General features: G+C 37.0%; 3 protein-coding genes, 1 long non-coding RNA gene and 1 pseudogene across 5 annotated transcripts; 3 read left to right on the forward strand and 2 right to left on the reverse strand.

Annotated features, from left to right (window-relative positions):
* The first annotated feature begins 21,392 nt into the window (after positions 1-21,392).
* LOC148878870 (LOB domain-containing protein 29-like) lies at positions 21,393-22,590 on the forward strand. Its single transcript, XM_088966511.1, has 2 exons — positions 21,393-21,737; positions 21,892-22,590. Exons 1-2 carry the CDS (start codon positions 21,459-21,461, stop codon positions 22,333-22,335), a joined length of 723 nt encoding a protein of 240 aa, XP_088822637.1. The 5' UTR covers positions 21,393-21,458; the 3' UTR covers positions 22,336-22,590.
* A 6,670-nt stretch (positions 22,591-29,260) lies between these two features.
* On the reverse strand, positions 29,261-30,487 carry LOC148878871 (LOB domain-containing protein 16-like). The gene is made up of 2 exons (XM_088965714.1): positions 30,096-30,487; positions 29,261-29,769 (listed from the first exon to the last, which is right to left on the reverse strand). The coding sequence occupies exons 1-2, from the start codon at positions 30,375-30,377 to the stop codon at positions 29,455-29,457; spliced, it is 597 nt and encodes a 198-aa protein (XP_088821840.1). The 5' UTR covers positions 30,378-30,487; the 3' UTR covers positions 29,261-29,454.
* A 2,713-nt stretch (positions 30,488-33,200) lies between these two features.
* PARP1 (poly(ADP-ribose) polymerase 2) lies at positions 33,201-71,271 on the reverse strand. Its single transcript, XM_088960239.1, has 20 exons — positions 70,771-71,271; positions 63,059-63,108; positions 62,765-62,948; positions 61,647-61,833; positions 61,221-61,527; positions 51,462-51,657; positions 51,221-51,379; positions 50,988-51,048; positions 50,820-50,883; positions 50,484-50,732; positions 48,082-48,319; positions 47,851-47,966; positions 47,687-47,763; positions 47,355-47,515; positions 36,402-36,593; positions 36,173-36,281; positions 35,876-35,958; positions 34,447-34,584; positions 33,828-34,010; positions 33,201-33,551 (listed from the first exon to the last, which is right to left on the reverse strand). Exons 1-20 carry the CDS (start codon positions 70,912-70,914, stop codon positions 33,486-33,488), a joined length of 2,964 nt encoding a protein of 987 aa, XP_088816365.1. The 5' UTR covers positions 70,915-71,271; the 3' UTR covers positions 33,201-33,485.
* A 470-nt stretch (positions 71,272-71,741) lies between these two features.
* Positions 71,742-74,437, forward strand: LOC148878873 (pentatricopeptide repeat-containing protein At1g08070, chloroplastic pseudogene; annotated as a pseudogene). Its single transcript, XR_016104038.1, has 2 exons — positions 71,742-74,297; positions 74,405-74,437. The product of XR_016104038.1 is annotated as a pentatricopeptide repeat-containing protein At1g08070, chloroplastic pseudogene (transcript).
* Positions 74,438-122,778: 48,341 nt separating this feature from the next.
* LOC148878874 (uncharacterized) lies at positions 122,779-127,599 on the forward strand. Its single transcript, XR_016104039.1, has 2 exons — positions 122,779-123,212; positions 127,374-127,599. It is a non-coding gene; the product is annotated as an uncharacterized LOC148878874 (long non-coding RNA).
* Positions 127,600-144,179: the final 16,580 nt, after the last annotated feature.

Genomic DNA, 144,179 nt, shown 5'->3' on the forward strand with positions numbered 1-144,179 from the left:
TAAATGAGTTGAAAAGATGAAATTTTAAGATATTCAATGCATTCAGTTCACTCTCATTAAATCCAGCAGGTATTAACTTGCATTCACCACCTTCATTGAATCATATATTTAAGGCATTTTTGTTTCTTCTCATCATTAAATTTTATTAATTAAATCCTTACATAATAAATAAGTGTTTTTATTTTAAATGGTGGCAAGAAATTAAACCATTTTGGGTCAAATGGGTCAATCCATGTTGCCACAATTAAATAATAAAATCCAAAAATAGATAAAATGCAAAAAATATAGAAATTATAAAAAATTGAGAACATTTTTAGCATCATATATTCAACATATTAAACAATAATAAGTACGATAAATAAGAAATGTTTTATTAATGATGAAAAGGGAATGTAAAATATAAAACCAATTGGAAATAAAACTATTTTCATATTCTCTCTCATTAAATCTCACATCTAACGTATATTCTCTCATTAGATCCTATATTTAAGACATATTTTTCAAATTACTAAATTCTATAGTTTAAATCCACAATATTAATTTTAATAGTATAAAAATAAAAATTTTGAAAAGTAATTTGAAAACAAAACATTTCCTTCCCTCCAAATGGTGGGTAAGCAATTCAACCATTTGGAGTCAAATGGGCTAATAAACAATGTCATAATTAAATAACAATAAATTAAAATAAATAAAATATATAATAAAAAAAGAATTGGACATATCTATATTACTGTATATGCATTTTACTAAACAAAAATAAGTAGGAAATGTAAGAAATATTTTTTTAATGATGAAAATGGAATGCCAAATTTAAAATCAACCTAGAAATGAAATGACATCATAATCAAATAATAAAATTTTGAAAATAGAAAATAAAGAATTGCAAAAATAAAAAAATAGAGCAAATTTTGAGCACATATCTAATGTTATATATTAATAAAAATAAAATATTGGGTACATTTCTAATATTATACATTCATTATATTGAACAAAAATAAGTATTGTACATAAGAAATAACTTAACCTGTGATGGAAATTTAATACCAAATTTAATGTCAACCTAGAAATCAAACTATTTTCCTTTTTGGGTGGTAGGTTAGTGGTTTAATAAAAAGAATACATAAAATTATATATTAATTATGACAAACAAAAATTGTGTGATATGTATAAACTATTTATATAACGTAGATGAAATATATAGTTTAAAACTGGTATGAAAACAAAAATATTTTCTTATCTACATGGTGAGTCAATAATCCAACTTTTCAAAGAAACTTATGATAATTGTTAAAATAAAAATTATTTTTATTTATGATAGAAATAGAATACAAAATTTAATAATAATAATAATAATAATAATAATAATAATAATAATAATAATAATAATAATAATAATTGTTATTGTAATTTAAAAATTTTATGTGCAATGCATATGCAAATTTATTACAAACGTTTAAGTTTATTTTAATCATATTATTACTTTTGTTCATTTTGAATTTCTATCTTAACAATGATATAATCAAGAAATTTTTCTCACATGCAACGCATGTGCTTAATTACTAGTAAGGGTAAAATGGGTGATAGTAGCATTGTAGGCTTATATGTATCAAGTGGAGCTAGAGAATGACCACCACGTTGTTCTCTATGTACAAATCTAGTGTTTCACCAAATTTGTTTTCTTTTTTCACATTCAAATCAATTTTGTTGGGCACCCTTTATTTATATTATAACTTTAGGTTGTTTTTTAATTTGATAGTTTTTTATATATAAATTTGTTATTCAATTTAAGAGATTAAATTAAAATTTATTTGTAAACAATAAACCCATTTTATGGATCCTACATCATTTGAAATGAGTTTTTTTAGTGGATGTAATTACCACTAAATCCTTGCTGGTTGGTAAGATTTTCTATTGGTTCTACATTTTTGTAATTCTCTATTTATTTCTATTTTAAAAATTTTATTACCAACTATGATTTCATAGGTTGATCAATTCTGATGGTTGAATTGCTTAACCACCACTTGGATAAAGAATGGTTTTGTCTTTGAGTTAGTTTTAAAATATATGTATTTATATTGCTAAAAATATTGACATAGATCTAACTAGTAGCATTTATTAGTGAAAAATATGAGCACTTTAGTAGCCATTAAAGTTGGCATTAAAGCTATAATAAAATGACTTTTATACTCTTTATCAAACAAAGAAACAGATAGTAATTTTAGTCCAAAAAAAACTTTCACTTTACATCCACACTTTTATATGTAGTATGGTTTTATTTCAAAATATGATGCCACTTGTTTATAGATAAGATTCTATCAATTTTGAGAATTAAATTCAGGTCTACCCAAGGATTAAGGTATCAATATGATACTTCCGATACAGGGGGTATCATATCCGTATCCATGATCATGGATACAAGATACACTATAACTGGATACATATCCCATGAGTCGTGCGTATCGGTATGATATGCCTCTGTATCGGAACATATCACACTGTATTAGAACATATCATACAAGATACACACTAATACGGAGGTGTATCTATGTCTAGTTTGACAAAATTGTACATTGAGTACTTTTGGATTGTTTTTCATCATTAATACAAGTTAAAAATAGTATTATGAAAAATGAAATAAATAGTTTAAGATTTAATTTTTTCAAACATTTTAATAAAAACTAAAAATTATAAAAATGATATATTTCATCTACCTTAGATGATTTATATATTTTATTTTACACATAATTATATGTTAAAATGAAAAACATAGTTATTATAAAAACTGAAATGAATAATTTAAGATTTAATTTTCCTAAAAGATTTAATAAAAACTGAAAATTAAATATAATTTATTTTATCTACCTTAAATGATTTATTTGTTTTTTTACAATTATGTGTAAAATAAAAATATTAAATGTCAAAAATGAAAACATATTACTATTTAAAAAATAGTTGTTATTTAAATAAAATACTAAATTAATAAATATTCTCAAAAATTAATAAAAACTGAAAACTATAGTTATAAAATTGAAAGAATGATAATTATTGTACAATTTTTGAATATTCTAGAGTCGTGGTATTGCTTATTGTTATATTTCTCTTCATATAACCTATTAAAGTATGCATTTCTCATGTCTTTATATCTTATTCATAGATAATTCAACTTTTGGTTTAGTATTATTAATGTATCTATGTGATTTATATGCATTTTACTAGTTTATTCAAGAGTTTCTGTATCTTTCATTCGTATTTATACGTTTCCAAAATGTATGCGTATCCGTATCCGACTTATCCGATATGATACCTGATACCGATACTTTGATCCTTGAGTCTACCTATCATTCATTTGAAGCCCTGTCCTAAATGATATATTCTTCTTTATGATTTCATCAATACCCCATGCACATAAAAAGAATGCAAAATGTGGTGTGGGCATATCGAATTAAATCATTCGTGGTGTGCCTATATCAAATTAAATTGCCCCAATTATAGTGTGCCCAAATAATTTTTGTTTCAAAAGTCAAACCATTGTTTTTACATCTTGCATGGAGTCATAATTAACATCATAATGTGGAGTAAAATCAATGGGAAAAATAAAATAGAAATTATTAAATCAATAATTACTATTTTTAAGAAAAAAAATATTATACTATCTTGTATATTGTACAATAAATTAATCATTCAATTTACATGGACCGATCTACCTTATCAAACATTAAAAGCCTTTTTATTGGAATTTTTGCCAAAAGAGTATATTAGTGAGGGGTGGGATTGTAAATGCCTTGGTTATTATGGTCAATATGCAAAACTGCCTATGCTCTTTGATAGGAATGGCAACAGGGCAGGTTTGGGGTGAGGCATCCATTCTCCATCAGGGACAGGGAATCCCCGAATTTTCCCCGCTTTAAGGCAATTACTTAAAAATTATCTATTTTATGGACAATTTATATATAGGATATATGAACTTGGGGGTATTTTAGAATTGAATTATAATACTTTAGGGGTAATTCAAAAATAAAATTACGAGATCCTAGAACTTTAAAAAATTTAGGGAAATATATACAAAACCCATCCCTGCCCCGTACTCGATTCGGGGAAAAATTATTTTCCTCGTCCCCACCCCGTCCTTGTTTAGGGGCAAGGAAAACCCACCCCGGTTTTACAGGGGAAATTGCTATCCCTACTCTCTGACTTTGGCGTTGGAACTTATAAGATAGTTTTTCATTTCAACCTCAACCAACCTTTCCTACTTAACCTGTATTTGTTAGGACTATTACTATAATACTTTCTATAGGAAGAATTCAATAAGAAATTGTTAATAATATAATAACTTGGGTAAAGCTTTTCTAGGTTACAAGTTTGTTAGAAAAAACACAAAGGCTAATAAAGCTTATGCTCATTGCGTCAGCTCCTAAGATTGCCACATATTAGTAAATTTAGTTTCTTGAGCACCTAAGATCATTGCCGTCATTGTAATGGCCGGAGATTATAGCATTTAGGGGAAAAAAGAAAGTTTCAAAAACAACCCAAAAAAATAACTATGATTGGAGAGAGAGATCTTATTGGTGAGAGTAATAATGAGTTTTATGAGAAACAATTAAGGCCTAAGAGGTTTTTTATTTTGATTTCTTGCATTTTATGGTTTTATTTAAAAATGAATAACCACATGTGTGAAAAATGAGAGGAGGAGGAGGTCGGTATGAGCTTTGGAGTCCACATCAGCACCCCATAGTGGGGGTCCCACAATGCCCCACAACACATCCCAACCATGTATTGGGAACATCCCCTGATGACAATTAAGTATGAGAGGTGTTCCCAATGCACACTGAGATGTGCATGAGAGGCGCTTGTGGGGTGCTAGTGTGATCTTTGAGCTTTGCGGTGAGAGGAGCCCTCATCTCTCCTCTCCCCTCTTTCCTTTTTTTTATTATATAGTAGGAGCTAAACCCATGCAACACATGGGCTTAATAGAAGTTAGGCTTTGGTTGACAAATTTAGGTTATTGGTGTGAATTTGGGTATAATCTAAGGTCAATATTTAAAGTTGGGCAGAAATTAGTTTTTGCCTAGCAAATTTCGATTTTGGGTGTTAATTTGGGTTTAGGCCAAAAGTCCATATTTAGATATAGGCAAAAGTTGAGTTTTGCTTGGAAAATTTAGGTTTTTGGCATCAAATGTTGGATGGCAATTTGGGTTTAGGATAAGGTCCATCTAATTTATTGAGAGCAAAAAGTGTTGAGAATTGTGTGTGCATGTGTTTGTGTGTGTGTGTGTGTGAGAGAGAGAGAGAGAGAGTATTAAGAATAGTCTTATTGAAGAGAATAATGGTAGTAATGGTTGACCTTATTAGGGATAATTAAGGCCCAAGATGGTTTTTATTTTGACTTTTTATATATTTAACCATTTAATTTAAAAATAAATAACCACATGTGTGAGAAATGAGAGGAGGAGGTTTGCGTGAGCTGTTATTTAATATATTTTTAAGGAAAAAAATGAAAAAACAATGGTTCACCAAAGTTTTTATATGTTTCTAGTTCTTTACATATGAAATAGTAGAAAATTAATTTTCATTTCTTTTTTAGCTATTGAGCTTCAAATTTGTTCCTTTTTATATAACTTATATATTTCTTCAGATACACCATTAAAATATACAATTCATATGTATTTATATATTATTTATAGTTATTTTGACATTAAACTTAAGTTATTGATATAATTATTGAATTTGTATGCATTTCCTTGGCGTATCTAAGCATTTCCATATTTTTCGTCCGTATCCATGCATTCCCCAAGTGCATCCGTATCAAAGTTGTTCGATACGATACTCGATATCGATACTTCAATCCTTGTGCACCAACCGTCGGAGGAAGCTTCATTTTAACGCTTCCCCCAACAATTGAGCTTTAAGTCACTATTCCGCTGATGTGGCGCCTAATGGAATGTAGTGGTGCCTAGTTGTCCATAAATGGTTTGTCAAGTACTTTTCTTGGTTTTGAAGACAAACCAAGTACAAATGTTTATTTAATAAGTACCCACTCAAGAGTTAGACCAGCTAAAAAAGCTTCAGATAGGGTGCAAATGGGGATTGGTGGTTCTAGTACAAGTAGCAATTGATGAAGAGACATTGAATTTCAAATAATGAAACCATTAACCAACATCGACAATGGAAAATACCCAACAGGGCTTTTTTTTTTTGTTTGAAGGATGGGTTTAGGGGTGAAGACGAGTTTTGGGATTCTACAACTCGTATAGGTACGGGGAGGGTACATTATTAGGTTAAACCTGACCCACATATTGTTGGAAAGAACATAAATGTGTATTAGGTGTTGAATTTAATATACAAATAATTAAAATTTGTGTATTAGGTGTTGGAAAGAATATTTTGAATTTTATGTGTTTTATCCATGTCTTAATCAAATAATTAATTGGAAATTTTGTTGTTTATTTGTGTTATTTTACTTATTTATTGCTTATATATGACAAGAAATAATAGTAAGTTAGATGCGGGTTGTAAACCCAACCCGCCCCTACCCTTGAATGCAGGGAGGATAAGACTGAGGAGGGTTTTGCATTTTCAAGTGCGGGGAGGCTTATATTGGTACACCACTAATCCAACAATATAATACATCCTATAGTGATAGCTTCTGGAATAAACCATAATTATAGCTGAACTTATATCGGCCAAACATTCTTTGTATCGACATAACTTATGTCCATTTGGTTCGAAGAAGTAGGGGTCTCGAGTTGAATTAAAATGGTCCATTTCGGTTCTAACCATTTGATTGAATAGGATTGGAATCCAATTCATGTTATTCGCCCATTTGAGGGAATGGTCATTCCCTCCCCCTCCCTTGGGAATGAAAAATCCCATTCTGATTGATTCTGATTCCAGTTTTAATTTCCATCTGAATCTAACAGTTGGGGGAATAAACCATTCCAATGCCAATTCCGATGGATTTTAATTCTGATTGTGATTTCAACTACGAATCAAGCAGATCCTTATATTTTTAGCAATAGAATCCTTTTTACTGTTGGTAAAATCTTTTTATAGTGACGGATTTCCTTCCCATTGGTAAAAGCATATGTCGCTATGTATCATTTTTTTTTTGTAGTGAAGCAAGCAACAATGTTTGCTGTTACAATAGTCCTATTTACGAATACCATTTTATAAGCAAATCAATGATTTTATTTTTATTAGATCATCTTACAATAATTCTTTTCTGGTTGGGAGTACTGGTGGTAGTAGAGAAGGTATGGTCAAAGCGGCCTTCCATGTAAAGTATGGAAGAATAGTTAAATGCACATTTTGAAAATTTAGGCTGTGTTTGGAAATGATGCAAATAGAGTGTAAATCCCAGAAACACTACATTTTTGCATTAACAAATGATAGATCAATGCATATTTACATTGATAACAGGATGTAAAAGTACATCAATTAAAAAGAAGTAAATTTGCATTTCAGTGGGCTTTTGATAAAAAAAAAGCATATGCTTTATTGGAATTTGTGTTTGCATCTATTACAACTAAATGTATGTTTAGTAAGAAGGTAAATTTGTCAATGCAAAACTAACCCAACTTTGCAATTTATATAGACCATTTTACACTCTACATATTTGCATTCACACTTATTTGCATCATTTCCAAACACAGCCTTAAGAACAACTAAAGGCATTTCTGTATTTTAATTTTTATTTCGTTGACCTTTATGCTGTTTTTGGTTGCAATGGAAATAATTTGCACTGATGCAAAACCATGGCAGTGCAAATGATTTGAGTGTAAATTATGTCCTATTTTTGTTTCAAATTTTAGCTTATTTTGTTTGATTGCAGTGCAAATGAAGTAAAATAAGACATGAAACAAAATAAAATAAAACCCAAAATAAAATTAAACAAGAATTTACATTTTTTTCATTTGCACCCCAATGCATTTGTATTAGTACAAATAAAATAGCACTACAATCAAGTGCAGCCTAACAATTAAATGGTTTAACAAGCTATATTTAATTAGTTTTGAAGACCATAGAATATATTTGAGTAATTCCCTTTTGAACTTTAATTCATTTAAGATGGATTTGTAACAAGATGATAATGTTTTCCTTACACTTCAATGTCTATAAAAAATTTAGGCCCCATTTGGTTCAGGGTATAGGGGTTTAGAGTCGGAATCGGTATGGACTATTTTGATTCCAAATATTTAGTTGGGCAGAATTGGAATTTCATTCCCATCTCTGCTGGAATGATATTAATTCTCCCATTTGAGGGAATGGCCATTCCCTGCCCCTCCCTTGAGAATAAAATCTCATTCCTGTCTGAACCAAACAAACTATAGGAATAGATCATTCCGATTCCGATTCCAAAGAATTCCAATTCCAATTCTGACTATCAACCAAATGGACCCCTAATTTATATCAAGATCAAGTGTGAAACCAAATTCTATTGTACTATTCACTAGAAAAGCAATAATGAATTATTAAAATTAAATTAAAATTTTATTTGTTTTACTTAGAACTATTAATTACTTGGCAACAATTACAAAACAACTTAATTTGTGAGATTTACTTGTTTATTTTGTAAATGAATATTCAATGTATAATATTATCTTGGTATCATTGCGTTAAAATGCATGAAATATATTTGACTTTATACGTTTTAAATGAAATTAAATCTTAACAAAAGTGATTGTTAAATTGAATCAATTACAATTATATAACTTTTTATATGCTATTATAAATGTGCACTTTAACATATCCAATAAAAAACTAGTTCAATGTTAAATAAATTATGCTCTATAAAAACTAACCATATAATGTATTGACATGATGAACTTTGTTGAAACTAATAAATAAGATGTTCGGTCCACAAACCTTGTTATTTCTTTTGTGTTCATTTCTGTTTTTGAGGAAGAACCAGAGACTATATGAGATATATGGAAGGAAAATAATAAAAAAGCATAACATAACAAGTTACATGTTTAGAACATCAAGCACACTATCGAACTTATTTTTACACAGCAAGCTCTAGTCCTAGCTAAACAATAATATAAAAGCTTTAAGGTATAAGAGAATTTGGCAATAGACAACCAGTCCCGTGATATAAATTAGAGAAAACATAAAATATCAATATTCAATTATTAGAAGACTATTTTTGTAATTTTGATTTCTATAGGCTTAGTTTGGAAAGAGTACAATGTAAATATATACAAAATAATACAAAATACAACTAAGAGAGACTAAAAGAAAGAACAAACTAATAATACATGTATAATATAGATAGAATATCAAAAACACTATTTAAATCACATTTTGAGCTTTAATTTTGCATAATAAAATAAACTGTAATAATAATAGTAAACCATGCATGAAAGTGAATTAGTGCAATTACTTCTAAATTTATAAAATAATACATCTTGGCTCACAAATATACATCACTTCACCGATTCTCATTGTGCAGTGTGCAATGGTTTCTTTAGAGCCTTTACTTGATTTCTTTGGTTAATCATGGTGTGTAATGGGCAAAGAATCAAACTTCAACAAAGGCTGCATTTGACATTCCTTTTATTGTAAGAATTTATCTTCTTTTTGCAGTTGAAATGCCCCTATTAACACTAAGGCTCAGTTTGGTAGGAGTATAAATACAAATATGTACTGTGCAAGCACATACAAAATAGGCTAAGTTTGGTAAGAGTACAAATATAAATACACTACAAATTTGTATTTGTACTCATTCCAAACCGAGCTTAAATTTTTAAATACAAAAAAGTAGATAAGTCCTTAAAATAAGCAATGCCAAATGCAGCGTAAGACTCCTGAAATGCACTGTTACTCCCCACATCCCCATCTCCTCTAACTTCTACATGCCAACGAAGGGGTAGCCATGGGCTGGGCTGAGATTGGGCTGGTTTTGATGGGGATTTTAGGACCATAGGCCAGTTCAGGATAGGCTTGGCCTGCTCCCGAGATTATATATTTGGGCCTAGTCCCAAGGATCTTCAGAGGCAATGAAAGATATTGGAAATTAGGAATAGGGTAAGGTTCAGATTTTGAAAAGAATACTTGTCATTAATGTAAAGTTATGTTTGTGCGTGGTTGTGCGTAAAACTATTAATAAATGTTACCAACTCTCCTAGCATACTCTATCACTCTATTGTCATATTTTAATTTTTTTTTCTTAGACTATACTTTTGTCTAGATCAAATCAGCCCCCCACAGCACATCTCCACCCTGTCCATGATAATATCAAAAATGATGATGTCATCATTGGAAAATATTCCCAATACATGGCGGGGATGTGCTGTGGAATGTTGTGGGGGGCTGATTTGAACTCACTTTTCTCTTGATTTAAAAGTAAGGCTTTCTTTCCATAAACTGTGAAAAGTAAAATTGAACCAAAAAGTGTTTTGAGCATTGATAAGAGTTGCTTTAAAAACCATTATTTTCTGCAGTCAAAACACTTTTATGCCTCAAAGTACGAAGCCTAAGGGCCTAACAAGGGTGAAGCTTTGGTTGAGTTGCTTTTATTTAGCTACTTTGGAGAAGCCACTAAAGAAAGCTTCATGGAAACCCTTCTTATTTTTTTGGCTGAAATGTAACCAACTATTGAGATAAAGCCTACCTCACAAAGCTAAAAGCCATCACGGTGTGAAAGCCCTCCAAAATGGCACAAAGATGGGGCTATGTGCTTTTGGGCTTTAAAAGCACAAACTCAGGCGCTTATCCAAAGGTAACCTATGTTTTGTATAGACAAATACACATTAGCATATAGAAAACTACACTTCATCATTTGCCACTTCCAATTTTTCAAGTTTCCACTGCCTGTTGTGCTTCCTTGACAAGAATTTATATTAGCACATAATTCCTCTCCAGTTCCACTTTTGCTTAGACAAAGCATAGATATGGGGAACTGTGAACCATGTGCATATCTATCATACCAAAAAATAAAAACACTATAGTTGGTTCAAACTATTAAATCTATAAAAAAGAATTAGATAGAGCTGATTCCTGCAAATCTTTAGTGTAATCTGGACAAATCTAATATGTGTATGATGATTATGTCGATATACAGGGCTAGAACCAAGGTTTTAAAAACCGGATCCAATACGGAATCATATTGACGATTGGTTCTTGGGTCAAATATTCTGATTGTTCGGTTCAAATGGATGGTTTATTCTGATTTAAAAAATAAAGTAATTAAAATAAAAATGGTAAAAAATCATTATCAACAGTTCAAACGCCCAAATCCATGTATCACTGACTAAATCGGTTTTAGGGTGAAGAACTGATTCCCAAGTCAACCGGATCGACCGGCCGGTTTTCAAGACTATGGCTATAGAACTACAGCTACTGACTTCACCCTCCAAATCAGCTGCTACATTCAATACAAGGGCATCGGTGATAGAGTGTACACGAGGCCCACTAATACACAATATGGAGAGCCTGTTGAGCCAATTTGCCACCCTTTCTTACGAGTAATGTATTGCAGAAGCTTTCCCATAGATAAGTCTTACTTATTTATTCATGAAGCAGAGAGGAAGATTTTTCAAATAAGGCTGTGTTTGGTTTGAAGAAAAAGTAGGGAAAGGAAAGGAAAGGTAGGAAAGTCCATACAAGGTTTGTAAAGGTTTCCCTACCTTCCCCTACTCTTTCCTTTAAACCAAACATAGATGTTTCTCAAGTTTAAGTTGCTTGACCCTTATATAATTCTTCTAAAGTCTTTGGCTCAGACGGATGCTTACAAAATTCTTGCTTATAAATAAGTTTGGTTGGTTTTCCCAATACTAAACAACGATCTTGTTTAATTAGAAGTTTAGAACAAAAACAATTATATATATAAAAAAAATACTAGTATGTGGACCTTTATGATATGGGAGTGATATATGGCCACAAACCCTCCTGTTATTCGTATGCATTTTCCATTATAACACTGGGTCTCACGAAGTTAGAGGCTTAGGTTGCGTTTGGAAACAATGCAAATGGATTGTAAATTCCGATTCAGGGTAAATTTGCATTCTGGTTCACTTTTGCCTGTGTTTGATAACATTACATTTATGCATTGAACAAATGACAGACCAATGCATATTTACATTGATAATAAGATGTAAAAGTATATCAATAAAAAAGAAGTAAAATTGCATTCAAGTGGGTTTTTGATAAAAAAAAAAAGCATATGCTTTGTTGGAATTCATGTTTGCTTTCATTATGACTAAAAGTCTGTTTGGTAAGAAGGTAAATTTGTCAGTGCAAAATTAACCAAATTTTACAATTTATATGAACCGTTTTACACTCTACATATTTTCATTCACACTTATTTGCATTATTTTCAAACACAGCCTTAGATTTCTCACTTATCCCGTGAAAAATTATGATTTCCACATATTAGTAGGAGTCTATATATAAAATATAATCAACTGCAGTGTGGAGGAAAAGCAATTAAACAATTAGCTTTATATCGTTATTTTTCTTTTTTTTTTTCTTTTCACATGGAAGAAGTGATATATTATATCATTTAAGTTGGTTGGTAATAGCATAGACCCGAGCTAGGTTAACTAGCTTTCACAGAATTGCAAATGGGTCCCTTGGTCCTCTCTTTTACAGGTCCATGTCTTTTCCATATAAATAGTGGGCTGTGATAGAAAGCCCATAAGTTCAAAATCACAACAATTGCATTTTTGTACTATTTCTAATTAGAAAAAAGAAATGGTGGTAAAGCAAGCCAGCTGCACATGCAACTCACAACTCACACAATGGGGCCATGAAAATATTGTGTTTTAAATGTCTTTTCTGTTGGAAATTGTGCAGTCGGTCTTGATATTCCAAGATTTGTAATGTCTTTACTGCTACTCGTTCACATCCTATTCCCTTTTATTTCTATTCCGACTGTTACCTGTTATTTTATAACTATAAAAAAATGATATTCCCAATACATGGTGGTGGTGGTATCACATACTGAGTCCTTTGATAGCAATTTACAAATTTGGGTAAATTGACAGTCACCCTGTACATAGGGGTTGTGGTATTTATCTCCCTAAATTTTATTTTAAGATAAAAATGCCCTTAAATTTTTGGATTCCAACACTTTGCCCCCATCGTTAGGGATGACAATTTTCCCCATCCCTACTTGGTACCTGATTTCTCCAACCGGTTGGGGTCGGGGATGAGGATTGTTTTAACAGAGTAGGAATGGGGATGGGGTATTAATATGGATCCCTGATAGGGATTGGGGTCGGGGATGGGTCCCCGTCCCGCCCTGACCCTGATTGTATATATATTATACATTCCCTACTTGGTACTTGACTTCCCCAACCTGATTGGGTTGGGGATGGGGATTAATAGGGATCCCCGATAGGGGTTGAGGTCGGGGTGGGTTTCCGCCCCGCCTCAACCCTGATTGTCTATATATATACTATTTTATTTATTATATAATTATCAAGATATATTTAAAATATTATTTATATTTTAATCTTTTCTTTTATTTTAAGTAAATTTGTTTTTTAAAAAATACTATTAATTAAAAATTTTTGGGGATTTAGGTTCCTATAAGGAACTCGACTCTATCGGGGATTGGGAATGAAGGGCAACTTTTGACTCCAATGGTAATTGGGGTCAAGGACAAGGATTTATTTCATAGTCAGGGTTGGGGATGGGGAATATGATCCCATCCCATTGCCATTCCTACTCACCATTAATACTCCGTTAGTTAATTTGATAAGAATATTCCGTTAAATATTTTTAAAACCCCAAATTATCATTTTGAATCGATTTTTCTAAAATCTTAATTTTTACATGTTTTTTCTCAACTTTTTCACAATAATGTTCATCTTGAGTACGCGGGAATAATTTGGGCTTTAGAATGATTATTTTCATCGTCATTTAATTTTTTCGGCACCACAGAATCTTGAATGGACAATTCAGTAATTTTATTTTTATCATCAACCTGATTAGTGAGTCAGGGGGCAATATGTTGAATCTAGAAGTTCAGACGACCTATGTTGTGAAACAAAGTTCAGGGAGAGTATTGCCACCTATCTGTAATTTATTCTAAAAATTTTTAGAAAACCTAGATTGGTTTCTAGTTTCAATTAAACTTTGTCTTGTTAGAGTTAGCAAAGGAGTATTACGGTATTACCTACCTAATTGTCCATAATTTTCAAACTAACCATTATATTGGAGAAATTACCATGGTGTCTGGAAGCGTAGGCGTTTTTTGGGACTGATTTTCAAGAAAAAATGCCTATACTTTCAAGACCCATTTTTCACAAAAAACATCAGTATTTTGTTTGGTTGTGTTTCTCCATGTAGGCAATGAGTAGCACTATGCTGTTTGGTAAGGTGATTTTCATCACCGTTTTTCATGTATGTGCTGACAGGTAAGCACCACATAGGATATACGTAATCGCCAATCAATCAACCATAAGGAAAATGGGGTCCCGATTTATGAGGCATGCCCATTTTTTCAAAAACCACTTGAACCAAACAATCATATATGTGGGTATTAGTTAAAACGCCTATATAGATCCGATGTGGCACTGTTTTTCAGAAAAACGGCCATGCTTCCAAACATCCCAGTAATAAAGGTTATATTTTGTACTTCCTCTATTGATAATTCCCTCATTAATAAATATCGCGGTTAGTATGCACTTAAATTGGTGGTGTGAAGACTAAAATACGGATAAAACCTGATTACAGGCATAACTTAGCAATTATTCTAATCACTTGTATTGAGTTGATTTTATCATCAAATAATGCAATCCATGTGATTTGTTTTTGGTCAATGATAATTTTAATATTCTTGATAAATTTAATACAAATTTATACAAATAAGATAAAATATTAATGCATAAAAAATAAATGATAAAAGATGTACAATTTTAAAATTTTCATTAGCTGTATAATGTTAAAGAGGTACAACTCCGGCAGTTAGTCAATCCAGGCCCAATCCTAAGATTAAACCTTGGCTTCGGGCTTAGTCCAAGTTAAAGTCAAGCCCACGTTTATCAATTCAGGCCCAAACTAAGTTTCATCCAATGCAATTCAGGTCGGACTTGGTCTGGACTGAGTGGATTGGTTGGGCCAGGATTTATGGGATGAATTTGGGTTAGTGGTGTAGCTACTATACTAGGTAGGTAGGTAGCATATATGTTAGAAAAGACGGAACCTCCTGTACTTTGGCTATACAACTTGCCGACCTTATCACGTGATGTGTGTCCACATCTAACTAACACCCACTCGTTTCTTGTAGTCTTGTTGGACCATCCAATCTCCAATCCAATGCTAGTCAATCCCGAAAATTTGCCACTTCACCCATGGTCATGGATAACAGAAACTTTGAGAAGCACGGCACGGCTGAATTCTTCAGCTTCATGCATGCAGCTGGATGGAGTTGCGCGTATATGGTATATTTGTGTGTGTGAAAGAGAGAGAAGGGGAGCAACTCGTTAACGTGTTAACCTCAAAAAGGAAGAAGAAGCAGAATCAGAAGCCCCAAGCCCCAAGGAATGAAAATGGTTTTGTGAAGAGAGAGAGAAAGGAATTCAAATTGTTTTGTTTTTGGGTATGTAGGTGTTTCTTCAGTCAAAATCCTCCAAATGAAGCTAAATGCTGTCGCATAGCTACTCCCAGTTGTCCATATGTGAAAAAAATTCTTTGTCTTCAACCAGACCAATTAGTCATGGGGGCCGGGGCCCCTTTTGAATGTCTTGTTCATCAATTTCAATCAAAAGCATCTCTATGACCATCTTCTATACTGACCCTCTTGAAGTGACTACTTGATTGTCTTTGGTGCTTATTTTAACACTAGATCACCCTGGAATATGGTATAGACTTGGAAATTTTGTACCCCGTTCAAACAACATGATAACTTCATCCAAATAATATAAGTAACCTCTCTCTATATTCAATCACACTATAGATCTAAACATCTCCATTTAAGCTTGAAAATGAAGCATACAACTCATGTCCCTCAATCATCAGGCCATGCCTTATAAGCTATCATTTACACTGTTTTCAAAATCGGATCAGACCGGACAGTTAGACTAGAAAAATCGGCCTGACCGGTTCTGTTTTCCTCCAAAATCACTTTTTTTTTTCTCTAAAACCATTGATTTTGGCTAGTAAACCGCTGAACCGTCGGTTAAGCGTTCAAACCGTTCGAATGGTTTTGATCGTTTTTTAATTTTTAATTTTCTATTTTTTTTTATATTTTTTTGTCAAAACGGGATGACTATTCAGGTTGAACAGTCGAACCGTTCGAACCGATAACCAAACCCCTGACCAATTCGTTTTTAAAAACCATGATCATTAATGTTGCCGATCGGAGCCGCTCATCAAACCCCTTTGACGATACCCACCAGCAATTTGCACCCAACACAACCTATCTGGTACTGGTAAGCCTTCTTCATCACAGGTCATGATCCGAAAATGACTTAAAATCATAAATTAGGGTTGTGGGTTGTGATTTAATGAGGGCTTAGATCACACCCATTATATTAATTTCTTTGTTTATTGAATACTTTATACAACTGAATTATATATCTTAGGGCACTATTATGGTCAAGAACTAGAGCCATATGGAGCCCATTCCTGCACAAAAACAAATTAATATTGATCAAATTATAACACCAATCTTGGAGAAATGTCACACTGACAAAGTTATTTAGATCTATTTATTTTTTTCCAATTTGCAACACTAATGAGTAAACAAATAGGAGTATACTATTGTGTAGTTACTCAAGAACAAAAATAAGTAACTTAAGAAACCCTAGGTATCTGGCAATCATCCATACACGTGCAGCTCAGCCCCATTGGAGACCTCCTTGTCGGCTTGACTAGTTGTGGAGGGCCACATGTCAAAGTCATTCTCCGCACCATCCTTGTCCAATGTCTTCTGATGCAGCCAAAATTGACCTTCCTCTCATCCAAACCTCACTAACAAACACCACAGAATTCCATATAGGTTAAGGAAACATTGTTCTCTCTCTCATCAGTTTGAACCTCAAACTGCATTACAAAACAGAACTAATCCAGTTTTAAAAGCAATTCTGAACTGTTTGCTTCATCTTCTTCTACTCAAATTAATGCAATAATAATACCAAAGGTAACTTATTTTATTATATTTCATGCCGTTAGCTTCCGATCCATTTTTGTATTCGCTGCATTGCATTAGCATATAATAGGGAAGCAAAGCAGAGCCACTGGGGCTGTAGGTGACGTGGATTGGCATCCTCTGGGACCCACTTCAACGCACAAAATAGTATTACTCGTGTGGCGTGTCATGTCACGATAGGGAGATGGAGATAGGATGACTTCGTTGGCGTGGGTATCTATTTGCACGTGCGCAGCGATCCCGATGAAAAGATAACGGCGTGACAGCTTTTTGCCCCTCTCTCTCTCTCTCTCTTTCTCTCTCTCACACTCATTTAAACAAACATTTCTCCCCTTAATCTCGTGGGTGACAAACTGATCAGTGAGATGATTACACCGTAAAATATATAAAATTCTTCGAATGAAGGAATTATGGTTTAGTTAATTTCATTGTTGATTTTTTAATCTGTTTAGACTTTAAATGCGGTAGGCTTGTAATTAAGAAAACCCATTAACTGTTAGTTATCTCGATAGTTCCATTTCAACAAGAGTTCAGAATTGCAGCTATCTCCCCAGTCTTAACCTCTGCTCCTTTTCCTTTTCTTTCTTTCTTTCTTTTTTTTTTATATATATATACTCATTAAAAAATTATGTTATAATTAATTAAACCCATTAAATAACTCTGCTTTGTTTCATAATCCATTGGATTCACTTCTTTTTCTGAAATCCAACGGCTCCAAACAGGGCTACAGACGCAAACAATTTCATTGGATCAAGAGACATTGAAGAATGGATCTTTTCCCTTTTGTTTTTTATCTTTGAAACTTCAATTATTTAGTGGAGGAAGTACGGCCTTCAGTGACATGCCTCACACATGAACAGGTATAATGGGAACCAGGTGGTGGGGCTTCCGATTGACAACCACAGACGTTTGTTAAACTTTCCTCTGTCAAATTCTTGGTTCAAGTGTTGGGCCTCCATTATTGCCCATAAAATTAACTTCTTGGACTGATATGCTTGGAACCTGAATCACCAATTACACAATATTAATTTTAATCTTACTCTACATAGTTCATGATTATTAAGACTATATAACCATGCTTTATATATAACTACTCTTTTAATTAAGGCACAGACCTTAATGACACATCAGCCGAAGTGCCACTTGTCGCTTAGTCATCTTGCTGAGGTGGCAAACTTGGGGGGCAGGTGGATGATCGTATATGCCATCCTCTTCTAAGGTCAGAGAACAAAACGGTAAATAAATGATTAAGATAAAAGTCATGGTTAAGAATCTTGTATTATCCATATGGAAGCAATATGGTTAGTAGTCTTTTTTGTACTACCATGGTTTCAGGAGTACGGGCTTGCAATGGTGCATGCTCATTAACCCAAGCTGTCTAGCTTCTTCTCATATCGTACCTATGTTGAGCGGCCCACTGATCCATGCTGTGGCGTCTGAGCCCGGCCTAGTGGGTCCACTGTATCCTAGCTGTCTCCTTAACTGGCAAGCCTTGTCGAGCCTGACTCCATTGTGGGGGCACCCTAGAAGCAGAGAGAAACTTTCTATTTCTTAATTTGACACCCATTTGATCAGAAGACTATACCCACAGAATTAATATTTATTAATTAGTGCAATTATATATGGGTTCAGGCTTTCAGCTGGTATATATATTAACATGTAAATTAACCATTTTTGTTCTACCATATATATAAATAGCTACTAGGAGTACTCCGAGTGATTATAAAAGGTAATTGAGTGCTGATAAGCGTGATATCATTTCATGGAGGACATATTATGGGCAACTGGACCCATGATTCAATGAATCCAAACAGACCATCGTAGAAAAATATGAGCCAAATTGATTTAATATATTTTTTAATTTACTTGTTTAAGATGGTCAAAGAAATAAAATCTAATGATCGGTGCAAGAATTAAAAGAAAAGTAAAAGAAACTCTGACATTCTAACCAACTTCATTTCAGGCGTTTCTAGTCATCAATATATATCTCCACCTCTGCCGGCCGGCAACCTGTGAAAGAGAGATGCACGCCAATGCATCTGTGAATAGGTTATTAACAAATATGCAAAGGGGAATCTCCATCCCACACCCACCCATTGCTTGTCTTCCATCCCCAGGTGTCAAGCAACAAACTGCGCCAATGGGAGCCTTCATTGCTGTCTAGAAAGAACATCCACTATATTCTATTGGCTTCTGCTATCTCAATTTTCAGGAGCTAGCACTCACTGATTGCAATTATCTTTACTTTCAACCTAGGAGATTTCCATTGGATTGCACTGATTAGTAGCCTGTGATCTTCAACTACTAGGATATTTCAAGCTGGGTTTGTTGAATGGTGGTCCTAATCAATGACCACCCATATATATGATCTTACTATATATGCCCTAATAATGTGCTCCAGACTGCCATTGTTCATTGATAATACTCACCATCCAAAAGAGAAAAATATTATAGCTTTACAAACCTTATTTAAAAAGCTACGTAGGTTGATAGCCTATTCTGAGTTCTGACTACAAAGAAGCTATAGAGAGGGAAGGATGAGGAAGTTGTATATATGTTTAGGTAAGTTAAAAAGATCATATAAAAGTGACTTTGAAATGCTAAAAAAGGTTTGTCAGGTGGGTTTCTCGGGATGTTAATAGTTTACAAAGAAGCAATAAAGATGAGCTTCAGTGTGCTTTTTCAAGATTAGTTATTGAATCCCCAACCCATCAAAAAAAAAAAAAAAAGATTAGTTATTGAACCCCACATTATTGTTTAAGGGACATATTTTAATAAGCCCATTAATTTAAAACTTTCCTTCCTGTCTCCAAGGTCACTCTCCTTTCCTTCATGGTTTAAGTGGCCAACAAGTACACATGACTGAAAACCATTCCGAAGATCTGATAATGGTGGCCAGGGTGGCTGGTGCCATGCAAGAAGCCCTATTGATACGTCGGACTACATCTTCTACTGTGAATCATAGGTTAGTCCAGTCATCAAGCTAATAGCTAGAGCTAGAAGAATAGAAGATGCTGCTTTTCATTTCTCCTAATTAATCTCTAGTGCCCATTTAGAGTTTGCTTTGGTTAATTGAGAAACTTAAGGGATTAATCTCTCTGTTGGGTTGTTATTATTAGGGATATATCATATATATATATATATATATATATATATATATGGAGGTGGGGCCCAATTTAGCCCAATGTGCATTTGAGCAAGGTCTAGACGTTGGTGCCAATGTGTGACATTAGAAATTGATTGAAAATGATTAATGATTGTATGTGAGATTAGTTAATGATAATAATATAGTATTGCTCGACAAGCTGTGACCTGAAACACTAAAACAAATGGAAGACTAAACTCTTTCTCTCTCTCATCGTGCGTTTGTGTGTCTGTGTTTACCCCCTTCATGAAATGTTCTATTCCAGTGTCACTATCTTTTGTTTCATTCTTTTTGGAATATGCTTCTTCTTAGAACTATTTCTTTTTTTTTTTTAGTTTTTTACATTCACAGTTGGGAGCAACAATTAGTTTTGGCATTGTAGGCCAAAGAGTTAACCCATCACCATTAATTCCATGGGTAACTACTATATATATCTCTCAACTGCTAATTTGGACAATCTGAGCTGTTTCAACGAACCCACATCTTTATAAATTACACCCATTAATGAAAATCAACCCAATTGGTTTATCCTAGCTAGTGATTACTGTAATAATCCTTTATTTTTTGGGCTGTACACATAAATTTTCAGACTGTACATCAAGATGAATTTGATAATTGGATGGTTATTATATCTACCATATATGGATCAGCTTCTAGAGGAGGTTCCTCCAATAAGCTCTAGGTGGGACCTATGGAACTTGTCTCAGTCTGAGCTTCATGGGTATACGCGGATGACTATAGTGGCTGTAACTAGTGGCTAAGGTCTACAGCTATAGGCTTTGAGATTTGCCCTTTGCATTTATGTCAAATCCAAAGTATGTAATTCCCAAATGAATGCACTTGAGTTTATCACAGTAAAGAGCAATACATCAAAAGAGACGGAAAGAAATAACTCCAATGATGAAGCAAACAGAGACGGGTTGTATTTATGTTAGCTCTTTTGTCGTTTAAGGATGTTTGAATGGAATCTCATGAGAGTATTAAAATTTAAGATGGGGGGTGAAAGAGGGTTGTGAATAGAAAAATAATGAAATCTGTAGCCCATTATGGAGACCAAGTCTAATTAAGTATTCATTATAATAAGATCCCACCTCCCTCTCCTTGGAGCGTTTATAAAACATTGTGAAAGTGCTTGCACTGGACTACGAGCTAGCAAGAGCAAAAATCAACAGAGCCCAAGAGAGAAAAGAATCAATCACCACCAAACTAAGAGCCAAGATGACAGGGTTTGGATCTCCTTGTGGAGCCTGCAAGTTCTTGAGGAGGAAGTGTGTCAAGGGTTGTGTTTTTGCTCCTTATTTCTGCCATGAGCAAGGGGCCACCCATTTCGCTGCTATCCACAAGGTCTTCGGTGCAAGCAATGTTTCAAAGCTCCTCGCTCACCTCCCAGTAACCGACCGTTGTGAAGCTGCGGTTACAATCTCATACGAAGCTCAAGCAAGGCTTCAGGATCCCATTTATGGATGCGTCTCTCATATTTTCGCTCTCCAGCAGCAGGTACTCTCCCTCTAATTTGCATTCATTCTCAACACAGGATTACATTCAAAAGCAATTAATTGTTTACTAGCTGAAATTGCTATATATATTCTGATCATAATTTTACCTTCAGTACTGAGTTTCTTTCTTTCTTTTGGTTGAAATTGTGCTGCAGGTTGTGAATCTACAAGCACAGCTCGCATCTCTCAAGGCACAAGCAGCACAGAACCTTGTCAATGGCTCCACCACTGCAACCCCTCAAGAGGACACTAAGTTCTATGGGAAGTTTCCTTCGTACCCACAAGATGTCCAAGCTGCTGGTGCAGGTTTGTTCAATTTGGAGGATTCATCAAGGGTGGTGCAACAATTCCATCCCAACCCAGCAAACAACAATGCCGACTCCATCATGTATTATAACAATGGTCTCATGGATATGAATCCCAATCCCATGGATTATCAGAATTCTGTCATACCTGAAGAAACCATCTCGTATAATAGTTTTGAAGACCCAACTCAGGCCATGGCTTCGCTAGACATGCAAACCAACAGCAGGAAATGGGCGTTCCAAGATATGGAGGACCTTCAATCAGTGGCCTTCTCTTATCTTCAACGTACATGAGATGGTGGACACTCAGCCAAATTATCAGCCCAGATGTGTTCTCATCAATTTTGAAATGCTACTACATACTTCTAAACATGCACTTTTGCTGCTACTACAAATAAGCTAGGATCCCTACAAATGCTTATACAATTAGGAACCCTATAGTCCAGTCTATGGTAGTTTTCTTAGATCTTGTGTATCCTTAATTAGTAATTGATAGAATAATAGTGTAATCTTTTTGTCAGAGAAAACAAAATTGGGAACTAGTTTTGTTCTACCTAATTAGCTTCAATTCATTAATGGACCTAATTAATGAAGACCTGAAAAATCAAACCTAATGATACCTAGGTTTCGTGCTTGATTTACCTAATTCCTCGCCATTGAACTTGTTTATTGCATTAATTAGACATCTGAAGAAGGCAAACGCCTTAAAAAAATGTCCATTCAGTTTAAGGTCGTCATCATAATATTGCAAATCTATTAGGTAAGCTAGCTAGTAATGACGTTGTTTTAAAACATCCCTTCGATACTCAGAGTACTACAGCAAGAAGTCATCTCTGTGAAGAATGAGATTTCTTTGCTCAAATTTCAAGTACTCCAATTACTGCTTAGAGTACCTGAGGATATGAGTAAGCTCTTTCAGAATGAACGTTTTAAACAAAATCTCTTTGATACTCAGAGTACGTACAACAAGAGGTCATCTTTATGAAGATGGAGATTTCTTTTCTCAAATTTCATCAACTCCAATTATTGTTCTTTAGAATACCTGAACATCTAATTAAGCTCTTTGGGGATGAAAGTTAATTTTAAACAAAATCTCTTTGATACTCAAAGTACAGTATAAGAGGTCATGTCTGTGAAGATTGAGATCTCGTCGCTCAAAGAATCGGTGCAATTAGCTGTTTATTCTGATATCTGGAGGAGCTGCTAGAACATGTTAAAAATAATTTGAAGTTAGTTCTGATGTTTCCTTTACAACTTTCAGTGAAGTGGATGGTTGTCTTATGCAAGAACATTTAAGATTACATAGAAACTCCATTCAATCTCAACATTAATAAGAACAACAGCGCATGCAATAATGAAACTCCGTCTTTGAATCAGAAACTGAGAAACCTGAGAAGGTGTACAAACTCGTAAGTTCTATGGTTCGAAACCTAACTCTAATCATCATCCTTCTCATTCTCAGTTTCTCACAACCCAATATTTATTTTCTGACTTTCAAGAGAGAGTCATTCTTGAGAGAGTCCTTTGACTGTATTCAATAATATCCAACCTTCTTGTTGGAATGGTTCTTGCCGATTGTCGAGAACTTCATTCTTGAGGAGCAGACATGAGCTCATGAATATCTGAGAAATACGAAGAATTGCTATTGTCAGTTCTTAACAAGATGCATGCGTCTCGACTTCGGCAGGTTAGATAATGCCTGGAGACTAGAATAAGATGGAGAGAAAAGCGAAAAACAGCTTTATTATTCATGGGCTTGCTTGCCTCAGGAAAGGCTTCAGCTACATAAGGCTGCCTCCCCACTACAGACATGTTTCTCCTTATAAGGATACTAAAATAAAGTCTGCACCCTCCATTTTCTGAGTTCTGACTATCATCAAATTATTAATGATGCCTTTTCATGGTACTTCAGTCATCAGTCCAACAAACAAGCCCCTCATTGTGATCCTTTAGTCGGAAGATGGTTTAAATTGTTTAAGGACCTACAGAGAAAGGGTTTCTCTTAATTGATCTAAGTCTGAAAAATTAATTTGATGCTAGCTAGAGCTGAACTATGAATTGCAGAGAAGAGTCTCTCTCTCTCTCTCTCTCTCTCTCTCTCTCTCTCCTATTGTCATTTGCATTATAAAACTGCCAACAGTAATTTTCCTTTAAATTTCTTGTGCGTTGGAGGTACAGATGCAAAAAATATGGTAATGTAAGGGAAGCAAATAATTAAATAAGAAACATGAGACTGTACAGGAATAGACATGCAAACACATACATATATAAAAACACAAGGCAAAAGTGCCAAAAGTTATTTCAAGACAAATGGTGTTCAGTAATTCACAAGTCACACCTCACCAGACAATGGTGTAAGGTGGGGAAGGGTTAAAGCAAAATTTCCGGGGCTAAATATTATAGAATTAGAAAGTGATACTACATATATATGACAAAATTAAAGTGAAATTAGGATGCTTATAGCTTGAATGAGTAAGGTTAATGACTTGGGGATTAGGGTTTGTACTTGAAGAAAACCAGATTAAGAAGCTGGTACAAATGATGGGGTTAATTTAGAAATTATCGTGTTCTGAAGTAAAAACATAATTTGCAGTTTGGACACTTTAGACTTCTAAGGTTGAAGACAGACTCACAGACTTGCGGTTCAATTTGTACCTTCGTCTTACATCAAATCACATGGAATCATTGTACTAACTCATTGATCAGAAAATTTTGTTTTTTTTAAACCCCATAATTGAATAAAAAGCAAGGTTCCGATTCTAGGGTTTATTCACTTTACTAAAAGTCTAAGACTTAGAAAAGGAGCTCACCACTCCAAGGGAACAACAAAGTCATACCACCAAAAAGGAAGCACTCCTCAACTTTGGAATTTACTACCCTGAACGCAACAACAATCACAACCACAAGATGGAAATGAAAAGAAACAAATTCTCCCTGTATGGATGCATATTTGTGAAAATTCCTATTTTTCTTTTAACTGTAGAACTTCAAAATAATGGCTATAGGGAAGAAAAATTTGCTACTTTACTAGGTTTCTACAAATGCAATACTCAACTGTATGTGCTTGGGCATATGAAATGTAATGCCCTAGAGATGTTGCCTCAGCTTATCACAGTTTCTTAGGAGCATTTGCTTTGCCACAAGTAACTTTCTACTGATAACAACTACCTATAAAGCTTTGATATAAATCAGTTCAAGTAAAAAAAAAAAAAGAAAAAATGATGACAGATAACAGATGATAAGCAATTAATTGTGTAGCATAGATCTATTGAGAAACCAAAAACTCCACCTTTGTATCATGTTATCCTACTGAAATTTCAGTATATATATATATATATATATATGGGGGTTAGACGCCATGTAGCCATTTGATCTCATTAAAGTGATGTTTGGTTCGCAAGTAGAATAATGGTAAGTCACTAATAAAATAAAAGTAATTTGCAACTTAAGCTTATTTATCAAAGCTGTTTTAAAGATAAAATTTACTTTTCTACCGATGGTCAGCTGAGATCAATAGAAAAGTTACTAACTGTACCCGATCATTCAATCAAGCCCCCTAAAAGTTTTTTTTTTTTCCTTTTTGGAGGGGGGAGTGGGGATGGGGTATATGAATGGGTAGAGATAAGATCTGGGGAAACCGCCTGAGTTGCCTTGTATCCCATGTTTGCTAAGGTTTCAACGTTGAAAATAAAGCAAAGCAAACATATCGATCATATTTCTTGAGCTCCCAAAAAAAAAAAAAATACCAACTCCAATTCAAGTACTGGTCTATCTATTTATTCAAAGTTTGGTTTCGAATATACTTGAGCCAATTAATTATAAAGCCACATAAAGGAAAGGATGAAGACCCATACCCATCATCCATGGTTGTAAGTTGTTTCAAACTTTCACTGTCTTAAAAGTACTACCAGACAACCTTCTCTTTTGATGGGCAGAATCAGTAGACAACCGAATTAAGAACACAAAAGCAATGTTCTAAAGTACTAAATAACTAAACCAAAAGGTCATCAACTGTACGGTACGGTTCCTTTGAAAATGTTGTTAAGGTGTCTGTGAAGCCCATAGTGATATTTTAAGTCAACGGCCCAATAGAGATCCAATGTGCTTCATTCAGAAAAGGTGGTCATATTGCGACATTCTAGATCCAATTTGGTCCACTGTTTGTTGGGCCTTGAAATTAAATTAAGAAGACGATGAAGCTCAAACTGTTGGGTCCACAAACGGAGTCCAACCATGTAATCCGGCCCTAGAAGCAGCCCATTCACATTTCACACCCCTAACTGTAACTGTAAGGCTCTTATTCCATATACTACATCAAAATCCTTGCAATGATCAGAGACCTTTATAAGGCTATGTTTGGTATGGAAGGATATAAGAGAGAAACAGAAAATTGAAGGAAAGTTTTCCCTAAATTTTCTTTTTCTCTCACATTTCTATCAAACCAAACACAGCCTCCTCATAGATTATAGTCACTATACTATGCAGAAGCTGCCAAATGTAAACCCACCTCTTGCTTCCTGTATGTCGCTTTCTTCAGATGTAGCTAACATCCAATGGTTGTCCTTGTGTTTCCACCTTAAATCTAAGCAACGTACTGGACCCACAGTAAAATAAGTCCGAACTACTGAATCATGATCCAGAATAGAAAAAGGAAAAAAATCAAAGAACCCGTCAGTATGTGATTCTCGGACTGTCTACTTGCATTCATTCATTCAAAAGAACTTCTATTGGGAGTTTGGTTTGGAAGCTTTTAAAGGCTTCTTGGGTAACGTAAGTGGTGGGGGCCCGTCAAGCAAACAAATAACCACATCTCATCTCGTGGGCCTAGAAAAAGAAAGAGCCAGCCCCAGTGTGGCCGATTTCTTTACAATAAGCTAGGGGTCGGCCGTTACTCAAAAGGGACAATCAAGCCGTCAGATCCATCACCGACGCGCCACAACTCAACGGCTTAGATTGCCTGCGTCTGTAGAGCCAACGGTCAACTTGTTGGTTTTTCAAACCCCGGGAAATTAAGAGACCTCAACTCCCCTCAATTTCCAATATTTTTTAATAATCCCCAAGTGAGTGAAAACACACCGACTGCTTCATAATTATAAAAATCTCATCACAAAGATGTCTATCAGGATTCATTCAAATCAAACACACGTTACATGCATTTCCCCAAAAAGAGAGTCCCACAAGCCTTCTCAACTCTTTCACATCTTCATCTCTTTTTTTTTTGGGTAAAGTTTTCTTCTTTGATGTTGTATATATATATATATATATATATATTTTTTTTTTTTTTCTTTTCTGGATTCTTAGTTTAGCTTTTACTGAGGACTTTCTGGATTCTGACTTGAACTCACATTCAAGTAAAGATCATTCAGAACACTTTTGTTTAGTGGCTCTAAGCATAATTTACTTTACAATCTTGAACACTGGGGACCATTGACTGAATGTTGATTATGGGTTCCAGAACTAAGATATCTTTCTTCTTTTCTTACCTTTTCTTTCCATTTTCTAATGGGAATCTAACATGAGGTGGTATCCAATTGGAATGACAAATGGTTACTTGTAAGTCGGATTAGATTTTGTAGGGTATGTACTTCTGTGTATCTCTAGACTAGGCTGAAGTTCTGGGACCTTTGAACCAAGGATTTGATTAATACAATACTCATGTGTGATGACAGGCTAATTCCTCACAATCAATGGACTTTGATATCTGCTTCCTCAGAACTAACTGAAAGGTCAGAATTTGAGGTCAATAGAATAATTAGTGCATACATGAGTACAGACTGTATAAACCCTAATCCATTTAATTACTTGCCATAAATGGCCATTCTGTTGACTGGGCCTAGCATATTGACTATGCATTTTTCTCTATTATTTACTAGTCCATCTACTTAGTTCCTTGCAGGGGTGTTGTTGACCCTCTAGGTTCTCACTTATCCAATACCACAAATGAGTGGAAGATTTTTCTCTATTATTATCTGTTCCTCTCTTATCTTCTAAGTTCTATCAAACCAAACATATATAGATTGTTTGGTATCATCTCTACTGTTTCTATCCAAAACATTTTGGATTGATCAATACAAATTATTGTTTCTACAGTTCTACCTGAAACAATAAATTTGATGCTTCGACTCTAAACCTCAATGATCAGTCCCACACGTGCATTTTTTTAATTGAAGTGACTTTCATATTTGATGTAACAACATATATTTCTTACCAATTTGTATTAATCAATCAAAAATGTTTTAGATAGAAACAACAAGGTTACCATAACAATAACAACAACAATAATAATAATAATAATAATAATAATAATAATAATAATAATAATAATAATAATAATAATAATAATAATAAAAGATGATGTCTAATGTCTCCCCTTTCTTCTGGTCACTGTCTCAGAGACTGAAACCTACTCTTTAATTAGTCTTTACAGCCAACTAAGTTCTAAGGTACATACTGTTATGAGGCTTTTCTTCTATAAGCAAACATTTTTTCATTAATAAACTAATAGAATTATAACATAAAGAGGCTTGCTTAGACGGAAGTTGATCCTTGATGACTTAAGTCCCATATGAGAAATGGAGTCATGGAGCGTTTAACAAGTAATTTGATTGCGAAAAAAGTACAAAAATTAAGTTGATGTTGCCCTGTGCATTCAATCAAGGAGACATTTTGTCTATATATATGGATACAAGGCTATGAGCAGTGACATTAAATTTAGCATAAGCATTTATGTTAGGTTAACCAACTTTTTAGTGCAGAAAAATAAATTGGGCAAGTGGGTCCATGAAGACTCAAATTAAGATGGCGAATGATGGTATTATTTCCAAACCCATTAAGTGAAGATGAGAGGAAGCCTTGGAAATTGTAATTAACTATTACTTTAATTAATGTTTTAGTACTAAACCCATCATGTTAAAAGCATGAAAACAATAGGCACAAAGGGTTGTTACTTAAAATAAATTTATGACCCCACCATCTGATAAGAACAAATAAAATTACACTAACCTCAGAATTGCCATAGAAACTTCAACCAGAGGTGTCATCTAGAAGAGCCACTATAGTTTTACTTTATTCTTTTAAATTATTTTCTATGGGAAAAGGATATAATAGAGTTAGTTTGTTTTTTTTTCTCCAAGTTAATTCTCATTCTAAGCAAGGTAGATGGGTATCAGTGAAATTGGTAAATAAATTGAATATTTTGAGAGAGAGAGAGAGAGAGAGAGAGAAGCAATTTTGAGTAATTGGTATTGACATAATCTCATGTCTCTTCATGAAAAAAAAAAGATCCTTGAATTGAGCTTCATCACATTAGATGCCAAGTTTCCCTTTTCGTTTCAGATTCTTTTGTATTTACATCACAGTGCATGGATTACTATCACCACCCCCATCGTCATCCTCATCTCAGAGGAGGAAGAATCAGTTCCTCATCATCCTAAGAGCGAGAGCTTGAAGCTCACCCAATTCACTGTAGTACAATCTTTTCTTCTCACAAGGTTGGAATGGGGGACCTTCTGTGTTTTGCATATCTTGCATCACAGCATCGTCATCGAGGTCCACCAAGTCAAGAGAACCCTGAGATGTGATGGAGTGCATGTACATCGGAAAAGTCGGGTCAGGATCGCCGGAGGCACAGTTCCCCGGCCAATGGTTCTCCGGCAGTCGTGTACTAGCAAGGTGGTTGTGAGCTAGTTGAGCCTTCACTTGCATCAACTGGGCTTGCAGCAACGCCACCTGCAACAATAAATACAAACAGAAACAGTTGTTATAATCAACACCCCCACTTAATTATTATCTACCCAGAGCAGATAAATCACTTAACACAGAAGATCCACTAAAAACCGAACCTTAATCATGCTTACTTAATAGGGTTTTCTTTCCCTTTTTGTTGCAGAAAACAAAGCCTGCTATCAAGTTAACGCCATGCAAATTAAAGGACAATATATAGCCAAAACTTTTGAAGGATGGTTTAGATTTTGAGGCTTGTATATTCAACTTCTATTTGTGTTTGATTGCGAAGAAGAAGAAGAAGAAGAAGAAGAAGAAGAAAGAAGAAGCACCTGTTGCTGCAGGGCGAATATATGAGCGACACAGCCGTAGACGGGATCCCGGATCCTGGCCTGAGCTTCATAAGCAATTGTGACGACTGCCTCGCAGCGATCAGGGAGCGGAATGTGTAACAACAATTTGGAAACATTACTAGCACCGAACACCTTATGGATGGCAGCAAACCGAGCGGCACCTTGCTCGGAGCAAAAGTAAGGCGCAAAAATGCAGTCGGTGGCACATTTTCGCCGGAGGAACTTGCAGGCACCACAAGGAGAGCCAGTTCCGGCAGCCATGGGCGGAGAGACAGAGATTGATTAGGCTTTAGCTTTAGAGTTTACACGCACGGACAAACTAGGGAGTGGTGCTGAATGAATTCTCTCTAGTAACTAGAAAGAAAAGTCACGAGTGAGGGTCAAGGATATAAGCAGTATTATAAGGGCTAGAATGGGCAAGGGGAAGGAGGGACACGCAAGGTTTCTGTGTAGGGTTCAAAGGGGACATGTTTTAATGGTGTATACCATATGACATTTGTTTTTCTAATTATAGATTATTCTATTATTATTGTTTTTGTTGATTCTCTTCTTCTTTTCTTTTTGGGGTAAATTACATATATCCACTCTGTACTTAAAGGGTGTTAACACTTAACCCCCAAATTTTGTCTTACGAGCCCAAAATTCTAGATTTCAGCACTCTACCCCCTTATTACCGGCTGACGGGGTTGATGATAAAAGTGTAAAATTATTAAATTTTTCATTCATGATTTTATATCTGATAACAAAAACGATAAAAATATGATATATTTCATTTAAGTTAACTAATAAAATGCGAATGGCAGGGGGCAAAACGCTGAAATCTAGAAATTCAAGGAGCTAAGCATCACTGCCCCTCCAAGAACAGGTGGTTGTTTACAATTTGCTCTTTTTATTTACTTTTGTATTGGTTTGGTTTTTGTTAGGGGTTATGGGTTGTGGAGCATGGTTAATAAGAAGTTTAATATAGAGAGATTAAAAAAGCTCAAATTGTTGGCCGAACGCCGCACAGGTACTGGTACTGCAGCAGCAGCAGCAGCAGCTATATATAGTGCTATTTGTTTTCTGCTTCTGTTGATATTTTTACAATTTTACCCACAGCTCTGCTGTGCATGGTTTGATTTATTAACACAATTAATAACAGTTCGTAAGGCAACTAATGAATCTCTGAAGGGCGAAGGCCACTGATATGTCTGGCTCCAATTTTTAATGCGAGTAAGGAAAGATGGCCACTGCCCCACTTTTCTTTTGGGTAATTCATTCAATCAGTTGGTCTTCAATCCGGGTTTCTGTTTGTACCAAACTTACTCTTTTCTCTTCATTCATTATTAATTATTTCTTTCTTTCTTTTTTCCAGAAATTATTACTTTTTTTGGATATTTTAATGGTGATGCCAGAAAGTATTAAAAATCCTGGAACTTGGCCCTCTGCATCATCCATACATACAGCTCAATTGCATCGTCGATGCAGATCTAAAGATGATCACAACCTTACCCCATGTACGAACTCTTTCCCCTTTTCTTTTGATCAGTACGAAGTACGAAGCTTTTCCTTACTACTAGTTACTACATCCATTTGGACCAGCCAATGGACAGAAAAGGAGCCGACGGACGGTCATTTTTTACTCCTTGTACACCAAAGTAGAAATACTCGCTCCGTTTTTACTGCACTGTGATATGTAGAAAAGCGAATAGCATCCATACATTGTTGCTTTGCTTCACAATGCTTGGTTCCACGTAAAAATGGCTGTGAAAAAAGAACCACCAATTTGAAATAAGTGAGACTCGAGAAACAGTTACAGGAAATGACCGCCTTAATTTTTCTTAAATCATTTTCTGAACAGAGAGGTTCATCATCTGTATTAATATCTCGCAACGCTAGTATATATCTCAACTCTTCATTTATACCAAATACCAGAAAAAAAAAGTACGAATATGATTCATTTTCCTATATTCTCCCCTTTTTTTTTTAACCTCGAACATTACTTTTCAGGAAAATCAATCGTTTTCCTTTATTTACATGCAACCAAAAGCAGCCCTGGTAATTTTCAGCTAATTAGTAAGCTGTACCAGGTTGCAGTGAAGAAGTCAGGTCCACAGGGCCCATCTATGAATGAAAAATCTGATGAAGGTGAGACCACATAAGATGGGAACATAGGAGGCGCAAGATCTACCACATCCCAATTCCCAACTCCAAACACAAGTGTGCAAACCCGGTTATGTTACCGGATTCAGATTAGCTGAGAGTTTCGCCATTCAGCAGGCTGTGGAACCAATGATAAAGTTCTATGCCAGTAATAAATTCATGAATCCCACTATAAAAGATGTGGGTCTCATGTATTTAATATTGATGTAAAACCTTATCATTGGTTCCATAGCCCACTGAACAGCTAAAACGTTCAGCCAAACCATGCTCTATGTTACCACTCCTGAGTTGACACACCAGTGTTCCATGCACGAGACCCATATCAGTGTAGGCCTCACGTGTATGGAACACTTGCATGTTAACTGATTGGTCACGATACAATACACCCTGTATTGGGCGTATCATATCATATCTTTTACGTCCCAAAACACCTATTTACAGATATTTTCAAGAACCCCTTTTTTAATAATACGCACACACACATATATATATATATATATATATAAACTAAAACAAATGCACCTCTACCAATAGTAGAGATAACATATATCAATGCTTTGAACCTTAGGTCACATGGGCAGGTTTGCACCAGAGCCTGAGCTTGCATGTCTGTCTACACACGACGTTGGATTGAGCTTGGGCAACGCAAGCAAGAGTCCACACAAGTCTCACCTGACAGATCTACTTTGTTGCGTTGACAGTCCAATACTTTGCAAAGTTGGGTGGTCAGGATTACGAGACGAGTCAGCGTGAGACATGAGCCGTGATCCTAACGGAGGCCCACGTTCAGGTGGTAGTTGGATAAAGTGGCCAAGTTTAAATATTGGATTTGGATATGCTTATCATCCTATTGAATATTTGATTTTTCGGAAACTAATGGGGCCCGCTGAAGTGTGTTCCTGTTCCCTTGCACGAGTGCAATCGTGTTGCCACAATCAGTTGTGAAGAAAAGTGGATCATCTTAACTTGTTTTCTGTTCCTTAATGTTGATTGCTTCACAAGTTTCACGAAACAGAACTTTGATGGACCTCGTGAAGATCCAAAATGAGATCTCACTCTCACCAAAACCAGGAAAAGACTTGATGGAAGAAAACTAGAAAAGAGGCTACATTTTCTTTACAACCCCAGCCACAAAAAAGAAGACTCAATCTGTTTCTTTATTTACATGACTGCAAGAAAGCCAAATATCATTCCCCTGAAAAGACAACCTTTCCGAAGTGAGGAGCATCACTCACCTTTGTTTCCTTGTCTTTTGTGCTGAAACCTCACCTTCAACAAGAACTGCATCTTGACCTGTCCATAATACCAAACCACTTAACTTAGTGGCAACCCAGACACAAATCTAAGGAAACAGCATAAATCATGCGGGGAATAATTGCAATTATGAATTATCATCCAATGTATAGCCTGGATGAAGTGTTGACCGATCAATTGCCTTCCACCAAGGTATTGATCAACTATCAAGTGTTTCTCCCCTTGTAAACAAGTTGGTTAAGCTTAAAACAACAAATTTTCAGTGCAGGATTAATCAACTAAATTGTTAGTCAGAACCATAAAAAACGGTCTAACCTGAGCTGTATTATACACAATATACTCGTTGTACATTAGCTCAGAGGATTTGACATTTGATGACACCGGTTTCCCACATGGCACAATCACATCATCTCTCCACTTGGCATACTCTGATTCCTGAGGTTTCTTCATGCCAAGGCCCTTGGTTGAGTGCTTCCCTTTTGGAGGTTTCTCCATGTACTTAAGTGTTAGTAGATGAAACAAAAAAGCAAAGTTAGTTAAACTGAAATCGGGAGAAAGCTAACAATTCTGAAGCCAAAAAATAATTGTGGAATAAATCTTATGTCCATAATAACAATGAATTTCAGCCTTATATATGCATGATTAGGAGATAATGCACTTAAAACATGTAAACATACTCAGGTGGACCAGGAAAGTTTCCTTGGGGGCCACTGTACAGAAATTTCTAACCTCTGATGGAGCCTACCTTACATATCATAAGCCTTTCTTTTTTTTTTTCTCTCTTTTGTGTGTGTGGGTGGGGGGGCATGCCCGTCTATGATTTTAAACATCAGGGCAGCATGCATAAGAATGCATACATCTGTTATAGTTATCAAGTGCTAATGTAATAACAATCATATGGATGATGCCAAAGATGATAGGTTGTGAAACTCACCAACGCTTTCTTTAGTTCATAGACCTCACCCAAGGCCACTTCACTAAGAATCATCAGACCCACTGGATTCTTTTTATCCGTGTAGCAATACTGAGCACTCTTACTGACCAGGTCAGCAAAGTAGATTCCTTTGCCAAACTATATTACAAAGATGAACAGATAGTTAGAAATGGTGCACAAATACACATGCATACATACATACCCACATGGTTGCATGTGCATACATTGCACATTTGTTATACCATACACACACATGCTGTAAGGTTTTAAATTGGTCAAGTACACAGCTTTTGCTTGGCAGATCCAAAGTTCAAAACCATCTATTGGATAGGCAACCCTCTAGTTTGGCCTCATTTCACTTTCCCCTGTCCGTATCAGACTTGTTACCATTTTGTAATTCAAGTTTTCTTCAAACAACATGATCTATTTTCAACTTATTTTGAACATGTGGCATGTTTTCTTAAATCTTGAGTAAAAACTATCCTGTGAATAGACAGAGAGAGGAACAAGTGAGGTTAAAAATATTGCTACTTAGAAGATTACGGTGTCCTTTATAATCTTCTAAACAATTCAATTAGCAAAACTATATATATAGTGGATCTGCAAGTTGGGTCATTTAGTGAGCTTCCCCAAATAACCAAGGAATCTATCCCATACATCATAATGTGCAAAATAAGTTTAACTTTTTACAAGTAAACTTTATATTTAAAAACCAAACTCTGAATAACTAAGGGTCCATTTGGTTCGCAGACAGGATCAGAATCGGAAATCGGAATCATTCCCACGCCTGTTTGGTTCAGTCGGGAATCAGAATCAACTGAAAATTTCCAATTTTGTATTAGTCAGTTTATTATTTTATTATTACTTTATTAATATTTATGAATATATAATTATTATTTTATTAATATATTTTTATTTTATTAATACTTCACAATATTTTATTATTTAATTATTAATGTTTTACTATTATTTCATGAATTGTTTATTAATATTGTATTTATACTTATTATTATTATTATTATATTTAATAATTAACATCTTTGACAGACTTCTTGAATGGAAATCCCATTCCAACCAAACAGTTGGAATATTATTATTATTATTATTATTATTATTATTATTATTAATTAATGTCTTTGACAGACTTCTTGAATGGAAATCCCATTCCGACCAAACAAACAGTTGGAATTGGAATGGGCTATTCTGATTCCAGGCACCTATTCCAGCGAACCAAACAGACCCTAATGTTAGTTGTGAAAACCACCAATACTTGGCCTGGTGTAGCAGATCCTAACCATTCATTGAGCACATGATCCTTTGGATTGATCATGTGCTCATCACTGTATAGCTCTTTTGGGGTTTCCATTTTTTCTGACCCCTTTAGTGAATAGAGAGATATAGAGAGAGAGAGAGAGAGAGAGAAGAAAACCATATAGCCAGTAGAAGGAGCTTCTGGAGGTGCTATTCTCAAACCTTGACTGAGGATACCTATGAAGTTTGTCAAGCGCGAACCTGTAGAACACAAACTTTTTACTTTGCTATCCGTCTTGTTCTCTTGCAGATTATCAAAACACTTTCTGGTATTCATATCCATATTCAAGTGGTAGTAAAAGCCAAAGTCCAACCAACTCATGTTTCTATTTTCTAAGCAGAACAATACATGATTTTTTTACTTGCATACCATAAAAGAATTACTCAATCATCTAAAGTAATTATCATAGCTTACCATGCCACAAAAGCATCCTATTTTTAAGTTTTTCTCTGTAAGGTGCAAACTTGTCAAATTCTCCATCTCTTTCAAGTGTAAAAACCTCTTCCAGTTCAAGACTCCAATCCTACAGGTAACAAAATTCAAACTTCAAACAAAAGGAAAAAAGTATAAAGCATAAACTAAAACTATCCAGCAATCAGCAGTAAGAACATGCCACTGTCAAAGAAGCAATAAATAAACCCACCTTGTGCGTGGGTGCATGAGTGGTAAGGAGGTACTTTTCAACCAAACGATAATCTTCACTATCATGAGGCAGTGGAGTAATGTTGCAACGAAGCTTTTTGTACTTCTCATCAAGGGAATCACCATCATCAACATCAAAACCGACTAATCTTGAAGCAATTTCGATATCTTGTAGGGCTTCTAACATTTTCACCTGCAATGGACATACAAGATAGTTATCTTAATTGTTCCTAGTACCAAAATCTCAATAAGAGATAAACCAAATGGTTCGGACAGTTCAAGCTCATCTGCCACATCACCTCTGTTAGAAGCCAACTTATTAAGGGCATTTCTGTCACTACGGTATTTTTTATTAGATGTAGTTGTTCTATCATGCCCTACCATTATATGCCCCATACTCCCATACTTAATCAGGGGCACAATGGTAATTGTCTACATCTTTAGTGATCTATAATAAATATCAGCCAGCTGGGACAGGAGAATACTCTCTTCTCCTTCCTCTCTCTCTTTCTCTTATTTTCCCCTACTATTTCCTGTTGGTTTTTGGGTGTAATCACATGGTATCAGAGCACCTAGAAGGCTGTGATCTCGATTAAAGAAGACTGCAATCTCCTTTATCTCTCTCTTCTAATATCTTTTTTTTTTTTTTCTGAAGACAAGGTAAAGGGGCTGCCGCTTCAATCTTCTTCTTCCTTTTTTTGGTTGAGTTGTGAGCTGTCACCAAGGGGGAATCAAAGCAAGACTGATCCAGGTATATATAATCCAACAAAGAGAGCAGCTCAACCAAGGAAGAAGACTTCCCCTCCCAATGCCTCTCCTAAAACCCAGTGTTTTAAAAGTGCAAGGGCCAATTTGTGCCTGAGGCACAAGGTGCAAGGCGAGGCGCACGCCTTTTTAAGCAAGGCGCAAAAGTACAAAAAAAGTCAGAAAATTCAAAAAAATGCCAATTTTTTTTTTAATTTGCAAAAAAATAAAAAAATATTAAACATAATGTTAATAAAAAATATAAACTTAAGTTTTAAAATAAATGTTTTAAAAAACCTATTATCTAAAATTAAAATACATAAGCATAACATGTAAAGCGTATTCAAAAGAAAATTTAAAAATAAAAGCAAACATATAAAGCATTTTCAAGCATGTAAAACCCACAATCTCTTTTTTTCCTTAATTGCATTGCTTCAAGTAGCTAATGTGATGTAAAACATATTACATTCTTGATTCTATGAGTCGCCTTTGTACTACGCCCCTCGAGGCAAGCCCCGAACAAGTCTATAAGAATTTCAGACCCTAACATAGACTTGTTCAGGCTTGCCTCAAGGGGCACGGTCGGGGTTCGGCAACAGAGCCTCCGGCCCAGCCGTTAGACTAAAAAAAAAGCAAAAAGCGCAAAATTTTAAAAAGGCCCATGCCTAGGCTGAGGCTAAGGCGCATCAGGCGTGTGCCTTTTGAAAGGGGTGTGCCTAGGACTTGGGCGAGGTGCACACCCCAAAATGTGCCTCGCTTGTGTGCCTAGGAATGCCTAAGGCACACCTTCTAAATCACTACTAAAACCAAGGTCCCAAGCCACCCCAATAGGAGAAGAAACCCGAAATTTGGAAATAGGTTCCATTTGGTAGGAGAAAAGAGTCAAAGAGCGTACAAGGAAGGAAATCCATTCTTCACCAAGCCATCCTTGAGACACAAATCTTCCCAAAACAATATTTTATTATTGTTTCCAGCATTATAACTGATATGTGTTAGGAAGATAAGAACTAGGTGTTAGACAATTTTGTATGCCCTTAGCTTCAATCAAAATTGATGTACTTTATGAGTTTATTGTAAATGAATAAAAGTACATATTTGATTCATGTTCCCTTGGTATGTTTCTGTGTAATACCCTTAAACTGGACACTTATTGAGACTCGTGTTAGTTTAGAATGTTCACAGCCAGTGGGTCGGTCTAGGGAGACCTATCCTGACAAGGCTGACATTGTGGTGCCACCAAGTCGGTTGGGGTGGCTTGTCTCAGCTACCGGGGTGAGACCCTATGCACATACAGTGTGGGATTAATTGAATCTTTGAACTGGACCAGATTTCCAATATTGCCCTGGACCTTGGAGATTAATGGGCAAAACTGGAAAGTTACACCCGACCCCTAGACTCGATTATGATACTGCACTAGGTGTCGGATCGGGCTGTCTTTGATGTACCAATCAGTGAGATCCTTAGCGGGGGTCAAAACCTGGGTATGTTGGGACAATCCGAGAATTCATCTGAGTGGGTGATCATAGTGACAGGATCAGCCCCTTTGTCGGACAAAGGTAATGATCAGGGATGCACTCTCACTGATGGAAACCAAGACTGCCGGCAGCCGATTTCAACCGTTGAGATTTGTTTTGCAAAGTATATTTTATATGAGATATAAAAGTATATATATTATGGTTTCTAAAATGTTTGCAAAAGGGTTTTAATTCCCGGGATCCACATAAGTGGAGAGTGCAACACTGTTCCTTGCAGCCGAGGGAGAGGTCCTCTCTTGTCAGGCAGTGTATGATCATTATGGGCTGAGAGATTAAGTGTAAGACCATCGAGGATAATACCTGATGGGCTAATCTTGCATCTGCCCACAGTCCCTAGGTGTTACAAGGTGGCTTGGCCCAGGGACCACTTAGGGTAAGTGTTGGGCCCATAGAGCCCATTCGATGGGTTTCAGGGGGTGCACTGTCTTAACAGTGTATTCGACCTGGCCTTGTAACAAAGGTTGGGCCGAACCCATGTGGCTGATGTGTAGATCAATGCTTGGGTCCCACGCCATACAAGGAAGCCCAACTGGGCAGCAGTTAGGAAGGTTAAGTGAGCACATAATCTTGATGGGCCTAAAGCCCATTTCGAACTGGGCTATTAATTTAGTTAATTAAAGGGGCGAATTCTGAGATGGATTAGCAGTTAGGATAGGGTCTTCATCCTATCCACTCAGAGAGTCCAGATCTGAATGTGATTCAGATCTAGAAACCTCCTAATAAGATTAGGATAAAGCTAATCTAATCTACAGATAAGATAAGGGTTTATCCTTATCACTGGAAGAGAAGGCTGATCCAAATATGATTTGGATAAGCACCTCCTAATGGGATTAGGAGCTGATCTTTTCAAGTTAACAAAAGGAAGGAGGGAGCGGCAGCCTCGAGAGAGAACAAGAAATACATCAGATCCTCTTTAGTGCTGAAATCAAGAAGAGATAATTCTGCACCCTGCGAATACTCTCTTGCCGCCTCCCTACTCTTGCCGCCCTGTTTCCCAGTTCGATCTCCAGTTGTGGGAGAAATCAAGATTGGATCTTGACATCAATTCTTTGAGAAAGGATTGAAAAGGAAGCTGCACTCACGTTCCATCCTGCTGTTTCTTGAGAAGGACAGAGTTCTTGGGGAAGAACACTGCTGATTCTGCTCCATCCTGCACTGCGCCATCTTCAGTGGGAGCAGTCTTTGGATCCTTCCTTGGGCATGAACACCTCGTTGGGAGATATTGCTTCTCCGTATCAGGTATCATTCTCTCCCATTCCTTTTGGTTCAGATCTGGTTCAGTTTAAGGTTCAAGATTTATCCTTGAAAATGTGATTTTCTAAATAGGGAATGTGATTCCCAGTTGAAGGGAGAGAAAAATTTTTGAAATTCGCCCCTTATTCCGCAATCTTTGGGCGTCCATGTGATGGATCTCTCAACCCTTCACTAGGAAGAATGAAATGGATAGATTTCCAAGAAGCAGCAGCAGAAGCTCTTAAGGAGTTCTTAGTATCCCAACCATTGCTCATCAGTCCATAAATGCTTACAATAACCTTGTGCCAAAGCCTGTACTATTCTAGACACAATCTCAACAACTATTTACCCAAAAGAGAAATGTTTCCATGCACTAAGTTCCCAATTCCAAACCCCCTTAGATCTTTGCTCCTACACACATTCTCCCATTTTATTAAGTGATCCTTCTTAGAATCCCCTGAATCCCATAGAAAATTCATCATTATTTTATGAATTCTTCTAGCAATCATAATCAAAATTTGAAAGGTGGCTAGGAGTGGATCTTATCAAGGTAATCCTTCCTCCGAAAGAAATATAGTTTCTCTTCCACATAGCAAGCTTCTTGGAGAATCTCTCAAGCACTAGCTCCAAAAAATCCTCCGGCCTAGGATTTCCATCCAAAGGTAAACCTAGGTAAGTCATCGAGACATCAACTATTTTCTAGGCTCACATTCTAAGGATCCCCCCAATGGTGTTTGATTCTTCTTCAGATATGTTGATCTCAACTACACAGCTCTTCCTCAAGTTAACCTTCAAATTTGAAGTTCTTTCAAAGCTTCTAATGATATCTAGAATGTTTCTAATCTTCTCCTCATATCCCCCTTCACAAATCAACATTATATCATCTACAAATAGTAAATGAGTGACCACATCTTGATATCCAACCGTCAAACCTCTAATCAAATTAAGCCTATCCGCTATGCTTGTCATTTTACTAATAACATACCACCAGGATGAACAAAAGAGGGGAGAAAGAGTCTCTGTCTCAATGTGCTACTTGCTAGGAAAACATTCTTGACTATTCCATTCACCACCACTGAATAGTGACAAGTCCTCGAAAATCCTGCTATCCACCTCTCACCAAACCCGAACCTCCCCATGACTTCTAACGAGAAAGGACCAGTCCACCATATCATAGGGCTTTTTTTGGTCGAGCTTGCATACTATCCATTTCTTTTTTTTTTTTTTTTTGATGAATAGACCATCCATTTCTTTCTACCTCTCCTCTTGTCCTCCATGCATTCATCTGCAATAAGAATTTGATCCACCATTTGTCTTCCTTGCATAACAGCATCTTGAAACTGGGTAATTAATAGAATAACATTTTCCTAATCCTTATGGACAGCACCTTGGCTATGATTTTGTTCAAGCTCCCCACCAGACTAATAGGCCTAAAACCTTTCAGGTGACAAACCCCTTTCTTCTTAGGAATTAAACCAGCAAGAGTCGCATCAGCCCCCACATTTATTCTTCCTCTATCAAAGATTTTTTTTTAGAGAAGATAACTGAATTCATTCAGTATTCAAAAAAAAGGAGGGGGATGTACATGAGAGGACATACAAGCCTTTTAAGCACAACAAAAGCAAAGAGACAGCCCTCTAGGAAGGCAGCACATTGGAGCCATACAAAAAATCCATCTAAAACTGCAGTGTAAATAATAGGCAAGCTCCCTGATTTCTAACAACAGATGGGATAGCTTCCACGGGTCTAGAATCTGTCCTGAAGCCCAGTTAATAACATTTCTTGAATCACCTTCCGCTACAATGCAGCTGAGCTGCTGTGATTTGGCAATTCTGAGGCCTTCCAAGAGGGACCTTGCCTCTGCATCAGAAGCATCTTCTGCCTTGGCTGAAAACAGGCCAGTTACTATGTATGTCCTTCCGACTGATACCCTCGAAGATTTTGCTATTCACCACCCAGCTGCTAATGTTGGCTAGAATGCGATCTCGAAGAGCCTCCAAGGAGGAGTAGCTCTCCTTAAATAATCTCCTATTTCTTTCTTCCCAGATATTCCACATAACAGCATGAACAATTGCATTCCAGAAACAGCTTCCTCTCTAGCCCAATTCATCTTTAGCCCTTTCCAAGAGTTGATAAACTCTACAACAGAATTAGGGTGAGTCCGGCTGAACTTGCCTCCAGCTGAGGAATCGAGAAAGAACTGCCAAAGATTTCTGGTCACCGCACAATTAAAAAATAGATGACTGATAGATTCACCATCCTTGTAGCACATGAGACAGATAGTAGAAACGATGGCCTTGAAACTTCTTTTGGAGGTTGTCACAAGTATTCAGCTTTGAGCAAGAGGCCTCCCAAATCATGAAAAAAAACTCTAGGGGGGGCTGTGGAGAGCCAAATCTTTTTGCCCGGAAAAGGAGAAGGGAGTGGGTTGGTGGTTAGGTGTCGAAAGAAAGAAGAGGTAGTGAAGGAGCCTTGAGGGGTTAAAGACCAAATAAGCTTGTCTTCAGTGGAGTAAGAGATCAACACTTCCGAGAGTAAGGAGAGTAAGGAGGTGATTTCAGAAAATTCTGAGTCTCTTAGCTCTCTGCGAAAATTCAGGTCAAAGGAAAGGCCCTCTGAATCTCTTATCAAGGTTACAGAAATGAGAGCATGCTTATCACACACTAGCCTAAAGAGAGAGGGGAAGGCTTCGCAGAAGGGTGTGCTTCCCCACCAAAGGTCTGTCCAGAATTTAATAGTATTTCTGGTAAACCATGCCTCAATATATCCCAATAGTCCTAGTAAAAAGCTACAGTGAAACCATTCAGGAATAGAGATTTTGATATAGAGAACATGGCCTCTCTAATTTCCTCCAACTCAAACCTTATCTTCAGCTGCTCTGGCCGATCTCTACTCAAAGCATTTTTTTTTTTATAATTGAAAATGATTTCATTAACTAAGAGGAATAAGATTTTACAAGAATCACTTGGAGAGGCACAAGATGCAGCCTCTCCTAACCATTACAAGAGATCAGAAATAAAATTACAATGCTGCCCAGGTATGGATCAAAACATCCCACACTAAGTCAGGGATCTCTACTTGACCCTCCACTTCCCAGGTATGGATTTACTTGAAGTGATCCACAAAGTTCCACCAGAGAGAGAGAGAGAGAGAGAGTGAGTGATCCAAAAAGGCCCTGACAATCTCCCCATCCCTCATCAGTACTTCCCCATTCAAGTCCAACCTAGAAATTGTGTTTTCTCTTCTCCTGCTTAAAGCTAAAGAGTGAAAAAAAACTTGGTGTTCCCATCTCCTAGCATCCATCTACACCTTGATTTTTGTCTCCAACAAGTTTCCTCATTCCATAAGGCTCCGTTTGGTTTGTGGGATGGGGATGAGAAAAAGGGAATATTCCAAAAATATCCCCTTTTCTCATATTTGTTTTGAGGGAAAGAGGGGGATGGGATGAGAAAAAAGTGGGATGCGATATCCCAAAATCATGGATTCGGGATCGCACCAAAACAGGGCAACCCCGGTGGGAAAACTCAAGCTATGATCTTTGTCCTCCCTCCCTCCCATAAGGTGGCAGCGACGTCAGAGCACGACCATGCTGTGGGATCGTTGTCGTCGTCAGAGTTAGAAGAGCACGAACCGAAGGCAGCAGCGACGACAAATGAACAAGTTACAACAAAGTTAGAAGAGCACGACCATACAAGTTACAGTGGCAATCAGGAATAAACAGAGAGGTTGAAACAAGAAGACGAAGAGGACACGCCCAAGAAATGCAAGGAGCTGCTGCTGCTAATTCAGGGATGTCTAACAGTCCTGAAAACATGAATGCCGGTAATCCTTCGGATTTTTCGGCCATTCGAATGCATGATGGCCGCTTCATCCAATACAACATCTTCGGTAATCTGTAGATCACGTCCAAGTATCGTCCCCCGATAATGCCCATCGGACGAGGCGCTTACGGAATTGTCTGGTGATCACTTTCTCCTCTTCTTTTATTTTTAGCTAACAAGAAAGATGAATTCAATCTTTTGAATTTTTTGATATGGAAAGTAGAAAAGAAAATCCCCCCCAAATCTGTTATTTGTGTAGCTTGTGGGTCTTGACTTTTTTGTCCGAACTAGAGAGAACTTTTAGTCATCTTCTCATTGGCTCTTCCTCTGTTGTGTGATTCTAGCTCGGTAATGAATTCGGAGACCAACGAAATGGTGGCCATCAAGAAGATAGCTAATGCGTTTGATAATCACATGGATGCCAAACATACACTTCGTGAGATTAAGCTTCTTCGACATTTGGATCACGAGAATGAAGGGGGTAGCCGTCGCCTAACTCGCCTCTGTTCGTCTCGAACAAAGGAGGAAGGTGAACAGTGCCCTCCCCTTTTACATTTTCCCATCTCATCCCATCCCAATAAAACCAAACATTGGAAAGTTAGATTTTTATACTTTCCCTTCCCATCCCATCTCATCTTTTCCCATCCCACCCAAATCTTCCCACAAACCAAATGGAGCCTGAAATCATTTCCAATTACTTATTTTAACTACGATCTCTCCTCTCATCCAGTATTACTTAAGTGTCTCTAATTTTCTCTACGACCCAACTCCTCAACCTGTCAACATATTCTCACCTTTTTCTCCTCAATTCTACCAAACACTTCTTTATTCCAAGACTTCACTCTCTCCTTCACCTTTTGCATTTTCTTGAAAAATTTGATACCTTTCCATCTATATTCTTGTACACCCTCTTCCCTCCAATATTTAACCAAGCCATCAAACCCTGGAAACCTTAACCACATGTTTCAAACTTGAAGGATGGCAGACCCACCCCTAATTTCTTCTCCACCAGTCTAATTGGGCAAAAGAACAAAAATAGGCCTAGATAATGCTCTTGCCATCAACCCTTCCTATTTTTCTTCCCAATTCACAGAAAAAGAAATTGGTCTAATTTAGAGCAAATAGGATTGGCTTGGAAATGTATAAAACATGTGTAAGGCCAGCTATGTTGTATGAAGCAGAATGTCAAGCAGTCAAGAAACAACATATCCGAAAAAAATGACAATGGCAGAATATATATGCTAAGATGGATGAGTAGAAAAACTAGAAAGGATAGGGTTAAAAATGAAGTCATTCGAAAGAACCTAGGAGCAGCTTCAATAGGTTAAAAAATGAGAGAAAGTAGACTAAGGCCATGTTTGGGTCTTTGGGAGTGCTTAAAAATAAGTGCTTATTTGGGTCATTAAGCACTATTTGGTATTTGGGAAATAAACCTGAAATAAGTGCTTATTCTAAAAATAGGGGCTTATTTTTTAAGCCCAAATTTCCAGGTTTTTTAAGTGCTTATACAATAAGCACTTATTCAACTTTTTTCTTCCAAAATTATCCCTAGTTGAATTTTAAAATACCACTTATAAAATATCCCTAGTTGAATTTTATAAATCTACTTTTATGAAAGCACTTTTATAGAACTACTTTTATGAAAGCACTTTTATAAAAGTACTTTTATAAAAATAGTAAAATACTTTTACAAAAGCACCTTTAATAAAGTACTTTTATGAAATCCCTTTTACAAAAGTGCTTTTATGAAAGTACTTTTACGAAAGCACTTTTATAGAACTTTCATAAAAATGCTCTTATAAAAGTGCTTTCATAAAGGTGCTTTCGTAAAAGTACTTTCATAAAAGTGCTTTCACAAAAGTGCTTTTACAAAAGTGCTTTTGTAAAAGTACTTTCATACAAGTGTTTTTATAGAAGTAGTTTAATAAAAGTGCTTTTTCAAGGGCCCCCCTCTTGAAAAAGTTGGATGCCAAATGCAAATAAGTGCTTATTCGAATAAGCACTCCCAAACATGGCCTAAGATGGTTTGGTCACATGCATAGAAGACCACCGACAGAACCTGTAAGAAGAATTGATCTGTTGCAAGTTGAAAGGACTAGAAGAGCTAGGGGTAAACTAAAAAGAACATGCATTGAAATAGTTAGAAATGATTAAGTGCCCATAATTTAACAATAGATATGACATTAAATAGAACAGAATGGCGAAACAGGATTTATGTTATCGACCCATATAGTTGGGATAAGGTTTGGATGATGATGATGATGATGATGATGATTAGCTTGGAAATTTAACCAAGCAAAACTAGCTTGCAATAAAGGTAATTCTTAAGTCCATTTAAGTCCACCGCCTTATTGAATCTTCTCATGCTAGTTGGAATCCTCCAATTGAGATTGTTTGTTTCAATGGAAAACCTAATCACATGGATGATGGAAGATCCCCCCCAATACACCAAGACCCCTCCTATAAGCCTCTCTTTTTTTTTTTTCTTTTTTGAGAAAGGTAGTCGATTTATTAAGGCAAAAAAAATAGAGATAATACATGAGAGGATGTACAAAAAAGGGGTTATAAATCCAAAAGACATAAGGCCACTCAAATCTCAGGAAAACTATTTGCACTACTAAAAAAATCCTCTCCATTCCAGCTTTAGCTAAAGTGTTAGCATTTTGGTTCAACCCGCTAGGAATCCAGCTGTACACTCAAGAAGAGTAGAAGAAAGTCCGCTGATTTCAAAAAGGAAGTTAGCTAGTCTCCAGGGACCAGTCCCCAGCTTGCTGACCTAGTTAATCACTATCCTAGGACTAAGGATTAAAATATCAATACACTTGACGCCCAAAGTTGGGTATCAGTGTGTATTGATATGACCGATACTCTTTTTTTTTTTATTTACAAGTATTAAAGGGATGGGATAGACTATCCCAAAATTTTAAATGACGTAAAATGTTTTGCTGTACCCATGCATACCTGGGTGCACTGATACGAATATAATATGCCCAATATGGAGCATATCATATTGATATTTTAATCCTTGCCTGGAATCCCCCCAACCAACTAACAAATGGGCAGCCTGCAAGGCCTTGGCAGATCTTAGACCAGTAAGGAGGACCTTGACTTCACCTTCAGCAGCACCCATAGCAGCAGCAGGCCCACTGAAGGCCTAAATCAGGTTGACATATGAATTCAAGATGACTCCCCCCCCCCCCCAAACTGACTGATTAGAGGCTTATAGATTTAAAATGCTATTTTCCTTTAGATATGATGATCATCCATGTTTTGATATCAAATCCAAAGTCATTTAGTAAAGAGCATAGCTTTTCTTTTTAATTCATATGCATACTGTTGGGCATATAAAACGAGGAAGCTGACCTAGAATTTAGTTTTTTTTTTTTCTTTGTCAAATTAGTGCTCCACTGTCACCCAAAGTACCCATCCACAGCTTGATACCTACAGTAGAGAGGCGGTATAGATAATAAAATATGCAATTTGGCATGATTAGGTTACCATTTGGAATTAGTGGGGCACATAACCATAAGTAGAATATACTATCATCTTCTAAGCCTTGTCTCATCCATAAGCAGCATACATGAGAACATGAAAAAGGCCAACTAAGATGAAATGCTATACCTTTGACTTAAAATCTTCCTCATCTCTAATGACGTGTGGATGAATAGAAGGGATTAAAGTAAAAAAGCGATTGCTAGCATCAACAATTAAGCTCTCTCTGACAGAAGGCTCATGGTTACTACCATTTAATAGATTCTGTATCTCTGTCAATGCCTCAAAACCTGCAAAAAAGAAAAAAATATTAAATCAGTGAAATAAACAATACAAGTTCTATTGTGCAGATGCAGTATAATCCAGTTGGATCGAAAACAATGAAGTCAATAAAGTATATTGGGCACGAGCTGCCTGCCGCTACATGTAAGAATGTATAAGATCCATGAAAAGAGACCGACCCTTCTGGATGTTGCTTTTGCTTAGCTTTCCAAGGGGCATTTCAGACATATTTATCTCAAATTCCATCATCGCAGCCCTGCAAAAAGTAATACTAGTCTTTCAAATTTTCTGTGTTACAACAAACCACAGGATACCATCAAATGGAAAAGGATCAGTTTATAACCTGTATGTTTCAACATTGAACAGAATCTTCATTAGTTCTACCAATGGAGGGGCAAGTTGGCTGTTGGCACCATTCCAATTTTTCTTTTGTGATACTTGCTTGTTGACACCATAATCCTACAAAATCCCATATTCAAACATAAGTTGTAGACACTAGACAGGCCTCACATAAGGAGATTTCACTTATGTTTAACATGAAAAAAAAATGAAAATGAAAGGAAGCCACTAGTACAATGTCTAATGGGTAGAATCTGCCTGGTTGCTTCTGAAAATTATGTTTCTGTTCCCAGGCTTCCCAGGGATTCCCAGTCTTCTCCAGAAATAAACGTTTGAATTCTTGGGTTGCATCTGACTTTGACATCTCTTCTAGTTTGCTTCCACCAATTTTATCATTACCAACTCTCCCCCACTTACGGAACACATAACACCCTGACCCTTTGTCCTCTTGGATAATTTGAAGGATGTAGTAACTTCATGAAGCACAAATAAAGTGATCAGAACACAATAATAAAATAAACCAGCTAACCAGTAAGTTCAAACACTATAAATCACTTATTGCAAGAATAAAATCAACTCATCAAATTGGTTTCCTTCCAAAGTATTCGTACTAATGAAATTGTTCTACATTTCTTTCACTATCAAAAGAAAAGTTGTTCTATTCTCCTACTATGGAGTGTTTTTCTAAGGAATTCTACTATGGAGTTTATGGGGAAAAAGAACTTTCAGATATCATTTGTTGCTGCTCTTCAGATAAAGTAAAATAGCTAGTAAAGTTAGTCCTTATTTTTCATATTGAAACCTCATAGCACCATTATAATAGTTTCATAGGCTGTGCTTGTTTGCGGTGTAAAACGTCACTGTCGGTTCGGTTTTGTTGGTATTTGGATGGAAATGAGGTTTACATCGCAAATCGATGTAAAACGTCACTTATAGTGAGGTTTTACATTGATTATTGATGTAGTTTTTACATCGATAATCACCTTTTTCGATCCTCACTTTTTCAACAGTTTAGAAAATTTCAAACGGTTCGGTGTGAAACTCTATCGATGGAGTTTTACTTTTACATCAATGAGGTTTACACCACAAACAAACACAGCATAGTACATCTACTGGAACATAATTTTGTTCCTTTGACAGAAGAAGTTCAGAATGTTAGACTTAGCTTTCCAACCATGACATTGGCACATTCAACCCAACTCAGCCTTGCCCCAACTATATGGAGGGCTGCATGAATCCTTTCCACCATTATACTAGTGCCATATCCATTGTTAAATTATGGGCCTTTAAATCATTCCTTACTACTTCAAAACATGTCCTTTTTGGTCAGCCCCAACTCTTCTAGACCCTTCAACTTGTAACAGATCACTTCTTCTCACAGGTGATGTGGATGGTCTTCTCTGCATGTGACTAAACCACCTTGGTCTACTTTCCTTGATTTCCTCTTACTCCAAGACTTTTTGATGCATCTAACATGATTTAAATCTCTAATTTTTCTTTTTCTCATCTTTACATGTTTATAAATTTCATTTTCTCCCTCTTTAGTGCCCAGTTTATTATGAAGTTCATTATATGCCTAAAATTAGCTTTTTTTTGTTAGAAAAAAATGCTCATTTTAGGTCTAAAATTAACTTCAATCACTTTCTTTTTGGCTTACTTTCTCCTTTTTTTATATTTTTCCAAATTTTCTACATTTTCTCTTTTGTCAATCTTTGTAATGTATCTGTTTTCTTTGGTTATATTTTTTTATGAATTTTCTTTTATTATATTTTACACCTCCTTATTCCACCACCAATTTTCTTTAGTGCCTTGCCCTTTCTCTTTGAATTCTCCTCAACTTTTTTATCAATAACCAGCAATTTTATTAATTATAATAATGGTACAAATATACGAGCACCCTTTAGAGACATTAGGATTCTTATCCCTAGCTTGGTTAAAGCATCAACCCATACTATTCACTTCCCTTTTTATCCATTGAAGCCCCACATCCATTCCTCTAGTCAGCCATTTAAATTTCTTTAGTTCATTTCAGTAAGACTACAGAGCAGCCTCAAAATCCTGCAACCACCCAATCACCAATCTTGAATCCCCTTCAAATATTAACTTGGTAAAATCCATCATCCTTGCCCTTTGTACTTCTTTTACAACTGTTATAATCTCCACCCTTAAGGAGTCCCCTATGCCAATTGGACCCGAGAACAGTGCTACTATATGGCCTTCCTCATTTCAGAAAAGTGAAAACACCTATTCCTAGAACTTCTTCTGCTATCTATTTCATACAGTTAGTCATTTCAAGCCACATATCATTAATCTTTTCATCTAAATGCCATCGCCCTTTTACTATTAGCTTGTTGATATATTATACTAGTTTTTTTTCCTTTTAGACTCACCAACCTAGTTCTCAAGCACTAATTTTCTTCTTTCCTTCTATTACATTTTTAATGTGCACATTTACCACCATTAATGTATACTCTATTATTAAGCAACTTAATCAATTAGATGTGCAACTTAAAAAAAAAAAAAAAAAAAAAAAAAAAAAAAAAAGTTGTAGTAGAAACAGTCAAAACAATTTCAATGCATTAGGTAAAAACAATAGCTATATTCCTCCATACATATGTATCAACATATCAACTCTACCTGTTAATGCCAGTTGACAGGTCAGACATATTCAAGGTTGTATTATAAATGCTTATCCCATCCTCAAGAATGTGACCTGAATCTTGCAGACCAGAGGCTTCATGAACTGCACTCCGCCCTTTGACCTTCACAGTAACCATGCTTGAAGAACCAACTGTTTCAATTTTATATTGTTCAAATGGAAGTTTTTTCTGCCTTTTAATACATTCAACCAGATAATCCTCCCTAACAATGGGTAATTTCATCCTCCTGAAAAGAAGATAACCACTTTCTCATGATAAATCCATTTAGCAAAATAGACACAGAGAGAGGAAGAATCATACATCACAACTTTACCTTGCTTTTCTAATCTCAGGATCCTGATCATCCATCTCCCCACTCAAAACCAAGCAGTTACTGTCTACAATATAGAACACAAAATGTGTATATCCATCCATATCAATTCAGTATTGTTAGAAAACAAATGAGTATTTGAAGTCTTATTCCAGTAAACAGGACCAACACCTTTCTTGATCTTAGCATGAAAGACTGCACCTGATCCCTCTATTTTCCTCTTCCACTCTTCCTGCTCATTTCCTTATATTAGATGAAATAAAGCCCAAAACTCCAGAGAAATAAGATATTATCATATAGACCTAATGCATGTTTTCTAACAGAGTTTTAAACTCACAAAATTTGAAAAGGAAGGAGTGGACAAATATTAGCACAAATTACAAATCATATTCATAGTTTCATACCATGGATTCCATAGATAGCCCTACTATTGCAACTTTCAAATCTTCCAATCTTTCTCCCTTGGACTGCTGAGACAGGCCATTAGCAGCTTGACTAGATTTGTTAGAAGATGGTGGGGGCAAAACACGAACAGGTTTCTTTGCTTTTTGTGATTTGAACCACTGCATTCAGTCATCATTCAACTTCATTTACAATATTATAGCCAGAAAACTATGTAATTTAGAGCTTCTAAACATTTCATACCTTGCAAAGATACTCATTACTGGTTTCCTCAGGGATTTTCCACTTTCCCTTGTGACGGTCAGGTTCAGTAGTTGAGTAAGAACATTTGCTCCATGCTGACAGATACCCATGGCAACGATATTCACCTCCAGAGTAATGTAAAGAACCAGAGCAGATGGGGCAGCTAGCTAGTGCTCCAAATAGCATTCCATCAGCACTAAACAATAAATACAGGAGGGAATACATGTAAGATCCAAAGACAAAATAAGAAAGTGATCCACAATTAAAAGTCAGAGTAAAACCAAACAGACAATTGACAACAGTCAACAGCCCATGCAATAGTTTGCACAAACATCATCTAAAATTGACCATCATGAATACCAATGAACTGTACTAATGGTTAAAAATAAGAATAATTTAAAGTACATATCAGATAAAACATAAAATGGCACTTAATATACAACAAATAAAAATTATTTATTACACATAAAACAATGATAGAAATGCTATGCTTGGCTAAAATTACACAGCACAAATGGTCTCTGACTCTCTGGGTATAAATGGCTCTACTCGCGGTGAAATAGATGAAAAACAGGGGACCTTGAAGAACAGCGGTGCTTGCTAGAAAACATCCAGCATATATTCCAGAGTTTTGAAAGTGACCAAATCAGTATTTAGCAAGAGAAACAAAGGAGGATCATTAAGGAAGATGAGCTGGAATCATGTGACTCTGCATCCTTCAGACAATAGAATTGGACAGAGTAAAAAAATAGGGAAGGCAAGAAGGTGGATGAGGGGGATGGGTGGGGGAGGCAGGGTAAAAGCAAATAATCGCTATCAGGGGAAGAGGAAAAACAAGTGAAGCAAATTTGTTGCCTCTAATTCTGATGTTATTGTTTATTAATTTAGTATAGGCAACCAGGTTGGGTTGAAGCCCATCTTTTAGTTGTAGTCACTGTGTAATGCTCAAGATAGAAGGCAAGGTTGATGGGTAGACTTGCTTTGAAATCCCACAAAGTAGGCTCTGAATTTAGAGGGAAATCTAGAGTTCCAGATCTAGGCCTACTTTCTCAATAGACTAAATATAAGCTGGGTGTTTCCGAGATCAGTGATGGAACTATGGAAGCCCTTCAATGCTGGCAGGTACAGAATCAGACTTCTCAAGGCATCTTGGTACTTAATCCCTGCAACCACCCTCTGGTGCATTTGGATGGAGAGAAACAACAGGATCTTCAACAGCAAACTTCTCAATTGGATGAAGTCTGCTAAAGTCATTTCTTGGGCAAATTCTGCTACTTCTCATGCTGTTTAACTTACTGCACTTGGTATACTTTTGCTGTCTGAAATTGCCTATGCTTTGTACAGCAGCTCAAGTCATGTTTGGTTCAACTCTCATTCTTTCTCATTCTTACCCAAGATGAAATTCTAAAATGGACAAGAATGAGTAAAAATGGGCAGAATGATAAAAATATGGCTATGAACCAAATGCTTTTTCCTAAAATATGTTTTTTTTTTCAAATTGACAAGTGCCCTATGTTGTTCATTTTCATTCCTCAAAAAACTCTTCCCATGGGCATAAACCGCCGCCTAATTTTCCAAAACCATCAACATAGATATTTACTATAGCCGGTAGTCAATGTCGGTTGGTGTAAGTTTCCATAGCAATATACCAATAAACATCTGTGGCAATGGTTTTGTAGATCTAAACCATTGTTGGCAGAGAATTTCTTTAAAGAACGAAAATTAGCAAAATGGGGCATGATTATTTTTCATGCTACAGGTTGTCTCAATTTTTATACTAGGGGTTGAATTTTCATTCAGAAAAGAATTAGGCCCCTGGCAAGAATTTTGTAACCAAATGCTCTAATGTTATTCATTCTTGCCCAAATTGAGCAAGAATTAAAAGAGCGAGGCCTAGAGCAATGAACCAAACATGGCCTCGTATAAGGGTTGTTCTCTCTTTTTTGATCAATTAATACAAATTTACCTTACATTTTCTTGAAAAAAAAAACAAAAAAAAGAAATTGTGTGTTTCTCAAACAGTGATTTCAAAAGAGAAAAAGGGCAGCTATAGAGAAGAACAAAATCAACCCATTCAGTTCTGCTGTTCTGGACAGATTTACATGTATAAATAGAAATCCTCAAAGCTTTAACTGAAATAGAAATTTGGCGATTTCTAAAGCTGCAAGTGACTCCTGATTAGAGATCCCAAGAATAGAAGCTCAGAAAATAATAACTCAGAAAAATAGTAGTTGACTACAAATTTGGAAACTCTGTTAAGTTGACTGTTTTTATGTATTGTTGGTTCGGCTGATAAGTGTACATGTTAGTTAGTATTGGGTTTTAAGCTGTTAGGTACTGGGCCTTTGTTATTGGGCCTAAGTCTGTTTAGTGTTTTAAGAATTCTGGGTTTCCCATCACTAATCAGGGGCATTCCAGACATTTCATGTAACACTGTATTGTAATCTACTATAAATAATAGTACTGTCGACTGGGTTACTCAGTTCGACATTCTCAGCACTTGTTTGCCTTCACCTCTCTTCTACTACTTCAGCTGCAACCTTTCAGCAAACATGGTATCAGAGCATTGAACGATCTTCTGGTTACAGCCGACGCCAACTCTTCTCTCTTGCTTTCTTTCTCTCTTTTTTTTTATCCTGGTTGCTGCGGAGAAACCCTAGGGTTGCTGTAGAATAGAACAAGGTTCGAACCTAGGGTTTCCCTTGGTTGTAGGGCACAAGGGAAGTAAGACCCAGAAGTTGATGTCCTACTAGACTGCTTCTAGTAGTTAGTAGCCATTCAGCTACTAAGAGAGGTCTGTCTAGGACAGACCTAGGTTGAGGACTGATTTCAGCAGTCCTAGTATTGGTCGTAGGGCTAAGCACTCTCTACAGTAGCAGAAGTCGAAGCCCAAGAGAAGTCTGCATAGTGCAGTGGTGGAGGGCTCTCAGTTTCAGGTCGGTTACTAGCTCACAGAATTCTTCTTGCTGCTGTAACTGGTCCACTTCAGAACTGTGACCACTTCGGCTAGTCTGAAATAGTGTGTTATTTACACTAAGTCTGCAACCAAGATGTCTTCAATATCTGGAGAGGTCTCTTCTAGGGATAACAAACCTGGTGGGAGAACTTCAAATCTAGAGAACCCGAATCTGCATAGCTTGCAGATTACAAATGTGTTGCTGGATGAATACAACTTCAGGGAGTGGTCTGTTTCAGCAATGCTTTTTATTACTTCCCATGAGCTCACAGGTTATTTAGATGAGAAGAAGAAGGAACCAAAGTTGGCAGTGTGGAGTATGTAGTGTGGCGCAAGGAGAATGCCGCAATTATGTCCTGGTTGCTTGCTTCTATGACTCCACGAGTTGCCAGGACTGTTCAACACTTTTCCACAGCAGCTAAGATTTGGGAAAAAGTGTCAAAAACCTATACACAGAAGAAAAACAATGCTAGAATTTACAGGTTGAACCAAGACATTGCCGCTTTAAGGCAAGGAGATATGACAGTTGCAACATATTTTGCAACTCCAAAAGGACTGTGGGAAGAACTTGATCATCACTTGATTCTGGATTGGGAGAATGCCAGGGACAATGAGAGACATGATAAGCAGATTGAAGAGAGCAGAGCCTTTAAGTTCTTGGCTGTCCTGGACCCCAGTGTATGAGGGCACAAATTCTTGGAAGAGATGAAATGCCCGAGTTACATCATGTTTATTATCTGGTAAGGAATGAAGAGGTTAAGAGAAAGGAGATGCAAGTTGACACTCAGATGCAACCAGCTGAACAATCTGTAGAACATTCAGCCTTGATTTCTACAAATCAAAAGGGGAACAGATATCTAGACAAAAGGCATCTTAAGTGCAGTAATTGTGGAGGTGAAAGACATGTAAAAGAAAAGTGTTGGGTCCTGTATCCTCACCTGAAGCCAGCTGCATTGAGAAAAGACAAGAAGCAACAGAAGGGTCAAGCGACAAGTGGGAACCTTGTCACTAGTAACAATGGTGATAGCTCATAGAGTATACCGACAGTGGCCTCTTCTTCCATGGGGCAGGTTGCTAATTCCTCCGGAGTCGGTACCTTGGGCTTCACTGCTGGTGAGGTAGAGGTCCTTAGCCGGGCTTTAGCCCGTCTAAGGAGTAACTCTTTTGCTTCCACCTCTCTTGCCAGATCAGGTATAGTCTCTGCCTTTAGTGCAATTAGTCCTATTGACTCTACTTCTTAGGTTATTGATTCCGGTGCAACTGACCACATGACACATATGTCCTCCTTATTCTCTTCATATCACCTGTTGTCTGGTCAAGATAAGATGAGAGTTGCTGACGGGTCTTTCTCCACCATCTCTGGCAAAGAGGTGGTTGACCTAAGCAAGGACCTCTCTCTTAAATCAGTTCTACATGTTCCTAGCCTTACCTCAAATCTTTTGTCTGTCTCAAGATTTATCAAAAATTTGAATTGTAGCATAACCTTTTTTCCTTCTCATTGTGTCTTTTATGACAGATTGATGAGGAGAACGATTGGGAGTGGTCATGAGTATGGAGGCCTCTACTATTTTGATGCAGACATCGGTTCAACCTTACAAGCATCTGCTGCTAGTGGTCCGGAGAATGTGGAGTCAATAGCTAGGTTACATCTGTGGCATGCTATGCTAGGTCATTTACCTTTTTCTTCATTGGAAATGTTGTTTCCCGAATTGTTTAAGGGCATTCCAAGTCAGAGTTTAGTCTGTGAAGTATGTCAACTATCAAAACAATGTAGAACTGTTTATCCAGTTTCCAGTAATGAAATTCAAGCTCCTTTTGATTTGGTTCATTCTGATGTTTGGGGCCCTTCACCTATTATTTCTATTGATGGCTTTCGTTACTTTATCAGTTTTATTGACCACTACTCTCGATGCACATGGATCTATCTGTTAAAAGGATGAGATGAAGTTCCACGAATAGCCATGGCATTTTGCAAAATGATTGAAACACAATTTGACAAGACGATTAAGCAATTCTGGTCAAATAATGCTGCTGAATATTTTGAAAAATCCTTGAACTTGTTCATAGAAGATGCCGGCATGCTACACCAATCATCTTGTGCTAATACCCCTCAACATAATGGGATTGTTGAGCGCAAAAATAGACATCTATTGGAGATAGCTCGAGCCTTACTATTCCAGCACAAGGTTCCCAAGCACTACTAGTCTCAAGCAGTTACTGCATCATATATGAAAAATCGGATGCCATCTAAAGTGTTGGGTATGAAAACCCCTTTCTCTGTTCTGTGTCCTACCCTTCCAGACTTTCTTCTTCCTCCTAGGGTCTCTGGTTGTGTATGTTTTATACATGTAAAGGATCCAAAGAAGACCAAGCTGGATCCTAGGGCTACGAAAGGAATTTTTTTGGGGTACTCTCCTACACAAAAGGGTTATAAGTGTTATGATCCTGTCACCAAGAGAAAGTATGTCACCAGAGATGTGGTCTTTTTTGAGTCTCAACCCTACTTTAAGTCTTCCCAGAATCCTCTTCAAGGGGAGACTAGTGGGATGGAAAAGGATTCTTATTCTCCCTTCTTTTTTGTTCCTCTATCTGCCTCGGGCCTTCCACCCTCTCCTTCTCCTCCTAGTTGTGGCATCCCGGGTGAACCTAGTGAGGCTCCCATAGTGCCTGCTACCTCTCCTGATATTGCAGATGTTCTTGAGGGCTCTAGTAGGCAACAGAAAGATATAAGAATCACCTACAACATAAGGAAAAAGGGCCCTCAAACTCGTGACAGCAACCAGTTGGACTTGGATCAATTTGTCTCCGCAATCCAAGGTAATCCCAACACATATACTTTTGATTTGAACATTTCTATTGCTTTTTGTAAGTCTATCCGTTCTTATACCGCTCGACACCCCATTGCTGATTTTGTTTCTTACTCACATTTATCTCCATCCTATCACTCCTTTGTGTCTGCTCTTTCCTCTGTACATGTTCCTTCTAGGTACTCAGAGGTTATGTCTGACCCAAGGTAGAAAAAAGCTATGAACGAAGAGATGAAAGTTTTAATGAAAGCAAGGACTTGGGAATTAGTAGATATGCCAGAAGGGAATAGCACTGTCAGGTGCAAGTGGGTGTTCACTGTAAAGCATAGGGAGGATGGGTCCATTGAAAGTTACAAGGCCTGGCTTGTGGCAAAGGGGTTTAATCAAAAAGAAGAGATTGACTACAAAGAAACCTTTGCTCCAGTAGCGAAGCTCAACATAATTCGGGTTTTACTGTCATTAGCAGCAAATTTTTCATGGGAACTCCATCAGCTGGATGTGAAGAATGCCTTCCTAAATGGTGAACTTCATGAAGAGGTATTTATGGACCCTCCACCAGGCTACGAGTTTGATAGAAAGGTGTGCAAACTGAGAAAAGCATTATATGGCACAAAACAGTCTCCTCGTGCATGGTTTGAAAGGCTTTGTGGGGCCATGAAGAAAGTGGAGTACACTTAGAGTGGTGCAAACCATACCTTGTTCATAAGGAGACAGGATAGCAAACTTACAACATTCATTGTTTATGTGGATGATATGGTGATTACTGGGAATGACCTGGAAGATATCAAAAGACTAGAGGAGTTTTTAGCTTCTGAAATTGAGATCAAAGACTTGGGCCATTTGAGATACTTTCTTGGGATTGAAGTTGCTAGGTCAAGAGAGGGGATCTATATATGTCAGCGAAAGTATGTACTTGACCTCCTAGAAGAGACAGGCATGATAGGGTGTAGACCAACAGATACTCCAATAGAACAGAACCATGGTCTACAGGAATCAGTAAGGGAGGACTACTGTGATAAAAAGAGATACCAAAAATTGGTAGGGAAACTGATATATCGATCTCTCACCCGACCAGGTATTGCTTATGTTGTGCATGTTGTCAGTCAGTTCATGCACTCTCCAAAGATCCCTCATATGAGAGCAGTTGAAAGGATTCTCAGGTACTTGAAGAGTTGCCTAGGAAAGGGAATTCTGTTCAAAAAACAAAATAAAAGTGAAATTGAAGCTTATACTGATGCAGATTGGACCGGTTCTGCTGGGGACAGAAAATCAACTTCAGGATATTGTACATTTGTTGGAGGGAACCTAGTTACATGGCGGAGTAAGAAGCAGAATGTGTGCTAGATCAAGTGCGGAGGTTGAATATCGAGCTATGGCTCATGGTGTTGCTGAACTTCTGTGGCTTAGGACCCTTCTTGGTGAGCTTGGCATAAAAGCTAAGGGTGACAACAAGGCTGCCATCAACATTGCAAATAACCCAGTGCAACATGACAGGACGAAACATATTGAGATTGATCGACATTTTGTTAGAGAGAGAATAGTCTCGGGAGACCTCTACATTCCTTATACTCCATCCAAGATGCAGATTGCAGATGTGCTGACTAAAAGAGTTGGCTGCAACAAAATTCTTGGACCTTCTTGGCAAGCTAAACATGACTGACATCCATGCTTAGCTTGAGGGGGAGTGTTAAGTTGACTATTTTTATGTATTGTTGGTTCGACTGATAAATGTACATGTTAGTTAGTATTGGGTTTTAAGCTATTAGGTATTGGGACTTTGTTATTGAGCCTAAGTCTGTTTAGTGTTTTAAGCAGTCTGGGTGTCCCATCACTAATCAGAGGGGCATTCCAGACATTTCATGTAACGTTGTTTTGTAATCTACTATAAATAATAGTATTGTCGACTGGGTTACTCAGTTCGACATTCTCAGCACTTGTTTGCCTTCACCTCTCTTCTACTACTCCAGCTGCAACCTTTCAGCAAACACTATCTATGTTACCTGGATACAGCAAGGATATGATTAGATTCAGTACCAAAAATGAAATTATATATGGCACCCTTGTGCAAGTATCTGGGTATCATAGAAAACTACTAACTGTAGACTGTCTAAACAAAAAAAAGACACCCCCCAAAGAAAACATGAAAGTAGAAACTATAAATTCAGACTCTGTTGTCAGCTTCCAAATCTGCATGCAATCAATGGTTCCTCCTTCTCTAATATGTTCTAGCAACTTTGGAATGCTCAAACCTCTCCAGAAATTTATTTGATGTATCCTCTAGTGTTGTAGAAGGCTGAACTAACTACATCATGTTGGCTTTCCCCTTTGCTAATCCATTTCCTCATGTACACCTTGTATAATTTGTTCTTTTTTATTGTTTTGTTCTTTCAGACTCAGCTTGGGAAGAGTGCAAATACAATGTTTAGAAATACTGTATACAAGGTTTTGTACTGAACGTATTTGTATTTGCACTCTTCCCAAAGTCAGCCTAAGAAAATCTTCCTACTGACTAAAAGGATCCTTTTGAGCTTAAAACCATTCTTTCACATGCTAAATTAATTTAGTATATTGGCATAGAATATTAAATATAAATATTGGGTTATCCAATGCAGTTTGATTTCATTAATAAAAGAGCAGCTAACTGTTCATGAGAGATCATGGCCTGTCAAGAAACCATATGGAAAGCTTTACATGCATTCATACTTTAAAAAATGTCTTAACAGCCAACTGGACTAATTAGTAACTGTTTGAACTTTGGAATACTACTTGACCTAATTAGGTGAACCTCCAAACTGTTACCACATATTGAACCATGGGATATGGCACAACAAGTCTGAATCCATGTTGTTACAAGACTTCAACTGTTCATTTCAAGTTGAGCTGATCCTGAATGCATGTCCAGGTACACACACATGCGCATGCACACACACAGACAGAAGCACCATAGTGTCAAAAAAATTAAATAAAAAGAGTTCCCAGTCTTTATTTTTCTGGGATTTGGCACTGTAGAATATTTTCAATTAATATGGAAAGCATTTGAAGTTGTTATTATGTTATTTATCATCTTATAGAGCTCATTGCCCTTTTGAACACAAAGGACTAAGGATTTAAGTGAAGGAAATGAATAATATCCAATGATCACTGAAAACATACAGCCTTGTTTGCAGAATAAAACTCATCTCTACAGCTTATTTTGTCTGTCCTTTACATTTTTTGCAAGCAATATTTTTCACATTATGTATCTGTGTTTAAACAGATATTCAAACTCCGACCAATTATCAGATTGTCCTTCATGGTTGAATGAACAGTTTTGACCTAGACAAGAACCAAACTATTAGCTGAAACATAAGAAAACTCCAAAATATCAACAAGATCCAAAGAAAATATTTTAAATAATAAGCATGAAAAAATGATCTTCAGCTTCTCAGCTTCTCTTATTTTCTCCCCTTTTTTCCTCACTGATATATTTCCTGTTTCTTTTCAGTTCTATTCCATGTGAATTCCTTTGACACCTATCTTACTTTCTAATTTCTATTAAATTTAGAATTATCAAAAAAAAAATTCTATTAAATTTGGACTTGATTGAAGAAAAATATTCTTTACAGTTATGGTTCCATATATATCTGAAACTACAACTGAACGTTGAAATTTTCAAAGTTCCGTAGGAATTCAAAGTTGTGATTTTCATCAAGTTATGTTCTACAGAGTGGGACTTTAATTGAGTTTCTTAACAGAAGAAAAACAACCTTCTGAAATAAACGGAACAAACAAAGACCAATGGGGTTGCAATTTGCAAATGTTATCATGCCAACATCATTATTTTTTTAGCAATAACATAAAACTTTATCATAGGAAAATAATCAAAAGTAAATATAAGTTATAATTATCCTCATTGTCGTACAATTTCTGGCCTTAAAAAGAAAAGGAACTGACATGGTAAATTCATGACAACAGGCTCGTCAATAGAGATGCTAAAATGGGATTTTAGAGATTTACCAACGGTCTCGCAAATCAAGTTCAGATCCTGCCGTATCTTGATTGTTGGCTTCAAGCATCACTCTCAACTCTGCCGTCGTGACATGCTTTTTGAGTTCATCTTTTATGGCCCACAATTCCTTGGTTTGAGCCTCCAGCTTCTGCTCCAGCTCAGAATCATTGCCTTCAGCAGGAGCCTTGGTCCCAGAAACAGCTTCTTCTACTTTAGGAACTTTTGACTTCTGTTCACCGCTAACACCCTTTTTCCGTTTAGTACCAGTTGTGGAAGTTGATTGTTGCAGCAATTCTTTATTCTCTTGTGTGTCAACTTTTGAAACAAGAAAAAAAAAATTGCCAGGTTTATCAACATAAAAAGGCACACATACTCAAATATAATCTTCTCAGAAGCATTGCCAAGAAATTATCAACAGAAACAGAGTTCCGTACCATTTTTAGCGGTGGAAGTACCCTTTTTAGTCAGTGCACGAATAGCTTTCTGATCTTGAGCCGAAAGACTATCCCAACCAGACAATTTCTCTACCTGTGTGGATGGAGATAATTCCATAAAACAGTTGGCATGATGCCATGCCAGGCCCTTTGTACCCTGTCCATCAGGTTTCGTTGATATACGGACCTAATAACAAATACATCATAGAAAAATCAGTAAAATTAAAAAAAAAAAAAAAACTTAAGATTTCAAATATACAATAAAGAATGTATCATTCAGAATGTACACAGACAAGCAAAACTTAAGATTTCAATAACATCACATAAAGAGGTAAGTTGGTTGGACCGACTCCAAGAGAACCACAAATCACAAATGAGATACAATACCATATAGGTACATAATAACTGCATACGCACTAAAACCCTAGCAAATCTAATGATTCTTAAAGTGTTACCTCAGGTGTTGTATTCATCAGGAAGATCCGAACTTAGAGAAACCAAGCCACCAACTACTGCTTTTTTAACCTTTTTTGGTGGAGTTTTGATCAGCACAATTGGGATCTCTGTTGCCATTATCAATGTCTAATGTCTAACCATTTTTTTTTTGGATCAGTAATGTCTAACAATTATTAAGAAAGTTGATTTCACATTTTTATTAAATGGAACACATAAGTTTCCAAACCACTACCCACAGCAGAGCTATTTTCTATCCCAAAACACACAAGACGCAACCATGATTTCTAGGAAGCTTAAATACACAATCAACTATAAAATATAAAAAGTTATTTTAAAGAAGATACCTACAAAGTAATCATTGATACATTGCAGACACTAAAACAAAATACATAAGGGCACTAAGAATGTTTTTGAAGACAAACTTGCAAGCATTAGGACATATTTCCATATTATTATTCTGCTAAACACTTTTCCAGTTGCATAGCAATGCACACTACAAACACAAAGCAAGTGCTTCTCTTTTATAAACCTCTATAACTTGTGTATATGTCCAAGCATCTGGTTTCTCAACTACAAATCATGAAAAACCAGCTTATCAAGGCCTGCCTAAAAATCCCCAAATGCTGAAACAAAATAACAAACTGTTAAAACATGATAATTACCTCTCCTTTGATAATCTTCTCATTGCAGCGCTTACAAGTAGCACGAGAGGTCTGTGAAACTTCAATACCACAATCATTAACAGCAACAGCAGTACTATTTGAGGATGGACCACTCTCTACATACTTTTTTATCTTCTGCTGGTCCTCCCAACGAAGTAAGTCTAAGCCTTCAACATCATCAAGGCTAAAATTGCAATAGAAAATATTGAAGTCAATAGTCACACATAAAAGTAGCAACAGATCATTTCTTTAGTGGTGATTGTAATTTGTAAAATCAATCATGAAAAGGCATACCTTTTAATTTGGTTTGCTTTCTTGAGAATGCAAGAAGCATGGTTCCACATCTGTTTCAAGAAGAAATAAAGTCAAATTTGATCTTGCTGATATAAAGAAGCTTACAAAGAAATGCTATATTACCCAGATATGGCAAGGGCATGGCTAGGCATGTATCTGATATAAAATTTACACTAAAAATTCAAGTATCGAAAACAATATGGTGTCCTTGTACAGGTATCATAGGGTAGATGATGGTTACATAACTAAGTAGAAAATTAATGAAATCTAACTACAAGAAGCCAACTACATTACCCACATACAGCAAGGACAAAGCTGGACAAGGGGTCAGAGGCAGAACATACACTGAAAACTAAGTATCCGACACAATATAGCACCCTTGTGTAGGTATCTTGGTATCATAAGGAGCCAAATAAGAATGATAATAATCTCCCTTTGAGTAAAGAAGAAAGTAAGACTTAATCAAGACAATCAAAATATAAAAGCTGAAGGGCTTTCCCCACCACAGTAAACACACTGTTTTGTGCAAAATACACACAATTGAAGCTGTAAGAGGAAGTATATACCAGAAGACTTCTTGAGGTGTATTAAACATATGAAGCTGCAAGGAGAAAAGACTTTAATTTACTTGTTAAAACACCAAGAGGGACACCAAACATCAAACAAGTTGAGCCGGAGCCATTTTGTTTTATTTTATTTTACCTTCCAAACTACATGACAAAAATTGGTTGTATATGATGATCCAACTGAATGGACATAATTAATTATGATATTGGTGTTTTCTCCATTTGGTGAATAAGTTTCAAATGGAAGCACAAATCACATCATGTTAACATCCATGGAAAGAGTTCCCTCTTTCTTTTTCTTGATAATAAAATAAAATTTGTATTAAAAAAGAAAAATATAGAAATGTTGATAAGAAATCAACAAACAGAAAACAAATGTATCACCCCACTTTGCTGATAACATCATAACAATACAAGACCCAACCTCAACTGCAAAAGAAAAGCAACCCAAAAAGAAGAAAACATGCACTTGTCACATAAATTTCCACTAAAAGCCCAAATCAAGAGATAACAAATGGAACAAGACACTGAAGCTTCTCAAATGATCACCAATTCTTTCCCAGCTTCTAACAAATACACATTATAAGTTCCAATTTACACCCATGTCCAGAATTCTTTCAAACTTTAAGAAAACATGACTTCAATACTCAATGCCATCCCCACTATGTATCCTTCAATTAATGATTACCACATCAACAATACAAGCTGGGCTCCAAAGATACCAAATAAATGGCTTTTCATTCTGTCTTCTTCAAGCTGAATAAATACTTTCCTGGCATGGTCCTCTCATCCTAGGAAAAAGAACCCAATTTTTTTCCAACTTCTATATCTAATGTCAACCTCTCTCTTAAAATCGAATGCCTTGCCTACCTTATGAGATTTATCCAATACATCAGAAACAATCATACCTTCCTTCTCAGTCACATGCACCACATAAAACATCCTCTTCTCCTAGACAGTCCTTATTCCCTAACTGTAACATCAAAGACTGAAAGAAGTTCTCAGCCAAATAAGAATTGCAATTCTGTTTCTGAGGGCCACTCTCAACTGGCATGACCGGGGAACACATTCCTGCTTCCTTTGAAACACCATACAAGAAGTCTGAGGTATTAATTTGTAAACTATTAGAGCTATTGCCACCCTATGCAACTGTTTCCACAGCCAAATAATCCTTGCGGAGATTGCCCATTGAAGATGGATCAATATTAACTCCCTTGTTACAAAAATCTTTGTTCACCTGCTCAAGCATAGTAGCTGACAGATTTGAATCCTCTAGCACTCTTCACTTAAAAACCTGCTTAACCTTCTTTTGGGGGGCCAACCCCAAACAAACTCTCTCTAAGATGAGCAAAGATTTTAGAAACATGACTAGTCTTTGGTTCTTCTTTTTCTTATAACATCTACAAGCACTTAAGATTCTCTTCTCCCTTATAAACCTACTTAACCTTCTTTTGGGAGACAACCAAACTCTCTCTAAGATGAGCAAAGATTTTCAAGACATGAAGTAGTCTTTGGTTCTTCTTTCCCTTATAACATCTAGAAGCACTTAATATTGTTTTCCCCCTTATAAACCTATGTAACCTTCTTTTGGGGGACAACCCCAAACAAACCCCCTCTAATCTGAGCAATGATTTTTGAAACATGAACTAGTCTTTGGTTCTTCTTTCCCTTATAACATCTGGAAGCACTTAATATTCTTTTATCTCCCTTCTTTCTTCTTAAGCCCCAAGTTATCCAGCATCAAAGCATCCCTTTGAGAAACAATTGCTCTTCAACCAAATCTACACCCACTCTAGTTATTGGAACTTCAGTACAATCTACCAAATACGTTTTCTTTCCATCACCATTACCACTATAAATGTCCCCCCCTCAACCCACCCCAGCTTGCCTAGGTGCCACTTCTAATCCTAGCATGCCACAAACCAAAAAGCCACTCAAACTACAGCATATCAAATCCCCCTCTGCCTCATCACTGAACGACTTGACAGCAACCCCAACCTCATCAGCCATCACCACATTTCCTCACACTAAACCCTCATGGAAAATAGCTTCCAACTGGTTACACTTTGAATATATACCTCAGCAATGAAACTACAGTTTTGAGATTATAAAGTCTATTTGGAACCAATCTCCTTTCCATCCAACTTCTCAGACATGCCAACTACCTCCAAAATGAAGAGATCAGAATTTCTCTCTGATTTTTAACATATGGCACAACCACATATCTCTAATGATATACCGAAGTTGATAGATCCTTTTTTTCCCTGGCCGTGTCTCACAAATCTCAAACATCCCTTATCTCTCTTGATAACTTCATTAACCTGAAAATCAATAGAACCATGATCACTAAATTTCACCATTGAAGCACCAGATATCATTTCCTCTACACCCTACCACACGAATGATGTTTATTTCTACAATGATATCGTGTCACCATCATAGGCAACAAGGCACCCATGGAGGGTCACCTCACTTAATCACCAAGGTATTTTGTACATGGTGTTAATATATGATTTTATATTCTAAATTTTCTAAGATTATAATAATGGAACAGGCATTATTAAACTAATTATTCAGTTTGTGAGTTTAAACACTAGTTTCATTTTATCATTTTCTTATTTGCAAGGTTCAAAATATGGCAACGTATCGGGCTGTATCGACCGATACGTATCGTTTCGACAAGAACCCGATACACGGAACGTGTATAAATCGTTTACTCCATTTCTTTTCATATGTATCAGGCTGTTTCGGATCTGTATCGACTGACACGGGCCCGAAACAGTCTGATACAGCCCGATACATTTAATCATTTCAGTTCCCCTTCTTCCATGAATTTCGTTAATCTATATTTAATACCGAAACTCTCTCATTAATGTCGTTAATTACTCCTATATTTAAGTCTAATTTCCCTTTCATTAATTAGTTAATTACTCCTATATTTAAGCCAATTTTAAACTTAAATCTGAATTTTAGCGCCTAATTCAAATTCTCTCATTAATTCCATTAATTAGTGATCCTCTATCTCATTAATTTCATTTTGTTAGTATACAAACTACAAACTTTAACAAGAGCAAGACTTGAACCAAGGTTCAAAATATTGATACGTATCGAGTCATATTGGCCGATACGTATCGTATCGGGGGCTTCCTGATACGCCCCTACAAGGGCTGTTCCGGGGTATCGACCGGTTCAAAGGGTGGACGGACCTTAAACTGGCCCCTCTAAACCATATTCGAAAAAAAAACTAAAAAAATTAAAATAAAGCTATCGATACTGCCCGATACGCCTCTACCAACATATCGGGCGTATCAATATTTTGAACCTTGACTTGAACTTGGTCACTAGATTTTAACGACCATAAGTTCGCCACTAAGCCACACCCATTTGTTTTCTATGATTATGTGCATTTTTAGTTTTAAGTAAATTTTCTCTTTTCTTAGTAGGGTGATAGGTATTTTATTAATAAATGCTAGAATTAATTATTAAAATTTATATAGTAATAAATATTAAGATAAATTATATTGGTTATTTGAAAATTGATGTATATACATTCACATTTTAATTATTCCATCATTTTTCAATGTTACTAATTGTTTCCCGATATGTCACACTTTATATAAACCATTAAATTATGGTTTTTTACATTTAAATGACTCATTTACATTTTACAATTGTATAAAACTTGTAATTATTATTAGTAATATATCTTTTAGGATTTATTTGAATTTCCTAACATAATTATGCATATCTTGATTTTTCATTCGTGTCCATGCGTATCCAAAGTGTATCCTGATATGTCTCTTAAAATTGTCTTTTCGATACACCTTGTGTTTCTTATACTTTGAACCTTGCTTATTTGTTAGAGTTCAACCATTCAATGAACATGTATGCTGTCTGCCCTTAAAGATTTCAAAACCCGAACTGATAAGCAAGGAAGAACACAATTTTTTCCAATAAATACATATTGATTATTATTTTCTTCTTTTAGCCTTTCTTTTTTTTTCTTTAGGACAAAATAGGGGTTCAGCCCCTCTATTTTCTGAAATTTCTTTTCTTTTCTTTCTTCTATTTTTTCATGAATATGTTGATTTTATATGTTTTAAAGGAACTCATTCATTTTTTATGAAGATAATAAACAATTACCAGTGAAAGATAGTCGATGCTTGCTATGGAACCTAGGAAACTACCCTAGAATTCATGGTTAAAAAAAAAATCCATCACCTAGGCAGCTAGGCAACAACCCCCCATCACCTAGCTTTGCTTGGCACCTTGAAACCAATGGCTACCATCCACCAAAAGTTATCAATCCTAGGGTGAATTACCATTATCCAAAGGGACCTCTTATAATCTGCAATCTATGATGAGAGAAGAAACTCCTCTCACATGCCCAAAATTGCAAATCAGCACTGCCTAGACCATGCCAAAACCTCTCGAGAATTTCCCATCAAAACTGTCTAGATGCCCTAAACTTTTAGACAAATCTCCTCCATTTAAAAAAACACCCTTCTATAATCCCACTGAACCATTTATCACAACAGAACCCACCACAAGCCTTCTTCAGTCTCCTGTTTATGTAAATGCACAGCACCAAAATAATCCCAACCACCCTTTAAATACCCAGGCAAATTTAACCGCTACCTGCACACACCTTTCCCCACGTGTCCTCTACCTCCACTTGAAATATCCAGCATATCTTCACCACTAAAGATTCCCTTAGGCTCAGTTTGGAAATAGTACAAATACAAATTTGTAGAGTGAAAAACCTTGTATTTTGTATCATTTTGTATGTATTTACACTACATATTTGTGTTTGTACTCTTTCCAAACTGAGCCTTAACTTCTACTCCCCGCCCTGACCTTTTGACTTCCAATTTAGACCACCTAAACCAGAAGCCCTCTACTTGACATCCCCTATAAATCAACTTTTTTACTCCCACCACTCACTCTATTCTTCAAATCCAACAGCAAAACTAAGTCCTCTTCAATTACTCTCAAATCATATTCCTTCCCTGCAAACATCTATCCATTTCTAGTGTAACACAGTAAACATCATTGATATCTACAACAATTCAAGTGTGATTAATGAGCTTTCAACCAAGATTTCTCCTATCCAAACTGACACAAATTGATTATAATAATCACCAATCATCCTGAAGGCTAGAAGACACCATGGACGGAGAGGAATACCAGCAACAATAATCCAAACCAACTTTGAGATTTTGTCATATCTCATACCTAATACACCCTAACCAAAGGACACCAACAATCAATCCCAAAATTAAGGAAATAAAAAACTGTTTCCAATTGAGCACCACTAGGGCATCTTCTTTGTTGTTAAAGCAGAACAAAAAGAGACCCCTGCCCAAGGCTTTAACCTCAACATAATACCCAAAGCTCCATTCATAAGAAGCCAACCTTGAGACAAACCCCACATCAGGATCAGAACCTAAAAATCGTCCAATCAAACAACACACCAAAAAATTAACTCAATTCCACAAACCTCCTTTTATCTTTTTATCTCCACTGTATGCAGACTTACATTCCTTCCCATTACAAATTCTCAGAGCTTCCCCCCCCCCCCCCCCCGGATGCGTTCTCCTCTCTCAAAACACTACATTTTTAGTGTTTAAAAAGAAGGGGAAACCCAAAAAAAAAATGTTTTAGTTTTCATAACCAGCAAAAAACAAAAATGAAGCACATCCCAAGCACAACTTATGATGATATAGTTTGTGTAGGCATGCCAGTACAGCTTATATCAAGAAGTGATACAGTTCTGTTTTTACCAAGAATGAAATGGTGTGGGTTTTTCTTATTGATTAAATATGCTAACTTGCTAAGTTGCCAACTTCAAAGTTAGAAAGGGAACATAACGGAAAATTTAATCAATCCTAAAATAGCAGCAGAATTTCCATAGTAAGACACATTCCAGCATCAAAACTTTAGAGAGTATACCAGTTAAAGTAAATAGTAAAATGCCTTTGCTCCCACACTACTAAATCAGGAATTTAGACAGAACCAATAAAATAGCAACCCAAATTTCTCTTGCATGTTAAATTAGCCACAGTTGGATTAAACCAGGACTCTAGATGCACATGATTTTGAAAAGGGTTACCCTAGTGAATAAAAGACAAATCCAATAAGAAACTTAAAAACAAACAGCTCTTTGGAAATTAATCTAAAATTAGAAGGAACTTTCACATCATAAGGAACACAAACTACAATTATATGGAAAAGACACGCATTAGACTTGAAAAAAGTATCAACCACGGGTATGGCCTTAAAAAAGTTTACACTGCCCATATAAGCTTAACAGCAAATAGCGAAATGCAGTTGATGGGTCCACATATTCTTGGTTTTTCTTGATTTCAGTATCTTATCAGGCCCAAATTGATGTCGGACACAAAAGAGCATTAAATGATATGATATCTGCATGTTAATGGTCAACTATATAAGACGATAGAAAAGAAAATATGTATTTAAATAAATTATCAAGAAAATAAAGAAAATATGTATTTAAATAAATGCTACCAAAAAATTGAACACAAAGTGTGCCATTTTGTTAACTCCAACAAAATGGCGTTAAAAACCTTTGAAGTGTCAAGTATCTCCTTCACCTAAATACGTTTGTAGTTGCATAAACCTAATGCTATTACCATTCGTCCATGAACTGTCGCAGATATCAAATGGTAGTGTAGAAAGAGAAAGACTGAAGAAGTGTAAACAATCCTCAACCGTTGCATATCAAATTAACCATTCTTCCATTGGGGTTCTCAGGGCCAAGAAAAGAAACGAATAAAGTGACAAAGGACGTTTTTTAAAAAGAAAATGGGAAGCCATTAACCGAACAACCTTATTGAGCAAAAAAAAAAAAGACAAACCAACTTCATGTACCCAAAAGCCAAAAGTATTGAACAACACATTCATAAAAAAAAAAAAAAAAGTATTTAATAACACAAAAACTGAAACCAAAACCCATAAAACATGAAGCCACATTTCATCAAACGAATCATCTCTAAATGAAAGAAACTCAACGTGATTCCAGCACTAAAACCTTGGTGAGAAGATGGAGAATGAGTCAGTGAACCAAGCAATAGAGAAGAAAGGAGCGAAAAGGGAAAATAATGAGGATTTCTTAAGAAAAATTACAGGCATGAAACCATCGAATTGGGTAGCTTGGACCATTTTCCCCAATCTAAGTTTCTCCTTGTCTATGTTATTCTTGCATGTTTTGCAGGACGACCTCGACGACTTTGCATACTCCACTTTCCATGGCTTCGGCGGGTTCGCCATTTCCTTAACCCGCAGACCTTCTCAGTTCTCACTGATCACACACTCACTCTCCTCCACTCTACCACTCTACCAGAAGCGAGAGAAAATGCAGTTCTTGTTACTTTCCTCTATCGTATCTCGTAAGCTTTCGGACTACTGCACATTTTAGAGAGACGGGATTTTTGCCGCTAGCTGCTTCCAGGTGTGACCGTGTGAGAACAAAACCGAAAATGGAACTTGTCCGATCAAAACGGATTCAGGAATCCGAATTTGATTCATTTATATATTCGAATTCGAATCGAATCTAAATCTTTATCCGCCAGATTTATATCGAATTCGGATTACGATGGATTTTTTTAAGAGGTTTCAATGGATGTTGTTAGAGTACAAATGTTCAAAACCTTATTATATTATTAACAACTAGAGAGACCCGAGAATTTAAGAGTTATTTATTAAAATATTTTTTATAGTTTTATAAATTTATTATTAAAATTTTTGCAATAGATTTAATTAATATTTCATCAGGTGTTAACCCTAATATTTATTTAAATAAATTTAAATAAAAGAAATAAAAATAAAAATATCATTTTTACTAATAACACACAAACAATCATTCTATTAGTTATATTTGATCAATTTTATTTTATATAAAAAAGGAGTATTTAAAAAATTATGGGTCTAATGATAAAACAAATACTCTTTAATGAAAGATTGATTAAGTAAATAAGATGTAAATGTTTTAATTAAATGAAAATTATAAACCTGGCCCAGGCCAATATCACAGACCATTCCTGAGCTATATAACCAATATCACAGACCACGGACGCTAAGCCTGGCCCAGCCCGGCCCATGATCATTCATACCATACCGCCATACTTCTATGATATATCTGGTGATATGACACAGTAATCGCGTTGCTCATGCAGCCAGAAACCAGGCACCATGAACCTGATGGTAACTCACAAACACCACCTCTCCCCTTCACTCCTCCCACACACAATCCACAGACTCGAAGCCTCCAAAATTAAACTCAACCATCAGGAAGCAACCTCTCCTCTTCCCCCGCCAATTGAACAATTCAACCTGGAAGAGACCAAGCAAATCCATTCCCACATGATCAAAACCCATTTTGACCCAAGACATCCCCTTCCCTTTGACTCCATTCAACGGCATTCCAGCCCTGCCTCACAATTCAACTTCCTCATCACTTCATACATCAAGAACAACAGACCCAGAGACGCGCTATCAATCTATGCTCATATGCGCAACTCCGATGCCGAAGTCGACAATTTTACCGTACCGTCCATCCTCAAAGCATGCAGCCAGCTCTCGTGGGAACAGCAAGGGAAAGAGATACATGGGTTCGTATTAAAGAATGGATTGGATGTGGACGTTTTTGTGAATAATGCGTTGATACTTGTGTATGCTGAATGTGGAAGCATCAACTCAGCACGCCAGATGTTCAATAAAATGCCGGAAAGAGATGTGGTGTCTTGGAGTACGATGATCAGAACCTATAGTCGGAGTACCTCCTACGATGAAGCATTGGATCTCATCAGAGAAATGCATCACTTGCAAGTGAGGCCCAGTGAAATTGCCATGATAAATATGATAAATCTTTTTGCAGACATTGGGATATTGGAGATAGGGAGGCCTATGCACGCTTATGTCATAAAAAGCAGCAGCTCTGTATCAATTCGCACTCCTACTGTTACTGCTTTGATAGACATGTATGCCAAGTGTAGAAGTATAACTCTAGCGCGACGGCTTTTTGACAGATTAACACACAAAAGCATTGTGTCATGGACTGCCATGATAGCAGGATACATTCGTTGCAATTGCTTTGAAGAGGGAGTGAAACTTTTTGTGGAGATGCTGGAAGAAGGTGTGATTCCTAACGAGATTACGATGCTCAGTCTGGTTTTAGAGTGTGGATCTACAGGGGCTATAGAGCTGGGCAAGCAACTGCATGCCTACATACTCAGAAATGTATTTAACATGTCGGTTGCTTTAACCACAGCTCTGGTTGATATGTATGGCAAGTGTGGTAGGATTTCAAGTGCAAGAGCCCTCTTTGATGCTATGGACGAGAGAGATGTCATGACATGGACTGCTATGATCTCAGCATATGCACAGACCAAATGCCTTAACCAGGCTTTAGATCTATTTATCCTTATGAGAAATGCAGGCATAAAGCCCAATGAGGTAACCATGGTGAATATCCTTCCGCTGTGTGGAGATGCAGGAGCCCTCGATTTAGGCAAATGGATCCATGCTTACATAGACAAGCAAGGGATACATACAGATGTTGTTCTAATGACGGCACTGGTAGATATGTACGCCAAGTGTGGAGACATAGACGCTGCACGGTGGATATTCACTAAAGCTACCAACAGGGACATCTGCATGTGGAATGCTATGATGAGTGGGTTTGCCATGCATGGTTGTGGTGAGAAAGCCTTGGAACTCTTCTTGGAAATGGAGAGAAGAGGAATCAAACCCAATGATATTACATTCATAGGGGCTCTTCATGCTTGTAGTCATGCTGGATTAGTGGCTGAAGGACAGAGGCTTTTTGGTAGAATGGTACATGAATTTGGCTTGAACCCTAAGGTTGAACACTATGGATGTATGGTGGATCTTCTTGGTCGAGCTGGACTGCTTGACAAGGCACATGAAATGATAAACAGCATGCCCATCAGGCCAAATGCCATCGTCTGGGGGGGCCTGCTTGCTGCCTGTAAGATTCATAAAAATACAACATTGGGGGAATTGGCTGCAAGACAGCTTCTTGAGCTGGAACCCCTTAACTGTGGTTACAACGTACTGCTATCAAATATCTATGCATCTGCAAAAAGATGGAATGATGTTGCAGAGGTAAGAAGAACTATGAAGGAAACGGGAATTAAGAAAGCACCGGGACTAAGTTCAATTGAAGTAAACGGGGTGGTTCATGAGTTTATAATGGGTGATCGAACACATCCAAAAACCCAAGAAATCTATGAAATGCTAGGTGAAATGATGAAGAAGCTGAAACACATAGGCTATGTGGCCAACACATCAATGGTTCTACTTAACATAGATGAGGAAGAAAAAGAAACAGCACTTAACTATCATAGTGAGAAATTGGCCATGGCTTTTGCTCTTATTAGTACAGCTCCAAGCACCCCCATTCGAGTTGTGAAGAATTTACGTGTTTGTGATGATTGTCACTCTGCTACTAAACTTTTTTCTAAGATCTATGGAAGAGTAATTATAGTCAGAGACCGCAAACGCTTTCACCACTTCAGTAACGGATCTTGTTCTTGTGGAGATTATTGGTAGTGGTGTGAAAGGAGATATCATGGTTCAAAGCATCAACACATTATTTTTTGAAGTTGTTGATACACAAAATACAAAGAATGGTGAGTGCATGACCTTGTATTTTGTATTACTTTGTTGTATTTGTATTGTACATATTTATTTGTATTTGTACTCTTTCCAAACTAATCCTTTAAGTCCGATATCCAAGATATGTGTAGGTGTGAAGTTCAAGCCCATTAAACTTTTTGAGCATTGTGTTTGGCCCACTTGGAAGAGGAAGAACTGGTGGTGTGAAGGAGAGTGGCTTGGTTTGAAACCAGCAACTTTGCCCAATGGTGTTGTGTAACGTTATATTTAAATCACCAATGCAAAACCATGAGTCTCCATAGGTGGCACAATATCCTTTCACTTATATCTGCAATTCTTGTGTGAATGAGATACTAGTCAACCCTAATAATAGTGAAGCCTATATCGGTGTTTTAAAAGAGAGCAATCTGCCCCTAAGCCCAACCGTATCAATATCTCAACAATTCCAAGTTCTAAACATTTTTGAGTTTAAATTAAAAATAAAATATCAGCATTTATGCCCTTTATGTGCCATCAAATTGTGAATGGACCCAATCCCTTGGTGATAGGTTCCCTATTATTTATTCACTATCATAAAATCAAAGAAAAGTGATCACTTCTATTTTTACTCATAATTCGTGGGACTTGGGATTGAGGAGAGAGGCCTAAGGGAGTAAGAAATGGCAATGGTGGATGAATTTATTAGATAATGTATGTCTTTACTTCCAATCAGATTGATGTACATATACATTTATTGTAAATGAATAAAAGTACATTATTGTTTCATTTTGATATTGGTATGTCTCTATGTAATTATCCTTTAAACTGAACACATATGAGACTCGTGTTAGTTTAGAATGTTCTCAACTGTTGAATAAACTTGGGGAGTTTATCATGTCAAGGCTAACACTGATGTGCTACCAAAGAAGTTGGGGCAACTTGTCTCAACTGTTAGGGTTTGACCCGAAGCACATGTAGTGTATATTTGGATGAAACACTGAACTTGAACAATTTTCCAATTATGCCATAGATTTTGGAGATTGATGGCCAAAATTGGAAAGTTACACATAACCCCTAGACTTGATTATGGTATTACACTAGGTGTTGGATTTGACTGTCTTTGATATGCCAATTAGTGAAATTCATCAAGGGTCAAAACCTATGTATGTTGGTGCAGTCTGATAATTCATCTAAGTGGGTGATCATAGTAATAGGATTGGCCCATTTGTTGGACAAAATGAATGATATGGCTTACATACTCTCTGATGGAAACCTAAATTGCCAATAGTGGGTTTAGCTATATTTGAGATTTGGTTTTCCAAAATATATTTATATGATATATATTATGTTTTATGAAAAATGTTTGCAAAATGTTTTAATTCTCGGGATCCACCCAAGCAGAGAGTGTAACATTGTACCCCCTCAGCCAGGGAAGAGGTCATTCCCTGTCGGGCAGTGTTTGATCATTATGGGACGAGAGGTTAAGTATAAGAGACCATTACAGGGTTGATTACCCAATGGGCTTTATCTTAGCTAAGTCCACTATCGTTGGATCTTCATAGGACGACTAAATTTAATGATCATTTAAGTGCAAAAGTTGAACCCATATTGAACATATAGTGATGTGCTCAGGGGTTCACTATGTTTAGCAGTGAATTTGATCAAGCATTTTCACAGAGGTTGAGCCAAACCCATGTGGACTTATGTGAGATCATTGTGAAGTCCTACACCATGAAAATTAGGCCTTAAAGTGGCCATGCAACATCTTAGGTCCCTCTGAAGGAAATGGGCATGATGGTCATAATTAATAAGATTAAGTAAATTATCACATGACAACTTAATAAGACTAAGTAAATTGTCATGTGCTCTAGGTCAAATATGGGTCTAGAAATGGGTATAGAGCACTCATCCTCTTAAGAAGATAAGACTTATCTCTTAATAGAGTCCAGGTCCAAATTATATTTGGATAATCTCCTAATTTGATTAGGACATTGCTCTATAAGGAAATAAAAGAAGAAGAGGGCGAAACAGACTAGAAGACCACTCTCTCTTGTTCTCTCTTTTTCTCTTTTGTCTTCCAAACAACCCTATCACGACATAGGCTTTCAAGGACTGATATAAATTAGTTTTCTTCTGACTTTTGCAAAAAAAAAAAAAAATCAGAGGAATTTCAAACTCACCTTCTCTAGTTTGACCCAACTAGTTGGGTTGTAGTTTTGCTGAAAATTATGTTGCTGAATCAACTGATTTAGGCGTGAAATTCCACATTGGGATTTGCATTTGTGGTATCCGTATCAGGTATAAATCCCCCTCTTTGTTTGGTTTCAAGTATGGTCTTGCTTAATGCAAGACTGGTCCTAAAAATTGCAGTTTTTCAAAACATAAGAAATTCGATTCCCAAAATGATTAGGAAATTTTTGAAATTTTGCCCAGCCATCTAGCATGGTTCAACCATCCATATAGTGGATCTTAATCCTTTCAAAAGTGGTATCAGAGCACTAGGTTCATCCCTTGGGCTGAACCAAACCAAATTTGAACCAAAACTAAAATCGGCTAAAATCGACAAAACTAGTTTAGCCGATTTGAGCAGTTAGCAGAAATCTCTAAGAATTTGGTTCTTGGAGCAGGCCAATGATCTGAAATTTTTATATATATTCTGATATATTATAGAACTATTCTATTATGGATTCTTGAAATCTTGTGTTGAAAATATGATGGAGATCGAACTCTTGATGGTGGCAAGATTTATGTACATAGAATTTATTAATTTGACTATGTGGTATATAATTAATTATTTTTCTTTTTTAGAAATAATGTATTAGTTTTTTCTGATGTAAACAATAGAAATTAGGGTTTTTCTATTTTTTTACATCGGAGAAATGTCGGAGCTTGCAGAGAAGACATGAATCGCAAATGAAGATCAATCTACATATTGTAGTTTTGCATATATGCAATTTTTGTTCGGATTAGATTCAAACCATCACACTATCAGTCCTAGCCATTTTATTTTTTATTATATGCTATTTATTTGCTAGTATGATTGTGAATCATATTTGAGAATTTCATATCATTACCTATGTGAATTGATGCATTTTTTTGGATGCCAAACTTTAGGTCGATCTGGCCTAGTTTTGGTCCTATCTTGTTGGGTTGAACCTATGGTTCTTTGGGGTCTGGTCATAGCCCCTTTGATTACTATTTAAGTGACCCAAAATTGATTTTAGGCCAAGGTTTGATGCCCCATTATATGGACCAATTTGGCTCATACTTGAAAAACCCTTTTATGTTAGATTAAAGCAAGACTAGCCCATTTTAGCAAATACTATTATATGGGACGAACTGTTTTTGCAGTTTAGCCCATATGACAAGATAAAATTATTGAATAATTTGGTTCATTGATGGGTTAATCATGTGTTAATCTAAATGGATATAGATTTTACAAGTTTTGAATTGATATGGATCAATTATGTATATGTATGAGATGTGTTGAATGGATGTGATTCGTTCATGGGCCAAAAGTGCTTGGCCCATGTATTCACTTATGTGGCTCTCTACGAACATCATGGCTGAATGCACATCATTGCCATGATGCTAATAGATATTGCATGATCTCCTTTTCTAATGGGTCCCCTCAATAGCTTCCTCCCCAAGAGGAATCTCATGAGAACCCTAACCCATGAAAGGGTCAATTTGAATCTGACTTTATGAAAGCCAATGGAAGCCAATATGGTATAACCTAAATATGACCTAGGGACCGTTATATATATTTTCTCATGATTAATATAAGCGCAATGAGATAAGGAATATCATAAGATGATATATCTAAAGGCCTTCCGTCATTAACATGAAAGACTAAATTGGTGGATGAAGATGCACCATAAAATTGGGCTATCAATTTTATTGAGATGGCCAGTGAAATTGCTTCATGAGATGATAGAAGCATCATACACTAGTGGGAAAGGCTTATCTTAAAATGAAATACTCTTTTACAATACCTTGGGGTTCCCAATATGACGGGTTTATGCATGCCAATTACAAATGTTTAACCTAAAATAGCAATGAACTTTGTGTGATAAAGGCCAAAGGGAAAGCTCATTGGATGAGTAGAACAATTGGCCCCATGCACCTATGTGATTTCCCACATTTCCATGGACATAAACTATGTCTTCGTTAGTGAGATATGAGAGAAATATTAGAAATGGAGTATAAATAAAAGTTCATTCTATGAAAGATAACATGAAACAATATTAAGGTCATTAACTAGTTAATTGTGCCTTTTATCATAAATGGCACATAGACAGTTCGCTAAATTGTTAGACGACAACAAATTGAAAGGGCCCAACTATGCAGACTACCTAAACCTAGTGCTTACATCCGAGAAATTGGACAATGTTGCCACAAACTCAGCACCAGAACGTCTAGGTGATAGGGATTTTAAGGCAAGAACAAGGAAATATCAGGAATGGGAAGAGAAAAATTCTCTTGCCCGGTGTTATGTCATAGCCTCATTGGATAATTCTATATAGAGATAGTTTGACAAAATTAATATATGCAAAGATATCCGAACCAAGACAAATGGTCCCCAAACTATTTATGACTACGAGGATAACCGAAAGCCAACCAATTAATGGCAATGTCATGCGGATGATAGGTAATATAAATGAATTTGAAGCTCTTATCTCCCAACTTGACGGTGACACCAAGATTAATGTCGTCATGAACTCTCTACCTTCATGCTTTAATCAATTTGTCATGAACTACGACATGAACAAGCTAAAAGTTAACTTGCAAGAACTCAACAATATGTTGCCAAGAGTTGAAGAATGGATTAAAAAGGATAAACTGGTAGTTATGCTTAAGGTGGAAAATTTGGCAAACATAAAAAGAATGATAAGAAAAAAGCCTAAAAAAAAGTGAGGCAAACCGGAAAAGCAGAAAAAATACAAGTCATCTAATGAATGTCACTTCTACAAGAAAATTGGGCACTACAAGTGGAATTGTCTTTAGTATCTGGAATTTTGCAATAACAAAGAAGGTAATTTTGAATCTTTTGTCATAGAGACCAATATGTCGGTCACTTCTGCATCCTAGTGTATTGACTTTAGGGCTTCCACTCATGCATTTAACACATTGCAAAGATTTAAGGAAAGTAAAAGGTTGAATAATGATGAAGTTGTGCTTTACTTGGGGACGACTACAACTATTGCAGCTACTGCTATAAGAATAGTGATTTAATTTTTAGGAAATGAATTGTTACATTAAAAGATTGTCTTTATAGACCTTTACTTAGGAAGCTTCCATCTGACAAGACCATACTCGTCAGACTGTGCCACGTCTCTCGACTGGCGGTGCAGTCCATGCCCAATTGATAGTCTGTCCCACGTCTCTCGACAGATGGTGGCGTGCCTGTCCCTTTGGAGACGTGTCACTCAACCAAGCAGGTAATACGTTGTAACGATCACCTACGCAGCCCTGGCAGGTAATGACTGCGATGGGAGCCTAGTGGCGATTACGCCTGATTTGACAAGAACGCCCCTATAAAAGCCCTTAAAGCAGAGAGACAGACTCTCTCTCGAATTAGATATGAACTTGCACTCTTATTTGCTCACGATCTAACCTCGAGACATAGTGATCTAGTGCAGTCTACACTCTTAGCTTTTTATACTCTCTCTTCTTCCTCCCTAGCGTTCTAACTTAAGCTTCGAAGTATTCCCGCCGGGCTAATCCCCGGGAATCCTTCTTTTCCATCTTCTCAAGTGTCGTTCGTTGCCAATAAGGAGCCAGTCAGCAACTAGCTAGGAGTGCCTGGATCGTGTCATATCATTTGGCGCCGTCTGTGGGAAACACTTCTAAAAGTCTTCCTCCAAACTTTAACAACACCTTCTTCCAAAAACTTAGCATTCTTCATGGCTTCTTCCAACAATGCCGGACGTGGAAATGGCCAGAACGCTTATGGGAAGCAGCCCTAGCTTCCTACTGTCTACATTGGTCAGTTTACCATCCCCCTCACCAAGGACGGAATCCCCAGTTTGAATGTGCCTCTTATAGTAGCACTCGCCATTGCCCCGCTCCCTTCTATAGTAGGAGCAACCTCTATTGAATCCTCGGTTGTGCCCCCAACAGCCAACCCGAACCAACTAGAGGACTTAGTGCAATGCATGCGGGCCATGCAGGCTCAAATACAACAGTTCCAATAATTTCAACTCTACCAACAACAAGCACTGCACAAGGTTTCCCAGTACCAGTACCAGCAGCAGTTTCCCTCTCTGCCTTAGGCCCAGATGTCGCTTCCTCCTCGGCACCCGGCCACGAAGCTATTATGCGCCCGAGCGTAAGATCGCGTCATGGGTCGTTCCACGTCAGGAACCTCTGACCTTCCCTTGCCTTTGGCCTTGCACACATGCCCTATTTTGACTATCTAGTGGGTGATTTGTCCAAGAGACCACCCAAACTCTCCTCACTCTTTTCTTGATTGGAAAATTGAATGCTTTATTTCAATTCGTGGCTCCTTAAATAGGAGATTACAAAAGAAAATTCCGTGTTGGATTCGGCCAGGCTAAGGCAATCCAACTTAAACTAAAACTCCTAATTACCTACTCCTAATGGTAACACAACTCTTACTTAAGAAGATAAAATAAGGGATGAGGATAAGGGATAAGGTAGGCTGGCGGCGAGTTCTCTTGATGTATCCAGATAAGGGTGGGCCCACCCCTATGAGTTGTCATGTGGGCCCCGCTCTACTACTGCTGTCAGGCGCGTGCGTGCGGCTCATGTTGCCGCCGCCACGTGGTGTGTGCACGCGGTGCCGCTGCCGCGCAGTGCGTGCGCGCGGCTCATGGTGCCGCTGCCATGCGGTGCCGGGCGTGTGTGCGGTGTGTGCTGCCGTGCGGTACGCGCTGCTGCCTCTGCTGCTGCCATGTGGTGTGGGTGCTCATAACATTACTCCCCTCCTGGACTACGAGCTTGTCATCAAGCTCGAGGTCTGGATAGGCGTTGTGGAGATCGATCCAGGGGATCCCGGTGGCCTCTGCTGAAGGCAGTCCTTCCCATTCTACTAAAACCTCGAAGGTGCCCTGATGGATGCAGGACCGGATGAGGGCACGGGGTTAGAGGATGGGTCTGCCATCCTGCAGAGGGGGTAGGGGAGGCACATGGTCAGGAGGAGTGCCAACATAAAGCTTTAAGAGGGACACATGGAAGGTGTCGTGGATCCTGTTGTGCTCCGGGAGCTCGAGTTGATACCTTCCGATCTTCCGTAGAATCTTGAAGGGCCTGTAGAATTTGGGGGCCAGCTTAGGGGCCCCCGATGCCTGAGAGATAGCTGCCTATATGGTCGGAGTTTCAGCCAAATGTACTGCCCCAGTTCGAAGGTGACTTCACGGTGGTGCTGATCGTAGGCGTGTTTCATGCGTGCCTATGCCTGCTGTAAGCGCAAGGAGACTTCGGCCAGGAGGGCATCGCGAGCTTGGTGGCTGCGGTCCACTTCTTCCAACCGCGTTGAGCCCGACTCGTAAGACAGAAGGCGTGGAGGATCTCAACCGTACACAACTCTAAAGGGAGTCATTCCAAGGGAGGAGTGATAAGATGTATTGTAGCAGTATTCAGCCCATGGTAGGTACTCCACCCAGCGCCGTGGCTGGTCACCCACGAAGCAGCGGAGGTACATCTCAATTGTCTGGTTCACCACCTCCGTTTAGCCGTCTGACTGTGGATGGTAGGCTGAGGAGAAGGTGAGGGCCGTGCCCTGTAATCGAAAGAGCTCCTTCCATAAGGTGCTTGTGAAGATCGGGTCCCAGTCACTGACGATGGACTCGGGGAGTCCATGTAAGCAAAAAATGTGGGTGAAGAAGGCATGGGCGATCGAGACGGCGGTATAAGGATGGGATAAAGGGAGGAAGTGAGCATATTTGGAGAACCGGTCCACTACCACGAACATGACTGACTTCCCTCCAACTTTGGGCAGCCCTTCGATGAAATCCATGGCAATATCGGCCCAGATCTGCATTGGGAGGGAGAGAGGTTGGAGCAGGCTTGCGGGGTGCAAATTTTCCCATTTTTGCTGTTGGCAAACTATGCAGTTCTGGATAAAGTCCCACACCAAGGCCCTCATAGCCTGCCAGTGGAAGTCAGCGTGAATACAATGCAGCGTTTTTTGGATACCCTCGTGTGTAGAGTTGTGTATGCTGGTGATGATGGAGGGGATTAGGGGGCAATCGACGAGTAGGTAGATCTTCTTTTTGTAGAGCACCAGCCCATCATGGAGAGACCAGTTCGGGTTAGCAGACCTGGACTGTATTTGTTGGACCAGGTCGTTCCATTCTGATGACTGTGGCAGTGTGTTCCGAATGTCTTCTAGCAGGGTGGCTCGTGGTTGGGAGATCGCATGGAGGAGCATACTATCTTCCTCTCGTCGAGACAAGGCATCTGTTGCACGGTTCAGGGACCTTGCCTTGTAGTCCACCCGAAAATCGAAACCCAACAGCTTGTTGACCCAATGTTGTTGTGGGGAAGTGGTCAGTCGTTGTTCCAGCAAATATTTGAGGCTGTAGTGGTCTGTTTTGACGACGAAAGGTCTACCCCACAAGTATGGCCTCCAGTGTTGTACTGCCTTGGCTAGGCCAATGAGCTCGCGTTCATAGGCGTGTAATTTGAGATGGCGCTCGGCTAGCTTGCGACTGAAGAAGGCTATCGGGTACCCTTGCTGCTGAAGGATGGCTCCTATGCCTGTGCCGGAAGCATCACACTCGACTATGAGCTTGAGATCAAAGTTCGGTAGTTGGAGGACTGGTGTGGAAGAGAGGACTTCCCTTAGGCTTACGAAGGTGCATCGGCTGTGCTATCCCAGTGGAAGGCATTTTTCTTGAGCAAGTTGGTAAGCGGGGCTACTAACAGGCTGTAATTCTGTACGAACTTTCGATGGTACCCTGTTAGCCCTAGGAACCCACGGAGGGCCTTGGCGGACTGTGGCCGAGGCCAGTCCTTGATGGCCTGAATTTTGGAGCTATCCACAGTTACACCTTGCCCGTTGATTACATGCCCAAGGTAAAGGACTTGGCGTTCCCCAAAGAAACACTTGGATCTTTTAAGGAAGAGTTGGTGCTGCTTTAGAAGCTCGAGCACAGTCCACAGATGCTGAATGTGTTCCACCCACATCTTGCTATAGACCAAGATGCCGTCGAAGAAGACCATTACATATTTACGGAGGTGGGAGTGGAAGACTTCATTCATCAGGGCCTAGAATGTGGAAGGGGCATTGCAGAGGCCAAATGGCATAACTAGGAACTCAAAATGGCCATGATGCGTCCTGAAGGCTATCTTTTCTACATCTATGAAAGACATCCTGACCTGGAAATAGCCTGGCCTAAGGTCTAATTTGGATAAGAATTGTGCGCCATGGAGTTCGTCCAATAATTCGTCTACGATGGGGATTGGGAATTTATCTTTGACTATTTGGCTATTGAGTTCCCTATAGTCCACACAAAATCTCCAAGTCCCATCCTGTTTAGGTACCAACAAAACTACGGAGGAAAAAGGGGAGTGGTTGAGCTAAATGATCCCCTGTTGTAGCATATCTGCGCATTGCTTCTCTAACTCATCTTTCTGTCGGTGGGGGTAGCGATAGGGCCGAACCACGACCGGGTCTGACCCTTGGGTTCTTGGAAAACGACTGAGTAATTGGTGAGAAGTCTCTCTACGTCAGTTGTGCGTGAATTCTCTCCCTGGAGTGCATGTAGTTGTGTCTTGGTCCTTGTCTGAGTTCCCTGCCAAGTAACCGGTTTGCCATCTAAGTTGAAGGTCATGGTCAGGGCAGCGAAGTCCCACAGGATTGGGCATAGCGTGATCAGCCATTTAACGCCTAGGACGATGTCAAATTTGTCCAAGGATAATACAAATAAATCTACTTGGAAGGATTCTTTTTCAACCTGAATTCTGGTGTTCTTGCAAATACTGGGGTAGTGAACTCTTTCCCCGTTTGCTACGGCTACTTGTAGTTGTGGCCTGACTTCCATGGGCAACTCCAACTTGCGGACCACCTGATTGTTGATGAAATTGTGGGTGCTTCCGGAGTCTACCAGAATGCGCACAGGATTTCCCGTCACTAGCGCCCTTAGTTGCATTGTCTGGGAGGTTCTGATCCCTGTGATTACGTGGAGTGAGATCTCGGGTTCAGTTGGTGATGGCTCTTCCTCATCCTTTTCAGTCTCGTCTACTAGAAGGCAGAATAGTTTCTTGAATCTATGCCCTGCGGAGTATAGATCATCGTAATTGAATCACTGCCCCTTCGTATGTCATTCTGCCATCTCGGCTCGGGACAGACGTCGGATGGGGGGTGACACCCTACTGCTCCCTGTCTATAATACTGATCTAGAAGGGTTACCGGTGTGGGTCCTTTGCTCCCTGTTGGGTGCAGGGGTAGACACTCCCGCTATCCTTGATGGTGCCTAAGTTCCCCATGACGGTAGGCTCTGATACCAAGATGTTATGGGCTCGAGCATAGGATCGCATCACGGGTCATTCCATGGCAGGAACCTCTGACCTTCCCTTGCCTTTGGCCTTGCGCACAGGCCCTATTTTGACTATCTAGTGGGTGATTTGTCCAAGAGACCACCCGAACTCTCCTCACTCTTTTCTTGACTGGAAAACTGAATGCTTTATTTCAATTTGTGGCTCCTTAAATAGGATATTACAGAAGGAAATTCCTTGTTGGATTCGGCCAGCTAGGGTAATCCAACTTAAACTAAAACTCCTAATTACCTACTCCTAATGGTAACACAACTCTTACTTAAGAAGATAAAATAAGGGATAAGGATAAGGGATGAGGATAAGGGATAAGGTAGGCTGGTAGCGAGTTCTCTTGACATGTCTAGATAAGGGTGGGCCCACCCCTATGAGCTATCATGTGGGCCCCGCTCTTCTGCTGTTGTCGGGTGCATGCGCGCGGCTCATGGTGCCGCCGCCGCGCAGTGCGTGTGCGCGGCTCATGGTGCCACTACCGGGCGTGTGCGCGGTGCGTGTTGTCGTGCGGTGCGCACTGCTGCCTCTGTTGCTACCGTGTGGTGCGGGTGCTCATAATAGAAGCAGACCAAGCCAACCAGCCGGAGTGAGTGGCCTCATCGGGGAGAAGCCTCCCAGGTCCAGGATCCCACCAAGAGCCACGCCTCTTCCCGTAGCAAGAAGGAGAGGTCGGCTGCCCCCTCGTCAGGGGCCTCTCACCCAACAAAGCCTGTGTCACCACAACCATTGCAGTTCGAGCTCCCATTAGTGGATAACCCGTTCGTGGTCCTGGCAGTGGGCTACAGACAGGGCCCTTCGGTCTAGAGTCATCACTAGCTGTCTGAGCCCATTGAGCTCAGAAACACTGAGGCGTTGAGCACCAATGCCGAACCAACAAAGCAGTAGCGAAGACGCCGATGAGCTCGCTGAACTGCTTCCAGAGCCTCTCATGAGCTCAAAGGAAAGGAGGAGGTATGCTCAGCTAAAGTGAAAGCTAACCCCCTCCTCTCGATTTCTTCCCCGCTATCTCCAGAACTCCTTGTTGTCCTCATGCGAAAGGATTTCAAGTTCCCTCCTCTAGACAAGTATGATGGGTCTTTCAATCCAAACTACCATGTGGACGCCTTCCAATCCCAAATGCACCTGGCACAGGCCAGCGAGTCCAACATCTATGTGGCCTTTTCCCCTACCTTCAAAGGAGTGGCCCACACCTGGTATTGAAACCTCGCACCCGGCTCGGTAAGAAGTTGGTCGCAGTTCATGCAGTTCACCTCCCACTTCGTCACCAGCAAGAGATGCCCGCAAACTCATGAGAGCCTCCTCGACATACTACAAAAGGAAGGGGAGTCCATTCGGAGCTACATCAAGTGGTTCAATGACGCTTGTTTGCAGATACCTGACCTGGATCTCGCAGTTTGTCTCATAGCAGCCAAGCGAGGTATCACCCATAAGGAGTTCAAGTGGCACGTAATTGTCAACCAACCCAAAACCATAACCAAGTTCCTTAAGCTCACAGATCGATTCATCGGGACTGAGGAGGAAATCAACCAGAAGGGCGAGCAGGCCCTAGAAGAAAGAAAGAGGGAGACAGAACCCCTGTCTCAGGGGGACAGCAGGAAGAAGAAAGACATAGCTCAGGGGGCGAGGCCAGTTCAGCCATCCCGAGCTCCAGCAGCAGAAAGGGACTACACGCCCCTCAAAACAAAATGGGCTGAGATCCTCATGGCGATGAAGGACGCTCCATATGTGAAGTGGCCACCTCGGCTAAAGGCCGACCCTAGCACCCGGAATAAAAATTTGTATTGTAGTTTTCATAAAGATCATGGTCATAGTACCGAGAGTTGTAAAACCTTCGCGATGAGATAGAAGATCTCATCCATCGTGGATATTTATGAAAATTTGTACAAAATAATAATAATAATAATAATAAAGTAGGTCAACAAGGGGAGCAAAGTAGAGATGCTCTCGAGTCCAGCAGGCAAGTGGAACAACCGCAGAAGCAGCCCCCCAAGGAGAGACCAGTCCGAGGGATCATCCATGTTATAGTAGGAGCTCGATCGTGGCATGCTGCACCTCAACAACAGCTTGCGAAAACGATAGGGAGGGGCATAACCCCTTTGAAACAACCAAGGACAGAAGACCCCAACTTCTTCACAGAGGATGATGCACGCGGGGTCCATTACCCCTATGACGACGCACTCCTCATAAAAGTGAAGATCAATGACTTTGAAGTCAAGCGAGTCCTCGTCGATTCAGCTGACATCCTCTTCAAAGCGACAAACTTTAGCTTCAGAAGAGCGACTTAAAGGCCGCGAACACTCACCTGGTGGGCTTCAGTGGAGAGGTCGGCCCCTAGGAAGGGTGACAGTACCTGTGGAAGTCGGCACCTGGCCTAGCATTGTGAAGCTCAACCACAACTTCTTGGTGGTCGCGACCCCCTCCCCGTACAACGCCATAGTAGGTCGGTCAATTACCCATGCTTTATGGGTTGTGGTGTCCACCTACTACTTGGCCATGAAGTTCCCCACAGACTTTAGCACCGGGGCAGCGTGATGTGACTAGCTTGAGTCTCGCAAATGCTACGTTGCCGCCCCCAAGGGAAAAGCCCAGGTGGTCGACAACCTCGAGCTGGAGCGACCTATGGAGTAGAGCGAGGAGCGAGCTGCGCCTATGGAGGAGACCATTTCTATCCCAACCTCGGCAGAGGACCCTGCCTGAACATTTCAGATTGGTGCTTCCATCGAGGAGCCCTTGCAATCCGAATTGGTATGCTTTTTACTTAAGAATTTAGATGTTTTTGCTTGGTCTGCGGCGGAAATGCCCAGCATAGACCCCAACATCATAATTCATAAGCTTAATACTGATACTGTAGTTAGGCCCATTAGATAAAAGAAACGCAACCTAGCCCCAGAGTGGTGGAGGGTAGTCGATGAGGAGGTTGGGAAGCTCCTTGCGACCAATTTTATCAGGGAAGTCCATTACTCGAGTTAGGTGGCCAACCCCGTTGTGGTAAGTGGCGCATGTGCATCGACTACACCAACTTGAACCGAGCTTGCCCAAAGGACTGATTCCCAATCCCCAGGATTGACCGCCTAGTGGACGCGACATCGGGGCATGAGTTGCTGAGCTTTCTAGAAGCTTACTCGGGCTACAATCAAATCAGGATGGGCCCAGCCAATGAAGAGAAAACTGCCTTCATAACTGAGCCCGGCCTGTACTGTTACAAGGTCATGCCCTTCGGATTAAAAAATGTCGGAGTGACCTTCCGAAGACTTGTAAATAAATTGTTTGAGCCATTGATTGGCCAAAAGGTGGAATATTATGTAGACGACATGGTCATCAAAACCCAGCTTTCTCGTGACTTAATACAAGACTTGAACTTAGTTTTTGAAATTCTGCGTAAATTCAATATGAAGCTGAACCCGAATAAGTGTGCCTTTGGAGTCACCTCGGGTAAATTCCTAGGGTACATCGTGAACCGGCATGGCATTGAGGCCAACCCAAACAAAATAAATGCCATCTTAGACATGCAACTACTCCAAGGAGGTTCAGAGGCTGAATGACCGAATAGCTGCCCTGAGCCACTTCATGTCCAGGTCGGCAGATCGCTGCCTACCTTCCTTTAAGGCAATTAAAAGCAAAGGGTGCAAATGGACCCAAGACTGTCAGCTCGCATTTGACGAGCTCAAAAAATACCTTGCTACTATATCGGTCTTAACCCGGCCCGAAGAGGGCGATGTTTTAGAGTTGTACCTCTCGGCCAGCGATGAAGTGGTCAGCTCGGTACTAATAAAAGAAGTAGATTGGGCCCAACAACCTATCTACTATGTTTGTAAAGTGCTGTAGGGAGCTGAGACATGATACCCGAAGATAGAAAAACTGGCCAATGCACTGGTTATCACAACCCAAAAGCTTCGTCCGTACTTCCAAGCTCACACTATTATTGTCCTCACTGACAAACCTCTGAGGCAAGTCTTACTCAAGCCCGAGGTCTCTGGTCGACTGACGAAGTGGTCCGTTGAGCTCAGTGAGTACGATCTCCAATATAAGCCACTGACTGCTATTAAAACCCAAGCCTTAGCAGATTTCATTGTATAATGCACTTAAGGCTTCGAAGTCCCTAGGTCGGTTGAGCACGAGGCCCCTATTTCGGGCGAGGCCGAAGCTCCCAGGCCGGTCGAGTCTGAGCCCCGTGAGGTTGCAGCCAATGTGGCATCTCTCCTAGTTAGACCAAGCGCGAACTGGGATGAGGAGCCCTGGATCCTTCACGTAGATGGCTCCTCGAACCAGTAGGGCAACAGAGCCAGAATAATCCTACATGGCCCAAGTGGCACAAAGTTGGAGTACGCACTGTGCTTCGAGTTCGCGACATCCAATAATGAAGCGGAGTATGAAGCGTTGATAGCCGGGCTAGCTCTAGCCAAAGAAATGAAAGCCAAACACATTATCATCTGCAGCGACTCCCAGCTCGTGGTCAATCATGTCACAAGAGAATATGAAGCTCGTGAACCGACTATGATTGCTTACTTAGCTAAAGTACAGGAGGCCCTGCTCAACTTCCAGTCATACTTCATCAGGCAAATCCCAAGGTCGAAGAACGGTGAGGCCGCCGCCCTGTCTGGTTAGCCAGCACCAGCGATAATACCATGAGAACTGTGTACATAGAGAACTTGCCTCGGCCTAGCATTCTCGGGGGGGCAGAGGAGGTCGCTCCCATCGTTCAAGCAGAGCCGAGCTGGATTGACCCGCTCGCGAGCTTCTTGCTACATGGGACCCTCTTTGGATATCGCAATGCCGTCAGAAGGGTAGAACATCAGGCGGCCAAATATGTCATGATAGACGAACGGCTGTAGCGAAGATCCTACACGCTCCCCTACCTGCGCTGCTTGTGACCTACCGAAGTCGAGCTCGTACTTCATGACACTCATGAGGGTCTGTGCAGTGGACACTTGGGGGGCAGGGCCCTCGCCCAAAAAGCAATACGACAGGGATACTACTGGATGACAATGGAAGCATATGCCATGGAGCTCGTAAAAAAGTGCGACAAATGCCAGAAGCACACCAACATCCACTATCAGCCCATTGCTGACGTCAAATACCTCACCAGCCCGTGGCCATTCGCACAATGGGGTATCGACATACATGGGCCATTTCCACCAGCGACAGGCTAGAGGAAGTTCTTAGTGGTAGTAGTGGATTATTTCACCAAGTGGGTAAAAGTCAAACCTCTCGTAACAATCACAATCCGAAACGTCCAGAACTTCTTTTGGATAAACAAAGTGTGCCGCTTAGGATTACCTCGGGTATTGATTTTTGATAATGGTAAGTAGTTTGAGGACATCAAGTTCCAAAACTAGTTCCAAGACATGGGGATCCGATAGAACTTCATTTCAGTCGTGCATCCTGAAGCAAACGGTTAAGCAGAGGTTACGAACAGAGCTATTCTTCGCGGACTCAAAGCGCGCCTAGACCGAACTAAAGGACTGTGGGCAAACGAATTACCGAGTGTTCTATGGGCTTACCGAACCACAGAGAAGACCGACACAGGAGAAACTCCCTTTAACCTCACCTACGACACCGAAGCAGTCATCCTAGTTGAGATTGAGGTTCCCTTGCTATGACTGGAAGCGTACGGTGACAAGGCAAATGAAGACGAGTTACGTACCAACCTCGACCTATTTGACGAAGTAAGTGACCTTGCATATATCAGGACCATGACTTATCAACAAAGAGCAGCTCAGTACTATAACGCTAGGGTCAAGAAGCGGAACCTCTACGTTGGCGACCTGGTCCTTCAAAAAGTTATGGTACTTGAGCCCAACTTTGGTAACCTTAGACTGAATTGGGAAGGACCTTACCGAGTGAAATGAGTTGTCGGGGAAGGAACGTATGAGCTCAAAACCCTTGAAAGGAAACAAGTACCTCGGGCATGGAATATTGTCAACTTAAGGCAATATTACCTATAACCACTGAGTAGACCGTGTGCCACTCCCAGTGCCTAAGGGCCAAAATGTTGACCTAACACGACCTCGGCACAATAAGACCTAGTCGCCTCTATGGCATGGGCGAACTACTGAGTAGATCATGGGTCACTCCCGAAGCCTAAGGGCCAAAATGTCGAGCTAACACGACCTTGGCGCTACAAGGCCCAGTCGCCTCCATGGCATGGGCAAACTTCAAGGGCAGACTATGTCACCCCATCAGCCTAAGGGCTAAAACATCGAGCTAACAAAGACATCGACATTAGGAAAGACTTATCCACTTCAGTGGCGAAAGCAAAGTATGAAATATCAGAGGTGTTGGCAGCTCGGGTTTAAACCCCATGAAGCATAGTTCATCTCGACACATTGATTGAAAGGCATAAGCAACAAACGTATAGTTTGGGCATACATGGTAACCACTCCTTGGTATACTATAGGGATGCCCTAAACGTAACTGCCGAAAGGTCCTATTTCGGGTATGTAGCCTTAATAGCTCGAAGTGATGAGATCCTTTTAGCAAAAATAAAAAGAGCACACCATACTTTGAAGGAGAAAAGAAATTTAATTACTGTTTAAAAAAAAACAACCAAGCAAAATAGCTCGAGAAAGTTCAGTAGCAGGAAAAAAGGGCACAACCGCCCAACAATGATCTTTTCAAGACCGGGTTTATGGCACCCGGGAGCCACCAGATATCAAAGCAGAATATCGACGCCGCTAGCTTTAGGGGTCCGCCTCGTCCTCATCCTTCGGGGAGTCAGACTCTTCCTCCTCCGCCTGGTCCGCCATCTCGGGAGACAGGCCCTTCATAGTGATGCCGTCAAGGTTGAGCCCAGAAAATTTCTTTGGACCAACCAGCGACAGAGCTTGAATTCGGAGCGGTACTAGCTCGAGCCATACTCCACCTGGAGGTCGTGATACTCCTGGGAGTTCTTGAAGTCCCTGACCGCTCTCTCTCGCTCGGCCTCCACCATGTTGTTTAAGTTCCGAGTTCGGTCCAGAAGAGTGGACTCCAAGTCCCGAACCTGTTGGCGAAGGAGCTCCCTCTCTGCAACCACCCTCGATGACTCCTCCCTATAGCGTGACTCTCTTCAAAAAGCCTGGCAATCTGTGTCTCCTGTCTCGGATGAGTAGCTCCTGGGACTCGCTCCCCTTGTGAGTGTGAAGGAGCTCGCCCCAAGTCCGATCGAGCTCGCCTTGGAGCTTCTGAACGTTGACTGCTTACGAGCGTCGCGGGAGTGTATGTGCATCTAGAGGGCATGGAATGTATGGCGGTGTTCACTTGCCAACAAGAGACTGGAGTCAAAGGACAGCAAAAGGAGGCGAATGACAAAAGAGAAGAGAAGGACCACATACCACCATACAGTGAGAGGCGGCGAGCGCGGCAAGATCCCTAGGCTTCATCGCCCCCCACTTAGTGACCTCTTCGTTGCAGATCGCTCTCCGGCTTCTCCGACGAGCCACAACAAAGTCATTCACACCCTTCCAGTTCCCCACTAGGAACCATGGGTAGGGAAACAGCTTAGAAGGACCTAGAGGGACCACCCCTTGCTGCGGAAGCTTGCCCTCCTCGAGGTTGGCCCCGCTAGCACCTCCTTCAGCTGGAGACGGCGGAACTTCGGACGATGGAGAGGTGAAGTCTGGCTCAACATACCCAAACTCAATACCTCTAGAGGGGGGAGTCCGGTCGGGGCACGACCTCTTCACTTTGCGCTTCTGGTTGCTCAAAAGGAGGCAGCGCAAATCAACACCAAACATGATGGCTGCCAAAAAAGAAACCATGAGATATCAGTCCGATAAAGAACAAAGTACATGTATACACACAATATTACTACAAGACACTATGCAATCTAAAAAGACAACCTACCCAGACCCAGGCCGGCCTGCACGAGCTTCTCCTCGGTCAAGTAGTCCGAACATGGGAAGCCTACCGATGCCCAGGACAACATCGTTTTCCGAGTTTCAGAGTCCCACTTGGCCCCGAGGTCCTGGATGGCGCCCCTTCAAGAAGTGGGGAAGGGCCACCCCTCGGGGTTATGGACCACGAAATAATCCCACTTCCAGGCGGGAATCTTATTCGGTAGCTCGTACAAGAGCTTATAGCCGCGGCCGGGAGAGAGGTAGTAAAAGCGCCACTCTGGTGGAACCCCAGGAGTGGCATTTTTTATGCAAAGAATAGAGGCAAAAATGTCAAGGTTCAAAGGAAGATAGTATTCATAACACAAAGATATAGTCCCAACCATGTTCCAAATAGCGTTGGGATGGAGCTGATCGATGGTGACGTTTAAATGGTTTAGCACCTCCACTATTAAGGGGTGTAGACGGAGACGCAAGCCAGCCTCGAGCTGTTCCTAGAAGATAACTATGTCATTGGGACCATGCTCCCAAGGGAAGTTTCTAGTGGGGAGGCTATAGACCAGGTCCCTAGGGAGGTGAAAATAGCAGATTAGAGATCTAAGTCTCTCCGCCATCATGGAGGAAGGGCCAGAAGTGTCAGGCTCCCTCCCCCGGGAAGTAGAGCTACATCATCGGAGGCCTCCCGAGCCTCCGGGACCTGCTCCCAAGCTCCCCCCAAGCTCGAGGGAGCATCATCGTCCTGGTTATCACCCCGGTGGTAGGTGTGGTATGGGTACCCAGACATGGTTGGTTGTGATTGGACTCATCGGAAAAGACGAAACGAAGTAAACTGAGGAACTCGGGTAGACTAGATGAATGCATGACCTCAGAATCCGAAGGCAACAAGATGGCATGAAAGGAGATGAGGCCCAGGGGTTCCTCCTATTTATAGTCACTCTTCCCCTGGATCAACGGCCCAGATCGAAGCAGATCTGACGGTTCGCAATCAAACTGATCGCACGCCTTCTAAAACCGAAATGTGACTGCTTGCATGTATCCTATGATTGGGGTAATGATGACTACACGACATCCAGAGTTAAGAGCCGCTTCAGCACATTTTTGGTATTCAAAAAGTCAGAAAATCCCCTGATTCCCACGCAGGCATTTAATATGAGCAGTCAATCAAGTTTGAATTTCGGTCAAATCAATCCGTCACACTCCATGAACTCCTCGCGCTAAGGAAACACTCTTAGCTCGAGGAGTGGGGGCAATTGATGGATGATGATTTGACCCGACCTATTGAGATGATGACATGTGGACTTGACTCAGCATGAGCAATAGCTCAGTAGCTTGGCTTGACCCCAACCAAGTAACGAGTATGTAAAACAGCTTCTATGTCATAGCTCTCTATAGGTGGAGCTCGCGAGCTACTAAGAAGGGAATACTCCAAGATTATTTCAGCTCGCGAGCTAGGGAAACCAGCTCGCCCCAGCACCTGGGTAGAAGAATTGCCCCAAAGACCAACCTTGATGGGGTCACCTCGAAGTACCCCTAAGTTTGCTACAAAGTAACTCACGGCAAGGATAGCCCGCTATGAAGTAACTTGTGACTGTGATGTGACGCTCTTAGGAAGCTTCCATCTGACAAGACCATACTCGTTAGACTGTGCCACGTCTCTCGACTGACGGTGCAGTCTCTGCCTGATTGACAGTTTTCCCCACGTCTCTCGACAGATGGTGGCGTGCCTGTCCCTTCGAAGACGTGTCACTCAACCAAGCAGGCAATATGTTGTAACGATCACCTACGTAGCCCTGGTTGGTAATGGCTGCAATAGAAGCCCAGTGGCGGTTACGCCTGATTTGATAAGAAAGCCTCTATAAAAGCCCTTAAAGAGGAGAGATAGACTCTCTCTCGAATTAGATATGAACTTGCACTCTTACTTGCTCACGAGCTTTCCTCGAGACATAGTGATCTAGCGTGATCTACACTCTTAGCTTTTTATACTCTCTCTTCTTCCTCCCCAGCGTTCTAACTTAAGCTTCGGAGTATTCCCGTTGGGTTAATCCCCAAGAATCCTTCTTCTTCATCTTCTCAGGTGCCGTTCGTTGCCAACAAGGAGACAGTCAGCAGCCAGCTAGGAATGCCCGGATCGTGCCACATCAGTTTTCTTCATGTACATACAAACCAATCAAGTTATTTACCAAAATTTATTGGGGGAGGGGGAGTTGTAGCATATCATGTCTTTTTGGCATTATAGATTTTCCCTAAAATCAATATCTATATAGTAGCAAATTTAATGTTAATGTTGTATGCTTTTTAGAATTGTATGGGGTGATTGTTGATGACCTAGTGGTTGAAATGGTCACAACATCCCTCCAAAATAGGAAGCACAGGATCACACCTATGAAACTATAGGCTCTTCATGGTATGGCTAATGGGCTTCACATGCACCCTATTATGCCCCACCTCTATGTATTTATATATTACTTATACCTATATGTCATTATGGTTTACGTGAATAGGGGTATGGAATCGGAATAGAATGGGCCATTTCGATTACAAATTTTGGTTGGGAAAGATTGGAATACCATTCCCATTCTTGGTGGAATGGCATTCATCCATTTAAGAGAATGGTTATTCCCTCCCCTCCCTTGGAAATGAAATCACAATGTAGTTTCTTCTAATTCCCATTCTAATTCCTATATGAACCAAACAAATTATGGAAATAAACCATTCCGATTATGGCTCAAATTGTGAACCAAATAGACCCTTAATTTATACATTGATACAATTTAGATTAGGGGTGTAATTGAGTTGAGTTGAGTTGGGTATTAGGTTGTTCAAGTGATGAACATACAATTTATTTATAATTTATGAGGTATTTGATGGATTTTTATGCCGGTTTTATTAATTTTTGTCTTAATTTAGCTTAATGCTAAGAATAAGTTTCAGGGGTAATTAATTCAAGAAAATGAAGGGAAAAGGCAAGGAAAAAAGGTTAAAAAAAGACCAAATTCAGCCCAGCCCGGTTGTGATAGCAAAAAAGAGCATTTCGGTCCAAGAAGAGCAAGTGGATTCCTTGAGAAAACCCAAGAAAAGAAAGTCTAGCCAAGAGTAGAATTCGGCCTAGCAAAGAAGGCCCATTCTCAACCCAAAAGAGCAGCTCAAAGTATACTTATCATGTGGTAAAAGAGATCCTAAGTGTAGCCCAAATAGTAGCCAAAAGAGCTAGGGGTAGCAGCCCTTAGGGGGCTTTCAAGAAACTCTAGAAAGTTCAAGAAAGGGGTGTAATACACCTCATTCTAGTGGATTCAAGAAGGGGCAAGAGCCCCCTTGAAAAACTATATAAGGAGGCCTTTAGGAGGGGGGAGAGGTGTTCAATTGCTTGGGAGGAACACTCTCCCACTCTTAGAGGTTCAAATACCTTGAGAGAAGAGAAAAGAAGGCTAGGCGCAAGGAAGAAGAAGAAGAATGGATGAAGGAAGTTCAAGTCAAGCAAGCAAGAAGAGAAGGTGAGTTCGAAATTAGGGGTTTGTGATTCAGAGATCTTTTGTAATAACTCAATTGTAGTTTCATTCTCCTTTAATTTGAATTCAATTTCTTTGTTATATTTTTTTTTTCTTCTTTCTCATTTTCCATTATTCCTTGATGTATTTCAGCTTGTAAAATTTCAGTTCAGCAATCTAATTCTTTTTTATTCATTCGAATAGTTATGATTTGTACTTGAAGTTTCTTGAATACGGGTGTTATTGTAGATTAATTTGGACAATTAACCTTCAAAACTCAGATCTGAGATTGCAAGATCTGAATTGCTTGAAAGAGAATTCAGATTTGTAAATTTCAGATTGGTCGAATGGATCTAAAGCTTGGAATTCCTAGAGTGCTTGAGAGAGACTCTAGGAATTCAGATTTACTATTTAAGAACTGAATTGGATGCAAGATTAGAAATAAATTGCACAATTCAGTTGGTGATCAATTCAGTTTTGAATTGATACCTTAGATGTGTTTGAAGAAATGCATGCATAAGGATTAGATCCTTGATAGAGATATGAGGATCATCACTCATGCATAGATTGAACATGCACTCAAAAGAGGCTATTCATGAGCTTGGGGTATGACCAAACCAAGGCTCAATCATGATTTATTCGAATGATCCAAATTGATAGATTGTTGAATTCTGAGATTGACATTTATTGTTTACTCTTCTAGCCTGTTTTGAAGGCAATTGGGCCAATGGTTTAGATAGATTTTAGTTTAGGATTTTTAGTTTTCATTAAAGTTTTGATTTATTTGTTAATCAGATAAGAAGTACTCAATTTAGTATTGATACTTGTTTCCTAAATCCTTGTGGGAACAATACTTGATTCATTACTTTACTACTTGAACGGTTAGTTTACTTGCTAGTGTCGCAATGAGCCACATCATCAAGCTCCATACCAACTCAAGCTCGATAGAATTTCATGTATTTGGCTTGAACTCGACTCGAGTTGATGCTCGTGAGCTACACAAGTTTGGCTCAACTCGAGCCAATTATAAATAAATTAGTATTAAAAATATAAATAAATTAATATTATAAATACTATAAATAAAAATATATTATGAAAAATAATTATAAATATATTTATTTATATTATAAATAAGTTAATGTCAAAATTTATGTTTATTCATATTATAAATACAAATATATTAAAAAATAGTATTTCATTGTGAGGTCAATTAGGCACAAGAGCCACTTAAGTTGGGTATCATAAAGCTGAAACTTGACTCGACTAACTACTCAACTTGAACTTAATTATTGCAAGTTGAGTTCAAGTTTTTAGTGAGCAAAGCCTAAATAGCTTATTTGTGAGGAGGCTTAGCTCGCTTATACCCCTAATTTAGATTATATTGATTGGAGAAAAAAAACTCTGATATTATTTTTAATTCCTTGTCATCATATTGGATATCGGGTATTCTTGTACATTGCATGAGCCCCACTAGTATAATTATATAAAATTTATACATAATTGTATATTGTTTATAAATATTAAATTTACCATTTAATATTTATAGAAATTATGTATATGTATAAAAAAATAACTATTTTAAGGGAAAACTTCAGTTTCTTTTCTTTTTTTTTGTTTGGTGAACAATGAAAGTGGGGTGTTGATGAAAGTTCAGGGGGGATGTGATGTTTTAGGTGGAGATATTAAAAGTTTTGAAATGTTATAAGTATTAAGTGAAGTTAAAATTTATGGGGTGGGTTTCAGGAAAAGATGAAGTTCTCGCAGGTCCCTCATCTCCCGCAGCCTACAAAGGAAAGAAGACCACCTCATGCTGAGGGCAGTCGGATTGCGCCGCACGAGGGAGCTCCAACATTCTCTAAGGCATCGACCGCCTAGTAGGGAGTTCGCCAGGCAGTTCATCCCCAGGCAGTTTGCCTAGTAGGGAGTTCGCCCCCAGGCAGTTCGTCCCCAGGCAGTTCGCCACCAGGGAGTTCGCCACCAGGCAGTTTGCCCCCAAGCAGTTCGCCACCAAGGCAATTCGCCCCCAAGCAGTTCGCCACCAGGGAGTTCGCCAACAGGTAGTTTGCCCCCAGGCAGTTCGCCACCAAGGCAGTTCGCCCCCAGGCAGTTCGCCCCTAGGCAGTTCGCCACCAAGGCAGCTCGCCCCCAAGGCAGTTCGCCCCCAGGCAGTTCGCCACCAAGGCAACTCACCCCTAGGCAGTTCGCCCCCAGGCAGTTCGCCACCAAGGAAGTTTGCCCCCAGGCAGTTCGCCACCGGGCAGTTCACCACCAAGGTAGTTTGCCACCAAGCAGTTAGTCACCAAGCAGTTCTCCCCAGGGAGTTTGCCACCAAGTAGCTCGTCACCAAGGCACGCCACCACCGGGTCGAATAACGAGGTACTTTGCTAAAAAATTTTACATCACAAAACATTGGTACGTGGCCGAAAACGGTTACATCAATTGGCGCCGTCTATGGGAACCCGCTACAAAAAGCTAAGTTCTCATCCTACCAAAGCTAAGTTCTCATCTTGCCAAAACTAAGTCCTCACTTTTTAGAAATTGAAGCTATCGCTTTATAGTTTACATTTTTTATGAACTCAGAGACTATGCAGGGAGCTAACGGACTAAGTAGCTCTACCAACTTACTTTCAAGACATAGTGATCTAGTGCGGTCTACACTCTTAGCTTTTTATACTCTCTCTTCTTCCTCCCCAGCGTTCTAACTTAAGCTTCGAAGTATTCCTGTCGGGCTAATCCCCGGGAATCCTTCTTTTCCATCTTCTCAAGTGTCGTTCGTTGCCAATAAGGAGCCAGTCAGCAACCAGCTAGGAGTGCCTGGATCGTGTCATATCATTTGGCGCAGTTCGCCACCAAGTAGCTCGTCACTAAGGCACGCCACCACCGGGTCGAATAACGAGGTACTTTGCCAAAAAATTTTACATCACAAAACATTGGTACGTGGCCAAAAACGGTTACATCAAATTCAAATATTCAATTATTTGGGGTCAAATGGGTTATTAAATAATGTCATAATTAAATAATCAATATATAATACATAAAAAAAGAATCAGGCATATCTCTAATATTGTTATATTAAACAAAAATAAGTATGATATGTAAGAAGTATTTTTATTAATGATGAAAATGAAATGCCAATTTAAAATCAACATAGAAATAAAGTGTGTCATAATCAAATAATAAAATTTTAAAAAATAGAAAATACAAAGAATCACTAAAATAAAAAAAAACAAAGAAAGTTTTGGGGATATATTTAATGTTATATATTTATAAATAATAAAATATTGGATACATATCTAATAATAATAATAATAATAATAATAATAATAATAATTGTTTTTGTAATTTAAATTTTCCACGTGCAAATGTATGTACTTAATTACTAGTATATATATACATATGTATGTATGAATGTATATAATTGGGTTGGGCTCGGATTGAGTTCAGGCTACCTAAGGGCTAGGCCCAGGTCTAGCCTGAAAAGTTAAAAAGCCCGACTTATTGGACACGAACCTAAAGTGAGGACCAAAAATCCAATGTCAACACTAAAATTTCGAGCTGACCCCGCCCAATTTGCACCCATAGTTGTGGAAGAAATTATAAGGTTACAGGCTAGTAATAACACCTTTCACAATCGGGCCCATAAATTTATTACTAGTGTCGAATTTCATCATTGGTTCTACAATCCACTGAAAATTAGAATTCCGACAAATCCAATATCTCAGTGATTTTTGAACATTTCAATGCTTTTAATCAGATACTGCTTGATGTGATATTTTGTATTTGTGTTACGTGTTGAATGTAAAATGTACCTAGACATCACAATTTAAGTACTTTGTAATAGGACACGAGTTACATGTTGAATGGAAATGCTAGAATAAATGGTAAAGCAATCCATACTCCCTTTACCATCTCAACAACTTTCTTCCTAACCATTTGGAAAATGATGATAATGTGGCATTCCCATTGATGCATATCTAAAATTCTGAACAATACTCAAAGGCAGTTTGGTCATCAATGGTGCTCGGTTTCTTGTCTTTTCTACAAGCGAGGAGAGAGAGTCCTTCCACCAACTCGACAACTCGTAGTTCCACACCTATTTTTGGTTCTTCTAAAAAAGTGAAGATACGAAGATCCCATCCATTGCAAAATTTTCATGAGAGCGAGAGAGCGAGCTCCAACTAATGTCATATATATGGTCGTATTTGCGTTTTTGCTTTTCTTTTCTAGCAGCGAAAGACAATAACAGAAGTTGAGCTTATTGGTAAAACGAAAGATGCCATTGAAGGCTTACCAATTTCTGTTTCACTAATTTGCGTTTTCGCATTTCTATAGTGAAAGTAGTTGAGCTTGTTGGTAAAATGGAAGAGCAAGCGCGAGAAAAAAAAATAGTGAAGGTGATGAGCTTTTTAGATGAAAAAGGTTGTTTTCTGGTTATTTTCTTTGGATAATTACTATTTCCAGTTTAATTTGTAGAAAGGAATATTCGTAAATGGAATGTTGGCCAAATCTTGTATCACAAGTTATATTTTCTTTAATGTTTTTTAGGTTATCGAAAGCTTGCCAAATCTTGTATCACTCTTCTTCTTCTTTTGGTAGGGGATTCTTGAAATTTTATTCGAATGTTTTTTAGGTTACTTGGATCTATTGAGTGTAACCTTGAATGTTTTACATATCAATATATATTTTTTACGTATCGATATATCTAGACAACAAATATGATTCTTGTTTAACTCTTATGATATCTTGATATTATTTTTATTTCATATTGTATTATATTACTTATGAAATCAATCAGGTTTTTAAAGGTTGATGATAGAATAGGGTCCGACAGAAGAAAAGATTTGTGGAAAAGTAATCTTACTTGTATAAAGAAACTCTAGGTTTGTTATTTTCTTGTGATTTTATATATTTAGATTTCATTAAACTTGGTGGAAAGGATACAAACTATTAGTTATTAAAAAGAGCCAATTATTTTAGATTTTTTATTTGTATTTTATGTTCATTTTCTGTTTAATGTGGTTTCTTTGACTACTTATGGCACAACCACTAAATTGGTATAGAAAAGGTTGCAACTTTTTTATATAATTTTATTATACAATAAATGAGACACTGTTGCAAGAGCTCTTCTCCAAACAAATCTAATGGCACAAAAAACTCAATTATTAGATCCCACTAACCTCATAAAACAATGGTTTTGCTAAAAATGAGACTTTACTTGTGTTTCATCTTGCTGCATTTATATTGTATGATTTTCCTTCATAATCCCCTGGTTTTGCTTTGGTGCAAATTCTTAGATAGCAACAAATTTCTTATCAATTTACAAGTTTTAAAGTTTTTCTATATCTTTACCATATGATACCAAAACTTATTTGGCAAGTGGTTTTACATTAATGCCAATTCTCTTTAAATATAAAACAAACCTGGTGTACCCTCTAAGATCTACACACAAAGTGCATGCTTTTTCCCAGTACAGGAGTGTAATTTATAATAGGAAAAACATTTAGAAACCCTAATACATACATACATACATACATACATACATATATAGAAATATCTATGGCAGTTGAGGCTAATAAAAGAAAATCATAATAAATATGGTAGTTCATGGAATATTTCAGACAATTGGTGGAAAATCTTTTGGAATTTGAGTTGTATGAATGGAAAACAATGTTTTGAGTGAAACAAATGCATGGTAGATAACAACCTTTTACTACTTGACTAGCCAAAGCAAACATAAATCTAGGTAGTGCGATGTTGTTACATGCATGATTGTATGATTGTATCTTTTTTATTTCAACCATACAAATGATAAAACTCCTAGGAAAAATACTAGCTACTTGATCGACATCCACCAACTTTCAACCAAAAAAATTTCACTCTAGAGCAGTGTCCTTGTTGTCCAATATATATGTTGAATGCATTTTACAGAGATTTTAACTACATGATATTGCCCACAGTAGTAGTACATGGATAATCAAATGATTGCACACATTAAGATATGCTTAGAAACTAAGAATATAACTTTGGATTAGCTTAATTGGTTTGCTTGCTGGTTTTACAACTATTTTATAGGTAAGGGTATTATATACAGATAAAAAAAGGCATAAGCTTGTATGTTTTAGTTGTTCTTTTTAATTTAGCTGATTAGAACTATATGTTAGGAGAGAGTTATAAATTACAAGTAGTATCAAAGATGAAAGAATCCAATCAATTATGACGTATTGTAACCTCATACTTGAGAAATACATCAAAAGAAGGAACATAAAAAGAGCTTGGAACACAAGGATATGTCATATGACACTCTCCTCGAGTCCCCTGTTGTAGAAAATGTGTCATTTTCCTTCTTTCCAAAGCTTTTTAAAACTAAAATGTCTCAGCCTCATTTATCCAATCAGAATTCCTCAACTATCATATATGCTAATTACAGGAAGGGGAAATCCATCATGTGGATGGCCAAACCATGCTGGATGGTAGGGCGAAATTTCAAAAATTTCTTTTTACCCTTTCAGGAATCGCATTCCTAGTTTTAGAAAATTTGCATTTTCAATGATCATTCTTTCTCTGAACCGGACCAGATCTGAAACCAAAAAGAAATGGAGAAGAATACCTGATACAGATTCCACTTGTGTAGTTCCCAAAGTGAGTGTTCACACCCAAAGAGGATACCAAAACCAACTTCCACTAAAGATGGTGCAGTTTGAATTGAAGCCGGTTCATCAATGCAGTCCTTCAGCAAGAACTGCAATCCAACAACTTGGGTCAAGCAAGGGATGTGAGCATGAGGTAAATCTGATTTTTTTTTTTTGCAAAAATCAGAAATCAAGTTTAATCAAAATCAGTCACCAAGTGGAGAAAGAATTAGGGTTTGGGTGGCAAGAGCAGAGGGAGAGAACTGAGAGCAGAAAAATGATCTCTAGAGCAATTCACTCTCCTCTATTTATAAGCCTTAAAGATTGGCTCTCCTGATCCAATTTGGAGCTTCCTAGTCCAAATCTTTATTTAGATATGGACTTTTTAAGTGGATAAGAGTTATTTTCTTATCCTATTGTTGATCTAGGCCCATATCCATATCCATATTCACCCATGTCGCATGACTGCTTTAAGCTGTCGTGTGATACCCTGGTTAATCCAATTAATTATGGGCCTTAGGCCCATTAAGCAAGTGGCTCACGTCCCCTTTTAGATAAGAGTTATCTTCTTATCCTATTGTTGATCTAGGTCCATATCCATATCCATATTCACCCATGTTACATGATTGTTTTAAGTTGTCGTGTGATACCCTGGTTAATCCAATTAATCATGGGCCTTAAGCCCATTAAGCAAGTGGCTCATGTCCCCTTTTAGTTGCTGTCCAATTTGGCTCTCTTTATATGGTGTGGGACCTCAACAATGAAAAAGCCTGGCCAAATTCACTATCAAGCACAGTGAACCCTTGAGTCCATCAGTATGGGCTCTTAATAGGCCCAACATTTGCACTAAATGGTCTTTGAGTCCAGCCATCCTATGATGGCCCAAGGACAATGGTCTTAAGTGAGATTAGCCCATCAGGTATAATAGCCCTAAATGCTTTTACACTTAACTTCTTAGCCCTTAATGATCAAACACTGCCCGACAAGGGAGGACCTCTCCCCTGGCTGCAAGGTGTAGTGTTGCACTCTCTGCTCGGATGGGTCTTGGTTCTTAAAACATATATATATATATATATATATATATATATATATATATATATATATATATATATATATATATATATATATATATTATCATATAAATATATTTTGCAAAAATAAATCTCAAACAAGTTTGAAATCAACTATTGGAAGTTTTTGTTTCTGATGAATCATTTTTTATTGATGTATCAATTTTTTGGCTAAGTACCTTGTCATTTGGTCTGCTTCCAAGTGGCCGATGTCTCAGAGGCCAAAGTGGAGCTGCCTAGGTGCCGAGCTGCCTGTGAGGTACTGGGCTGACCAGGTGGCGAGTTGCCTGTGAGGTGTCGGGCTGACTAGGTATAGGGTTGCCTATGAGGTGTCGAGCTGCCTAGGTGTTGAGCTGCCTATGAGGTGCTGGGTTGACCAGGTGGCGAGTTGCCTGTGAGGTGTCGGGCTGACTAGGTATAGGGTTGCCTATGAGGTGTTGGACTTACTAGGTGCCGAGTAGAATTGATGAGCTTCCTTGCTCTTTGGAGACCTGCAAGGAACCAAATGTCAGAGGACCCGGGGTGGCTAACCCGGCGAGGTCACTCTGATGCTTAAGTCAGTACTCTCATAGTAGATTGTGAGCTAAAAATCACAAAGTCTGAGAGCTAGAACTTGCTTACTTGCCTCTTCCCCCCTCTGTCATTGGGGTTGGTGCCTTTATATAAGCCTTGCTCATGTACCACCCCCAAGATCTCCGAGAGGTTATGTCTAACTGGTCTGAGATCCTCGGAGGTAACTACCATGCACGCTAACCATCTTCCGGAATGAGGGCTAACCTCCAAGTATCATGGGGTATGCATGCCGAATATGTCGGCGAGCACGTCTCGCAGGTCGCCAGGTCGGCGCCTGGGCCAGGCCGCCAGGTTGGACACCATCAACTGGGCAAGTTGCTGCCTGAGTGGTTCCGGGTGTCACCTAGTTGTTATGAGGTGCCATGTGTCACAATGTCATTGGAGGGGTAAATCCGCCCTCATCAGTTTCCATCAGAGAGAGTGCAGTCCCGATCATTCACTTAGTCCGACAAAGGGGTTGATCCTGTCACTATGACCACCCACTCGAGTGAATTCTCAGACTGCCCCAACATACCCAGGTTTTGACCCCCAAAGGATATCACTGATTGGCATATCAAAGATAGCCCAATCCGACACCCAATGCAGTACCATAATCAAGTCTAGGGGTTAGGTGTAATTTTCCAATTTTGCCCACCAGTCTCCAAGGTCCCGGGCATAACTGAAAAATGGTTCGGGTTCAGTATTTCAAACAAACACACACTACATGTGCTTCGGGTCTAACCCTAGTAGCTGAGACAAGTTACCCCAACCTACTTGGCAGCACATTAGTGTCAGCATTGACAGGATAAACTTCTCTAAGTCTATCCAATGGCTGAGAACATTCTAAACTAACACGAGTATCATAAGTGTCCAATTTAAGGGTAATTACATAAAAACACACCAAATATAACCTGAATCAATTATATACTTTTATTCATTTACAATAAATGGATATGTACATCAATCTGATTGGATCTAAGGGCATACACTATCTAACATTAATTACCTTTTGATCATGGTCCTTTCCTTTATTATGTTTACTTTTTCTTAGTAGCTAATTGGTAGTAATTGTGTTCTAACTTGCTTAACCGTCCACCTTTTTTTATTCCCAATTTTCCTTTTTAAAAAAATTCAATGATATCTCTTTTTTTTTTCAATTAGATGTCAGATTTTGAAGAAAAATTTGCTGCTATAGTGAAGGAACTTAAGCAGCATGTGAGGGCAACTGAATGGAGAAAAATGCTAGAAGTTAACCATGAAGACACAAAAGGATCTAATTCTGATCTAAGTAATCGTTGGTAAATTTAATGCAAATGCATTTTTGTTCATATATATTATAGAAGTTCTATCTTTAGAGCCATCTCCATTACAAGTTACTCTACATTAATGTAATCCTCTTTTCCTCTTGTTATATTTTCTAAAACAATAATATATTTTTCTTGGGTTGTTTGTAGAAAATATAATGAAATGTGGCATATTTTTTGGCTATTATTTTGTCCTTTTCAGTAATTTGGGTCTAGTAGGACTTTTCGTAGCCACAAAATATGGAAAAATGTTAAGAGCCCTAAGTGCCTTCATTTATACTGTGAGTTAAGGATGTTAGGAAACAGATGCATGTTATAATATTCCCTAGAGCTTCTAGGTAAGCAATCAGCATGAACTCCTATTCATGGGTAGGTGGAGAGAAATATCCTAGGATGATAGTGAGGATAAATGGTTTGGGTTCCTAGAAATGGTTTGTTAGGACTGTCTCTTTGTAATTTATTTCCTATAGAAGAAGTACATTGTTCAAAAAGTCCTAAAATTGGTTGAAAGTTGAAACCATGGTCTAAGAGAGCTAGTTGGTGGGTATATGCTTATAAAAATCAAGCCTAATGTTAAGGGATTGAAAACCCTATGTCATTTTGGGTTTAGAGCTATTCCATTTAGGGTTGTATTAGAGCTATTATAGGATTCATATGCTTGATACTTGTTTTAGAATGTGCAAGAAATAGACTATTAATATGGACATAACTTGATGAAATATTTTTAATTAATAATATGATTGAGGTACCAGTAATAAAGAAGAGAAAATGGCAAAGACATAACACAGGTATATAAGAGAACATAAGAAAGAGATAGAAAAAGGGGAGAAACATATTTTGGAGAATGAACCATTAGCATTAACTAAAAAATATTAACTATTCCTCTATTTGGACACCAAAACATTACTTTAGAAGGATGGTGGTCTGTTTTAATTTTATTACTAGTTAAACAAAAAGGAGCACCTAGAGTTGGAGGATTTTAATAGACTATGCTAAGAAAACACAAAGTGAAATAACTCAACTAGTAATTATATCTGATGAATACGATTAGCAACAAAATATTAGGCTCTGTATCTATTCTTGAAAGATAAAATATAGTGTCCTATTGCTAAAAAGGGTATGGTAAAACAAAATAAAACAAAATGGAAGATCTCATATTTATTTTCTTAGATACTATGCTAGTAATAGATAAGACTGAAAGTTGATTGATTAGGGATACTTTCTAAACATGCTCTACTAGGATCAATCTATCCCTTGAGAAAGTGCGTTTTTTGTTCTTCAACTCTTTTCTTTTTCTTTTTTAGGATCCTACAGATTAATCTAGAAAATAGACTTCTTTTTTATATTCCTTTCTAGATGGGCATGATAAGACACACAACGAAGAGATGAACTCTCGTAAAACTTATCTTTGAGGCTATATTAGCATCAATTAGTCTAGTTGGTACTTTACCAAAGTTAAAAAATCCACTATTATTTTGGTTTACAAGTAGGCCAGATGCTTCCATAACACTAAAAATATAAAGGAAATTATGAATGGACTTTTTACCTCTATTCATGAACACCACATAGAAATCGAAGGAAGATTGGGAATTGACTAGCAACCTTGGGGACAATATTTAAACCAATTGTGTTATGGAGCAGTTTGAAACCTTTGCTTATAATTTCTTCTGCAATAATGAAAGAGTTGAGAAGATTTTGTGTCCATCTTGTAGGACTGTTTCGGGCTGAAACCATTAAGTTTGCTATTTATCATAAAAAGTAGTTGTCAATAGACTCGTTGAGCATGACCACCCATTTACTATATAAATCAAAACAATCAAGGACCTTACACTAGAGTGACCAGGTAGAATGGCATAAGCTTTATCCACGTCGAGTTTTAATACCAGGTTCCATAATGAGTTCTTGCACAAAGGGAATATTTTCAATTATACTTTTAGTTCAAACAAAGGCACCATTTTTTTTAGATATGATTTTAGGGAAGATGTCAACCAGCTGACTGATGAACATCATTGGTGCAACTTTATAAGCAAATTTAGAAAACTGAACTAAACTTAACTAAGCCTTTTTGTTAAGTACATGGGTAAGCTACATGAACCATGTTTTGTCACTCTACTATGTTCAGTGCCATATCCATTGTTAAATTATGGTCCCTCAGGTCCTTTTTCCTTACTTCAATCAATGTATTTTTGGCCCACCTCTAGCTCTTCTAAACCTTGTATTGAACAAAACATTCTTTTTAGTGCTGTTAATGGTACCCTCTACATGTGATCAAATCATCTTAGTCTATCTTTCATCATTTTACCATCTGTTAGGCTTACTCCTAGGTTCCTATAAACATCCATAGTCTTGGTAGTAGCCTTGCTGGTTTTCCTGCTCATCCATTTCAATATGCACAGTTCTACTATCTTTGTTTTTGGATACGTTTCTTTATTGTCCAACACTCTCCATGCAACATTCTGGCCTTATAATTGTTTTACAAAGTTTTACTTTTAGCCTAAGTGGTATTCACCTATCACATAGGTATCTAGATGCACCCTCCATTTTGCCCATCCTGCTCTGATCTTATAGGCAACATCCTCCTCAATCTATCCCTTACTATGGACTATATAATTGATGTAATGAAAGAGGTCACATTGAGACATCTCTTTGTTTTAATATATTTACATTTGATTTCCACTTGTTATGTATTTTATTCAGTTATATTTGTATTGTTTATTTCTTTATTATTGTTGAGAAGAGTGTAGAATGACCAATCTGCTAGTTTCACCTTGTCTCTACCGGATAGTAAATGAGGATAAAAGAATAGGGTAGGCCTACTAGTTATGTGGTTGGATGCACCTGAATTAATGGTTTAGGAGATGACCAATAGTGACATGAAGTGCATCAACCTGATTATCTAAGTTCACAAAAAAATGATGTGGATGGAACAAGGAACGTTCCTTCCATTTGTCGTAATACTTGACCATAATAGTCAAGATAATCATGAGTGGTGTTTAGTAGATCTTTCCATGATCCATAATTGGTAGGGTGACTCTAGATGTACCACAATAATACAAGGAGATGAAGTAGGGAAAGGTGAATTATTTTGAAGAGATAAGGTTGCTGCAGTGTTGGTTGCATTGATCTTATTTCCTAACTTATTCTTATACATCTTTGGTTTGCCAACAATGTTCTAACATGTTTCCTTAATATGCCATGGCCTTCCATGATCTATACACCATAGATTGTCCTTGTAATATTCTTCAACCACCTTTCTTACTTGAGCCCACCTTCTTGTTGTTGCTCCTCATTACAAGAGCCATTTATTCCCCTTAGGAGGATTCATCCCAGTCCTCCTACTTTGATTGTATCAAAGCAAGCGCATCCTAAAGGGAGGGAAGCTCCTTACTACCAAGGATTTGAAATCTAATAGGTTCATGACCTTTGTTGAGGCAAGCTAGGAAAATGGTTGTTTAATGCCAGACCTCTTAATTTCAAGTCACTTTCTCGAACAACAGTAACCACTTCCTCCGATGGTGGGGAATCAATGGCAAACCAATCCCATTCGCCATGCCTAACATTCCAAATGGAATTGTCTATCAGTCGAGTGATCTAAGAGCAGTTTGTTCTCCATGTTCCAAAACCCTTCTCAGCATCAATAAAATAATAGTGGAATTCCACATACTTTTTTCTGAAAAATCTGACCACAAGCTACTAAGTCAATATAAACAATGAAACCCATTGGATAAGTCACATGCTATTAAGAAAATTTATTGAATTTTTTCTACTACTGATTTTATAAATGTTTAAATCCAATTACAGTGACATAATAGTTTGGCATCATTCTAGTGGTCACACTTGAGAATATCATTGACTCCTGAAGCATATATAGTCTTCATGAAAACTTGCTCCTCACTAACACAATAGTTTCAGCTTGCTTCTTTTGGGCCCACCACGACAATCAAGGCCTAACATATGGTGTCAATTGTTTAAGATATTGTCAAGAGTACAAGGTTAATGGGAATCTAAAGGCAGAACTTATTTTATATTCCTATGTTGTACATAATAGGGGCCTATCCAATCAAATCTAGTATTGAATTTTCTTAGGCTCACAAGGGCACCTTAATTTCCCAACAAAAGTACATCCTTTAACTACTTAAGGATTCTAGGAAGCCGGGTCCCAAACCAGATGACACACATGAAGTTTGATATTTGGATTGACAAGGGTAGTGGGGAGAAGCTTTCTTATGTAAGGAAGTTTTAGAAGTTTATTAGCAACCTACTATACTTTTGCTGACAAGGCTAGATATTGCTTATGTTATGAGACTTCTCAGCCAACACATGCATTGTCCTACAACTGCTCATCTTGTTAGACTTGGTCTTCTCCAAGCATGGACATCTTCATGTAGAAGTCTACATCGATGTGGATTAGGCTAGACCCAAGGATGATAGAAGTCCTACCACAAGTTACTACACATTTCTTGGAGGTAATTTGGTGACATTGGGAAGTAAGAAGCAAAAATTTGCAGCTAGATCTATTGCTGAAGTTGAGTATAGAGCTATGGCGTATGGAATAGCTAAGTCCTATGGCTAAGAAACCTATTAGCTCTATATCTCTATATTGTGATAACAAAGATGCTATAAATCTTGTTCACGTTCCAATTCAACATGATGGGACAAAACACATCGAAGTTGACAAAGTTAGCAAACACTTTATTCATGAGAAAGTTGAGAAGGGAGAAATATACCTTCCTTTTTTAATCCCTAGAGAGAAATTCATAGTCAATTGGGTAATAAGTTGGTTACACACAATATATACAATCTAACTTGAGGGGCAGTGTTAGTTTATTAGTACTCCTGAGTGTAGGGGTATTTTAGTCATATATCTGTCATTATGTTTACCCTATTTAAATAAGAATGTGTTGACATCACGACATGCTTTTTGGTCCAAATAATTCTTTCTTCTATTATACTGTGTAGTTCTCTCTTTTATGGAAAATAACAGGTAAAGGCAATTGATGCATTTAGGGGTGCCCCAATTGTTGATATCTTCAAGGATCAGGGAGTAGTAGCAGCTTCCACCACTTTAAAACTTATCTACTTGAGTATTGGGATCCCCGGCTCTTAATAAAATCAAACTAAATTTTGATGGGAGATCAAGTGGTAGCCTTGGACCATTTGGAATTGGAGGAGTTTCTAGAGATCATGATGGAAGAACTGTGGAACTATACTCGAGACCAATTGGTATAGGAGATTCTTTGAGGGCAAAAATATTGGAACTCTTAGAAGGATTGAGGCTTGAAATGGAAGGCAAATTAAAACTAGTAGTAAGTTGGATGTAAATGAATACATTGGGGGTTTGGAGCCATAAACAAGCCATGGGGGAGGTGAGATGGCTAACAAGGGATATGGAGGCTAACTTTAGATAGGCTAGAAGAACAGCAAGTGGGTTGACAGATTTGTAACGAGGGACAAATAGGGAGCATTCGTATTGAGCGAAAGTTTGGGATGCTTGGCATATTGTTACCTTCACCTTTCTTTGCTTCTTAAATATAATTCAATGTTTCCAATAAAAAAAAAAAAAGTAGTTCAGTCCATCGAGTGGTGTGATAGATATAGGAAAATGAATATTTTCTCCTCTATTGCCAATTACATAATTCAGTCCAAAGACACCTGAGTTTGTTGAATCATCTAGGAACATAATTAGAAAACAAGAGAAAGAGTGTATCTTGTAACCATACAAACCTATAACCTACACAGGTCATGAAAAACACCATATCAGTCCTTCGGCTAGAAGAAAAATAGTTGCACACACACCCATAAGTACCAAGTTGATAGTTTTTAACACATTTGTTTCATCGAAGAGGAAACCACTGATGTATGGTTCCCACCAACTAGATCACTATTTGTACTCAGATATGATAGAGATCACCTTTTATGAAGCAGATTGTAAGTCTGATAGTTTTATGTTCTCAGTCCTGCCACACCTTATATCTCCACTATTTGAGAATGTCATTGATAGGTATTAAAAAGTCTCACTTTCACATTACCCATGCAACTATTACCCTAAAGAATATGTGATTCTTGGTCCCTTGACCAAGAGGGAATAATGGGACAGACTTTCTTGTATGGTTAGATCAGTGGTTGAGTGAACGGATCTCTTTAGGAGAGAATAAAGGGAAATATCTCAAAGAAGAATAAAGAAAGAAAGAAAGAACTCAGGTATAAGGCATGAAATGCTTTGATTCCATGTAATAGAGACAATAATATATTGGGAGAAGAAAAAAAAACCTAATGGTTGTACCAAATCATATGTTATTTATAGGGAAAACATAAAACACTTGAAATGACAAAAATACCCCTACACCAAAATACATAATAATATGTAATTATTCAACAAATGTTAAAGTCTCCACCCACCAACCAAGGTGTTCATTGAAGGTGAGCATTGCTAGAATCTATTATGTGGTTGTTATAATAGAAAGACAAAGTTAGGATAGTTTAGAATTAATGTAGACAAACAACCAATGAAACACTGTCAACTTCAAACTTGCAGTATTTGTAGGATGTGATTATTCTTCATGGCTCCGACCAAAGCAACCAATTGTTTTACTATCTTCTGAAGCATAGCATGTAGGGTTGGGGAATTAATGGTACTCCTGATGTGCTATACCAAACCTTTTTCTGTTGGCAGCTCTATAGCAATGTACCTTTTCTTTTTGATACCATCACTTCTTATAAGTTTTTTGTTATCACTCATATTCCTTATTTTCTTTGAGTTTACAACTAAGGAACACTCTTGAGGCTGAATGGGATCATGAGGCTAATCATTAATTAAACTTTAATCTGTATTTGGGAGTTTAGATTCCGATGATTCCATTTGATTTGTAGTTTCAAGATATTTATCTTGCTGCAACACTCTTGGTTGTTTATTACATTCAAGTTTTTACTGTTCTCTTGGAATTTCCTAATCTGCATAATCTAATACAACTCAGCTTATGATCATGGTTATTTGCACCATGAGTGGTGGTCTATTGGTGATTTTGTTAGTTAAACCCATGTCATGTATCATCTTCATTCCTAATCTGCATAATCTAATACAACTCAGCTTATGATCATGGTTATTTGCACCACGAGTGGTGGTCTATTGGTGATTTTGTTAGTTAAACCCATGTCATGTATCATCTTCATCATCTAAGCCTTGTCCAAACTATATGAGGTTTGCTTCAAGTATACCTCTTTTGCCATTTCGTTATGTTTATTGTCATATCAATTATTAAATTTTGAGCACTAATCATATCTTTCTACTTCAACCCACTTCCTTTTGTATTTGCCCCTAGATTTTCTAGCCCCCGACAACTTGTAATAGATCACTTCTTCTTATGGGTGTTGTAGTTGGTCTTCTCTGCATATGACCAAACTATCTTGGTCTACTTTGTCTCATTTTTTTGCCTACTAGAGCTATTCCTAGGTTCCCTCAAATGAAATCATTTTTGACCCTACCCTTTCCACTCATCAATCTCAGTTTTCATTATTTCCATACTCATTTTTTTGGAGAGGTTGTTCCTTGATTGCCAAACACTTTGTTTCATACAAATATGTCAATGTGAGTTCATCTTACACTGCAAGTCCCAAACCTAGACAAAGGGGGGTTGTGTTAGGTAGGGGTGTCAATCGGCCGGTTTTGAGTTGGATCCAATCCGATTCAAACCTTATCGAATTGGATTTGGATGGTTCGTATAATTATTGGATTGGGAAAATCCAAAATAAATTGGTCCATATTATTAATGGTTTGAAATGGACCTAAACCAAATTTCCAATAATCCGATCATAAGGACAAACCCTTGTCTAATTTGAAATCGATCAAAATTGAAGCCGGCATAAAATCACTTTTACGAAAGTACTTTTATAAAAGTAATTTTATGAAAAGTACTTTTATGAAAGCACTTTCACTACAGAAGTAGTTTTATAAAAGCACTTTTACAAAAGTGCTTTTACACAAAAGCACTTTTACAAAGGACCTTTACGGAAGTACTTTTATAAAAGCACTTTTGTGGAAGTACTTTTATGAAAGCATTTTTACGAAAGTACTTTTACAAAAGCACTTTTATGAAAGAAATTTTACAAAAGTACTTTTATAAAAGCACTTATACAAAAAGTACTTTTATAAAAGCACTTATACAAAAATACTTTTATGAAAGCATTTTTACACACTTTTATGAAAGTACTTAAGTACTTTTACAAAAGCACTTATACGAAAGTACTTTTATAAAAGTACTTTTACGAAAGTAGTTTTATGAAGTACTTTCGTTAAAGTACTTTTACAAAAGCAGTTTTATCAAAGTACTTTTATGAAAGCAGTTTTACAAAAGTGCTTTTTCAATGCCAAAAGGGTATATTTTTGTAATTTTCAGATTTCTTCATTTTAATATATTTTTGTAACTTTTATATGTTCTGTTTTTTATATATAATTTTTTATATTTCATTTGGTTTGAATTGGATCCAATCCAGTCCATTTACATATTAATGAAATGAATTGGGTTTGAACTAGATTGGGTCCAGTCCATCTGTAAGTGGACTCACATTGGATTGGATTGGATCGGGTTGGACCAAATACAGTCCAGTTGACACCTCTAATGTTAGGTTGGCAGCTGATATTAAAACTTTTTCCAAACTCTAATGATCACGAATCCTGAATTGTATTTTTGTGTCATATACTCATTGTAGATTGTTTTATTTGACTATTTGATGGTTAATTGTCTTTTTTTCTTTGATGTCAATGGGTTATGCTTTTCTTCTTTTTTAATCTGTTACTATTTTTATGCCATGTACTCTGTTGATTGTTTTATGCTTTTCTTCTTTTCTTGTTTTTTTTTTTCTTACACTCTGTCACTTGTATTTATTGTTAAGTGCTTGTGGGATGATATTTGGAGTGATGGGCAACTGTCCTATTTGTGGTAGTTTGTTAACTTTTTGTGGAAGCAAATATTGTTGCTTAGAACACATATTAGAGTGGAACAAATACTTTTTTTCACAACTGAACCTAAAGGCTCATGGAAAATACCAGAAGGAACAACAAATAAGTTTCTTTGTAAGGTATATCTTCATATTCTTGGTTATTTTTTAGTTTTATTTTCTGTTTTTTCCATTGTTTATGGCTTTAGGAGTATTTCTATCATTTGAGTCTAGAATGATGACTAAAATGGAAAAGATAATAAAAAATAACTAAGACTATCAACGGTATGCACATGTATAATATTGTATTTATACTACGGTATCCACAAAATTGTAAATGGCAATATATATGGAACAATGGCTGGATAGTGGTCCAAGACACAAGGGGAAAAGGAGCATATTCAAAATTTGCCTCTACCAATGAAAGGACTGGAAGTTGCAACCCATGGAGTATTAGAGCAACAGAAGGTACTTCTTTTTGTGCCATTCATCCACTTGATTTTTTGCAATGTATATAACTAAAAGTGTCTATTAAAAGGCTTGTGATGATTTGTTTGGTAATGAGGTAATGGCAGGAGAATTGGAGGGAAGAATTAGAAAAGGCAGGTGGAGAAGTTCACACCATGATAAATGAAGGTGTATGCCTTGTTTATTGTAAATGACAAAGTTTTAATTTTTTTCTCAATAAGGTTTAATTCACCTTAATTTATGTGCATTCTATTTCTTGTTTGATTGTGAGTGGGGAGCTTGACAATAAGGACAACAAGTTAACAATGGCAAGGTAGAGTTGTTGTCTTGATTTAAAATTTTGTTCCTTTGGTTTTTATTATTTATTATAATGTTATTTTCAACAGATTTTTATCATGACATGGAGGTATAAAATTGACAGGAAGAAAAGATTGCCCATTGTAAATGGCGATTACTTAGATTGTTGTCTAAAAAAAAAAAACTTCCATTTTTTCAACACAAAATTGAGGAGATGCTTAATCATACCTTTATTAAGGGACAAAGTGCAGTCTTTTGATTTGGTGAGAAGTGTACTGTAGAAGAGATTCACATTCTTGAGGAGGACAAAGACATATACAGTGCAGTCTTGCACATATGTAACTTGACAATTGGCCTAAATTGGTAAGTTTCATTTTTTTTCTAATTGGTTGCTTCTTTAAAATATGTTATTCCTGAGAAATTACAATCATTTATTTATTTTTTATGTAGCTATTATAACATTGAAGTCATAGAAGATGACATAAAGCTAGGGCATTATTTGCATCGCTCATGGGGGGATGCTAGCATGGCAGCAATTTTGCACAAAAAAGTCAAAGAGATGCCAAAATCTAATGCAATCAAAAGGTTTAAGCATTTATTCTTTGAGAAAATGGGGAATGAGTGGGACAACAGATGAAATTTTCATAAGAAGCACGGAAAGTACTTTTTAAAAATGGTATGTAGTTTTTTCTTACTTTATACATTTATATTGCATTAAAATTGTAGGAGCGGACTATATTCAAATTGCTATTCCACCTAAATTCTATAGAAATGAAATTAGTATCTCTAGGAGGAATTCAAATTTCACTAAAATGTGGAATATGAGGATTTTTCCTGCACCTATCCAAATTTCTATGATGCTGAAAAATGTGTTAAGATAATTGTTGCAAGAAAGAAAAGGAAAATAGTTGAGGAGCAAAGCTATCGTGAATCAAATAGCCAACTTGATCTTCATCTAGAAAATCTCCTGCCCTTTTTGTTCTCAAAAGGGTATAAGTTATTATACTCCCATTTTATGATTTTGTATAGTTTATTTGTAAGATGATTTATGTAAAATTATTGTACTTATTTCAGGCATTGCTATCTTGAATGTGTACTGAATTTATCAGAGTATACACTTGGAAAATTATCTAGGGATCACATCAAAGAAGGTATGTTTATTTTAGAATATTGTGTCACTATTTGGGCTCTAGTGCATGATACAAAATATTTTTTTAGTTTTGAGTCTTATAGCAACCGCTTTGTGTAAAAAACAAAACAAATGCAAGCCTTCCTCTCCTAAGACCCCATATAGCTGGTACCTAACATTCAGTAATGGTCTGTTTTTAATTTTGTTGGAGTTTGTGTTGTTTTTAGGTTTTGAAGTACTAAGGGTTATAAGAAGTCTATTGAAAGATGATAACCAGGACAAGGACATGGATGCTAGAGAGATCTCTTATTGACAACAGCAATCATTTCTTCACTAAATCCACGTGTCATAAGGAGTGAAAATGAACTTAAGTTACAAGTATGTCATTCTAATCTTCATTGGTTGTCTTTTATTCGCAATGACAATTTGATTTTAGTCCCCATTATCTAATTTTTTTTTTCTTTTTTCTTTTCATTTCCCCCTCTTCTTTGGTCCTATGACATCTATTTGCAACTTAGAACATTCACAGTTCCATATTGTTGAATAACTTAGTTTTATTTCAGTTTAGTGCTGTAAGGGCACATTTGTAATTATACTTCTTTTTATTTTCGGAATGGTCGCCCTAGTAACAATATTAAAAAGGCTGGCACCGCCAACTGACTTTTTTCCTCTCCAATCTTTTTTCTCTCTTCTCTCTTATCCTCTCACTATTCTGGGATTGTACTGCCTCTTCACCAAGAAAACACATACATTCTTTGATAGTGGCAGAAATGCCACTATATGATTTGTTCAAAATTAAACACATTCATTATTGTAACTAAAATAAAATAACTTGCAATGAGTGATCAGCTAATTACTATTGAACTTGGTAGCTTGGTAGTTTCCTGCACTCTAGGTTAAACAAAATAACAACATTTTTTTACTTTGCGGGAACCGATCCCTCTTTACAATCTAACCCATAATTCAATTAACATAAAAACTTACGATAAGTAGATCAGATATTTCTAGCGATAGCTTGAGGTTCAGGGATCTATCATAGCCTAAACAAAAAGTGACGAATATGAACTTATAGTTAGAAAAGCTTTTCCACAAAATATGTATTCTTGTGATAAGGGTTTCAAACAACATTAGATTTTTGATAGCATTTACTTGATTTGTTTCAATTAGAAACTTGTGCTTGGTGGTCTACCCTGTACTTTCTATTTGCCTTTTCCCTATTTCCCTTCTTTCCTCTAAAAAATTGTTTTTGCCTGTTCAAAAATAAAGAGATAAGATAGCAAATTAATTAATGTCTTTAATTAATTTATTTATTTTCTTTGACCTACCAAAGTTGAGCTAAGCTCTTGTATCATTTTTTAACTTGTATCTTAACATATTCATGGAAAATTCTTTGTTAAGTTTTCTGGATAATATGAGAAGTTTTCTGTTTGCATATTGCATTGTAGTTAAGAGCCATGAAGGATGCAGAAATAAGCTTGGAGATAATTGGATTTTATGCCAACTTTAATGATCCTATCCATGTGAAATATAAGAAGCTTAAGTGCTTCATCAATCCCCTTTCATACAATAGCAAAGATTACCATATGGTTCTCAACTATTGCAATGCTTCTTCAAAGTTGGCAAGTCTATTTCTTGTTTTTTTTGGCCTCCAAGTACACTAAATAATTATTGGGTTTGATGTTTCTTTTTCTATATTTTGTTTTATCTTATAAATTATGTGGCTAATTTTCAATTGGAAGTTAATGATATTTTTCTGATCAAGAGAGAGGGGGAAGCTGTTAGGTTCTCATCCTATAAGGAATTTTACATGATGTTGTTATGGCATGGTAAATGAAGATATTGATTAATAATGTATTACCACAGTCATGAAGAAAGTAGTGTAACCAACAGTTGAGCTAATGTTTTGTTATCTGCAGGTACCCATGCCCAAAATATACCATTTATTCTTAATCAAGGGTTGAAACTATCACAAGCTTGAAGAATAATTATGGTTCTCTCTCACCCTTTTTGTATGCATGAATAATCATATCATGATATACACAACTTTCGAGTATTATGTTTTATCTTTGATATTTAGTTTGGCAGAGGCATATATTTCTCTAACTCAGAAAATTGTTCAATTACATTCTGTCATCTTGGTCAAAATGGTGAAGGCCTGATCCTACTCTGTGAAGTGGCCCTAGGAGTCTTTCATCAGGTTTATACGGATGATGTAAGTTTGTTCTCACGCTCTTTTATCACTCTCTATCTTTTTTTTTTTTTTTTTTTTTAAAAAGATGGAGCATAAACGGAATGATAATTGTAATCTAATTTCACACAAACTAAGAAATATAATAGCCACTCTAAATACAATGCACGTGCTAATTAAAACAAAAACACTCCTAAGATTAGAAGGTTTTCCATCCAAACTTAATCAAGAATCTTAATATTCCGAAACAAGAACTCTATTATGCCCTATATGTGCAACTTTGAACCATCAGTAGATTATTTCATGCATTTTGGATACTGATTTTATACATTAATGCACTTCTCCCTTCTATTAACTAATTGGCTCTAATTTCTTCCTTTTTCTATTTATTCAGGACTACTACAGAACTCAAGGCCAGGTAGAAGCAATCAAGGTCTTTGGTGCTAATAGACCTCAGTATAATGAACATGTAATTTGGAAGAAAAATGTTGTCGTGCCTTGTGGACAATTAGAACCATCAGATGATGGATATCAAGGCTTGCAGAAATTGCATTACAATAAATATGTTGTATACAAGGAAAATCAGGTTTGTCCTAGACTAATAACTGTTGCTCCTCCCTCTCGCACAATTTGCCAAGTATATTTATGGGGGTATGACTAAAATGAGAGATTTTTTATTTCTGTGTAGGTCAAGCTACGATTCTTAGTTAGAGTGACCAATAACTATTGCAGATCGAGCCATTAATCCATCTCAACAGCATGGATAACATTTGTTGAGCTTTTCTTCTTCTCCCACCATGTCATCCTCTGAAATATTTCTTCTTCAAACCAAGCTCAAAATTAGTCATTCACTCCCATCCTTACTACTTAATAACCATCTTTTCATAGATGACAATAGAGGCTTCTCAACTTGGCATTGTAATTCTAATAATGCTACATCTCACTATAAGAAAAATGGGTTTTAGTGGTGGACGTATAGTGATGTTTGTCACTATAAATAATTTTATAGTGACGAATTTAAAGTTCCGTCACTAAAAATACATTATTTTTAGTAAAGAGATTATAGTAACAGATGGTTAAAGCTCCGTCACCAAATTGTGATTTATAGTAACAGAAAATTGAATGTTCGTCACAGAAACATAAAATCTTGATATATAGTGATTGATAATTGTCATCTGTCACAACTGATAAATTTATAGTGACAGGCCACTTAGTCACTATCACTAAATGTTGAGTTACAGGGACGGACAATTAAATTATTGTCACTAAATGTTAAATCATAGTGACATAAAATTGAATGTCCGTGACAAAGGCATAAAATCTTGTTATATAGTGACCGACAATTGTCATCCGTCACAATTGATAAACTTATAGTGATGGTCCACTTAATCATTGTCACTAAATATTGAGTTATAGTGATGGACAATTAAATCATCGTCATTATAGTGACAGACAATTAAATCATCGTCACTAATTATTGAGTTGTCACAAAATCTATATTTATAGTGATGGATGTATTTGTTGCAAAATTTTTATCTTTAATTACGGATAATTAATTTTTTTTTGTCACAATTTAAAATCACAACATCTTCATTTTGGGACATTTTTTATAGTGACATTTTCTCATAATCATTGTTTAAAGTTTTTCTTTTAAATAATATAATGAATTGGACATTTGAATTATTTAATTGATATATTTGAACAATGGTCAATATGTTAAACATTTAGATATTTAAAAAAAGTTTTGGTAAAATTTCATTTAAGTTCTACGTAGGGATACTCTTAAGTCAAGTTTTTATAGACCATTAATAGTTGTAAATAAATTATTATTATTTTGCAATTAAATTTAAATAATAGTTGCTAGTTAATAGTAAAATAAGTAAATTACTATTTATGATAAGTAATTGAATAACGATGGAGCGGGTTCGGGGCAAAGACCATATTCCCCACCCCAACCCCGATTTTGAAACATATCCCCACCTCGACCTCGACCACTGTCAGGGATAAAAGTTACCCTCCATCCCTAATCCCTAAGGAATACAAGTTTCTTGCGGCATCAACTACCCTCTCCTTTCTCCAAACCCCCTTCCTCCTTAACTCTCTCTCCTTTCCCCTTCCCACCACTCCCATTTTGCCAACTCAACACCCTTTCTCTTCATTTCTTAATTAAGTAAGATTTCAAAATTAACCAATTCATTGTTAATTATGTAATTAAAGTTAATTAAAATTTTTAATTAAAAGTATTTTTGGAAAGTTGATTCACTTAAGCCAGAGAAAATTTTTTAAACATAAATAATATTTTGATATATATATATATATATATATATATAATGTAAATAATATTTAATGTATATAATCAGGATCGGGGTAGGACAGGGACTTCACTATCCATATCCATCCCTATCCTCAATTAGGGATCCCTATTAATCCCCATCCCCGCCCTTACTCTATCCCCACCTTATTAATCCCCATTGTGTCGAGGAGGTCGAGTACCTAGCGAAGATGGGGAAAATTGCAATCCCTAAGTAATTTTGTTAATTAAACAATCTAACTAAGTTTTATTAAGCAACCTAATAAAGTAAATGTTTAAAGTGTTAAAAATTCAGTAAATTAATTAGTGTAAATTATGTGAATCATTGGTGTTATACATCCCAAGAATTGGGGAGATGTTATAGGTAATATATTGAGTTAATTATATATATATATATATATATATATATATATATATATATATATATATAGAGAGAGAGAGAGAGAGAGAGAGAGAGAGAGAGAGAGAGAGAGAGAGAGAGATTTTGAAAAAGTTTGAACTCGACCCTAACTCCAATTAAGTAATAAATTATATGAAAAAAGTATAAAATGTTAATTAATTTTATAATCAAAATTATAGAAAGTATGCAATTTTTTCTAAATTCATAACTATATTATACCATATAGTTATCTCTCTCTCTCTAGAAATATAAATAATAAAATATTCTATAAATGGTTTTGTTCAAGTCAACATTTTTTCAGGCTAATGATAAATTTGAGGTTGACCTAAACTATAATTATGGTTGGTTCACCATTTTATCAATACGACTAACAAAGTCAATAATAGTTTTCAAAACAATGTTACATACATAAATATTGGTATAATATTTTATTAATATATAAAATATAATATTTATAAAATATAATATATACCAAGGATAGTTTGTAAAACAATGTTAACCTGACTAGTGACCTACTTAGGAATCTGTTTAGCATAGATCGGTACAATAATGCATATAGAACATAATTATGCATGATTTATTGATAGAATATGTATTTATACTGATATATATGTATATACCTATATGTATGTATGTGTATACTTACATGACATGGCACAGTCTAACCCGTTTGACTTCAATGGTCAAACCGTTGAAAGCAACTCAAAGTCAAAAAAATGGTCAAGCCTCTGGTTGGTTTGTTAAAACATTGATCCCAACCACTCCATTTTGTAAAGTTCAAGGATTATTTATTCCAATAACCCAATAATCTCTACGTGCAAGTTCAAAGTATGAAGACGTTAGTTGAATTTGTAACTAGAGAATCAACAATTCACAACTTTAACTAGATCTGGTCAAAAAGGACATTCTAACGAGCAAAAAAAATTTAATACTAAAATAATAAAAATTCATTAATAAAAAATAAATTTTAATACTAAAATAATTTAACTAAGAAAATTTTAAATTGATTACTAAAAGATTCAAAATTTTAACAAGAATGATTGATACAATATAATACAATAATATTATAACTAATTAGTAATAGTAATTTTTAAGTTTTTTAAAAAGTTTAAACATAAAAAATATTAAAATAATAATAGAATTCTAATTTAAAATGTTTATTTTTGACAATAAAGATGTATAATTAATAAAGTAAATTTTAAAATTCCAATTAATTTTTATTTGTATTTATTTAAATTACATTAAAAATATTATATAAATGGAAAATTTAAACTAATTGGTAAAAATTAAAATCTGTTTTATATCGATTTAAATTAATTAATAAAATTGTTAAATATTAATTAATATATTTAAATTTGTTAAATTTAGAATGCCATTTATAATTAGTTAATAAACATTTCATTTCAGGTTGCATGTGAATCTCCCGCTCCATACCCCCGGCGCCGGCGGCGGTAAAACTTTTGTTGTTAAAACAATCAAAATCCACTGCCTCTCTTGGATATGCAACGAACTAAAAAACTTGACCCTTCACTTTCCCTCTCGATATGCAAGGAAAATTATAGTGTTTGGTTTGAATATGCAACAAACATAAAAACCCTTTTCTCCTCCTTCACATAAACCCTTTTCTATTTCCCGCCCTCTCTGTATCTCCATCTCTCTCTCTCTCTCTCTCTCGACATTCTCACCACCTAACGACACTCAACCAACGACGCTAGCATCATCAGGTGAAACTCTCTCTCTCACTCTCAGATTGCCCCTAATTGTTTTGGTTGTCTTTGCTCTCCACTGGATCGACCTCAAGGCATGGGCTAATATTCCAGCTACCCTAATTGCCTCTCACCCATACATACTAAGGTAAAAATCTCTCCCTATTTTGTATGTCGTTGGTGGTTAACTCTTGCAATTTTTAAGGAAAAAATGGTGGATTGGATGTACAAAACACATCGACATCTATATTCTTCCTAGTTAAGAATTAAATCTATGTTTCATGTGCAAGGTTTTTGTGTTGTTTTTCTCATCCTTCATTTTTCTTCGCTTCTTCAAATATACATTATTACTCATTCCCTATTGTTAAGTTAAAATCTCCATATCGAAACCGATGCCTCTCGAGGTACCTGCTTTTCTTCTCTTTCACTCCAGAAAGAAAGCTAATTAAGATGCTGTACGGTTTTAGTTGAAGTTAAGGTTTCTTATAGAGTGAGTTGTCCACCCAAAATTCATTTCTTGAATTTGAAAATGACTTTTTCTCATTTGATGTTTATTGAAATGAGATTCGATTACAATAATGATGGTTTGGTGCTATTATACTAGCTTTTTATGTGCTTGAATTTGTTGTTTAGTTGAGATTTTGTGGAGACTACACTTCTATAATTATAATTTGAATTTTGAGGAAGTGTTTGATTATTTTTCGTTCATGAATTCCATTGACTTTAGTTGTTTATTCTCCACTTCTGCTTCACTGCGTTCTAATACAATAATTGTGTAACTTGCATACAATTTGTTGACGTTGGCTAGGAGTTCCTATTTTTTAGTTTTCTAGGAGATGTTCAGATTATATCCTCCTGGGAATGATAGAGTTCGTTCCTAGTTTTCCAGGCTAGACCAGTTTTATTAATTTTACAATCAACCATACATAATTGTGTAACCAAAAATTTCAATACACCTTTATCATAACAAAAAGGAAAGGGATTGCTGTATTGGAACATATAGCAGTGACAAACCCCTAGTTGGCAATAGGGCCCAGAAACCCCCCAACAGTGACAGAAATGCTTAGCATCTCAAATAAGACCTTATATTTATGTTGTTTTTCCCCAAACAGGTCAAAGATAGCAGCAGTGATGAACCTTTATTAAGACCCTATCTATCTTCCTCTCTCAGGGGGTGGGCAGGGGGAGAAGAGATGCTTGTGTCCTATTGGGGTGTCAAGTTGGCTCCAACAAAGCAAAGAAACGCTTCAAAATTCTACTAATGAATGGGTAGGATATTAGCAAATAAAAAGTGATTTGATTTTATATTTTAACTTACAAATGCATCTATAGGATGTGGGGCCATCTAAATCTACTTTTTCTAATGCGTCTCATAAACAAATGAACTACCTCCCAATAGAATGCCTCATTCTGGGTGGAATTTGGCCTGGAAAATTGCTTTCACAAGAAATGTTGTGAATTAGATTGTCTTTATGAAATATGCATTTATCCTCAACTGATTTGAATTTTAGGTAGCAGATTTAAAGTTTAAATAGTACACACCGGCTGATTGATAAATCACTGTACTGTGAGTAGTGCCATTTGAGTTAGCATTCCAATAGTCTTGAATTTCTGGTTGGGTAGTGTATTTCTTGTTTTTAAGGCTGAACCCAATAGTCTTGAATTTCTAATTTGACATGGTGCACAAGGTGAGACTGCCTTTCCGTGGTATTAACCCACAGAATCCATTTAATATGGATTGGTATGAATATACGGATCCATTCCATGAAAGCTTTAAAGGATGTTTGAAATCTTTTGGTATTTATTCCAACTAAATAATAGTCGTCTATATCAGGAACATGTCTTTTGAAAAGCATCTTTCTATTGGTTATAAAGATAAAATTATTTTCTAAATAAAACAAAAAACTGTTTCACCAATTAAATACTAGCATCTCTCTCTAGATCTTATCTAGACCTTCTTCAACTAATATGGTAGGATGAGGGAGAGTTGCTAATTCTACGTTCTCTCTATCATATCATGTCGTTTTCTTCTTCTTGTATTGTTCCTATCTGTATGAAAGTATTTGTCATTAGAAATGAAATAAGAGCCCCCTGCTACCTTTTCTCCCTTTCCTTTGATATTGTTTCCAATTTCACATATAATATTGTTATTAATATTATCTTCAATAATCTATCTTTATTATTGAAGAAAACAACCAATATTTCTTTTTGGTTATTGATGAGCTTGTAGCATATATTTCACTGAAGCAAGCAACCAAAGAAACCATTTCTTATTAAAATCATTATTGGAATGTTATTTTTTTTCCAAAAATAGTCTACTGGATGGGCTATATTTTGACCATCAAAGTAGCATTTAAGATTACTGACGATATAGAGCCCGTTGTATATGATTTGATGGTAGAGAGGGATTTTAGTGGAGGTTTCAATATTACTAATTGTTTATGGTTAATGCAAACATGGATAGACTTAATAAGAAAAGCAGAGGATGGTGGGTTGGATGCTATAGAGACTTATGCTTTCTAGAATGCTGAATGCATGTGATCTTCAACATTGACAGGTTGTTTTATTTTTCTAATAAATATTTGTCTTTCAAGTAAATTTTATTTCATACAATATATTCATAATTTTCTATTTCTTTTTACAGTAGATTTATCTAGCAACTTAGATGTTATCATGTTCTCAACACTGTCGAAGATGCCAAATTATATATTCTTCATATCTGTAACATTAGTTCTATCATTTGATATGGACAAAAGTTGTTAGAATCTCTATAGATAATCTGTATCAGTCTAAGTGAGGACATTTGAAGGAGTTTTCATGCCCTCAAATCAATGGAAAAGGTGTTTACCTATAGAGATGTGTTTGATATTGATTTTGGAAAGAAAAATTCAACATTCTATCAAGAATACTTTCAAGCAACTCAGTAGATTTGGCTTCTCTCCTATGGTTAATTATAAGCCTATTGCATCCTATCCACCGGTGAAATGATGTGTCAGATACTGTTTTACCCACTAAAAGGGACTCAAGGAAACGCTGGTTAATCAGCACCAAACTACAAAGGTCTCTCTAATTTGAAAAATATGACCCATCACTTGGGATTTGTTTTGGATTGCATTTTGGTTTAAATCTTGATGAGGAAACCTTGTTTCTTCATAACTTTCAATCTTTTTAGCAAATAGGGATAGATAGGAAAGTTGAAATATAGTCAAGTGTCATGCATGTTGCATGGGTGAACATATCTCTAATGGAGCTACTACCAATGTTAGATGAAAAACAATCATATCGGAACAGCCTCTTTATCCAGCATGACCCCAACATTGGAGCTTAGAGGTTTCCTTAATGGGAAAGTAAAAGCCTATACAACTACTATTTCTTTTGAACTCTAGGTGCAGGTATTGTTTGCTTATATTTCCCTTCAACATTTAGATGATTTTTTCTTCTCCATGCCACTTGTCTCATTTATGTGAAGCAAAACTTTACTGTCATGCTCTCTATGTCATGAGGATGCGGATACTGGTGTGAGTGCTAAAATCTGATATGGGTTTAAGGTGTTGGACCCAAACAAAACAATATTGACATGTTCTCTATGTACTGATGCTTTCTCCCTTTGAAGTTGGCTATCCCTGTGTGAGTGGATGGGTCTATACTTAATGTTTACCCATTTATTTTAGGAAGAGACTGATGAACTTGCAATGAAAGTTGAATCCTTAAGTGTTGAGAATATAGCCTTTAGATCTGAATTGTTGATTGACATGGAGTTCAAATAAATTGAAGCTTGAAAATGCTGCCTTGATGGTAATTTCTCCCTTATGATCGATTTCAGTTTAGATTCATGAGTGCATTTGACAAATTAAATCTAGTACTTAGGTCATGGTTTATTGGGAAAGGTAGTGATTGACCAGATTATTGTGGAATAGCTCATGCATGTTTTAGGCTAAGGCCATGACTTTTTCTTTGTACCAGATAAAATGAACAAATATTATTCTTCTTTAAAAGTAGCCAATATTTCTATGACCTTTGCGAATGTGTATTCTTTGGACCTTCCTGTGGCCATTTCTAATGGTTATCAACTCAATGAAAGCCTATGAAATTCCTATTTTAGAAAATACCAAAGTGATTGAATCATCAAACCCCAAAGCCTCTTAGTGATTTACCAGCAATATGGACCAAGGGTTTTAAGCTCTCTTATTTAGGCCATTTGTTAAATTGTTTTTTATTTTTATTTTTGTTTTTTATTCTTAACAGTTTTAGTTAAGTCATGAATTGCATTGATACAAAATATTAATCATTTTCTTGGTTGCATTTTTAGGTGGATCTCTTTGTTGATCATTCTCAAGTAATGGATCTTGAATACATAAGAGGTTGCAGCTTTTGGATCGAGACACATTGGGCCAAATTTTTACTTATTGATTGTATTGTTAAGCAATTTGAAAATTGTAATATATATTGAACACATAGCTGCATGTAAATTATACTTGAGATGTAATTATCTTTTATAATATCTTTTAATAAAAATTTATGTGCAAATGGACAAATTAGAGGTTTCATTAATTTAAATTAAATGACCACTACGATAAACAAAATTCAATATAAAAAAAATACATATAGCCGTGGGTACCTTGCTCTATAAAAGTGGCATACTCATGGATTCGAGGTGTTACTATAGGCAGACATTTAGTAACGTTTTGATAATTTGGTGATGGTCCTAAATCGTCAATATAGGAAGAAGGAATTTGGATTTAGTGACGGTTTAAAAATGTCACTAAAACCTTTATCAAAAGTTTTTCATATGATAATAGTGGCAAAATTGATTGTCACTATATTATGTAATAGTGATATATATTAAAAATTGTCATTATACACTTATCTATAGTGTTAGACATATTCGTCACTATATCATATTTTAGCAACGGTCATAAAATATTTGTTAATAAAACATAATGTTTTTGAAACATCGTCGACTTGGACGGTTGGACCGTTCGGCCCTGAAACTGTTCAAGCAACTAGTTCCGTTTCACTCCTAACCCATTCTTGGGTAAAAAATCGCTGACCTAGACGATCGAACCGTCAACTCGTTTGACCTAGATAATGGTTTGTAGTATAAAGTTGTATGAGAGAAACATACGAACTCAGAACTGAGTTCATGTCTCAAATCTGAGGAAGAAGAAGAACAAGAAGAACAAGAAGATCTAAGAACTCAGATCTATGTCTGTTGCTGCCGCCTCGTTGTCACCATTACCATCGTCAATGAGCGTCGAACCACCCTCCTCTTCCTTCTTCTTCCCTCCTTCCCTCCTTCCTTTCCTTTCTCCTTTCTTTCTTTTCTTCTTTCTTATTTTCTTTCTCAACCTACAACATCTCTTCTCTCCTTTCTCAAATCTCATAACTCATAAAATATTTGCCCTAATATGCAAACTGTCCAAACCGTTTGACACGGATGGTCGAACCGCTGACCTGAAAACCAGTAGGTAGAATAGTTCCATTTTCGGGTCAGTTTTTAAAACCTTGCTAAAAGATATCATAATAGTGACGGATATATCTATCACTATATAAATTTTAGTGACGGACACAAAATATTTGTCACTAAAATAGAACATAATGGTGACGAATTAAACCGTCACTATAGGTTACATATTAGTGACGGATTTTTAAATTCGTCACCATAAGTTATAGTGACAGACATAATTCCGTTGACTGTTCGACACTATAAACGTTTTAGTGACGGATGTCGGATCTATAGTGACAATTTTTGTCCGTCACTAAAAGCCAAATTTCTTGAAGAGTTGATGGATGAATTTACTTGGCACATTAGAGTAGGTAATGTGTTATTCAGGGTTTGACAAATGGTGTGATCGGGGGCTGTTAATTAATCAAATATAAGATGCTTCTAATATTGATTTCTCTTTGAGAGTTAAGTATATTGATGCAGAGGTTAATTGGAAGTGGCCTATTTTTGGCTTCTCACTGAATGAAGACATTAAACACCACTTAATGAAGTCTAAGGTCAGGATTTCTTTGAGTAAGGATGTTTAGTTATGGAATTCAGGTTCTTTCTCTTGCAAAGCTACGTGGGGTTCTTTTTGGCCTCCTACTGCTTAAGTTTCTTGACACAATTGTGTTTCAAATGCCAAAGTCCCAGCCCAAAGCTTGTGGAGGTTTCTGGCTATGGACAAGTTTGGAACCAAAAATTTCATTTAGGTCCCAAGAATAACAAATATATCCTACAGGTGTTCAGTATGGAAAGGCATTCAGAAATTTCACCATTTTTTTTTTATAAAGAATTAGTGTAAGAGTTTGGATTGGTAATAGAGTGTGGTTCTGGCAGGAACTTGGTGTAAAGAATAGTAGCAGACTATTGATGGAACAGTTCTAACTTTTACTCTTAAGTGCAGAGAACAGATGGGCTGTAGTAGCGAACCAGTATGAATGAAATGGTGAATCCATGGTCAGTTGCCTTACTTTTTGAAGACCTCAGTGATTGGGAAATTGAAGACTTGGATTGGTTCCTATAGCAGTGGTAGGCTTGTACCCTACCCCTGATCAAGAAGGCAAAAGGTACTGGCTTTGGAGTAAGGATGGTGAGTACTCAGTCTACTCATATTACAAAAGACTAGTGGACCTGATGCCTATTGATTTCACATAGAGGCAAGTCTGGCTCCCTCGTGTGTCCACAGAGGTTTAGGTAATCTTCCTGGCCTGGATTACTACGTTGAGAAAATGTCTCACAAAGGGTAATAGGCATAACTTCTTAGGATTATGTAACATGTTATCAGGAAAGTGAAACAACAGGTTGAAATGTGTTCAACTTTAATAAAGAAAAGAAAAGGAAAAGAAAAGGATAAAAGAAAGATAGAGAAGAAGATAGGAAGAGAAAGAGAATGGAAAGAGAAGAAAAAGGAGTAGAAAAGAGGAAGACTAGTAAAGAGAAATCTGATCTTCTCTCCTTATTGTCGACCCAGGGTGTATTAGCATTTTACTAAAGCTGAACTGACTACAATAACCTTAGGTAAGTTACAACAGACATAAGATAGAAAAATAACATGAAAAAGACAATAATGTCCCTGTTATCTAATTCTAATAATTCTAACACTCCCCCTTAAACTAGAGCATATATATCATAAAGTTCTAGCTCGTTACAAATATCCTTGAGCAACCCACACTTACAGTAAAAATATCAGCTACTTGGTCTTCAGATTTAACATAGGGAGTAACAACATCTCCACTTGTCACTTTCTCTCTCACAAAATGACAATCAATTTCAATGTGTTTGGTCATTTCATGAAACACTGGATTGGAGGTAATATGTGTTGCAGTTTGGTTGTTACAAAACAATTTAATGGGTTGACAAATTGTGATATTCATCTCCTAAAGAAGATGCTTCAACTAAACTAGTTTATAGGTAGTATGGATCATTGCCTTGTGTTCAGCTTCTACACTACTCCTAGCAACCACACTCTACTTTTTGCTCTTTCAAGTAATGAGATTTCCGCATAAGTAGGTACAATAACCTGTAGTACACTTCCTGTCCATCGGAGACCCTACCCAATCTGCATTTGAGTACCCTACCCAATAACCTGTAGCACCCTTTAGATACTTCAACACCCCCATAACACTATCCTAATGAGCAGTTGTTGGATTCTACATGAATTGACTAAGGACTCCTACACTAAAGGACATGTCAGGCCTAGTGATGGTAAAATAGATCAACTTGCCTACTAGTCTCTAAGACTTTGTAGGGTTTTCTAATGGTTCCCCCTAATTATTAATCTTCACATTGGGATCCATAGGAGTTTCAACTGGCTTGGATCCCAACAACCCAATTTCATCCAACATATCCAAAGCATACTTTTGTTGGGACAAAGAGATTCCCCACTTCGTTCAAGCTACCTTAATTCCAAGAAAGTACTTCAAGATTCCTAGATCTTTAGTTTGAAAGTGTTACTGTAGGAACTGTTTCAACTCATCAATTTCATGTGTGTCATTGCCAATGAGAACAATATCATCAACATACACTACTAGAATGATTTTACCAGATGACGAGTCCCTACTAAATATAGAGTGATCAACACTGCATTGTTTCAAGCCAAAATCTTGCACCACAGTACTAAAATGACCAAACCATGCCACATGGTGATTGCTTCAGCCCATAGATAGCCTTCTTCAATTGACACACTTTTCCTGAATCCCGCTTAGCAACATACATAGGGGGGTTTTTCATATATACCTCCTCTGAAGATCACCATTGAGAAAAACATTTTTAACATCAAGCTGAAATAGGGGCCAACCAAAGTGGGAAGCTAAAGAAACAAGCACTCGAACAGAACTTAGTTTAGCCAAAAGAGATGAGGTTTTTGAATAATCCACACCATAGGTCTGAGTATACCCCTTAGCAACAAGTCAAGCTTTAAACCACTTAATATTGCCATATTGACGGTGTTTAACTGTATAAACCTATCGACAACCGACTTGCTTTTCAAGTGGTAAGGAAGTGAGATCCCAAGTATTATTGGATTGAAGAACATGGAATTCTTCATCCATTTCCTATTCTAGTTAGGATATGAGAGGGCTTCTTGTAGAGAACACAGTAGAAAAACAAAGGATAGAAGGAAAATGAAGCATTGATGTGAAGGAGACATACTGAGAAAGGGGGTGATTTGTGCAAGTACGCTTACTCTAACAAAGAGTTATAGGAAGACCAAGATCTGATGATGGTGGATCTATCAACAACAAAGACTCTAGTGGCATGTTAAAAGCTGGAGTTGGATCAACTATTGGCAACAATTTTGGTTGTCTATCACCAGAATAGGCAAGGGAATAAATACATCACCAGAGTTAGAGGGAAGAGGAATAGAAGGAGAAGGTTCACGTCTAGAGAAATAGGGTCAACTCTCAAAGAAGGTAACGTCCAAAGCAACAAAAGTTTTCCATAAAATAGATCATAGCACTTGTAACCTTTTTGAGTATGAGAGTTACCAAGAAAAACACATTTAATAGCTTTGGAGTCAAGCTTATCATGGTCTGAACCCAATTTGTGAACAAAACACACATAGCCAAACACAAGAGGAGGAAGAGAGAAAGGCGAAGTGGAAGGAAACAAGATAGAGAAAGGTGACTCTCCATCTAGGACTGAAGAGGGCATACAGTTTATGAGAAAACAAGAGGTGAGAACTGCATCACTCCAATAGATTTTAGAGGCTGACATTTGAATCAATAAGGCCTAAGCAGTTTCAATCACATGACGGTTTTCCTTTCAGCCACACCATTTTGCTGAGGAGTGTGTGAACATGAGGACTGATGTATAATACTATGAGAGTCAAAATAAAATTGAAAATTATTACGAAAGTATTCATTGGGATTATTAGAATGAAACACTTTAATGCATACACCAAACTGATTCCTTATCTCCGCATGAAAATATAGAAAAATAGAGAACAATTCTGAACGATCATTCATTAAGTAGGTCCATGTCATTCTTGAATAGTCATTAATAAATGTTACAAAAGATCTGAATCCATTATAAGATGACACATGACTAGGACCCCAAGCATTTGTGTGGACTAAAGCAAAAATGACTCAGAACTCTTTTATCATCCATAGGAACAAAAGACATGACTCACAATCTAGCTAAGTTACAAACTCCAAAGTTAGGACTTGGTTTTTCATAACATGTAGAGAAGGATGACCAAGACAACAATGCCACTGATGTTGTGTAAGAGAGGAATGAAGAGCCTTTTGAGAACCATGGTCATCCAAGTAGTACAGTCCTCCAACTTCACGACTGCCACCAATCATCATCCTTGTCTTGAGATCCTGAAAGACATAGTATAAAGGATAAAATGTTACTGAACAATGAAGGGCTTGAGTAAGCTTACTTATAAACAATCAACTAAAGGGAAACTTGGGAACATAAAAAATAGAGCATAAATTAAGATCAGAACCAAGAGAGACATTACCATTACTAGTAATAGTAGAAGAAGAACTATTAGCTAAGGTAACGGTTTGAGAGGTAGAATGTGGTGACAAGGATACAAACATATCTAAGGATCCAATCATGTGATCTGGGGCTCTAGAACCAATTACCTAGGGTAATGATGAAGAACTAGAAACAAAGCAAGCAATACTTGACTCCACAATTGTAGTAGTGGCAGAACTAGAAGAGGTAGATTAGTGAAGCTTTTCATACTCCTCACATGAGATTGAGATAGTATCTTTATCCTTACCAACATTGGAAATAGGAGCATTTTCAGTCACACTAAGACTCCCCAAGTCACCTTCCACAATTGCATGGTTAGCCTAAGAAGATGGAGGGCCATAAAGATCATAACAAAAGTTGATTGTGTAACCTTATTATCCACAACGTGAGCTTTCATGAGCTAAACCACGACCACTACCGCTACCACTATGACCACCACCAACCTCTCTACCACCTCCTCGTGCACCTCTGGGCCCATGGCCAAAACCCCTCACATTAACTCCACTTCTTCCATGCATATTCCTACCTCAAAAATTTCTTCTGGAAACCACCATGGCTGATATTTCTAAAGGTGGGGGATGATCACTATGTGGATTTGAGGCTCTCCTTATGCGAGAGAAAACCTCAAACAAGGATGGAAGATCACTACTCCCTAAGATTTGGGCCCGCACCAGTTCAAATTTAGAATTCAACACAGATAAAAATCATGCCACTTGCAATGAAAAATAATCTTGGTATAACTGGTAAATTCTTGTGACATTGTCTTGTCTAGAATACAATTGCCTAGCATGGTCCCAAATCTTCTTGGTCGTGTCTAGAAACATAAGGTTCACATCAATGTGATTCTCCATACTATTCCAAAGGGATGTCATAATTTGGGCATTCTCTTGTACCCATTCATTATACCCTTCTTATTCTATTTTCAATGAACCCTCATTGATGTACTTCAACTTGCCTCTTGCAATGAAAGATACCTCAACCGACTTGGCCCATGGGGTATAATTAGTACCATTGAGTTTCACCGTAGTTAATTGAGAAGTCATGAAATCTGATTGCACAACTATTATAGGTTTAGTGCTACTATTTGATGAAGCATGAGTGAGAAGATACCACTGATTTGTCATCTAGGCAAACTGCCAAATAGTTGGTATGCAACTACTGTAACACACCTTTTTCTTTAGGAAAAATACCAAAAATCATCAATCAACTACTTTAGAAACACTTGGGAAAGATTACACACTTACGCCAAGGTATCACCACACCATGAACCACTACAAAATCACCACACATTGAGGACCACCTACCTCACAACTCAAGACATTACAAGGCTGCCCTCTTCAAACTACAGAATAAAGGGCTTTTAGAAAAACATCCCCCAATTAGACCAAGTTGGATCAGTTCACTTTGGTCATTTGTAAACAATCAAAATTGAACGACCTAACCATGGATATATATTAATATTTTATATTTTAAATATAATTTTTAATATAGAAAAGTAGGAAATTTCTCATATTTCTTAGTCTAAAATGTTTTATATCATAAATCTAAATTTTAAATTTATTTTTTAATAATTGCATTATAATTTTTAAATTTAAATTTAATTTTTAAGTTTAAACCTTTTGAACCGACTGACCGATCCAAAAAATTGACCTAAACCAATACAACTTAAGTGGGTTGGTTTTCACAAAAGGTCAGTCGGTTTCAGCTGACAAGGTCAATTTGGTTGGCCAAATAGTCTATGACCAAATCGAACCAACTCATGAACGCTCATAATTTTAACTAAATTAATGGTCTCATCTCCAATAAATAACAATAGTTTAATCTCCAATAATTATTGAAAATTTATAGCGAAAATACACAATTATTGAAAATATATTGATAATGGAAAATACAATAATTACAATAAGTACTAAAAATATATTAACTTAGTCAATAAATAGTATAATATCAAATAATAGTTTAATCTCTAATAAATATTAATCAATAAGTTATATAAAAAATACAATAAGTACAACAAATTAAATTTAAAAATTTCAATAATAGTAGTTTAATCTCCAATAATTATTGAAAGTTTTCTATTAAATAACAAAACAAAATAAATTTATACATAATCATTGAAAATAAATTTATCTCCAATAAATTTAAAAAATTTCAATGATTATGTATAAATTTATTTTGTTTTGTTATTTAACAGAAAACTTTCAATAATTATTGGAGATTAAACTACTATTAATGAAAATTTAAAATTTAATTTATTGTACTTATTATATTTATTGTAATTTTGTTATAATTTATTGATTAGTATTTATTAGGGATTAAACTATTATTTGAGATTATACTATTTATTGACTAAGTTATTATATTTTTAGAACTTATTGTATTTTTGTAATTATTGTATTTTTTCATTATCAATATATTTTCAATAATTGTGCATTTTCGTTATAAATTTTCAATAATTATTGAAGATTAAACTATTATTATTTATTAGAGGCGAGACTATTAATTTAGTTGAAATTATAAGTGTTCATGAGTTGGTTCGGTTCGGTCATGATCTAGTTAGGTTGGGGAATTGGTTAGTTGAAACTGAGTGATATTTTGTGAAAACCGACCCACTCAAGTTGTATCAGTTTGGGTCTATATTTTTTGTTTGGTCAGTTGGTTCAAAAGATTTAAACTTAAAAATTAAATTTTACTAACATATCTTGTGGTTTAACAGACTTACTAAAATCTACCTTATAGTTAGCATTTTACTAAAATACCACTTATAATTTGCAATGGATTTAATCAATCTTCCATTAGATGACAATGGAAAATGACAATGTTGACCTTAATGTTCATTTAAATAAATTTAATCAAAAGAAAATAAAAAATACCATTTTTGCCCTTAATAAGACATAGGCAACCACTCTATTGGTTATGTTTGGTCAATTTTGTTTTTTGTACAAAAAAAGAGATAAGGGTATTTTTGGAATAAAAAAATCATGGGCCTACTGGCAAAACAAACATTCATTAATGAAAGGTTGATTAAGTAAATAAGTTGTAAAATATATGGGATGCTTTAGTAAAATGAAAACTATAAGGTAGGTTTAAGTAAATATGTAAAATTATAAAGTGTGTTTTAGTAAATGACCCTAATAAAAACACATAAGAGTATATAGTTGTTTTATATTTTCAAGTTTTTAAATAATTAATAATTATTCATATTTTATATACTACTTTTAATGAATTTTTTATAATACAAAATAACAATAATTAATTTTAGTTAGGTTTATTCATCAAACTGATGAAATCGACCAACCCGATCAACTCGACCCGAGTTGGTTGGTTTTTTAGTATTTTAGGTTGGCTTTGGTTAAAAAATTTTCCAATTTGACCAAGTTGGATCAGTTTCACTTTGACCATTTGTAAACCGACCAAAATTGAACAACCTAACTATGAAAATATATTAATATTTTATATCATAAATCTAATTTGGAAAAGTAGGAAACTTTCCATATTTCTTAGTCTAAAATGTTTTATATCATAAATCTAATTTTTAATTTTATTTTTAATAATTACACTATAATTTTTAAAATTAAATTAAATTTTTAAGTTTTAGTCTTTTGAACTGACTAACCAAACCAAAAACTCGACTTAAATCAATACAACTTGAGTGGGTTGTTTTCACAAAAGGTCATTTTGTTTTAGTTGACCAACTCCCCAACCCGACCATGTCAATTTGGTTGGCCAAATAGCCTACGACTGAACCGAACCAACTCATGAACACTCATAATTTTAACTAAATTAATAGTCTCATCTCTAATAAATAACAATAGTTTAATCTCCAAAAATTATTGAAAATATATAGCGAAAATACACAATTATTAAAAATATATTGATAATGAAAAAATACAATAATTTTAATATTAAAAAAATACAATAAGCACTAAAAATATATTAAATTAGTCAGTAAGTACTAAAATCTCAAATAATAGTTTAATCTCTAATAAATATTAATCAATAAGTTATAACAAAAATACAATAAATACAATAAATTAAATTAAAAAACTTCAATAATTTTAGTTTAATCTCCAAAAATCATTAAAAGTTTTCTGTTAAATAACAAAACAAAATAAATTTATACATAATCATTGAAAATACATTTATCACAAAAAACAAGAAATAATTACTGAAATACAATAAACATTAATTTTAGTATATATAATTATAGCAAATACATATTATGAGTTTAAAATTATTATTAATAAATATTATTTTTTTGAAAGTTATTTTCTCAAATTATTACTTGATATAAGTGAAATTAGTTATTTACAATATTATGTAAAATATTAAATTATTATTAATTTCAATATTATGTTATAATTATCTACATTTCAGATTTTTTAAATTAATTACATAATTTCTTTATTTTAGAATATTTAAAATCTAGTTATGTTAAATATTTTGTTGTTTAAAATGCTTAGTTATTTAAATACTTAAATACTATCTAAAATATTTAAATTTTAAACATTAGTTATTTCATGAATTCAATTATCCATAAAATCCATTACTATTATTACATAATATAATTATTAATTTTGTAATAAATTAAATTATTATTAATTTCAATATGATGTTAAAATTATTTTTCTACTTTGAAGATTTTTTTTAAATTTATTACATAATTTTGTTATTTTAAGTATTTAAAATGTAGTTATGATAAATATTTAATAATCTACAAAATATTTAATTTTTTTTGTTATTTGAATCTTATTTATTTAAATCTGTTACATATTATTAAATATTTGAAAAACATTTAAATTGGTAATCCGAAAAAACATAATTTAAATTGTTATCACATAATTTTGTGATATATTTTGTAAAAATATAAAATTAGTTTTTGTGTCTTAATAGATATTTTAAAGTTATTATGTAATTTTGTTTGAATATTTAAATAATTTTGGAATTTTTTCATCCAAACTTTGTTTAGATAAATATAGATATAAAGTAGGGGAGAGGATAAATAGGAATTAGAGATAATTTAGGTGAGAAACTCTCTACTAAATAAGAGGTTATTTTGAGGATATATAGGAATTGGAGATAATTTAGAAGATAAATAAGAATTAGAGATAGTTTTAGAGAAAGTGGGAGAGGTAGTTTAGGAGAAATTTTAAGAAAAAAGTTTATTTAGATTATTGGGAAAGTGCATCTCATTGATTATTTAAAAAATGATATAAAATTAAAAAATAAAAAATTCAAAAAATGGAGAAAATTTCTACACTCCTTTATTTGAATATATATGTATATATATACTAATTAAAGAGATATAACAGATTTTTTAATTCTATTTAATTAAGATTTTATAAATGAATAGGTGTCCTTCCTTTATGAGAGGCTGACGTGGGACATCTCTCTATATACAGATAGTTATAGATGGCGAGTAACTGGTCCCCGTCCAATATAACATACACTTACCTGGTTTCCTTTTCTTCCAGCGAACTGCTGGACTCTCATGGCTACGGTAGAGGGAGAAGTTCCCATCAATAGAACAACGAAGAAGAGAATAAGAATAGGAGGAAACGTAGGAAAGGAATTGTTGCAGATTCGGGCGCTGAAGAAGCTAATAAAGGAGTTGAAGATGGAGACGAAGGAGAAGAGACGATAACAGCATCAGAAGTAGAAAAACTGGTGATCGCAGAGAAAAGCAAGCAAAAACCGACCGAGGATAGAAAATATGGTAATGACGAGGAGGAGAAAGCTAAGTATGAAACGGAGTTTAACAATAAGAAGCAGAAGTTGCAGACACGATTAGGTACCAGGAAGATAATTCGGTTTTTTGAAGTGGGCATCTCCAAGCCCACCACGGATGGCATTAAGGATTTGGGTTTGGAGAACATGGATGAGGTAATATCGGTTTCATATCATTGTGTATCATTGCGTATGCATAACAGAGGCCTAGGGAGTTCTGTCATAGTTTCTGATCGGACCACAGTTCGTAGTTCTTATTTTTAGCACCATTAAGAGAAAATAACTAATTTTACAACTTAACGGCCAGAAGATCAACTATTTTTCGCTTTTGGAGCACTAGAAAGGTTCCTATGAAACGTTACTGAACAACATAATAAGCATTCAATGCTTCTTATCTAAAACAGCACCAAAATAAAAAAACAAGAGTCCTCTTTAATGAGTACTGACCATGGTTTTGGTTAACAAAAACTCGTGAGTTTTAGTTTTACAAAAATTTCACAAAAATCAAAACCAGCAGCTTGATATAAGTATATATAAAAACTTAGATGGGGCTTTATAATTAGAAAACTTTATTTTATAGTAAGGTGCATCTAGAACATGAAAAAAATTGTTGGACAGGATTTATGTCAACTTCATATTAGTTGGGATAAAGGCTATATTGAGCTGAGTTGAGTATAAGGTGCGTGTAGAAAAAATAAATTAGATGTTATATGGTTAAATATTCAAATTTCAAAAACTTTGTTTCATTTAACGTAGAGGGAATGCTGAAACATAACCAGAAAAAGCGCTTTGCTAAATATTTATATAACTGAAGAACAAGTTTAATTTTCTGGATTTGTTTTGTGGCTATAATTCTACAATGCCATAGCCCACTTGTTTTGTCAGCATCATATTATTGTTCCCATAAAGGATCTTTCCAAGCACAAAACTCTATTGGATGTCACCCTAGCCTTACATTTTAAATCTAATCTTACCCTATGGTGTCCTTACCAAATAGAGACCTATTATTGTTATTTCTTTGGGGTGTTATTGTTGGTTCATTATTTGGAAACTTAATCTACTTGAATTCCTCCTAAATAGAAAGAAGATACGAGCTTAGAATTGGGGGTTGGATTTGAAATGGCTTTTTCAGTTTGGTTTGGTTTGAAGCTGAGTTTGAATATCCTAATCCCATCATCTTTTATGATGTTTGTTCTCATGTTCATTCTTTGCCACTTTGGGGGAAAGGTTGAAAATAAAAAAACCAATCTATGTTACCTGGATATGGCAAGGACATGGCTAGACAAGGTGCAGGATACAGAATTTATGCTAAAAATTCAAGTATCCAACATGACACCCTTATATAGGTATTTGTTTATCATAGCACCAAACACTACAGATATGTTTATAATGTGGCTCTATTATACTCGGGCCCTTTAGATGTGGGGGACTCCACTAGGGTGGAATTACTAGCTGCCCTTCAATGGGGTACAGTTTGCAGTACAGCTAGGAGTGCAAAATTGTTTGCAAAAGGTTTTAATCCCCGGGGTCCATGTAAGAGGAGAGTGCAGCACTGTACCTTGCAGTCCGGGGAGAGGTCTTCCCTTGTCGAGCAGTGTCTAATCATTATGGACTGAGAGGTTAAGTGTAAGGCCATTGAGGATTAAACCTGATGGGCTAATCTTGCATCTGCTCACAGTCCTTGGGTGTTACAAGTTGGCTTGGCCCAATGACCACTTAGTGTAAGTGTTGAGCTCATAGAGTCCATATGATGGGCTCAAGGGGTTCACTGGGCTTACCAGTGAATTCGGCCCGGTCTTGTGACAAAGGCTGGGCCGGACCCTTGTGGCTGATGTGTAGATCAATGTTTGGATCCCACGCCATATAGAGAAAGCCAAACTAGGTAGCAATTTGGAATGCTTAAGTGAGCACATACACTTAATGGGCCAAAAGTCCAATACGAGTTGGGCTAATTAGATTAGCTTGAATCGGGCGAATCTCAGATATGGACCAACCCTAAAGGATAAGGGGAAGTCTCTATCCACTCAGTAAGAGTCCAGATTTGAATATGATTCAAAACTGGAAACTCCCAATCAAATTAGGAGGGTTGATCATGATCTGCAGATTAGATAAGGACTTTACCTTATCACTTAAGGGGATCAATATCTCTTAATAGGATTAGGATCTGATTCCTTTAGGGTTATAAAAGGAGGAGGGGGCGGCAGCCTCAACAGACACTCATCTGAGATACAAATACAACAGAGAAGAGAGAAATCAACATTTAGTGAGACTGTGCAAATTTTTCCCTACCGCCTCCTTCCTGCCGCCGCCGCCATTAGCAGTTTGTCTCCACTCACGTGGGAGTCATCAAGAAGCGTTCTTGATTTCCTTTTTTTTTTTTTTTTGTGAAAGAATTGAAAATAAGTTGTGCTCACCTGCCGCCCAGTGGGTTCTTGCGAAGGATCCAGTTCTTGTGAAGAACGTTGCTAATTCTGCTCCGTCCTACACTGCGCCATCTTCAGTGGAAGCAGTCTTTGGTGACTTTTCTGGGCGTGAACACCTTCATTGGGGGATACTAATTCTCCGTATCAGGTATTTCCTCTCCTACTGTTCTGTTCAGATCTGGTTCGGTTCTTGATTCAAGATTGACAATTGAAAATTAGTTTTCTAAAATAGGGAATGTGATTCCTAGTTGTAGGAAGGAAAGAAAATTTTTGAAATTCACCCATTCTATTCTGCATTATCCGAGCATCCATACGATGGATCTTTCCATTCCTTCATATATACCATTCAACATGTATGTTAATTGAAAAATAGCAATTCTTTTTATTAAGAACATTAAATTTCCTCTAAAAATGTGGCAAATCATCACATCTAAAAGATAAAAATCTTTTACATATATTAATTTCATTATTTTCAAAAATAATACTACTATAATAAGTATTTAATAGAGCAAATTCATATTAATTAGCAGCTAAAGAAGGTTATTAAATTTATATGATAAATATTCAAGATGGAAAGTAAAATAGAAAAAAAAACAATGGAGTTTTTGTTTTATTTAATTAGAGAGAGAATTAAAAAAAAAAAGAACTTTATTATTCTATTATTTCTTTCCCCTTTCTTTTCTTTTTTTTTCTTTCTGTCTTTTTTTCTTTTTCTCTTCTCAAAACCCTTTGATCTTTTAAATTCTAATAGTAAAACATTAAAACAAAATATAATTGATATATAGCATATAATAAAATGTATTAACACATACATTAATAAGATACAACAATATAAACAATATTATAAAAGGCGCCCACCATGTCATTTTTGTCGCCTAGGCAGGCGCTTAATCGCCTAGGTGGGCGTCTAGTCACCTAGAAGGGTGCCTAGTTTCTAAAAGTCAAGGCGTTTGGGCGAGGCGCCCAGCCAAGGGCACCTAGTCGCCTCGACGATACATTGACAACTATGATTACAACATGGAGATCAAAGGGGTTTGGGGGAATTCAATCCCCCAAATGGTGGAGGCTTTTGTGGGGTTGGTAACCTTGAAAAGAATTCTTACTCAAGACCATATAAAAAACCGAGGATTATTGGTGGGGAGATTCTATGTATGGCTGATGAGGAGGACATGATTCATTTGTTCGTTGGGTTTGCTTCTATAAACATGTGTGGGGATATTTCTTCAGTCTTTCAGTATCAATATGCGGAGTTCAAGATTACCTAAGGAAATCTTTGGTAGATAGCCTAATTTTGGGGGAAATGCGAGGTATTGTTCGGAATTGCCTTCCTCTTGCTATTTGATGGGAAATTTGGAAGAAAAGAAATGGAATTATATTTGATGGCCAATTAAAAAGTTGGTAACAAATTTGTTTTCTTGAGTGGGAAAAGACTCAAGGATTGGGCTTTAGTCTTGCCAGAATTTGAAGATTTTTCAAAGGAAGTTTTTGAAGATAACGTTTGGTCTGTTTTAGAATTTAAACTTGGCCGTTGATGTATTTTTGTGTTTTGCTTCTTGTATTTTGTAAGTTCATGATGATTCCTCATCATCTTTTGATGTACTCTTTTTTATTAATACAACTTTCTTTTTTATTTATTACAAAAAATAATATCATAAACTGTTGGAAAACGTGGGGTTACTAGTTCAGATATGAAAATAGAATTGTATATATTCCTAGGATTGTGGAAGGACTGATTTAGAAAGTTTTTTCTTTCTATTTCTTTCCTTCTATTTTTGTACTTTCTATTTTCTCTTCTTTCTATTTTTTCTTCTTTCTATTTTCTTTTCTTTCTATTTTTCTTTCTTTCTATTTATTGCAGCAGCTTACTGTATAAATACGCCCATTGGCAATAGAATGAAACATATCAGTATTCTACCATTCCAAAACATGGTATCAGAGCTCTAGGTTTGTCAACCTTGAGATTTTTTCGGCCTTCATTGCCAGTTTTTTGTGTTTTTCTCTTCTGGCCTTTAGTGTTGATCTGTAACCAGAAGTGTTCCTTTATTCTCCTTTCTTGTTGGCCTTACTTTCCCTCCATTAACAATGTCCGACATGACTGCAACAAGTGCTCCCGTCCAAACTGATGAATGAGCAACAAATTCTCATCCTCACACTAGTGATTTGCAGAATATTCATGCAACATATAGACTAAATAGCCAGAATTACTTGAAGTGGTCACAACTAGTGCATACCTATTTGAAGGGAAAAGAAAAAATTAGTCACCTCCTTGGAATAGGACCAAGGTTGGGCAAGCCAAATTTTGATGCTTGGGACGAAGAGGACTCCATGATTATGTCATGGTTGTGGAGTTCAATGACACCCGAAATCAGTGATACTTGTATGTTTCTTCCCTCTACGAAAGCTATTTGGGATGCTATCGGACAAACCTATTCCAAAGCCCATGATGTTGCTCGTGTCTATGAGGTCAAAGTGAAAACTGTGGTGGCCAAACAAGGGAGCATAAGTGTTATAGAGTATGCAAATCTGCTACAAAACTTATGGCATGAGCTTGATCATTATCGGGTTCTTGAGACAAAGTGCGCAGATGATGTTGTGATCTTGAAGAATTTTATTGAAAGAGATAGGTTGTATAATTTTTTGGTTGGACTGAATGCTAAATTTGATCAGGTCCGAATACAAATTCTTGGCAAAGAAGAAGTGCCTCCATTGAATGAAATCATAGCCCTTGTCAGAGCTGAGGAAAGCCGCTGTGGAATCATGCTTGAGCCTAAAGATCCCGAAGGCTCAGCCATGGTGGCAAGGGGAGGAAGTTATAGTGGTTCAAAGGGTGAGAACAATCTGGCTCGTGACACAACCACCCGTGACTCTAACGATAACCTCTGGTGCACCTATTGCAAGAAGCCCAGACACATGAAAGATCGGTGCTGGAAACTTCATGGGAAACCTCCCACATCTAGCAAGGAATGGGGAAATCGAGGAGTTTCAAAAAGAG

The sequence above is a fragment of the Nelumbo lutea genome, chromosome 1, assembly GCF_056320005.1.
Source record: "Nelumbo lutea isolate HS-2025 chromosome 1, American lotus-T2T, whole genome shotgun sequence".
NCBI lineage: Eukaryota > Viridiplantae > Streptophyta > Magnoliopsida > Proteales > Nelumbonaceae > Nelumbo > Nelumbo lutea.

Excerpts from the sequence above, each read along its gene's own strand:
- LOC148878871 (XM_088965714.1), bottom strand. The coding sequence starts at position 30,377 with ATGGCTGCCGGAACTGGCTCTCCTTGTGGTGCCTGCAAGTTCCTCCGG. Across the intron at positions 29,770-30,095 it reads TATTCGCCCTGCAGCAACAG|GTGGCGTTGCTGCAAGCCCA; the intron begins GTGCTTCTTCTT and ends TTATTGTTGCAG.
- LOC148878870 (XM_088966511.1), top strand. The coding sequence starts at position 21,459 with ATGACAGGGTTTGGATCTCCTTGTGGAGCCTGCAAGTTCTTGAGGAGG. Across the intron at positions 21,738-21,891 it reads TTTTCGCTCTCCAGCAGCAG|GTTGTGAATCTACAAGCACA; the intron begins GTACTCTCCCTC and ends ATTGTGCTGCAG.
- PARP1 (XM_088960239.1), bottom strand. The coding sequence starts at position 70,914 with ATGGCGAACCCGCCGAAGCCATGGAAAGTGGAGTATGCAAAGTCGTCG. Across the intron at positions 47,516-47,686 it reads CAAAAGCAACATCCAGAAGG|GTTTTGAGGCATTGACAGAG; the intron begins GTCGGTCTCTTT and ends TCTTTTTTGCAG. Across the intron at positions 34,585-35,875 it reads CTCCTTCTACTGGCTATATG|TTTGGCAAAGGAATCTACTT; the intron begins GTTTTCTTCTCT and ends TTTGTAATATAG.